This window comes from Mytilus edulis, chromosome 10 (genome assembly GCF_963676685.1).
Source record: "Mytilus edulis chromosome 10, xbMytEdul2.2, whole genome shotgun sequence".
NCBI lineage: Eukaryota > Metazoa > Mollusca > Bivalvia > Mytilida > Mytilidae > Mytilus > Mytilus edulis.
In genome coordinates, this window is record NC_092353.1 from 62,937,582 (window position 1) to 63,081,760 (window position 144,179).

At 32.2% G+C, this 144,179-nt stretch overlaps 1 long non-coding RNA gene across 50 annotated transcripts; it reads left to right on the plus strand.

The window, feature by feature from the left end:
- The first annotated feature begins 1,564 nt into the window (after positions 1–1,564).
- Positions 1,565–46,836, plus strand: LOC139492226 (uncharacterized). Of its 50 annotated transcripts, none has more exons than XR_011656719.1 (44): positions 1,565–1,689; positions 19,945–20,005; positions 20,402–21,377; positions 23,590–23,657; positions 24,466–24,533; positions 24,802–24,866; positions 25,135–25,202; positions 25,470–25,537; positions 25,806–25,873; positions 26,142–26,209; positions 26,478–26,545; positions 26,814–26,881; positions 27,150–27,217; positions 30,806–30,873; positions 31,142–31,209; positions 31,478–31,545; positions 32,393–32,460; positions 32,729–32,796; positions 33,065–33,132; positions 33,402–33,469; positions 33,738–33,805; positions 34,074–34,141; positions 34,988–35,055; positions 35,903–35,970; positions 36,239–36,306; positions 36,575–36,642; positions 36,911–36,978; positions 37,247–37,314; positions 37,583–37,650; positions 37,919–37,986; positions 38,591–38,658; positions 38,927–38,994; positions 40,224–40,291; positions 40,560–40,627; positions 40,896–40,963; positions 41,887–41,954; positions 42,223–42,290; positions 42,559–42,626; positions 42,895–42,962; positions 44,570–44,649; positions 44,951–45,026; positions 45,334–45,418; positions 45,974–46,050; positions 46,339–46,836. It is a non-coding gene; the product is annotated as an uncharacterized lncRNA (long non-coding RNA). The 50 variants fall into 50 exon arrangements; XR_011656729.1 differs by lacking the exons at positions 26,814–26,881; positions 27,150–27,217; positions 40,224–40,291 and adding exons at positions 30,134–30,201; positions 30,470–30,537; positions 39,263–39,330; XR_011656718.1 differs by lacking the exons at positions 26,814–26,881; positions 27,150–27,217 and adding exons at positions 30,134–30,201; positions 30,470–30,537.
- The last annotated feature ends 97,343 nt before the right edge of the window (positions 46,837–144,179 follow it).

The following is a 144,179-nucleotide window of genomic DNA, read 5'->3' on the forward strand; positions in this document are numbered from 1 at the left end:
TTAAGTTAACTCGGACCACAGGCACTAGACGTTCTGTCAATAGTATAAAAATATTGGCAATTGGAAGAAAATAGTGTCCATATATATAATATATTATATATATGGACACTATATTATATATATGGACACTATTTTCTTCCAAATGCCAATATTTTTATATTATTGACAGAACGTCTAGTATTATATATATGCATGGACACTATTTTCTTCCAATTGCCAATATTTTTATACTATTGACAGAACGTCTAGTGCCTGTGCTCGGACCATCTTATATCGACCCTGACAAGTATTTAGGAAAGTTTGAACTATTTAATGATTATAAACCATTAAATATTAAATGTTTAATTAGATTTTCTTTTAATAGTTTCTGAACTTGCCAAAATAAAAGCGTTTTAGGGACAAAACAAATTGAGAATGACCGATATTTGGCAAACATACCACAGTACCTAGACATGAATTCCTAGGAAAATTGTTCCGGGGACATAATTACTGACATATGGAACTCAAATTAACAGTATACTAGTAAATTCTTTCACCATAGACATTTAATACTAGTGAAAATTCCGCCGTCCAGACACTTTTATTAGGACTAATTTATCTCTTACATTTGAACAATAAACTACAACTAAATGTATTCGTTCTTTTTGTGACAACCCTGTGATGAAATATAAAGCTCAAACAAACGCTATTAAATGTTTTATCTTTATGGAACTTCTTTCTGGCGATATTTTTGGTGTTGATGCGGAAAACATATATATATATATATATATATTCTCTCTCTTTGCTTTATAAAAAGTTCAACTATTCTTTTTTTTATCAGAAATTGCAGTATGCTAGCTAATACTAATCTAGGGAGCAATCATTTGATTTGTATTGGGGAGGGGGCTAGGCTGGAAAATGTTGTCCTAGTCTCAGTTTATCCTGACTTTTTTTTTACATTAATAACATCCTGCTTTTTTGTCCCCGCTGACTTTTTTCAAGAAAAATGCATCCACTTTTGTATAGTCAGTGGGCCCCCTTATGACAATTTCCTGACCCTTCTTCTTCTTCTTCTTCTTCTTTTGTTACAAAAAACCATCAACGTACTGATGTTTACTTTCCGGCCCGCCACTAAATAAGCCGGGTCCTTCATTATGATTTTTTTTACCTTTTTTTTTAAACATTAGCTCATTGTAACTATAATTAATTGATAGCTGTATTCCGTCTGAACATTGCTCTTTTTTGTTATCAGTATAATTTTACCCTATTCTTTATTCTGCTTCTGCTTCTGCCTGATTATTTTTTGGTGAAATTGCAGCTATTCATGTTCTTTTCTGTAATCGGTATATTTTCATCATTTTTTTTAATTTTACCAATTCTTTACTTAATTTTCCATTTTCTTAGCGTTCAGTTTACATTTTAGCGGAATCCATTTTAACAATCCATTATTCTCTTTTTTCTATAATGCTTGCCCATTTTTCTCTATCTTTTTTTTTTTTTGCCAATTAAAATGATTAATTATTCTCTATTCGGTAAACCCCCTAAGACCTTTCCTTCACGCTTCATCGAACCACGTGCATTGTGGGCTACTATTGGCGGGAATCTTCTATTGATCTAATTTTTCAACTCTTGTTGAAGGATCCATTTTGGTAATAACATGTTGCTCTGAACGGCTGTTAACACATTTGTTTTAAAAGTTTCGTCTAAAAGGTAGGTTGCATTCTTTCTTTAAATTTATAAATAATATATGGCCTAGTATATTTTGTTACGCAGTATAAATAGTCAAGTTTTAAAAGTTACACAGTATCGGAATGTAAATTTCAGTTTCGTAGAAAACTTTTTGTAATTCACTTTATAAAAACACATTTTTGAATAAAGATAAGAAGAGAAGATTTCATCTTTTAATATATATTAAATGCTATTGTATTAAGTTTCTGGTTCATCCAAAGAATTTGGATTTTCGATTCGAATTGACCGGTATGCATGTGCGAATCGATTTGAAATATTATGCCAAAGAAAAGTGTTTTTTTTTAATCTAATATGGTTAATTCGAGTTTTATCCTGTAAAACAGGAATTTTCGTAGTAGAAAGTGTCAAAGTTACCATCAGAGGTGGATCCAGCAATTTTAAAAATAGGTCCCAACCCAGGATAAACGGATTTTTTTTTGGAGGGGCAAATTAATGTCCCCATTCAAATGCATTGATTGTCCAAACAGAAGGGGGTTCCAACTCCTGAACCCTCCCCGTGGATCCGCCACTGACCATAACCATCATCCTGGATGGCCTCTTTTTGAGACAATGTCTGTTGTATTTGTTGTTGACTTGTTTTCATTCTAAATATTCAACATGCATGAACTATTTGCCACTGGATGTTAAGCAACCACCAACAATCAATAAATCATTCATTTTTGTCTTGCTTGACAGAGTCAAAAAGTGAGACATAGATATGCAGCTGTTTCTGGCGTCAGCAACGACCTCATCAACAATGTATTAGCTTGTGATTTGGTCTAGTTTATGGTGAACTACTAGTGGTAGGTCAAAGATATTTGGTATGCAGTTGTATTGGTATTGGCACATTTTATGCCATGGAGATTATTTGGCCCTGCCTCCTCAGTTATGGTCTATTTTGATATACTATATGCCGTATAGGTCAATTATATTGGTGTGTGGAATTATTGAGACGTTTATTTTACCATGAACTCTTTTTAACGGTTTATAATGCTCAGTGTTAAGTTTTTGTGTGTTGGTCTATTTTTCATGGTTAAGTTTGTCTTCTTAGATACTTTAAGCAATAATTAGTCACCTATGTTTAATGCATCTATTGATTGTTCAGTGTACATGTCTGTCTGGCAAGGTTCAACTGACCTTGACCTCATTTTCATGGTTCATTGGTCTATGTTTAGTTTACATATGTACTTAGAAACTATATGAAGTGTGTCAACTATATATTCGGTATATATATAAAATGATTGATTGTAAGGTGTACATGTATTTCTCGTTTACTTTATTTGACCTTGACTTCATTTTCTTTGATCATGTTAAGTTAATGTGATATTTGTAAGGATTTATTTATAGGACTATCAACATAAAATCAATAGTTAGTATTAAATAAGGTGAGACATTTCACCATGTTACTAATCATTTGTGTTTTGGTCTGTTTTTCACTTCCCTTAAGGGGGCTCACAGGTCTAAATAATTTTTTTTATTTAACCCTTTCACCGATTGCTGCCCAGAGAGAAGCTACTCTGAGATGATGGCTTCCCTGGCTACTATTACTCAAGTGGGAGATCTTCACAATAAATGTCAATAAAAACTTGTTTGTAGTTATTTGTGTATTTATTGCATTCACTAACACCATGTTCAGTTTTTTTTCATGTTTTGATAATTTTTTATTCATAAAATATTTAAATTTTCAAATTTTCGGCATTATCTAGGTGAAATTCTCAAAATTCTGCTCTTTGACCCCAAATCGTAATTTTTAAACCCAAAACGGCAAAATTTTGAAAATTTTTATGAGGTTGTACAAATTCCTCACACTGAACGATGTCCATTCCAAGTGTTTTGTACATAAAACGACATTTTACGTCAAAAAAGTATACTAGTTTGGCTTCAATTCTTCCATATTCTTTCAAAAAAAATGTTCCCTCATTTCAAATTCTCGTAAATTCCGTAAATTCGGTCTGATTTTGACACGGTTTTCAACAAACGGAAGCGCCATGTTTATACTTTCATCCGGGTATTCATCAAAGAAAGATAACTCATGTTTGCACTGTTTTGAGCGGGAAACATAAAAGATGTATTCTGATCCCGGTAAAACGGGACTCATCGTCAGCTGTCTGAAGCGTGAATCCCGGTAAACCGGGACTCATTGGGGAAAGGGTTAATGTAAGATTTCGCTTTATTTTTCTATAAATGAACTTTATCTTATACTTAATAGAAAAATGAAATTAAAAAATGGGGTCACCGTTCATTTACGCTCACAATCTGCCTACGAAAGAAGCATACAGTTTTGTTAATGACCTTTTTTTCTGTTGAACTAATAGGAGAAAAAGCGGTAATATCGAAGTAAAAAAAGAACTTAATTACAGAAATCGCTTAAATTTTACAATTATTTAGTTTATGTACAGCTTATTCGAAAACAACACGAAAAAATATAGGTCACCAATGAGTTAAAAAAGATACTTCAATTTTAATGCCAAAAAAAAGACATTTTTGCACCAAAGGGAGATAATTTGGAGTTTTTTTCAATGATATCTACATTTTAAAAGTCACCTGACGCCAACACAAATTGATTTTTTGGAATGATTTTTGTACCATATGATAAAGTAACAATTACTTAAGGTAATTAATAAAATTTGTAATGAAAAATAAATGTTTAATTTTTTTCTGAAAATCTATTACCTGCAAGCCTCCTTAAGGAGTATACATGTATACGTACCCTTTTTGTAGTTTGGTGTTTAAATGCTTGATAGAAAGCATTATTTTATGCAGTGCAAATAATGATTGTGTGTGCATGGCATGCATCATCATGGGGCATCATTTTTGGGATACAATTGCTTTTTTAAAAGCAATCTGTAGACTTATACCATTGAATAAACATCAAGGAAGATCTCAGTTTCTTGAGATTGTTTTGCTTTAAATGGTTTAAAAAACAAAAGGATTGAATTTAAACAACTGTCCTATAATCTCCTTCTCATAATCTTCATGTTTCGATATTTCCCTTGACTTGTATCATTGTATGCGTGTTTTTAACAACACGGAAAATCAGAATCAAGCAGTATTTATATTTAGAGTTTTTATAAATTTAGAAACACGTTGGAGGGATTTCCCCAGTTTTGATAACATGCGAGAGTTCTCTGAATTCCAATCGATTAATCTATTTCTGTCATATAAGAACTGAAAGATTGGAGTTTTCTTATGTCACTGTTATGAAACTGATCTTTGATATTGTACTTCCATAAAGAAATGGAGGTCGTTTAATTTACATTTAATATGTCCTTGCTACAAATTACAAGCCTAGGGTTGTAAGTATGTGCATGCGTATAGTTTTCTTGACTTGAATGGGTATCAGATTGAATGGTTGCTCTTGTTGCTCTGGATTCCCTACTCCATTGATTAATTTGAAACTCATGGAATCCTTTCTATGTATGTCTGCTGTTGAGGGTTATTGTTGTTGCATAATTATACCCCACGCAACGAAGTTGCGGAGGGTATAATGTTTTTGACCCGTCCGTCCGTCAGTCCGTCAGTCCGTCCGTCCGTCCGTCAGTCCGTCAGTCCGTCCGTCCGTCCGTCAGTCCGTCAGTCCTGTTTCTTGTCATTGCAACTCCTCTCAAACCACACAACAGAATTTCACGAAACCTTTTCAGATAATAAGGACATACTATGTAGTTGTGCATATCGACGGGAAATTGCGATTCAAATTTTTTTCTAGGAGTTACGCCCCTTTGAACTTATTTACTTTAATGTACTACTGCAACAGTTTGTCATCGCAACTCCTCTCAAACCACACAACAGAATTTCACGAAACCTTTTCAGATAATAAGGACATACTATGTAGTTGTGCATATCGACGGGAAATTGCGATTCAATTTTTTTTCTAGGAGTTACGCCCCTTTGAACTTATTTACTTTAATGTACTACTGCAACAGTTTGTCATCGCAACTCCTCTCAAACCACACAACAGAATTTCACGAAACTTTTCAGATAATAAGGACATACTATGTAGTTGTGCATATCGACGGAAAATTGCGATTCAATTTTTTTTCTAGGAGTTAAGCCCCTTTGAACTTATTTGCTTTAAGGTACTACTTTAAGTTTGTCATCGCAACTCCTCTGAAACAACACAACAGAATTTCATGAAACTTTGTAGATAATAAGGACATACTACGTAGATGTGCATATCAACAGGAAATTACGATTCAATTTTTTTTCTAGGAGTTATGCCCCTTTGAACTTATTTGCTTCAATGTACTTCTGCAACAGTTTGTCATCTCAACTCCTCTGAAAACACACAACAGAATTTCATGAAATTTTGTAGATAATAAGGACATACTATGTAGATGTGTATATTGACAGGAAATTATTATTCAGTATTTTTTTATTATACAATTTTTTTTTCTTATACTTATTTAATTTCTCCAATGACAATGTGGGGACGTGGGGTATGTGAGCGTGCTCACTAAGGTTCTTTAATTTTAAATCATAATTCTATGCATCATTTGAATTTAAATTAATGTAGTCTACAACATAAAGGTGTAACTAGAACACCCCTTTAGCCAAAATGGAGTCTTCCATATTATCGCTATAATTTGTCTCCCTTCTGTAAGTAGCTTTCGTCAAACTTTTAAACGACAATACGTTGAGAAAAATTAACTCATTCTGTCAATAGACATCGTATTATATTAAAACCAATCACAATTTAAACAGAGGAATGTGTACGGAAAGAAGTCATGCCCACTGACCCATAGGAAATTAAATATTGATTGAGTTAGGAATGGGGTTCCACCTAGAATTCATGTAAGAAAATAGGGGTACAAAGTGAAATACCTTCTCTCAATCTCAGTGACTGCTGTGGAAAGTAAACTTGGAATTGATAGAACAAAAATAAAACAGAATGTTCATACGACATGATTTTGAGTTATGAGGTTTCTTCTTGCCATGGTTTGAGTTGATCAAAGGACGAGTTTACCCATATTTTTATGCCCCACCTACGATAGTAGAGAGGCATTATGTTTTCTGGTCTGTGTGTCCGTCTGTGCGTCCGTCCATTCAGGTTAAAGTTTTTGGTCAAGGTAGTTTTTGATGAAGCTGAAGTCCAATCAACTTGAAACTTAGTAGACTTGTTGCTTATGATATGATCTTTCTAATTTTAAAGCCAAATTAGACTTTTAACCCCAATTTCACGGTCCACTGAACAAAGAAAATGAAAGTGGGAGTTTCAGGTTAAAGTTTTTGGTCAAGGTAGTTATTGGTGAAGCTGAAGTCCAATCATATTATTATTGGCAACACTATCTTCACTTTTAACATGTGTTCAGTTTATTTTTCACTTTACGAAGGAAAACAAAATGACTTACAAAATATAGGATCAGCACTAAAAAATAGGGTAGGTCCAGTAACCATGCATATAAACCAGATATATATATTTTTTTTGCCTTCAGTGTACTGGTGTATGAATTTCTGAAATTATACCAAAAGTTTTTTGGCTCAAACCATTTATCAAAAAAGGGAAAAAACGAGGGTTTTTGTCAAGCCTGTCAATTTTGTTGCAGAAAGCTTGACACATGTATATGGATAGTGATTAAGCAGCAGCAGCAGTGCCATTAGTTAACTTCTTGAAAGCTTTACGTTTTAGAAGGTGGAAGACCTGGATGCTTCATACTTTGTATATAGATCAGGGGTGTGGAAATGCTATGCCCGACTCGCCCGACTCGTACATTTTAACACCCGGACAAGTAATTATTTTTGTCTTGGTTGCCTGTGGACAAGTAAAATAATATGCATGACAAACTTCAAATTCAGCAAAAATATAGGATTAATTTCAAAACGTATAAATATGTTTAATTTATGTAAAAGAAACCAATAATCAGCGAGTAAAAACATCAATGTTCATGACGATAAATATTACATAACTCCGGAAATAGCTCGATTACCAAAATGAGTAAAAATAAGTATGCAAACCCGAGTCGCGTAATATTGTTTTATCCACTAATCACCGGAAAGGTCAATTCTTAAAGATTTTGAATCGAGATTCAGATTGATGAATACTTTTAAAATAAAACATCGGGCAAGCAAGACAAAAAGAATGACGAATCAAGTCGAAAGCATGAAATGCAATCAAATATGGTCAAGGTGTAAAAAAAAATACGGAAGCGAGAATATCAGACATCGTGAATATCAGATTATCCCTTGTAAAGAAATTCAGTTAATAAGTTTTGTTTTTGTCTTATTTAGGCCAGGATTTTTTAATTTGTTGGTTTACGGATCCGCCGACCTGATTTTTCCGATTTCCAAAATAAAAATAAAATTGACTTTTCATGCTTTTTTATTCCCGCCGACCCTAACAAATGCATTATTCCTGAAAAATAACTAAATATTTTTTTTTATGAAATGAAATGCATTAATCACTATTAAAATTGATAACACTTTCTGTTGTGAAAAAATAAAACTTCCAGTTTACGTTTTTAAAAATAGACAAATCAATTATAACTGACCTTGAAATGTCGTTTGCGCAAATAATATTGCGGAACGAAACTTGTGTTTAAAACCAATTGCACAATAAGTTCGTTTCCCTTATTTGTCATCAGTCCGTAAGATGCATCATCTCATAGAAATAGACTTGTCCAAATGTGGACAGGGTAAAGGCATCAAGTTGAAGTACTGAATATTAACAAATCATTTGGAATTTTCTTGTTTCATAGATAATAATAAAAAAATCGTCCATTTGAATAAAAAACGGGAATGCGAGACAACAGATTAACCCGATAATCTCGTTTTCCAGTGGACGAGTCTATTAGGTTTTTGACACGTGTGTTGAAACTTATTTTCGTACGATGTTTTTACATTTTTTTCTTTATCAGTTTTTGTGCTTGAAGATCATTATTCACCAAGTTTTCTGGAATTGATAAAGAGCTACGCGAATTTATTTTTCTTGTTTCTGAAATGACGATTTAATTTCGTCTTTGTCCGTGCACCCCCCTTTTTTTACTGTAAATTATTAGACAATGTCATGCGATGTTTATAACAGTTGAGCAATATTATTTCATCAAACTAAAATTGAAGAATTGATGATAAAATAGCACAACAAACATATTGTTAGAAAGGTGAAATATACATACCTGCCAACTTTTGAAAATGGCCATGGGGGTTTTTGTGCTCGGCACCATTTTTGAGGGTAGAATTTTTCGCGGCATTTTTTCGTGTGATGATTTGGCTCCTAAAAGTGTCTGACATACTTCTTTTTTGGGGGTGATAGTTGAAGATGCTATTATAACCTATCTTTCTTTAAATTGTTTGATTGTTGTATTCTTTTTGTTGAGATAAACACCAGTAAGATGACTTTATGTTTGTCTGATACATTGTCAAGAAATAAAAAAAAAGTAATAATTTTAATAATTTAATAACAAAAAAACCAACAATATATGAGGGTCTGGAAATGGGGGGGGGGGGGGGGGGGGGGCCTGTTGTTCTGTAAACATTTAATTTTCACCCCTTTTTTCTCTAATCTTCAAAAAATTAACCTCTTTTTTTTCTAATCTTCAAAAAATTTGACCACGCATTTCTCCAATTTTCATTTTTTTTTTGCCCTTTATTCCCTTATCTTCATTTTTTAAGGGCATTATATTCTTTAATCATTTAACCCCATCCAAACCCTCATATATTATATAGATCAATATCACAAGCAGTACTAGAATGTTTGGAGACATCATTAAGGCCACCGTGGTCAACTTTCAAGTCTCTGTTGCAAACTTTACAAAAGGCATGTGAAAATCCTAACGTTGATTTAGACAACCAGCCCCTGTACTTGACATCATTCTCCCATTTCTCTAAGTATTTGCACGAAGCAACACGCTTTTTTTTCTTTGGCGGTGACAGAACTATTTTGCAAGTGATAACTCGCCCATCATGATTCCAATTTTTATAAATTTAACACCCAAGCTAAAAAAAAAAAAACAACTCAAAATTTCGATTCTTTGATTGTTTACTATGCTGACATTAATCAACTGGTGAATGCGTGATCACTAAATTTTGATTGGATGAAATTTGTCAGACACGATTTGTCTCCCTTGGGAAAACTTTCAAAAGTTCAAAATCGGGAACAAAAATATTTTTCGTGTAAATTTTACTAAAATCGTGTTTTTTGGCTATTTTCACGATCACGATCGTGTAATCGGGACAGAGGGTCAAAATCGTGTAGTACACGCCTAAATCGTGAAAGTTGGCAGGTATGAATATATATTGATTTTGCATATTTTTCTGTCTTCAAAGATGATTTTTTTTCTTTTTTTTTCCCCGACCGACCGACCCGACTTTTTCATGGGGAAAATCCGTAAACCATCAAATTAAAAAACCGTGGCCTTATAGTCTAATCAAAGGCAACCTTAATAATAATAATGTGTTGTCTAAGTGGTAAATAGAAGTGTTTAACTACCAAGAAAATACCAAGTGTGTCAGTTGATAGAAATAATTAGTTAATCTATTATTTAGTCTCACTGTCCTCTAAATTTAGTATATTATTTAGTGTACCTGGCTACAATTTTTATTAAAAAAACAATGCTGAAAACTTTACATGTCATTTCATTTAGTTGGTTTGCTTTTGAGTTTCTGTCCAATTGATGTTATAAACCCATTTCCAACATTCCTAAATTTTTACACTTTTATATAAACCAATTGATTACACTGATTTGTTTGGGATGCAAAACAGTGCTATTAGCTAACAATAAAATACTACAATATTTATTGGGACCATCAGGGCAAGTAACTTTTTTTCCCGGACAAGTAAAATTTACAGTTTTACTTGCCCAGGGACTAGTGCTCACAACAAATATTTCCTCACCCCTGTAGATGCCTCATGTTACGAAGTTTCTGTCAGTCACATGTCCAATGTCCTTGACCTCATTTTCATGATTCAGTGACTACTTGAAATAAAAAAAATTTAAGATTTCTTGTAATGTTAAATTCTAGCGCTCTCTTTAAAATTATAAGTAATACTAGGATAACTATATTTGGTATGTGCATTCCTTGCAAGGTCCTCTTGCCATCAGACAGTTTTCACTTGATCTTGACCTCATTATATGGATCATTGCATAAGGTTAAGTTTTGGAGGTCAAGTCCATATCTCAGATACTACAAGCAATAGGTCTAGTAATTAAAGTAAATTTGGTGTATTGAATGATTGCAAGGTGTACATGTCCAATCTGGTGGGCGTCATCTGACCTTGACCTTATTTTCATCGTTCAGTGGTCAAAGTTAAGTTTTGTTATTTGGTCTGTTTTTCTTATACTGTATGCAAAAGGTCTACTTTATTTGGTGTATGGAATGATTGTAAGGTGAACATGTCTAGCTGGCAGGTGTCATCTGACTTTGACCTAATTTTCATGTTTCAGTGATTAAAATTAAGTTTTTGGGTTTTGGTCTTTTTATGCCCTATTTATCATGTTTATTGGCATTATGTTTTCTGGTCTGTGAATCCGTCCAACTGTAAATGTGTCTGTTCATCCCACTTTAAATGCCAAATTAGAGGTTTCTGTGTGTGTGTGTGTTACATTTTAATGTGTCGTTGTTCTCCTCTTTTTTTGTCCATGGATTTGTGAGTTTTGAACAGCTGTTGCCTTTATTTATCTCATTTCCACAGTCTACTGAACATAGAAAATTATAGAGGGATGGGGCATCCATGTACTATGGACACATTCTTGTTTAATACCATGCAATAGGTCAACAATATTTGGTGTATAGAGAACATGTACTTTATAATCTATATATTTATGTCAGTCGCGCAGCTTTTATTTGACCTTGACCTCATTTTCATGGTTCATTGCTCAGTGCATACATGTGATTATTCCGGCGGGAGCTAAAATCGCCGGCTTTTCAGACCCTCTTCCGTCCCTCCCGTTAAAAAGTGAAATCTTCCGCTTTTTGAACATGTCAATCTTGAAAAAATTTCAGTAGACATTTCTGATACGGACAGGGAAAAAGTTCCAAGAATCTCAAAATTTATATGGGAAAAGTCCAAGAAAAACGGAAGTTTCCTGTAATGAAATTGGTGTCAAAAAGGTAAATAGGAAAATAGCCTCGAGTAATAAATGAAGGTGTTAAGGATTAGACTGTATATACAACAATAAAAGAACAATCACTTATAAACATCGATTTTGATGCTGTTGAAAACAGGGAACAGACTTAGTTTATACTGAACCTTAAAGACAATAAAATCAACTCAAATATGATATGTATGGCTTAATTGTTTTCTATCAAAGCCAATAGAATACCTTTACATATTTAATTAAAGTGTAAAATTAAAATTGAGAATGGAAATGGGGAATGTGTCAAAGAGACAACAACCCGACCAAATAAAAAAACAACAGCAGAGGGTCACCAACAGGTCTTCAATGTAGCGAGAAAATTTCCGCACCCGGAGGCGTCCTTCAGCTGGCCCCTAACAAATATATACTAGTCCAGTGATAATGAACGCCATACTAATTTCCAAATTGTACACAAGAAACTAAAATTAAAATAATAGTTTTCTTGCTCAATGTTAAGCTAAACATTGTATGTGACAGCTGTAATAAAGGAAAATTAAGACCAGTGATCTGGAAGGATTTTTAGCTCACCTGGCCCGAAGGGCCAAGTAAGCTTTTCCCATCACTTTGCGTCCGGCGTCGTTGTTAACTTTTACAAAAATCTTCTCTTCTGAAACTGCTGGGCCAAATTAAACCAAACTTGTCCACACTCATCATTGGGGTATCTAGTTAAAAAAATGTGTCCGGTGACCCAGCCAACCAACCAAGATGGCCGCCATGGCAATTTCCCCTACGAAACTGCTTCTAAACACACATATGTTTGCAATTTTAAATGTTTCCTATAGACATTCAAGTTTGTTTACTTTATATACTAGGAAAATCTTTTTTTTTTTCTGAATTGGAGAACCATTTTTTATCGATAAAGATTAGACAGTACTTCACATATGAAGGTACAACTCGTGTTACGTAGTGGACATTTTGATGCGTTTCGTAGGTGACAAATCCGTTTCGTAGTGGACAAAAAGTTTCGTAGTTGACATCAACCCTATTCTATGTTAATAAAAACATAATAAAAATTACATGAATCTAACCCTTGGTATTTGCTTTGCACGAATATAATTGAAAAAAGAGTAAAAAAAGACTACATGGTAGTGGTAGTGTTCCCTACGAAACATTTTTCTCCCATACTTGTTTCGTAGGTGACCGTTTCGTAGGGGACATATTCACATGTTTTATTTTTTTCCCACAATCCCTTTGTTGCAAAAGTAACAAGACTGATTGTATTCATCAAAGCATGTATTACGTTATTATTTCAATTATACGTTCAGGTATTTCACATCCAATTTTTTATGGTAATATTCTTTATAAAGCACAAAGGTGTCAGTATTCACCTCAGAAACTTACAAAACCTTTGAATAGACTTATTAAGAAGGGATATAATTACGATTCTGTTGTCAAGTCATTAAAGATTGCATATTTTGGCGTTAATATTGAGTCACTGATAAGGTCTTTGCATCGGAACTAAACACATTTATTCTAAAAACAGTTGTTGGCATGACACGGGTTATGTTCTTCTCATATATGTTATGATGGTATGATACTAAACCCCTAACGGGAAGGATTGTGCCTGATGTTCATATGATGAAATCATAATCTTTCAGTCAGTTTAATTGAAGTCTGGAGCTGGCATGTCAGTTAACTGCTAGTAGTCTGTTGTTATTTATGTATTATTGTCATTTTGTTTATTTTCTTTGGTTACATCTTCTGACATCAGACTCGGATTTCTCTTGAACTGAATTTTAATGTGCGTATTGTTATGCGTTTACTTTACTACATTGGTTAGAGGTATAGGGGGAGGGTTGAGATCTCACAAACATGTTTAACCCCGCCGCATTTTTGCGCCTGTCCCAAGTCAGGAGCCTCTGGCCTTTGTTAGTCTTGTATTATTTTAATTTTAGTTTCTTGTGTACAATTTGGAAATTAGTATGGCGTTCATTATCACTGGACTAGTATATATTTGTTTAGGGGCCAGCTGAAGGACGCCTCCGGGTGCGGGAATTTCTCGCTACATTGAAGACCTGTTGGTGACCCTCTGCTGTTGTTTTTTATTTGGTCGGGTTGTTGTCTCTTTGACACATTCCCCATTTCCATTCTCAATTTTATTAAGCTGTACACTGATATTTTTTTCATAATTTTAAAACCAGATACTGATGGAGATTTGACCGGTTTCGTAGTGGACATTTACAAAAATACGGTATGACTCTGATCCATTTGATGTGCTCAATTTTTTATACCAACAATTTAATTGCCGTTATAAAAGCATCACTTCTTTTGTTAGACCCTAATGTTTATCTCTCTTGCAAACAAAAATGACATTGATTTTATAAAACGGTTTATTAGCAAATTTTAATGACTTCATTTCGTAGTGGACATTTTGTTAGGGACACACCTTCTGAAATTAAAATTCCTATGTTAAAAGCTGTTTATTATAATATGTTGGCTCTAAACATACTTTTGAATTATTAAAGAACTTATATTAAGTAAAAATAACCAAGCTGCTGTTGAATTATTTAACCACTGAAATTGGTTCCATAAAGTCAGGCTCCACAGATTCTGTACCCGATTTGTTTGAGACAGAATGGTTATCCTGTCAGTTATGAATATCCGCTGCATCATCATCTGCCCTGAAATTTTCAGATGAATCTGACATTCCGTTGTTGGGTTGCTGGCCCTGAAATGGTAATTTTAAGGAAATTTTGCTGTTTTTGGTTATTATCTTGAATATTATTATAGATAGAGATAAACTGTAAACCGCAATAATGTTCAGCAAAGAAAGATCTACAAATAAGTCAACATGACCAAAATGGTCAGTTGACCACTTTAGGAGTTATTGCCCTTTATAGTCAATTTTTAACCATTTTTCGTAAATCTTAGCAATCTTTTAGAAAAATCTTCTCCTCTGCAACTACTGGGCCAAATTTAACCAAACTTGGTCATAATCATTATTGGGGTATCTAGTTTAAAAAATGTGTCCGGTGACCCGGCCAACCAACCAAGATGGCCGCCATGGCTAAAAATAGAACATAGGGGTAAAATGCAGTTTTTGGCTTGTAACTCAAAAACCAAAGCATTTAGAGCAAATCTGACGGGAAGTAAAATTGTTGATCAGGTCACGATCTATCTGCCCTGGAATTTTCAGATGAATCAGATAATAGGTTGTTGGGTTGCTGCCCCTGAAATGATAATTTTAAGGAAATTTTGCTGTTTTTGGTTATTATCTTGAATATTATTATAGATAGAGATAAACTGTAAACAGCAATGATGTTCAGCAAAGTAAGATCTACAAATAAGTCAACATGACCAAAATGGTTACTTGACCACTTTAGGAGTAATGGCCCTTTATAGTCAATTTTTAACCATTTTTCGTAAATCTTAGTAATCTTTTAGAAAAATCTTCTCCTCTGAAACTACTGTGCCAAATTTAACCAAACTTAGCCATAATCATCATTGGGGTATCTAGTTAAAAAAATGTGTCCGGTAACTGGGCCAGCAAACCAAGATGGCCGCCATGGCTAAAAATAGAACATGGGGGGTAAAATGCAGTTTTTGGCTACCAAAGCATTAAGAGCAAATCTGACAGGAAGTAAAATTGTTGATCAGGTCACTATCTTTCTGCCCTGGAATTTTCAGATGTATCGGATAATCGGTTGTTAGGTTGCTGCCCCTGAATTGGTAATTTTGAGGAAATTTTGCTGTTTTTATACACCCATCAAAATTTTGACGGGACGTATTATGGTATACAAATGTCCGTGTCCGTCCGTCTGTCCGTTCGTACGTCTGTCTGTCCGGCGTAAACATGTCGCACCGTAACTTGAGAACGACTTATCCAAATTTCATGAAACTTAATATAGTTGTTTCTTATGATGGTCAAATGATCTGTATACTTTTTGGTGAAAATAAGATTTAAACTTTTTGAGTTACGGCACTTTGTAACTAAAACAGGGGTGTGGTTTTTTCACATGTCGCACCGTATCTCAAAAACGTTTCTTGATTATTGCTTAAAACTTTACACATTTCTTAGTTATATTAATCTTAATATCTGTATACTTTTTGGTGATGATTCAAAATTTCATTTTTGAGTTTTTGAGTATTTTGTAAAAAAGGGGGAGGGTTTTTTTACATGTCGCGCTGTATCTCAAAAACGATTTATGATTATTGCTTAAAACTTTACACACTTCTTTGTTATATTAATCTAAAGATCTGTATACTTTTTGGTGATGATTCAAAATTTCATTTTTGAGTTATTGAGTATTTTGTAAAAAAGGGGAGGGGTTTTTTACATGTCGTGCCGTATCTCAAAAACGATTTATGATTATTGCTTAAAACTTTACACACTTCTTTGTTATATTAATCTTGAGATCTGTATACTTTTTGGTGATGACCCAAAATTTTATTTTTGAGTTATTGAGTATTTTGTAAAAAAGGGGAGGTTTTTTTTTACATGTCGCGCCGTATCTCAAAAACAATTTATGATTATTGCTTGAAACTGTACACACTTCTTTGTTATACTAATTTAAAGATCTGTATACTTTTTGGTTTGATTCAAAATTTTATTTTAGTGATATTTGTAAAAAAAATACAGAGTGGTGGGGAGGGGGGGGGGGTTCACATGTCCCGCCATGTCTCAAAAACAATAAATGGTTATTGCTTAAAACTTCCTCAGAAACTATTTATGATTATTGCATAAATCTTCCACACAAGACGCTCATGCACTCATGGCGCAGCTGTTTATTTTGTTATTATCTTGAATATTATTATAGATAGAGATAAACTGTAAACAGCAATAATGTACAGCAAAGTAAGAACTAAAAATAAGTCAGTATGACCAAAATAGTCAATTGACCCCCTAAGGAGTTATTGCCCTTCATAGTCAATTTTTAACAATTTTTGTAAAATTTGAAGATTTTCAATAACATTTTCCACAGAAAGTACTGTTATAGATAGAGAATATTGTAAGCAGCAAGAATGTTTAGTAAAGTAAGATCTACAAACACATTTCCATCACCAAAACACAATTTTGTCATGAATCCATCTGTGTCCATTGTTTAATATTCACAGACCAAGGTGAGCGACACAGGCTCTTTAGAGCCTCTAGTTTTATTTTGACATGAAGATTTGTGAACTAAAATATTTTGAGTTCTGTATAAAATATATCCTGTTTCTATTTTCTTTTATATATATCTTTTATTTTTCAATTTTAGTGTTGCTATGATAGCTGTCACATGTTTGGTTCTTTTCATTTGTTATTAACTGTATTTGATTGACAAACCCGGAATTATATATACTTGTCCGTTTCCGGATTTGATCTGGTTTTAGTATTTTCCCACACTTCCAGCCATTGTTTGTCAAATGTTGTTTGTCATTCAATATGTTTCAACTTGAATTTACACATTACTTGTTGACGATTTTTGACATAAAGCTAGCTGTTGAATAAAACAAACATCTCTGTCCTGAATAATAAAGATGAAAATAAATTTTGTGATCATTTTACTCCCAAAATTGGGAAAAATGTAGGGTTTTTGCCGTTGGGAATGGGTCCGAAAACCGGACCCTGTGGAATGCTAGAAAAATCCGTCTTCTCCTCTGAAACCTCTGGGCCAAATACCTTCAAAATTTTACTTAATGTTCCTTACCGTATCTATAGTGTGTGATAACATTGTGTGAGGGAATTCAACGTTTGATGTACCACTGTTCACTCCAGTGCAATTTATGACAATACCACTGCATCAATCAGAATTATTTTTTTTGCAGTGTTTTAAGAAATGATTTTGCTTTGTTGTCGCGTATTATTTGTGAAACATTCAATGTTTTAAAAAGGCGAATTTTCTTTATAAAGTCAATGATTATGTTGACTTTTGAAGGCCAAACTTTCTACAGCCTTAAATACGCTAATGAAAGATCCAAAAACTATACCAATACATAACGACATGATTATGAAATTATAACAAATCTATTGGTTAACAAATTTTTACTCGTTATTGCAAAATAATGAACTTAATATATCTGACATTTTCTCCCTACCCAGTTTACCCCTATACATTTTTATGATGTGGACTGGTCATTGTTATTGAATCGTAGGCAATTTGATTGGATTAAGTTGTTATTAGTTTACCTTCAAACTTGTTTATGCTTTTCATACATAACTATTGATTAATTAGAACGTGCATGAATGTGACCGGTAACTAAAATGACCTTCAAACTGGACACTGGACGAGTCAATATTATGTTTTATCAATGAAAGTTAAGGTATGAAAGGTAAGAATTGTGAAGAGTAAAGAGAAAGTTTACAAATAATACGTTTTGTTCCATTAAACAAGTCATTTTCGTAAGAGAAATACCGAAATATATTTTACGCACGACTACGGCAGGTAAAATTATTATTTATCATAATAAAAAAAAGCATTTTTCAGTCTCATTGGAATATGTTGATTACAATTAATCCCAAACTTAAGAAGTAAGTAACTAAAGTCAAAATATGTCCGATCTGCCTATTTCTGCACATCAAAAGTCAATACGATCGTTTTAAAGTCAATTTCGTCTACCTCACAAAATCTTGTTAGGCACTATAGTATATAAATTGTATCTGAAATATTGATCCATCACCAAACATGGCCGCCATGGCTTAAAATAAAACACGGGTCAAATGCAGTTTTTCTCTTAAATATCAAAATTAAACTGTTGAGAGCATCTGACATGGGGTAAAATTGTTCAATTGGTCAAGATCTATCGGACCGGAAATTTTCGGAAGAATCGAACAACTCATTTTTGGGTTGCTGCCACTGAAGTTATAAGGAAATTATGCAGTTTTTTTGTTATAATCTTGAATATTATTATAGATAGATATAACCTGTAAACAGCAACAATGTTCAGCAAAGTAAGGTCTACAAAAAAGAAAATATGACAAAAATTGTCAATTGACCCCTAAGGAGTTATTACCCTTTAAAGACAATTTTTCACAATTTGTTCATCAATTTTGCTAACATTTAAAAATTGATGAAAAACAAGTGAGGGATTCAGGCTCTTGAGAGCCTCTTGTTTTTATAGATTAGACTGTTGCATTGGTTTTCCCTTTTGAAAGATTTTAGCTTCTTGTTAGGTGTGAGCCAGAGCACATTGTATTTAATGTTTTTTTTTTACAAATTACGACTTGGATTGAGAGATGTCTCATTTTAAAGATTCTGGACTTATGTTTAACTGTATGGATCTCTCTGACATTGTACCACAAGGTTCCATATAGTTAAGGGAAGGCTAAGTGTCTGGTTGGGGTTAATATTCCTGATCATTTAGGAATAAAGGGCCATGCAAACAAGGGCCAAAAAGAAGCATTTTCTAGTTTACAGACAATAATTTGTGTTTAAGTGTATGGATCTCTCTGAAATTATACTACAAGGTTTCTTACTTAAAAGGAAAGGCTGGAATAGAGTTTTGAAGTTCTTGCTACAAGGGTGGTAACTGTTTCAATAAATGAGGGGCAAAAAAGGGGGAAACAAGGGTTTTTCTGGTTAAATGACAATTTAGACAATTTAAAAGCAGTGTCAAGGAGGTAATCTAATTCCAATTGAAATTTAAAGAATACTGTTATATATATGTTTGATTACTTGATTACCTCCCTTACGATGCTTGAAAATTATGTTTAAGTGATATTCTCTTGAGATGTGTAGCTGTAAATTTACTTTTATAATTAAGTTTCTGTTAATATTAATTTTAACCATGACTGTAAGGCCAAAGAAAATATATATTCAGACTTCTCTTGAATTGAGTTTTAATGTGCGTATTGTTATGTGTTTACTTTTCTACATTGGCTTGATGTATAGGAGGAGGGTTGAGATCTCATATACATGTTTAACCCTGCCACATTTTTGCGCCTGTCCCAAGTCAGGAGCCTCTGGCCTTTGTTAGTCTTGTATTATTTTAATTTTAGTTTCTTGTGTATAATTTGGAGTTTAGTATGGCGTTCATTATCACTGAACTAGTATATATATTTGTTTAGTGGCCAGCTGAAGGACGCCTCCGGGTGCGGGAATATCTCGCTGCATTGAAGACCTGTTGGTCAAACCTTTTGATGTTGTCTTCTCTATGGTCGGGTTGTTGTCTCTTTGGCACATTCTCCATTTCCATTCTCAATTTTATTTTCCAATATTTATATATATGCAAATTTGATATTTTACAGAAATCTAATAACTAGAGCAGAAAATTTGAACAACCTAAGGTTTAGAGAAAGCAATGTAAAGGTAATGTATAACAAAAAAGTGTGGTAATTAAGAATATTAGTATTAACATATATATATATACATGATGATTAGTTTTTTGTTGCATCATTCATATCACAAGATACTTAAATATAAGTATTAACTGAAGAAAAATCCTTCAGTATTTCAATTCCTTAATCACCATGAAATGAAAAAAGTTATTGAAAAGTGACTGGTAGTTGTTTTCATGAAGTATGCCAAGGGAGATAACTAATCACATTCAGAGGAGGTCCATTTTAAAGCATTAAACTAGTTACGATTTTTTTTAATTATATTTATTTCGGTATTTAAGATATGTATTTAAATGAGCTAATTTATGTGTATGCCTTCTCTTAATCTTGTTTCTTGGAATATAATTTTGATTAACATTTTTTTCAGCATTTCTTTAAAATGATAACATAACTTAAAGAAATCAAAAACTTTTCCAATATAACATTAGCCATAGTCGTGCTTACATCAATTACAGATAACTTTTCATTTTTCCAAAAACTGGTTATGATGTTGGATGCCATTTCTTTTAACAATAAGTTGTAACCGCATGAATCCCTATAAGCACACTAAACTTCTAAGTGTATTCTAAGTCATACACCATATATATTACAAATTTGTGAAGAAAATTTTGATTAAAAATAATTTTACTCATCTGTTCTCTGTAGATCCTATGTATTGCACAAACACTGCAACTGGACTGAAGACAAACACTGCACCTTGACTGAAGACAAACACTGCACCTGGACTGAAGACAAACACTGCACCTGGACTGAAGACAAACAGTGCACTTGGACTGAAGACAAACAGTGCACTTGGACTGAAGACAAACACTGCACCTGGACTGAAGACAAACACTGCACTTGGACTGAAGACAAACACTGCACCTAGACTAAAGACTTTAGACATAATATCCAAGTTAAATGGGACTAGTGACCACTGGAACTAGCTCCTTCAAAAAACATAGTCATTATTGACCTCTATATTGATGTGTTATGATGAAATCATGTTTTTGATAGTTGCATTGATAAATTTTCATGCATTAAAACATTGGATTGACTTTGACCCAAGACTTATTATAGTTTCTCCAGAGTATAAATGAGTTTGTCAATTTTAAGTGTTTAGAAAATTTAATTTTAATATTTACCAATTTGTGAAATTTGATAGCAAGGCTAATGGCTGGTGCACCAAAATAGATTTTCATAATTGGCTGTATTTTCACTGGTAAAAAATTCTGAAAAATTGTAACAGCAAATAGCTTCTCTTTAAAGCTGATATAATTAAGAGCTTTTGTTAAATTTCTTTAATTTATGTTGCCCTCCTTGACGGAAGAAGACACATTCATGGCAGATAGCAAAGTCATAATGTAAGTATTTCCTTAAAAACTATGTTCATGTTTGTAAACAAAATAGATCATTTTTGTCGATCCTGCAACTTTTGTAGCAGAAAATTTGACAGGGATATTGATCTGGTGGCGGTGTTAGCTTTATATATTAGAAGGTGGAAGACCTGTATGCTTCATACTTTGTATATAGATGCATCATGTTGCGAAGTTTCCATTGGTCACATTGTCTTATGTCCTTGACCTCATTTTCATGGTTCAGCGACTACCTTAAAAAAAAGATTTTTTATGCCCCACCTACGATAGTAGAGGGGCATTATGTTTTCTGGTCTGTGGCTCCGTTCGTCCGTCCATCCGTCTGTGCTTCCGTTCGTCCATCCGTTCAGGTTAAAGTTTTTGGTCAAGGTAGTTTTTGATGAAGCTGAAGTCCAATCAACTTGAAACTTAGTAAACTTGTTGCTTATGATATGATCTTTTTAATTTTAAAGCCAAATTAGACTTTTTACCCCAATTTCACGGTCCACTAAACATAGAAAATGAAAGTGGGAGTTTCAGGTTAAAGTTTTTGGTCAAGGTAGTTTTTGATAAAATTGAAGTCCAATCAACTTGAAACTTAGTACATATGTTCCCTATAGTATAATCTTTCTAATTTTAATGCCAAATTAGATTATTACCCAGTTTCACGGTCCATGGAACATGGTAAAGGATAGTGCGAGTGGGGCATCCGTGTACTTTGGACACATTCTTGTTTAATGATAAAAACTTGTACCTTTAAGAAAATTTCAGAGATTTAAAAGTAAGTTTTGTTTTTTCAGTTGAATCAATTTCTTCTATTGTCTTAATTACAAATATGGAGAATTGGTTAAAATGCTTATGATACAGCTATTATGACCGCTCCTTTTTAAATGACTGCCAAAATTTAAAAAAAATTGGTTGTATATTGATATCACTTCGTTTTCAGCGTTGTCCAAAGACAGATGGTTTCTGCATAATAACTTATGAATAAGTAAATAGAAATCAATAGAATTTTAACATAAGGTTTATAACCAGTAAAGGAATTGATTTTGGGAGTTTTTGTCTCAATAGTTTAGAAACAAGGGGCCCAAAAGGGGTCAAAATAGGTATTTTTCTAGTTTCGAGACAATAATTTGTGTAAGTGTATAGATCTTTTTGAAATTGTGCCACAAGGTTCTATTTTAGAAAGGAAGGTTTGAATTGATTTAGGTGGTTATGGCCCAAACTGCTTAGAATTGGGGGCCAAAAAGGGGTGAAAACAATACTTTTCTAATACTTTGTATAAATTGCAGGTAACACACCAGGATGAGTCGCATAGTTAGTATTTGGTCATTAGAATTAGGTCTTTCCACTTTTCGTGGAAAGACCTTTTGTTTTTCTTCTGATTATTTTTTTTCTTCTGCCGTCTGAGATGCTTTTTTGTCTTGCAACATATTGAATGGATTTTTTGGCCAATGATGTTGTACAGTAATAGGGTATCAAAACTCACCCTGTGTGACCGAACACTTATTCTTATAGGAGTTATCTCCCCGCGTTCCCTTTTTCTTGTTATCGCTATATCTCTAAAACCGTAAAAGATTTTAGCAAACTGTTTTCACCAAATTGTTCGTCTACTCTTGAGAATAATTTGGTTTATTTTGACTTGAGTGATCAGAAGACATCTTTGAAAATTTAATATAGGCGATTTGTTGGATAAATTCATACGTCTACAGTCTTTTGATATGAAGTTTTTGGTCCATTTGAAGAAAATCCAAGTCAAGGTCAAAGGTCAAGGTCATGTTTTAAATTTAAATTTTGCTTGTTATCATTATTCCACAGAAACTGTGACAGTAAATGATATATGTTTGCCAAATAACTGTTTACAATAAGGCGCAACTTCAACCTATTTCAGTCAAAGTGTTTTGGTTAACCCTTATAGGAGTTTTCTCCCCTTATGTATTTCAAATCAGTATTTCTCCACAACCATACAAGTGATTGACCTTCCGTTTTGAGTTCACTGACCTATGACCTTGAAATTGAGATCAAGATCGAAGGTCAACGTCATGTTATGAATTTTGAATTTTGCTTGTTACCGTTATTCAAAAGAAACTGTTACAGTTAATGATATGATTTGTTTGCCAAATTACTGTTACAAAAAGGCGCAACTTCAACCTATTTCAATAGCCAAAAAATATTCCCCATTTTAAAGCTGATACTAATTTATAATTTCCTTTTGTTACAGATACCCATATATGTTCCACTCCAACGAAAGGGATTTCATGGAAGATAACGCACCAGGATGAGTCACATGTTAGTATTTGCTCATTAAAATTGTACTTGAAACTATGTTTTACTGTAACAATAGCTTAGAATTTTATGACAAATTTGGTCTTAAATCAATTTCTTTTATTAAAATTTCGATTCAAATGCGGCATTTTTTAATTAGAATTGATAGTAATTGTTAATTTAGTGTCGCTGATTTAAAATTTGACATAAAACACACCTCAGGCAAAGTTGGCTTTAGATGAATTTGTCTATTTATTTTAGGTATTTTTAACATATAGCTCTTCAACGATTTTCGGTACTTATACATCTTCGGATTTCAAATGTTTGGCTTTGAGTGTTCCTGATGAAGGTAAATCCAGAAAAGCGCTTCGGACGCAATAAATTATTAAACGTGTTGTTTTATATTTTTACATCACTGGGTCGATACCTCTGCTGGTGGACTATCAGTCCCCGAGGGTATCATCAGCTCAGTAGTCAGTGCTTCGGTACTGACATGATTAAACAAACTTTACTAAAATTGTCCGTTTATAAATTTTGAAATTATTATGAAACTAAGGTTTCAACTCCCTCAGGCAAAGTTGGCTTTAGATGAATTTGTCTATTTATTTTAGGTATTTTTAACATATAGCTCTTCAACGATTTTCGGTACTTATACATCTTCGGATTTCAAATGTTTGGCTTTGAGCGTTCCTGATGAAGGTAAATCCAGAAAAGCGCTTCGGACGCAATAAATTATTAAACGTGTTGTTTTATATTTTTTTTTAATTTCAATAGCCAAAAAAACTTCCCCATTTTAAAGCTGATACTAATTTATAATTTCCTTTTGTTACAGATACCCATATATGTTCCACTCCAACGAGAGGGATTTCATGGAAGATAAAGCACCAGGATGAGTCACATGTTAGTATTTGCTCATTAAAATTGTACTTGAAACTATGTTTTACTGTAACAATAGCTTAGAAATTTATGACAAATTTGGTCTTAAATCAATTTCTTTTATTAAAATTTCGATTCGAATGCGGCATTTTTTAATAACAATTAATAGTAATTGTAAATAAAGTGTGGCTGATTTAAAATTTGACATAAAACACATCACATTAATTTCAATAGCCAAAAAAACTTCCCCATTTTAAAGCTGATACTAATTTATAATTTCCTTTTGTTACAGATACCCATATATGTTCCACTCCGAGAGGGATTACATGGAAGATAACGCACCAGGATGAGTCACATGTTAGTATTTGCTCATTAAAATTGTACTTGAAACTATGTTTTACTGTAACAATAGCTTAGAATTTTATGACAAATTTGGTCTTAAATCAATTTCTTTTATTAAAATTTCAATTCGAATGCGGCATTTTTTAATTAGAATTGATAGTAATTGTTAATTTAGTGTCGCTGATTTAAAATTTGACATAAAACACATCACATTAATTTCAATAGCCAAAAAATATTCCCCATTTTAAAGCTGATACTAATTTATAATTTCCTTTTGTTACAGATACCCATATATGTTCCACTCCGACGAGAGGGATTTCATGGAAGATAACGCACCAGGATGAGTCGCATGTTAGTATTTGCTCATTAAAATTGTACTTGAAACTATGTTTTACTGTAACAATAGCTTAGAATTTTATGGCAAATTTGGTCTTAAATCAATTTTTTTATTAAAATTTCGATTCAAATGCGGCATTTTTTAATTAGAATTGATAGTAATTGTTAATTTAGTGTCGCTGATTTAAAATTTGACATAAAACACATCACATTAATTTCAATAGCCAAAAAAACTTTCCCATTTTAAAGCTGATACTAATTTATAATTTCCTTTTGTTACAGATACCCATATATGTTCCACTCCAACGAGAGGGATTTCATGAAAGATAACGCACCAGGATGAGTCACATGTTAGTATTTGCTCATTAAAATTGTACTTGAAACTATGTTTTACTGTAACAATAGCTTAGAATTTTATGACAAATTTGGTCTTAAATCAATTTCTTTTATTAAAATTACGATTCGAATGCGGCATTTTTTAATTAGAATTGATAGTAATTGTTAATTTAGTGTCGCTGATTTAAAATTTGACATAAAACACATCACATTAATTTCAATAGCCAAAAAATATTCCCCATTTTAAAGCTGATACTAATTTATAATTTCCTTTTGTTACAGATACCCATATATGTTCCACTCCAACGAGAGGGATTTCATGGAAGATAACACACCAGGATGAGTCACATGTTAGTATTTGCTCATTAAAATTGTACTTGAAACTATGTTTTACTGTAACAATAGCTTAGAATTTTATGACAAATTTGGTCTTAAATCAATTTCTTTTATTAAAATTTCGATTCGAATGCGGCATTTTTTAATTAGAATTGATAGTAAATGTAAATTAAGTGTCGCTGATTTAAAATTTGACATAAAACACATCACATTAATTTCAATAGCCAAAAAATATTCCCCATTTTAAAGCTGATACTAATTTATAATTTCCTTTTGTTACAGATACCCATATATGTTCCACTCCAACGAGAGGGATTTCATGGAAGATAACGCACCAGGATGAGTCACATGTTAGTATTTGCTCATTAAAATTGTACTTGAAACTATGTTTTACTGTAACAATAGCTTAGTATTTTATGACAAATTTGGTCTTAAATCAATTTCTTTTATTAAAATTTCGATTCGAATGCGGCATTTTTTAATTAGAATTGATAGTAAATGTAAATTAAGTGTCGCTGATTTAAAATTTGACATAAATCAGATCACATTAATTTCAATAGCCAAAAAATCTTTCCCATTTTAAAGCTGATACTAATTTATAATTTCCTTTTGTTACAGATACCCATATATGTTCCACTCCAACGAGAGAGATTTCATGGAAGATAACGCACCAGGATGAGTCACATGTTAGTATTTGCTCATTAAAATTGTACTTGAAACTATGTTTTACTGTAACAATAGCTTAGAATTTTATGACAAATTGGGTCTTAAATCAATTTCTTTTATTAAAATTTGGATTCGAATGCGGCATTTTTTAATTAGAATTGATAGTAATTGTAAATTAAGTGTCGCTGATTTAAAATTTGACATAAAACACATCACATTAATTTCAATAGCCAAAAAAACTTCCCCATTTTAAAGCTGATACTAATTTATAATTTCCTTTTGTTACAGATACCCATATATGTTCCACTCCAACGAGAGGGATTTCATGGAAGATAACGCACCAGGATGAGTCACATGTTAGTATTTGCTCATTAAAATTGTACATGAAACTATGTTTTACTGTAACAATAGCTTAGAATTTTATGACAAATTTGGTCTTAAATCAATTTCTTTTATTAAAATTTCGATTCGAATGCAGCATTTTTTAATTAGAATTGATAGTAATTGTAAATTAAGTGTCGCTGATTTAAAATTTGACATAAAACACATCACATTAATTTCAATAGCCAAAAAAAGTTCCCCATTTTAAAGCTGATACTAATTTATAATTTCCTTTTGTTACAGATACCCATATATGTTCCACTCCAACGAGAGGGATTTCATGGAAGATAACGCACCAGGATGAGTCGCATGTTAGTATTTGCTCATTAAAATTGTACTTGAAACTATGTTTTACTGTAACAATAGCTTAGAATTTTATGACAAATTTGGTCTTAAATCAATTTCTTTTATTAAAATTTCGATTCCAATGTGGCATTTTTTAATAAGAATTGATCGTAATTGTAAATTAAGTGTCGCTGATTTAAAATTTGACATAAAACACATCACATTAATTTCAATAGCCAAAAAATCTTTCCCATTTTAAAGCTGATACTAATTTATAATTTCCTTTTGTTACAGATACCCATATATGTTCCACTCCAACGAGAGGGATTTCATGGAAGATAACGCACCAGGATGAGTCACATGTTAGTATTTGCTCATTAAAATTGTACTTGAAACTATGTTTTACTGTAACAATAGCTTAGAATTTTATGACAAATTTGGTCTTAAATCAATTTCTTTTATTAAAATTTCGATTCGAATGTGGCATTTTTATACGACCGCAAATTTTGAAAAAATTTTCGTCGTATATTGCTATCACGTTGGCGTCTGCGTCGTCGTCGTCGTCGTCGTCGTCGTCTGGCGTCCGAATACTTTTAGTTTTCGCACTCTAACTTTAGTAAAAGTGAATAGAAATCTATGAAATTTTAACACAAGGTTTATGACCATAAAAGGAAGGTTGGTATTGATTTTGGGAGTTTTGGTCCCAACATTTTAAGAATAAGGGGCCAAAAAGGGCCCAAATAAGCATTTTCTTGGTTTTCGCACCATAACTTTAGTTTAAGTTAATAGAAATCTATGAAATTTTGACACAAGGTTTATGACCACAAAAGAAAGATTGGGATTGATTTTGGGAGTTTTGGTTTCAATAGTTTAGGAATAAGGGGCCAATAAAGGGCCCAAATAAGCATTTTTCTTGGTTTTTGCACAATAACCTTAGGTTAAGTAAATGGAAATCTATGAAATTTAAACACAATGTTTATGACCACAAAAGGAAGGTTGGTATTTATTTTGGGAGTTTAGGACCCAACAGATTAGGAATTAGGGGCCAAAAAGGGACCCAAATAAGCATTTTTCTTGGTTTTCGCACTATAATGTTAGTATAAGTAAATACAAATCTATGAAATTTAAACACAAGGCTTATGACCATAAAAGGAAGGTTGGTATTGATTTTTGGAGTTTTGGTCCCAACAGTTTAGGAAAAAGGGGCCCAAAGGGTCCAAAATTAAACTTTGTTTGATTTCATCAAAATTGAATTGAATCGGTTGGGTTCTTTGATATGTTGAATCTAAAAATGTACTTAGATTCTTGATTATTGAAGTTTTTTTGGTCCAGTTTTCAAATTGGTCTACATTAAGGTCCAAAGGGTCCAAAATTAAACTTTGTTTGATTTCATCAAAAATTGAATCCTTGGGGTTCTTTGATATGCCAAATCTAACTGTGTATGTAGATTCTTCATTTTTGGTCCTGTTTTCAAATTTCAAATTCTACATTAAAGTCCAAAGGGTCCAAAATTAAACTAAGTTTGATTTTAACAAAAATTGAATTCTTGGGCCTCTTTGATATGCTGAATCTAAACATGTACTTAGATTTTTGATTATGGGCCCAGTTTTCAAGTTGGTCCAAATCAGGATCTAAAATTATTATATTAAGTATTGTGCAATAGCAAGTCTTTTCAATTGCACAGTATTGTGCAATGGCAAGAAATATCTAATTGCACAATATTGTGAAATAGCAAATTTTTTTTTAATTAGAGTTATCTTTCTTTGTCCAGAATAGTAAGCAAGAAATATCCTATTTGTGCAATAGCAAGAATTTTTTTTAATTGGAGTTATCTTTCTTTGTCCAGAATCAACTTAAATCTTTGTTATATACAATATACAATGTATATACACTTTTTACTACCAACTGATAAATTTAAATAATCTTTACCATTCAGTGATAACAAGCAGTTTTTTTACATCTTAATATTTTATGATGTATTTAAATGAGTAGTTATTGTTGCAAACTCCATTAGAAATTTGAATTGATATCAGTTTTGAAAAAGGGAAACGGGGATGTGAAAAAAAAAAGGGGGGGGTTAAATTTTTCTCATTTCAGATTTCATAAATAAAAAGAAAATTTCTTCAAACATTTTTTTGAGAGGATTAATATTCAACAGCATAGTGATTTGCTCAAAGGCAAAAAAAACCTTTTAAGTTCATTAGACCACATTCATTCTATGTCAGAAACCTATGCTGTGTCAACTATTTAATTTTAGATTTAAAAAGTTTGAAGAAGAAATCTTTAATTGATTTGTAAAATCTTGGCATTTGTTTTGTGTAAAAAAAAACCATGTAATGTCAAAAATTTGATCACAATCCAAATTCAGAGCTGTATCATGCTTGAATGTTTTGTCCATACTTGCCCCAACTGTTCATGGTTCGACCTCTGCGGTCGTATAAAGCTGCGCCCTGCGGAGCACCTGGTTTAATTAGAATTGATAGTAATTGTAAATTAAGTGTCACTGATTTAAAATTTGACATAAAACACATCACATTAATTTCAATACCCAAAAAATCTTTCCCATTTTAAAGCTGATACTAATTTATAATTTCCTTTTGTTACAGATACCCATATATGTTCCACTCCAACGAGAGGGATTTCATGGAAGATAACGCACCAGGATGAGTCACATGTTAGTATTTGCTCATTAAAATTGTACTTGAAACTATGTTTTACTGTAACAATAGCTTAGAATTTTATGACCAATTTGGTCTTAAATCAATTTCTTTTATTAAAATTTGGATTCGAATGCGGCATTTTTTAATTAGAATTGATAGTAATTGTAAATTAAGTGTCGCTGATTTAAAATTTGACATAAAACACATCACATTAATTTCAATAGCCAAAAAAACTTCCCCATTTTAAAGCTGATACTAATTTATAATTTCCTTTTGTTACAGATACCCATATATGTTCCACTCCAAGGAGAGGGATTTCATGGAAGATAACGCACCAGGATGAGTCACATGTTAGTATTTGCTCATTAAAATTGTACTTGAAACTATGTTTTACTGTAACAATAGCTTAGAATTTTATGACAAATTGGGTCTTAAATCAATTTCTTTTATTAAAATTTGGATTCGAATGCGGCATTTTTTAATTAGAATTGATAGTAATTGTAAATTAAGTGTCGCTGATTTAAAATTTGACATAAAACACATCACATTAATTTCAATAGCCAAAAAAACTTCCCCATTTTAAAGCTGATACTAATTTATAATTTCCTTTTGTTACAGATACCCATATATGTTCCACTCCAACGAGAGGGATTTCATGGAAGATAACGCACCAGGATGAGTCACATGTTAGTATTTGCTCATTAAAATTGTACATGAAACTATGTTTTACTGTAACAATAGCTTAGAATTTTATGACAAATTTGGTCTTAAATCAATTTCTTTTATTAAAATTTCGATTCGAATGCAGCATTTTTTAATTAGAATTGATAGTAATTGTAAATTAAGTGTCGCTGATTTAAAATTTGACATAAAACACATCACATTAATTTCAATAGCCAAAAAAAGTTCCCCATTTTAAAGCTGATACTAATTTATAATTTCCTTTTGTTACAGATACCCATATATGTTCCACTCCAACGAGAGGGATTTCATGGAAGATAACGCACCAGGATGAGTCGCATGTTAGTATTTGCTCATTAAAATTGTACTTGAAACTATGTTTTACTGTAACAATAGCTTAGAATTTTATGACAAATTTGGTCTTAAATCAATTTCTTTTATTAAAATTTCGATTCGAATGTGGCATTTTTTAATTAGAATTGATAGTAATTGTAAATTAAGTGTCACTGATTTAAAATTTGACATAAAACACATCACATTAATTTCAATACCCAAAAAATCTTTCCCATTTTAAAGCTGATACTAATTTATAATTTCCTTTTGTTACAGATACCCATATATGTTCCACTCCAACGAGAGGGATTTCATGGAAGATAACGCACCAGGATGAGTCACATGTTAGTATTTGCTCATTAAAATTGTACTTGAAACTATGTTTTACTGTAACAATAGCTTAGAATTTTATGACCAATTTGGTCTTAAATCAATTTCTTTTATTAAAATTTGGATTCGAATGCGGCATTTTTTAATTAGAATTGATAGTAATTGTAAATTAAGTGTCGCTGATTTAAAATTTGACATAAAACACATCACATTAATTTCAATAGCCAAAAAAACTTCCCCATTTTAAAGCTGATACTAATTTATAATTTCCTTTTGTTACAGATACCCATATATGTTCCACTCCAAGGAGAGGGATTTCATGGAAGATAACGCACCAGGATGAGTCACATGTTAGTATTTGCTCATTAAAATTGTACTTGAAACTATGTTTTACTGTAACAATAGCTTAGAATTTTATGACAAATTTGGTCTTAAATCAATTTCTTTTATTAAAATTTCGATTCGAATACGGCATTTTTTAATTACAATTGATAGTAATTGTAAATTAAGTGTCGCTGATTTAAAAGGAGTAGGTCCGGTAAGGACCGAATTTGGCCTCATATTTCAGGTTCATCTGACGAAAGATTTTGACCACTTTTTAAACACTTAAGTGTCTATTTTATTTGAATTGATTAGTTTATGTGAAAGATTTTAACAGATTTAGTCATTAAAAACGATCCGATTCAAGCTCAAATATGAAAAATCTACCTAATATGCCGAAAAATGTCACTTTTCAGATGGTTTTTGGTAAAAATGAAAGTGGCCGCATCCGTGTTCATCCTCAACCTTTATATATGTTATGTATTATCATAAAATACAACTTACATTTCAATATTAAGGATGAACACGAATGCGGCCACTTTCGTATTACACGAAAACCGTCTAAAATTTAACTAAAATGCTAGAATTATGAGGATTTCAGTAATTTAGCACGACTTAATGGTGCTAGTACCGGATATATGTGCATTGTATTGTCAAAAACAGCCCATATTTATGTAGCAGAAGCATTCTACTGTCCAATAAATTACTAAAGGTTTACATTTTAACAATTTTGTAAAACTGCTATATTTTGGGGCCAAAAAGGGGTCTTACTGAACCTACTCCTTTGACATAAAACACATCACATTAATTTCAATAGCCCAAAAATCTTCCCCATTTTAAAGCTGATTACTAATTTATAATTTCCTTTTGTTACAGATACCCATATATGTTCCACTCCAACGAGAGGGATTTCATGGAAGATAACGCACCAGGATGAGTCACATGTTAGTATTTGCTCATTAAAATTGTACTTGAAACTATGTTTTACTGTAACAATAGCTTAGAATTTTATGACAAATTTGGTCTTAAATCAATTTCTTTTATTAAAATTTGGATTCGAATGCGGCATTTTTTAATTAGAATTGATAGTAATTGTTAATTTAGTGTCGCTGATTTAAAATTTGACATAAAACACATCACATTAATTTCAATAGCCAAAAAATATTCCCCATTTTAAAGCTGATACTAATTTATAATTTCCTTTTGTTACAGATACCCATATATGTTCCACTCCAACGAGAGGGATTTCATGGAAGATAACGCACCAGGATGAGTCACATGTTAGTATTTGCTCATTAAAATTGTACTTGAAACTATGTTTTACTGTAACAATAGCTTAGAATTTTATGACAAATTTGTTCTTAAATCAATTTCTTTTATTAAAATTTGGATTCTAATGCTGCATTTTTAAATTAGAATTGATAGTCATTATAAATTAAGTGTCGCTGATTTAAAATTTGACATAAAACCCATCACATTAATTTCAATAGCCAAAAAAACTTCCCCATTATTAAGCTGATACTAATTTATAATTTCCTTTTGTTACAGATACCCATATATGTTCAACTCCAACAAGAGGGATTTCATGGAAGATAACGCACCAGGATGAGTCACATGTTAGTATTTGCTCATTAAAATTGTACTTGAAACTATGTTTTACTGTAACAATAGCTTAGAATATTATGACAAATTGGGTCTTAAATCAATTTCTTTTATTAAAATTTCGATTCGAATGCGGCATTTTTTAATTACAATTGATAGTAATTGTAAATTAAGTGTCGCTGATTTAAAATTTGACATAAAACATCATCACATTAATTTCAATAGCCAAAAAAACTTCCCCATTTTAAAGCTGATACTAATTTATAATTTCCTTTTGTTACAGATACCCATATATGTTCCACTCCAACGAGAGAGATTTCATGGAAGATAACGCACCAGGATGAGTCACATGTTAGTATTTGCTCATTAAAATTGTACTTGAAACTATGTTTTACTGTAACAATAGCTTAGAATTTTATGACAAATTTGTTCTTAAATCAATTTCTTTTATTAAAATTTCGATTCGAATGTGGCATTTTTTAATTAGAGTTGATAGTAATTGTAAATTAAGTGTCGCTGATTTAAAATTTGACATAAAACACATCACATTAATTTCAATAGCCAAAAAATCTTTCCCATTTTAAAGCTGATACTAATTTATAATTTCCTTTTGTTACAGATACCCATATATGTTCCACTCCAACGAGAGGGATTTCATGGAAGATAACGCACCAGGATGAGTCACATGTTAGTATTTGCTCATTAAAATTGTACTTGAAACTATGTTTTACTGTAACAATAGCTTAGAATTTTATGACAAATTTGGTCTTAAATCAATTTCTTTTATTAAAATTTGGATTCGAATGCTGCATTTTTAAATTAGAATTGATAGTAATTATAAATTAAGTGTCGCTGATTTAAAATTTGACATAAAACCCATCACATTAATTTCAATAGCCAAAAAAACTTCCCCATTATTAAGCTGATACTAATTTATAATTTCATTTTGTTACAGATACCCATATATGTTCAACTCCAACGAGAGGGATTTCATGGAAGATAACGCACCAGGATGAGTCACATGTTAGTATTTGCTCATTAAAATTGTACTTGAAACTATGTTTTGCTGTAACAATAGCTTAGAATTTTATGACAAATTTGGTCTTAAATCAATTTCTTTTATTAAAATTTCGATTCGAATGCGGCATTTTTTAATTAGAATTGATAGTAATTGTAAATTAAGTGTCGCTGATTTAAAAGGAGTAGGTCTGGTGAGGACCGAATTTGGCCTCATATTTCAGGTTCAACTGACGAAAGATTTTGACCACTTTTTAAACACTTAAGTGTCTATTTTATTTGAATTGATTAGTTTATGTGAAAGATTTTAACAGATTTAGTCATTAAAAACGATCCGATTCAAGCTCAAATATGAAAAATCTACCTAATATGCCGAAAAATGTCACTTTTCAGATGGTTTTTGGTAAAAATGAAAGTGGCCGCATCCGTGTTCATCCTCAACCTTTATATATGTTATGTATTATCATAAAATACAACTTACATTTCAATATTAAGGATGAACACGAATGCAGCCACTTTCGTTTTACACGAAAACCGTCTAAAATTTAACTAAAATGCTAGAATTATGAGGATTTCAGTAATTTAGCACGACTTAATGGTGCTAGTACCGGATATATGTGCATTGTATTGTCAAAAACAGCCCATATTTATGTAGCAGAAGCATTCTACTGTCCAATAAATTACTAAAGGTTTACATTTTAACAATTTTGTAAAACTGCTATATTTTGGGGCCAAAAAGGGGTCTTACTGAACCTACTCCTTTGACATAAAACACATCACATTAATTTCAATAGCCAAAAAAACTTCCCCATTTTAAAGCTGATACTAATTTATAATTTCCTTTTGTTACAGATACCCATATATGTTCCACTCCAAGGAGAGGGATTTCATGGAAGATAACGCACCAGGATGAGTCACATGTTAGTATTTGCTCATTAAAATTGTACTTGAAACTATGTTTTACTGTAACAATAGCTTAGAATTTTATGACAAATTTGGTCTTAAATCAATTTCTTTTATTAAAATTTCGATTCGAATACGGCATTTTTTAATTACAATTGATAGTAATTGTAAATTAAGTGTCGCTGATTTAAAAGGAGTAGGTCCGGTAAGGACCGAATTTGGCCTCATATTTCAGGTTCATCTGACGAAAGATTTTGACCACTTTTTAAACACTTAAGTGTCTATTTTATTTGAATTGATTAGTTTATGTGAAAGATTTTAACAGATTTAGTCATTAAAAACGATCCGATTCAAGCTCAAATATGAAAAATCTACCTAATATGCCGAAAAATGTCACTTTTCAGATGGTTTTTGGTAAAAATGAAAGTGGCCGCATCCGTGTTCATCCTCAACCTTTATATATGTTATGTATTATCATAAAATACAACTTACATTTCAATATTAAGGATGAACACGAATGCGGCCACTTTCGTATTACACGAAAACCGTCTAAAATTTAACTAAAATGCTAGAATTATGAGGATTTCAGTAATTTAGCACGACTTAATGGTGCTAGTACCGGATATATGTGCATTGTATTGTCAAAAACAGCCCATATTTATGTAGCAGAAGCATTCTACTGTCCAATAAATAACTAAAGGTTTACATTTTAAAAATTTTGTAAAACTGCTATATTTTGGGGCCAAAAAGGGGTCTTACTGAACCTACTCCTTTGACATAAAACACATCACATTAATTTCAATAGCCAAAAAATCTTCCCCATTTTAAAGCTGATTACTAATTTATAATTTCCTTTTGTTACAGATACCCATATATGTTCCACTCCAACGAGAGGGATTTCATGGAAGATAACGCACCAGGATGAGTCACATGTTAGTATTTGCTCATTAAAATTGTACTTGAAACTATGTTTTACTGTAACAATAGCTTAGAATTTTATGACAAATTTGGTCTTAAATCAATTTCTTTTATTAAAATCTCGATTTGAATGCGGCATTTTTTAATTAGAATTGATAGTAATTGTAAATTAAGTGTCGCTGATTTAAAATTTGACATAAAACACATCACATTAATTTCAATAGCCAAAAAATATTCCCCATTTTAAAGCGGATACTAATTTATAATTTCCTTTTGTTACAGATACCCATATATGTTCCACTCCAACGAGAGGGATTTCATGGAAGATAACGCACCAGGATGAGTCACATGTTAGTATTTGCTCATTAAAATTGTACTTGAAACTATGTTTTACTGTAACAATAGCTTAGAATTTTATGACAAATTTGTTCTTAAATCAATTTCTTTTATTAAAATTTGGATTCGAATGCTGCATTTTGAAATTAGAATTGATAGTAATTGTAAATTAAGTGTCGCTGATTTAAAATTTGACATAAAACCCATCACATTAATTTCAATAGCCAAAAAAACTTCCCCATTTTAAAGCTGATACTAATTTATAATTCTCTTTTGTTACAGATACCCATATATGTTCCACTCCAACGAGAGGGATTTCATGGAAGATAACGCACCAGGATGAGTCACATGTTAGTATTTGCTCATTAAAATTGTACTTGAAACTATGTTTTACTGTAACAATAGCTTAGAATTTTATGACAAATTTGGTCTTAAATCAATTTCTTTTATTAAAATTTCGATTTGAATGCGGCATTTTTTAATTAGAATTGATAGTAATTGTAAATTAAGTGTCGCTGATTTAAAATTTGACATAAAACACATCACATTAATTTCAATAGCCAAAAAATATTCCCCATTTTAAAGCTGATACTAATTTATAATTTCCTTTTGTTACAGATACCCATATATGTTCCACTCCAACGAGAGGGATTTCATGGAAGATAACGCACCAGGATGAGTCACATGTTAGTATTTGCTCATTAAAATTGTACTTAAAACTATGTTTTACTGTAACAATAGCTTAGAATTTTATGACAAATTTGGTCTTAAATCAATTTCTTTTATTAAAATTTGGATTCGAATGCGGCATTTTTTAATTAGAATTGATAGTAATTGTAAATTAAGTGTCGCTGATTTAAAATTTGACATAAAACCCATCACATTAGTTTCAATAGCCAAAAAAACTTCCCCATTATTAAGCTGATACTAATTTATAATTTCATTTTGTTACAGATACCCATATATGTTCCACTCCAACGAGAGGGATTTCATGGAAGATAACGCACCAGGATGAGTCACATGTTAGTATTTGCTCATTAAAATTGTACTTGAAGCTATGTTTTACTGTAACAATAGCTTAGAATTTTATGACAAATTTGGTCTTAAATCAATTTCTTTTATTAAAATTTGGATTCGAATGCTGCATTTTTAAATGAGAATTGATAGTAATTGTAAATTAAGTGTCGCTGATTTAAAATTTGACATAAAACCCATCACATTAATTTCAATAGCCAAAAAAACTTCCCCATATTAAAGCTGATACTAATTTATAATTCTCTTTTGTTACAGATACCCATATATGTTCCACTCCAACGAGAGGGATTTCATGGAAGATAACGCACCAGGATGAGTCACATGTTAGTATTTGCTCATTAAAATTGTACTTGAAACTATGTTTTACTGTAACAATAGCTTAGAATTTTATGACAAATTTGGTCTTAAATCAATTTCTTTTATTAAAATTTCGATTTGAATGCGGCATTTTTTAATTAGAATTGATAGTAATTGTAAATTAAGTGTCGCTGATTTAAAATTTGACATAAAACACATCACATTAATTTCAATAGCCAAAAAATATTCCCCATTTTAAAGCTGATACTAATTTATAATTTCCTTTTGTTACAGATACCCATATATGTTCCACTCCAACGAGAGGGATTTCATGGAAGATAACGCACCAGGATGAGTCACATGTTAGTATTTGCTCATTAAAATTGTACTTGAAACTATGTTTTACTGTAACAATAGCTTAGAATTTTATGACAAATTTGTTCTTAAATCAATTTCTTTTATTAAAATTTGGATTCGAATGCTGCATTTTTAAATTAGAATTGATAGTAATTGTAAATTAAGTGTCGCTGATTTAAAATTTGACATAAAACCCATTACATTAATTTCAATAGCCAAAAAAACTTCCCCATTTTAAAGCTGATACTAATTTATAATTCTCTTTTGTTACAGATACCCATATATGTTCCACTCCAACGAGAGGGATTTCATGGAAGAAAAATCACCAGGATGAGTCACATGTTAGTATTTGCTCATTAAAATTGTACTTGAAACTATGTTTTACTGTAACAATAGCTTAGAATTTTATGACAAATTTGGTCTTAAATCAATTTCTTTTATTAAAATTTCGATTTGAATGCGGCATTTTTTAATTAGAATTGATAGTAATTGTAAATTAAGTGTCGCTGATTTAAAATTTGACATAAAACACATCACATTAATTTCAATAGCCAAAAAATATTCCCCATTTTAAAGCTGATACTAATTTATAATTTCCTTTTGTTACAGATACCCATATATGTTCCACTCCAACGAGAGGGATTTCATGGAAGATAACGCACCAGGATGAGTCACATGTTAGTATTTGCTCATTAAAATTGTACTTGAAACTATGTTTTACTGTAACAATAGCTTAGAATTTTATGACAAATTTGGTCTTGAATCAATTTCTTTTATTAAAATTTGGATTCGAATGCGGCATTTTTAAATTAGGATTGATAGTAATTGTAAATTAAGTGTCACTGATTTAAAATTTGACATAAAACCCATCACATTAGTTTCAATAGCCAAAAAAACTTCCCCATTATTAAGCTGATACTAATTTATAATTTCATTTTGTTACAGATACCCATATATGTTCCACTCCAACGAGAGGGATTTCATGGAAGATAACGCACCAGGATGAGTCACATGTTAGTATTTGCTCATTAAAATTGTACTTGAAGCTATGTTTTACTGTAACAATAGCTTAGAATTTTATGACAAATTTGGTCTTAAATCAATTTCTTTTATTAAAATTTCGATTCGAATGCGGCATTTTTTAATAAGAATTGATAGTAATTGTAAATTAAGTGTCGCTGATTTAAAATTTGACATAAAACACATCACATTAATTTCAATAGCCAAAAAAACTTCCCCATTTTAAAGCTGATACTAATTTATAATTTCCTTTTGTTACAGATAACCATATATGTTCAACTCCAACGAGAGGGATTTCATGGAAGATAAAGCATCAGGATGAGTCACATGTTAGTATTTGCTCATTAAAATTGTACTTGAAACGATGTTTTACTGTAACAATAGCTTAGAATTTTATGACAAATTTGGTCTTAAATCAATTTTTTAATTAGATTTGATAGTAATTGTAAATTAAGTGTCGCTGATTTAAAATTTGACATAAAACACATCACATTAATTTCAATAGCCAAAAAATATTCCCCATTTTAAAGCTGATACTAATTTATAATTAGGGCCCCGCCAAAGGCGGGTCGCCCTATAGTGATCAGTCTGTCCGTCCGTCCGTCTGTCCGTCCGTCCGTCCGTAACACTTTGTGTCCGCTCCATATCTAGAGAACCATTATGATTTCATACTTTATACTTGACATGTATATGAACCAACACCAGAGGGTGTGTCATAATTTATGAACGACTGCCTAGGGCAAAGTTCAAGGTCAAAAACTTTGGTTTCAGTTGACAACCTAATGTCCTTTGGTGAAGAGCGTGTCCGCTTTATATCTTGAGAACCGTTATGATTTCAAAGTTTATACTTGACATGTATATGTACCAACACCAGAGGGTGTGTCATAATTTATGAACGACTGTCTAGGGCAAAGTTCAAGGTCAAAAACTTTGGTTTCAGTTGACAACCCTGTGTCCTGTGGTGAAGATCGTGTCCGCTCTATATCTTGAGAACCGTTATGATTTCAAAGTTTATACTTGACATGTTTATAAACCAACACCAAAGGGTGTGTCATAATTTATTTACAACTTCCTAGGTCAAAGGTCAAGGTCAAAAACTTTGATTTCAGTTGACAAACCCATGTCCTATGGTAAAGATACAATTTTTTAATGCACATTATTCACAGCGGGGCCCACAGAGATGGCTCCCATCTCAATGATATCTAGTTTCCTTTTGTTACAGATACCCATATATGTTCCACTCCAATGAGAGGGATTTCATGGAAGATAACACACCAGGATGAGTCACATGTTAGTATTTGCTCATTAAAATTGTACTTGAAACTATGTTTTACTGTAACAATAGCTTAGAATTTTATGACAAATTTGGTCTTAAATCAATTTCTTTTATTAAAATTTGGATTGGAATGTGGCATTTTTTAATTAGAATTGATAGTAATTGTAAATTAAGTGTCGCTGATTTAAAATTTGACATAAAACACATCACATTAATTTCAATAGCCAAAAAATATTCCCCATTTTAAAGCTGATACTAATTTATAATTTCGTTTTGTTACAGATACCCATATATGTTCCACTCCAACAAGAGGGATTTCATGTTAGATAACGCACCAGGATGAGTCACATGTTAGTATTTGCTCATTAAAATTGTACTTGAAACTATGTTTTACTGTAACAATAGCTTAGAATTTTATGACAAATTTGGTCTTTAATCTATTTCTTTTATTAAAATTTCGATTCGAATGCTGCATTTTTTAATTACAATTGATAGTAATTGTAAATTTAGTGTCGCTGATTTAAAATTTGACATAAAACACATCACAATAATTTCAATAGCCAAAAAAACTTCCCCATTTTAAAGCTGATACTAATTTATAATTTCGTTTTGTTACAGATACCCATATATGTTCCACTCCAACGAGAGGGATTTCATGGAAGATAACGCACCAGGATGAGTCACATGTTAGTATTTGCTCATTAAAATTGTACTGGAAACTATGTTTTACTGTAACAATAGCTTAGAATTTTATGACAAATTTGGTCTTAAATCAATTTCTTTTATTAAAATTTCAATTCGAATGCAGCATTTTTGAATTAGAATTGATAGTAATTGTAAATTAAGTGTCGCTGATTTAAAATTTGACATAAAACACATCACATTAATTTCAATAGCCAAAAAATATTCCCCATTTTAAAGCTGATACTAATTTATAATTAGGGCCCCGCCAAAGGCGGGTCGCCCTATAGTGATCAGTCTGTCCGTCCGTCCGTCTGTCCGTCCGTCCGTAACACTTTGTGTCCGCTCCATATCTAGAGAACCATTATGATTTCATACTTTATACTTGACATGTATATGAACCAACACCAGAGGGTGTGTCATAATTTATGAACGACTGCCTAGGGCAAAGTTCAAGGTCAAAAACTTTGGTTTCAGTTGACAACCTAATGTCCTTTGGTGAAGAGCGTGTCCGCTTTATATCTTGAGAACCGTTATGATTTCAAAGTTTATACTTGACATGTATATGTACCAACATCAGAGGGTGTGTCATAATTTATGAACGACTGTCTAGGGCAAAGTTCAAGGTCAAAAACTTTGGTTTCAGTTGACAACCCTGTGTCCTGTGGTGAAGATCGTGTCCGCTCTATATCTTGAGAACCGTTATGATTTCAAAGTTTATACTTGACATGTTTATAAACCAACACCAAAGGGTGTGTCATAATTTATTTACAACTTCCTAGGTCAAAGGTCAAGGTCAAAAACTTTGATTTCAGTTGACAAACCCATGTCCTATGGTAAAGATACAATTTTTTAATGCACATTATTCACAGCGGGGCCCACAGAGATGGCTCCCATCTCAATGATATCTAGTTTCCTTTTGTTACAGATACCCATATATGTTCCACTCCAATGAGAGGGATTTCATGGAAGATAACACACCAGGATGAGTCACATGTTAGTATTTGCTCATTAAAATTGTACTTGAAACTATGTTTTACTGTAACAATAGCTTAGAATTTTATGACAAATTTGGTCTTAAATCAATTTCTTTTATTAAAATTTGGATTGGAATGTGGCATTTTTTAATTAGAATTGATAGTAATTGTAAATTAAGTGTCGCTGATTTAAAATTTGACATAAAACACATCACATTAATTTCAATTGCCAAAAAATATTCCCCATTTTAAAGCTGATACTAATTTATAATTTCCTTTTGTTACAGATACCCATATATGTTCCACTCCAATGAGAGGGATTTCATGGAAGATAACGCACCAGGATGAGTCACATGTTAGTATTTGCTCATTAAAATTGTACTAGAAACTATGTTTTACTGTAACAATAGCTTAGAATTTTATGACAAATTTGGTCTTAAATCAATTTCTTTTATTAAAATTTGGATTCGAATGCGGCATTTTTTAATTAGAATTGATAGTAATTGTAAATTAAGTGTCGCTGATTTAAAATTTGACATAAAACACATCACATTAATTTCAATAGCCAAAAAAACTTCCCCATTTTAAAGCTGATACTAATTTATAATTTCCTTTTGTTACAGATACCCATATATGTTCCACTCCAACGAGAGGGATTTCATGGAAGATAACGCACCAGGATGAGTCACATGTTAGTATTTGCTCATTAAAATTGTACTTGAAACTATATTTTACTGTAACAATAGCTTAGAATTTTATGACAAATTTGGTCTTAAATCAATTTCTTTTATTAAAATTTCGATTCGAATGCGGCATTTTTTAATTAGAATTGATAGAAATTGTAAATTAAGTGTCGCTGATTTAAAATTTGACATAAAACACATCACATTAATTTCAATAGCCAAAAAATATTCCCCATTTTAAAGCTGATACTAATTTATAATTTCCTTTTGTTACAGATACCCATATATGTTCCACTCCAACGAGAGGGATTTCATGGAAGATAACGCACCAGGATGAGTCACATGTTAGTATTTGCTCATTAAAATTGTACTTGAAACTATGTTTTACTGTAACAATAGCTTAGAATTTTATGACAAATTTGGTGTTGAATCAATTTCTTTTATTAAAATTTTGATTCGGACGCTTTAAATTATTAAAATGTTGTTTTCCACTTTTTTCGAGCCTGCAACTTTTGTAGAAAGCTTGACATAGGGATAGTGATCCGGCGGCGGTGGCGTTATTATTATAAGTAATTGGCATGGTTCATCTGACCTTGACCTCATTTTCATGGTTCATTGATCAATGTTTGGTTTTTGTCGAGCCTGCAACTTTTGTTGCAGAAAGCTCGACATAGGGATAGTGATCCGGCGGCGGCTACGGCGGCGGCATTAGCTAACTTCTTAAAAGGTTTATATTTTAGAAGGTGAAAGACCTGGATGCTTCATACTTTGTATATAGATGCCTCATGTTACGAAGTTTCCGTCAGTCACATGTCCAATGTCCTTGACCTCATTTTCATGGTTCAGTGACCACTTGAAAAAAAAGTTCAGAATTTTTGTAATGTTGAATTCTCTCTTATTATAAGTAATAGGATAACTATATTTGGTATGTGCGTACCTTGCAAGGTCCTCATGCCCGTCAGACAGTTTTCACTTGACCTCGACCTCATTTCATGGATCAGTGAACAAGGTTAAGTTTTGGTGGTCAAGTCCATATCTCAGATACTATAAGCAATAGGGCTAGTATATTTAGTGTATGGAAGGACTGGAAGGTGTACATGTCCAACTGGCAGGTGTCATCTGACCTTGACCTCATTTTCATGGTTCAGTGGTCAAAGTTAAGTTTTTAAGTTTTGGTCTTTTTATCTAATTTTATATGCCAAAGGTCAGCTATATTTGGTGTATGGAAATATATTATGATCTATATGTCAGTCCCGCAGGTTTATTTGACCATGACCTCAATTGCACGGTTCATTGCACAGTGTTAAGTTTTTGTGTTTTGGTCTATTTTTCTTAAACTATAAGTAATAGGTCAACTATATTTGTTGTATGGAACTTTTGTTAGCTGTACATGTCTGCCTGGCATGGTTCATCTGACCTTGACCTCATTTTCATGGTTCATTGGTCTTTGTTTAGCTATCTTGGTTAATGTTAAGTTTATGTGACAGTTGTAATAAAGCTTTATACTTAGGACTATCAACATAATATCACTGATTAGTAAAGAAGGCGAGACATTTCAGTGTGTGCACTCTTGTCTTGGTTAATGTTGAGTTTATGTGACAGTTGTAATAAAGTTTTATATTTAATAATATCAATGATTAGTAAAGAAGGCAAGACATTTCAGCGTGTGCAGTCTTGTTTTATAGTGATCTGGAATGAAAATATGTTTTGACCTGGAATGACGTCTCCAAAAAGAATAATTATATTTTGAATTAGTCTAAATATTTCTTTTATTCAAATTTATAATCTAATGTAGTATATTTTAACAAAAGTGTGTTGTAATTGTTATCATACTTTTGTCAAATTATGGATTTGACATAAAATACCTGCGACTTTTATTTTATAATTGATTTTAAGAACCAATAGTCTATCCAAAGCTGATGCTAATTCGTAAAGATTGTTTTTGTTACAGATACAGCCTACATATGTTGTGCTACTGGACAATGAAGATTGTTTCATGGTAGATGGATCTCACATCAGAATGTTTAGCATGTATGTATTTGGTATTTATAACTACTTTAAACCATGTCTATATGTGTGGGAAAACAAATATCAGTTTTCCCCAGAACAACAGCTAAAATAAGAATTTATTACAAATTGGTTTAAAATTTCTTTTATTCAAATGTATACTGTTATGTAGTATGTTTTAACCAGAAGGTATAGAATTGTCTATATACTTGTCTCCAAATGAGGATTTTAAAGAAAAATGCATCATATTAATTTTGAATAAATTGCAACTATCAATTTTCTCTATTTAAAGCTATTACTAATTAAGAATTTATTTTTTTAACAGATACATTCTAAATATGTTATACTCCTAGACAATGAAGATGCTTACATGGTATACAACACTTGAGGATTATTGACATGTATGTATTTGTTTATTGTAATTGTACTTTTAACTATTATAATAATTATGTGTTTGGTAATGAAAATCAGTTTTTCCATGGAACAGCTTGAAATTTAATAACAAATAACAAATTGGTCTTACATTTCTTTTTTCCAATATTTACTATAGTAAGGTTTATTTCAATAAGAATGTAAAGTTAGTGTTAATATGCTTGTCTCAAATTTAGGATTTGACATAAAATATGCGCCATTATAATCTCTGAATTGAATGACCAGCAAATATTCTTTAATTAAAAATACCAATTTAAAACTTTTTTTTTGTTACAGATGCAGCCTATACATGTTACTCCTCGCCAATGAAGATAGTTTCATTGTAGATAGTGCATTAGGATACGTCACGGATACATCACATGTAAGTATTTCTCTTTAAACTATGTTTCTATTTGTTAGGTATTAAAAATAAATTTTCAGTAAGTGAAATACCAGATTGAAACTATATAACAAATTGGTCTAAAACTATTTTTATTTTTTAATAAGAATATCACTAATTGCAAATATAAATTTCCAATTTAGGATTTGACTTAAAACATGCATGCATCACATTGATTTTTGAATTGATTTACAAAAGCAAATCGTCTTGATTTTGAAACTGCAACAAATTTATAATTTTTGTTTCTGTTGCATATGCAGCCTAAATATGTTGGCACTCCTTTACCATGAAAGATGCTTACATTGTAGTTTAACACATTAGAATGAGTTACATGTAGGTATTTGGTCATTTCAATTGTTCTGAAATAATAAAACAAAAGTTTTTCCAGGAACAACAGTTTGAAACTTTATTACAAATTGGTCCTACATTTCTTTTATTAAATTATTTACTGTAATGATGTATATTTTAATTTGCAACTGGAAATAGTCTTTTTTAAAACTGAAATTAAATTATGTATGTTTTTTGTTTTTGTCACAGATACAGCCTCAATATGTAACACTCCTATACCATGAAAGATGCTTCTATTGTAGAAAGCACATTAGGAAAAGTTGCATGTAAGTATTTGTTCATAACAATATTTCTCAAAAATATGTCTACGTTTATTAGTTAATAAAACAATTTTTGCTGGAAACAATAAACTGAGCTTACATTTAGGTATTTGAGGGCACTGAAGTAAGCTTTATAACAGACATTGGTCTTAAATTTTTCTTTCATTCAGATTTATTCATGTGAAGTATATTTTTATCAGAATGCATAGAGATTGTTAAAAATATACCTGTCTCCAATTTAGGATTTAACATAAAACATCCATCACATTAATTTCCAAATTGTTTTTGTTACAGATTCAACTTAAACAGATGATGTTTCAGTCGTAGCAGGTGCAGTTAGGCAGCCAAACATGTTAAACTGATTGTTGTGATGAGACAGTTTATTGCTTTGGGAAATCTAATAATATTGTTTATAGATTTAGATAATAAAATTCTGTAATGTTCATAATATCATATGATAATTTGTTAAGTGCCCTCAATATGTCTTCAACGAAATATAAACATGCACAATTGAGGATGCACTGTAAAAAAATCTTCAATATTCTTATTTTTAAAAGTAGGTTCTGATTGTCAATTTTATAAGATATGTACATATTTACCTGAATTTATTTTTAAGGTAATTGGAACAATATGACTATTAAGATTGTGTGAAATTCATGTTGAGTTTCAATCATTTCTGTTCAAAATATATATATCACATTCTTCTGGTTTGCCAGCAACTTCAATTTTTGAAGTTAAATTTAACAAGTTACCATATCTTCTAATGAAGAAATTAAAATATTGTGTATGTTCCTTTTTTTGTACAAATGGATATCTTTTGAGTAATCGATTGGAACACCCAAACAATAACTTAATCATTTGGTTTTTTTCTTGTATATCCATCATTGTTTTTGTAAGATAAAAACAAAAAGAAAGTAATTTTGTTAAAATTATTTCTAATTTTTATCAACACAATTAAAATTCTATTAAACTAATAGTTTAGTTCATGCTCCTTTAATCTATATCTTAAAAGTTTTGTGGTGGGCTAAGCAAATATCAAATAATCATTTCAGAAATACACTTGATTGCAGCGCTGCATCTTCACTAACATTTAACATAGTTGGTTCTGAGTTACTGAGGTAGTTCCTATTGGCGTGTTTCTTGTTTTTTCTATGGCGGAATCAGTAGTTTCTATGTCTTCAGGATATGTTTTTGTCATTCAAAGGGAACTCGCAATCTCACAATGTAATTCTGAAACGATATATATTTGATATTTTATTTTCATTGAAAAAGAAACCATATTAAATTTATTGCATGAACATTTGAACTATTTAAACTTTTTAATTCATAATTTTTGGAAATGGAAAATTCATATTGTAACTGACATATTTTGGAAATAGAATTCCAATTGTAACTGACACATTTCGAAAATAGAATTCAAATTGTAACTGACACATTTTGGAAATCGAATTCAAATTTTAACTGACACATTTTGGAAATAGAATTTAAATTGGAGTTACGACCCCTGACTATGGTAACGGGTTTGTAAACTGTCCGCAAAAATATACGAAGTTTACTTGATTTAACCGGTAAAACAGATGTAAATTGTGTTGGATAAGATCCTTTATAGATTTCACATCACAAACAACTTAAAATTTTGTTAATTGAACAAAATATTTCGAAGTAAAAGATAAACAATGACAAAATCAAATACTCAAGAACCACCCAATATGGCGTCTTATGCTGACGCATTCAAAAACGGACCCAAGTCCGACGAATCTGATTTCATCTCATCAGTTAAACCTGTATTCTCTCAGGAATCCGATCTATTTGGTAGTATCACAAATCCTATGAAAAGTCTATACCTGACTACGAACGAAATGTTTGAAGCTATTGATAAAGTAGTGCCAAAACGTAGCATCAAAGGCCTACAAAGAATCCGTGGACTTTGGCGGATATATTTAGACAACGAAAAAGAGAGGGAACTCTTAGTGTCTAATGGCTTAGAACTTCGTGGTAGGTTAGTATTAGTCTACTCAAGAAATCCAAGAGTTAGGTCATATGAAAACTCAACAGATATCAAGATTCGTGTCAAAGATATACCTCTCTCAGCAGATGATGGACAGATTCTAAGAGTGCTGGAGAGGTACAAATGTGTCATACTTAAACATTTCAGAGAACGACTTCGATATGACAACATGATTACTGACTGTCAAACTGGAGACCGCATTGTGATATGTCAAGGTCCGTTAGAGGAACCGATCCCAAAAAACATACCTATCGGTAAATATAGAGGAACCGTCCTATACAGAGGTCAAAATGACAGCATTGCAAAATGTAGCAAATGCATGGAATTGGGTCATCGCGCTTCGCAATGCCAAAATGACTGGAAATGTCGAAATTGTGGTGAATCTGGACACAAACAGATAGATTGTACGAAAATTGATTCAGCTGAAGGCGAAAGCATACCGCACAACACTGAATATAATGAAGATGATACTAGTTATTATCCATCGCATCAGTCAAACGCAGAGTCAGATAACAATGACGATATAAACGACGATGAGACGCAACATACATTAGGTGATGCACAACCAGATGACTTGCTAAACTGCACTATAGAACAATCACAGTCAATCCTAACAACTGCCAATGCAGACAAAACAAATGCAGCGTCACAAAAAAATGATCCACCAGCAGTTAGACCTAAAGTTTTTCCAACACGTAAATCAGGCCCAACAAACAAACAAGCTAATCCTGATCATGTCAAACAAAGCAGGAATACGGGTCAACCGCAAATGACGCAATTTATGCAAGTCACAAATCAGGAATCTCGTTCAACTAGAAAAAATGAAAATAAACAAGTCAATACGCCAGGAAAATCAACATCAGGCCGTGGCATCGAAAAGTCACCAGTGACACCAACTGAGCAATTACACGATGGAACCCGTAATAATGCAAACAAAAGATCAAAAACCGCTTCCTAGACGTCATGCCAGAGATAAAGACCAGAATACTATGTAGACTTATTCTTTTTAATATAAAATCAAAAAAAAAACTATAAAAAAAAACATGAATTTGTACATATCTATTTTTAGTTTTTTCATAAGTTTATATGTAAATTTGGACAGCATCTTCTCATACTGTTTGTTATCTTCCATAAAGATAAATACTCAGTCATTCAACTACTTGTCACTGGAATGGTCACACCATTCATCATCAAATAATATCAAACCTAAAAGAGAGAGAAAAATTCTATTTCAAACAAAGCTTAAAAGCAAAACAAATCCAGTCTGACTATGTTCATAATTTTCTTGACAGGTACAGAATTTACTGTCTTTTTGTCATTTATTGTCAGATCATTATTACAATAAATAGGAAAACAACTATTATTCACTACTGTAATCTAGTACAGAATTTATTTTCAATTAAACAGCTAACTTATGTTATTGTATATACCTGTATATTTATTCTACACAACTTTTCGCCTTTGTACATTTCTATCTTTTTAAACTGTTATTACTGTAAATTTTATTGTTCAAACTTTGAATGTAAGTGCACATTGTATTGCATGTCAAAGTTTGTAAACAAAGTCACCATGATGACCCATATATTGACACATGAAATAATGTGTATATTTTTTTGTACCATTAGAGAATGTTGTGCAATTTTTGAATTGTTTAAGTACTCTTTATTAAATGAATGTCATGTACACGAATGCTTAAATATCGAACTGATCTGTAAAAGACCTACCACTTACAAGAATATATCCGACATCCACGTTGTAAACTATACACATATATACCACGTGATCGATTTCGATCTAGGTCAGAAACAGGTCATGATACCTGTCTATAAAAATAGAATGGAAATTCCCCAACTTTCCGAAAATAATATAAAACAAACTTACCAATCGTATGAAAATTTGGAATAATCTTCACATTTGTTCTATTAATTGCAAAGGACTACAAAAAGCTGAAAAAAGAAAAAGATTAATAGAATGGTCAAAGCAACAAAAATGTGATATCATATTAATGCAAGAAACTCACTTTGTAAATAATATGTCAACCCAATTAAAAAATGAATTTGAAGGACAAATTATATTAAGTAACGGAACAAGCAATTCACGAGGTGTTGCAATTTGGATAAAAAACCCACTAAATTTGAAATTAATTGATAGTTTTGAAGACGAAGAAGGTAGATTTCTACTTGTAAATATGGAAGTTAATGACAACATATTAACTTTAGTTAATTTATATGCACCTAATAACCCACACACTAGAAATAACTTTTTTAAAAACATTAAATTATTGGTGGATAAACATAGTATAGGACAAATAATCATGGGAGGTGATTTTAATGACATATTAGCTCAAATAGATTCAAAAAATAAATCTAAACAAATAAAAAATAAAAAACCAGTCTGTAATCTTAACAAATTAATCAAATCATTAAAAGTTATAGATGTTTGGAGAGAGAAAAACAAACATAAAACACAGTTCACTTGGTGTAGAAAAGATAGATCTGAAGCAACAAGAATTGACTATTTTTTAATAGGATCTGAAGTGTACAAAAACTCCATTTCATGTGATATAAGACCTATAGTTCTGCAACATACTGATCATAATTGTGTTTCACTAAAAATAGATTTAAATAGAGGTCCTAAAGGCAGAGGATACTGGAAATTGAATAGCAGTATATTAGAGAATGAGGATTATGTGAATACAATTTCTAATTTGATAACTAATTATAAAAACAAAAGTATAAATTATCCCGATCTCGACCTACTATGGGATAACTTTAAAACTGAGGTAAGAGATATTTCAATCAATTTTTGCAAATCTAAAGCTAAGGAAAAAAGAGATAAGATAAATATTTTAGAAAAAGACTTACAAAGACTTAATATCTTAGCTGATACTGAAAACAATAATACAACCAAAACAAGTTTATTGCAAACAATAGAATATACAGAAGAAAAATTGGGAAAGCTTTACTATGAAAAAATAAAGGGTAACCAAATTAGAGCTAGAGCAAAATGGGTGGAAGAGGGTGAAAGAAATTCAGCTTATTTTCTAGGTCTTGAGAAATCTAGGCAAAGCAAAAAAACCATAACACACATTGCCAAGAATCTGTCCGGTTTAAGGGAGATAACTCAATTTGATAACAATTATTTGTATCGACAAGGACGATAATACATCCTCGCTCCACATGGGGTTACTAGATAATTTGACAATTGCGATAAGACGCACATTTAAGGGGTTGGACACCCGCTGGTCTGTAAGATAACTTCAGTGAAAACCAATACCAGATGTTATCGCTAAAATAATTTTGATTCATGTTTTCTAATTTTTGGTTCAATTTGTAAAATTAATTGAAGGCCGGAGTTCCGATCTTTATTGAAACCGGGGACTACTGAATTAGTTTCTTAGTCCTAGTTGAAACATTAAAACGGCGCAAGATGTTTGACCCAAATTGGTAAATGAAAAATGCATATAAATGAATTATATTTTCTTATTCAAAATGGATTGATCATCAAACTGACTGAAATGTATTTGAAATTTTAGTTCAAGTAACACAATTGGTCGAAATGTCGTTGTCTTACGAGTCTTTATTTTTTTTTTTTTTATGTGTATATATATAACAGGTACCTTGAGAATTCGGAATGTCTGTCGCGTTTAATTCAATTTTAAAATTCATTGACAGTTAATAATTATTAAATGTACACTCACTTTGAGCATGGAAGTAATATTACTTCTATGCTTTGAGTGAGGATAACAGCACAATTCCTCGAGTTCTGATTTGTTTTTCGTAAATTCTTTTGTTATAAATGAGGCCGTTAGTTTTCTCAATCAAATAATTGCATATTTTTTTAATGTTGGGGCCTTTTATATCAGACTATACGTACGGTATGTTTTTTTTCCTCAATGTTGAAGACCGTACGGTTGTCTATAGTTGGATACGACCACCTATACCAAGTTAGGAATATGACAGTTGTTACATGTTTGATGTGTTTTATCATATGATATTGCCATTTGATTACGGAATTTTCGTTTTGAATTTTCCTCGGAGTTCAGTATTTTTGTGATTTTACTTTTTTTGTTTGAACTTTGGTGGACAGTTGTCTTATTGGCAATCGTATCACATATTTTTTGTTTTCATATGTATGTTCGATGTGTAATGGTAGATAACTTATCTTCAAATCGGTACTTTAGATCTTTTGTATTCTGTAAATAAGTTTCATGCCCAATGTACAGGGAAGCATTTTCCTACTAATTTTAAGAGTTTGGTCTTGTGTTGTGCTTTTATACCACAGATAAATTTGAGCACTCACAAACATTTTTAACCCCGTCGAATGCCACGGTTTCTAGTTTTGTTTTATAAAGTCAGGAACAAATTATTTGTTATTATGAGGTTGTCGTTTCTTGTTATCCACAAGAGAAAATATGAAACAGAAATTTTGTTAGTCTTATGTGTGTGTGTGTGTTTTTTTCAATTTTTTTTTTATATGTTACGGAGTTTTGTGTGACGTTCTTTTCGCTAAATTATATATAGTTATAACATTATTGTATTGAATACCCCCCCCCCCCCTTTTGCGTTAAAGACCCATTGGTGACTATGGGTTGTTTTCTGCTCTTTTGTCGGGTTGTTGCCTCTTTTTATAACTCATTTCCCGTTTCCATTCTCAATTCTATTGAAGTTATGAAGCAACTATACGATATGGGTTAAGATAATTGATAAAAGCCATACAGTAACTTATACGGCTGCACGAAGATAGTGAGACAGAGTCATTTCAAAAGCAGATTCTACATTTTGTTTATATCTACGTTATGACAATTAACACACTTAAATCATGTCTGAAAATAAAATCTCGGAAATGTCATATTTGTTGACCCTTTCCTGTTTTTAATAAAATAATACAAGATTCCAGCATCGTTTCCACCATATATCCACCTCGAGTATCTACAGGTATATAGCCTGAAGCTGACATGTTAATTGTCATACAAGTACCTGTTCAAAGCTAACAATCTTTATCGTTTTGTGAAGAAATGATTGACTTTTTATTTAATATTGTTTCGGTTCAATGAATTTTAATTCAGTTGAAGAGCTTAGGATAAAATAAAATGACAAGGCAATTCTATAAACGGCAGTTTATTTTCATTTTATTCAAGAATACTGTTGTATTTAGATATATATGTTAGTTTCGATTATTTTAGTCATCAACAAGTTTCTTTTTGACGGCGAATGTAAATTTATATCATCATATGGTAAAACCTGTCTTAAAAGGGGTTAACTTTCTAATGTATCACTATTGTGCGCACACATTATTCGTATATTTAGTTTTAAGAAATTAATAACAGAAACTTGGTTTTGAAGAAAAATGTATTATTCGATTTTAACTTGCCGTATCAAGTGGTCGAATTCAGTGGTGTATGCATGCACTGTTAAAGTGCGACGAAATGGAATTGTTCTCCTTTATGATTGTGTATTCAAATCTTGAGAAAATAGCCTTAAAAAGGTTATACGAGCATTGTTACGAAAAAGAGTCAAAAGGACCAGTTAAAATGCAACTAGTCACTGGGGGAGTTGTCTCATTGACAATCTGCCATCATACAGCTACTGCTGAACTCAGGCTTATATTTCCCAAATATGAATAGAAACTATTTAATCCCATTAATTACAAAAAAAATGTGATTGTGTATTGATAAAACACTCAGTTGAACGTGCATCTATTTAATACAATGCGTTAACTTTTAGATTACGATTGCATATTCTCATACTTTATTTAATATCGGTTATAAGCACGTGATAACAAACACAAACAAAAACTTTGAATATATAATTAACTTCAATAATAAAAACGTGAATTTCATATTATTTATTGTTTTGTAATTCCTTCAGCCCTACACTAACTTAATACAAAACGTCGTTTACACTATATCACATGAATTATTGTCTCAGCATGACTGTATAAACAAGATTGTGTAACAGGCTACTATCTGTTTACACAAACAATGTATCCTGTTGTCAAATAGAAATTGATAGAATAAAAACTTAAAATCGCCTACTTTTAAATCAAATTTGGTGCAAGGAGACAATAACCAATTTGAAAATAAACTACACCACATTAAACTATAACTTTTCATCTTTCTCTTGGTCACAACAGCTAAGGAATGTCATCAGTAAAAGTATTTTATTTATTTTTTCAAAGCTGACCACTTTCCCTAAAAATGGCATTTTCTGTAAGAATAACGGCAAATGTGAGCCATTTGACATCACTGTATGAAAAATCTAAATTTGTTGCATGAAGTTTAAACATTATTTTAAAATAATTTATATCATTAAAAAGAAGACACATTAAGGATTCTGGTGATCACAACAGCTAAGAAAACAACCGGGAAGAAAGTTGAATATCGTCTTATAAAGATTATTTTCCATATAACTTCTATATAACGATTGTCTCCATGTAGGGTATCTGAATTCACGCATGCGCAATGTCGACCGGACTGATTCTTGACAATGAACTATATGATGAAAAAGGGGAGATAACTAGGGATCATGAAAAAATATTAAACCTTGAAGTAAAATATTATAAAGATTTATACACGTCAACAAATCCAAATTTACAAGAAACACAAAATTATTTAAATGATATTAAAAAACATAAAAAATTAACTGAAAGTGAAAGTGATACTTGCGAAGGAGAAATAACTGAAGAAGAATGCACAGAAGCTATATTTAAAATGAAATTAAACCGTGCCCCAGGATTAGATGGACTAAATGTTGAATTTTACAGAAAGTTTTGGGTAGAATTAAAAACTTTAATAGTATCAACATTTAACTATTGCTATTCTAAAGGACAATTGTCCAACACACAAAAAATAGGCGTTATATCACTTATTTATAAAAAAAATGACCCATTGTCACTTGATAATTATCGACCTATAACACTTTTGAATTATGATGTTAAACTTCTAGCATATGCCTTGGCACAAAGACTTAAACCCCTACTTCATAAACTGGTACATTCTGATCAAAAAGGATATATAAAAAATAGGTACATTGGTTTCAACATTAGACAGATACAAGATGCTATTGACTATTCAGAAAATCTCAAAATAGACGGAGCTGTCTTATTTCTAGATTTTAGCAAAGCTTTTGACTCTCTTGAGTGGATCTTTATGTTTGAAACACTAAAAAAGTTTGGTTTTAAAGAAAGTTTTTTAAAATGGATTCAACTAATGTATTCAGATATTAAGGGATGTATAACTAATAATGGCTGGGTTTCAAGTCGTTTTAAAGCATTCCGTGGTATTAAACAAGGCTGTCCGCTTTCTTCGTTACTTTTTGTTCTTGCCGTAGAAATAATGGCTATAAAAATTAGAGAAAATAAAAATATTAAAGGATTAGAAATTAAGCTAGAAAGCAGCACCAATACACTAAAAATATGTCAACTAGCAGACGATACCACTCTGTTCCTACATTCTAAACAGGACATTACAATTGCATTAAATTTAATTGAAACATTTGGTAACTTTTCTGGTCTTAAACTTAATAGAACTAAAACTGAAGGAATATGGCTTGGCAAATTAAAGCACTGCAAAGAAAAATATGAGAATATTAATTGGAGTGATAAACCTATCAAAAGTTTAGGAATTTATTTTGGACACAACAGATTAGAATGTCAAAATCTTAATATTGAAAAACAAATATTGAAATGTGAAAAAATAATAGCTAACTGGAAGAAAAGAAAACTAAGTATATTAGGAAGAATAGTAGTAACTAAATCTTTAATTCTACCAAACTTAACATATATAGCATCAAATACTGTAATACCAAAAGATTCGCTACAAAAATTTAAAACCCTCATATATAATTTTATATGGAATGGTAAAAGAGACAAAATTAAAAGATCAACTCTTTCAACAGAGTACAAAAAAGGGGGACTTAAAATGATAGACATCGATAATTTTATAAAATCCATACACATAGGCTGGATAACAAAATTATTTAATACTGAAACAGACAATTGGACAGTTATACCAAGATATTATTTAAATAAATTTGGTAATAACTTGATAATATTTCTAATGAATCTGAAAAATATAAATGATCTAGATAAATCAATTTTCAAGAGTGTTCCAGAATTTTACCAAGAATTAATTAAAACTTGGATTAGTGTTAAAGGAGGTGGGTCATCATACCCACATGACTTTCTACAAATAAGAAAACAATTTCTATGGGGAAATAACTTTCTCAGACTAAATGGAAAATGTTTATTCTTTGAAGAGTGGGTAAAAAGCAATTTGTATTTCATAAATGATATTATAGATGATAGAGGTCAAATTTCAGAAACATATATACTTTCTAAACTAAAAAACAAACAAGATTGGATCAGGCAGATATCTTGCATTAAAAAAGCTATACCAAATCAATGGCTTACAATAATAAATCAAGATAATTCAATTAAAACTAAAGTTAATATTCATAATACTATAAATAGTCTAAAAATCATGCTTAATCAAGAAATCAATTCTAAAATGAATACAAAACAAATTTATAACATTATTATAAATGAAAACAAACTGGACAAACCTATAGGAGTTATAATGTGGGAAAAAATGTTTGCCAAAAACCTGTACTTCAAACTAGAAAATTGTTTCAACTTCATTTTTAACTACTTACCTGACAATAAATTGAAAATGTTTAGATGGAAATTAATTCACTTTATACTTCCATGCAATGATTTATTAGTTAAATGGAAAATACTCACAAATAATAAATGTAATCATTGCAGTATAAAAGAAGATTATGAACATCTTTATTTTTCTTGCAGTTACAACAGCAATTTTTTATCAAAAATATCCAACCTTCTTAAATTTATAGGTTTCAATGAAAGTATTCTTAATATAGAAAATCTTGTAGTAGGATATAAAATAAATGATGAAGCTTACTATGAAATTAACTTTCTTTTGACTGTAATATTTTTTTCTATCTACAAATCATATTACATCTCTGACTCAAGAAGAACAAAAGTAGATCTTTAAAATATTCAAGGCAGAAATAAAATCTATAGTTGAAATCAATAATATAATTAAAAGAAAAACCAGTAAATTGATTTTAAAAACCCTAAACTACATAAATGATCATAAATAATAACAAGGATTTGTACAAAATATCCCTGAGATCACATGACCCAAGTATTAAGTCACATGACTTGAGCATGTCAGGTGACATTAATGTACTTTAATACCACGTGTTAAAAAAAAAGATAATAATGTATCATTCAATATTGTATAATACACACTTTTTTGTCTTCTTTTTTTACTTTATACCTTATGTGTTTATCTTTGACAACTATGTGTAGTGCACTCTGATGTCGTGTATAATCATGTTTACCCGAGTAGTTTAGACACATCAGTCTAAAATACAACAGGTTTCAAATAAGTTAACAGTTACACTTTTATTATGATTCAAAACATCACGAAAATTATGATCAACTTACCTTTTAAATTAGACAAACTGTCTAAGTATTGTGAATTAAATTTATCCAAATCACAAAGATGATGATGGCAAACGATGCACATTTATCTAATATTAAAAAACACTATCGGACGGAAGTGAAATATTCTCCGGTAAACATGAAATCATTTAAAATATTGTAACATTGTAATGTAACATCAATTTACTTTTATTAGATATTCTCCCTGGATACCTAATAACTAATATATCAGGGATACTTAGTGCAATGCTGTACACTAAGTAAATTGTTAACAGCAATAGAGTGCAATAAAGTATATTATCCACGTTAAAAAAAAAAAAAAAAAAAAAAGAATGTGTATTTTATCAGATAATAAATCTAAATAGTTAAAAAAAAAAAAAAAAAGAATTTAAATTGTAACTGACAGTTTGGAAATAGAATTTAAATTGTAACTGACAGTTTGGAAATAGAATTCAAATTGTAACTGACACATTTTGGAAATATAATTCAAATTGTAACTGACACATTTTGGAAATATAATTCAAATTGTAACTGACACATTTTGGAAATTGAATTCAAATTGTAACTGACACATTTTGGAAATAGAATTCAAATTGTAACTGACACATTTTGGAAATAGAATTCAAATTGTAACTGACACATTTTGGAAATAGAATTCAAATTGTAACTGACACATTTTGGAAATAAAATTCAAATTGCAACTGACACATTTTGATGGATGGAATTTTAAAAATAAGATCATTTATTTACTTAATTTAAGCACAAGTGAAAACAATTCCTAAATATAAATTTTTGCTTCATTTGGTAACATGGATGTGCAAAATCACTGATGGCTAACAAGGTTAATTCCCTTATTGGTTAGATAATGAAGTATAGTCTACTGGACCCTGTAGACATCCTACTAAATGTATTGATATATTAAATGTTTTTTTTATATATCAATCAATATTTGTACATGCCTCACACAAAAAGGTGCAAGCAGAGTTGCATGTACTGGACAGAGTCAGCTATCAACTTTCTTTTTATAACAGACCCATTTCACAATCAATATTTGTACATGCCTCACACATAAAGGTGCTAGCAGAGTTGCATGTACTGGAATTTGTCAGCTATCAAGTATTTTTATAACAAACCCACAGAACTGGTATCCGGGAAATTGAAATGAATCAACAAAACATTTATATTGTAGAAATGTATAATTTTCCCGCGTTTCGGAGTATAGCGGGAAAATGTTGTCTAAAAGGAATGTTTTATAAGAACAGTATGTTTTTGGCGGGTTTTGTTATGTGTAGTTCTACACGTGGACCAATCATTTGGATTGTGTCAATAAGTATTATTATGTTAATAAGGTGAAAGCGGGTTTTTAATTTTCTTGTGTTAATTGAAAATCATTCTAGCCACAGACGTTCATGACACTATAAAACTTATATTGTATATTATTTTGCTGTTTTTTCTTGTGATGGAGTTTGGCATCAATGTCCCGAGGCGTGCCTTGCACTTGCTCCGAACACAGGTTTCCATATCAATTTCTTTCGTAAAGTTTTTGATGGTTTTTCCTGGGCGGTGAGGTTACGTTAAAGACGGATATATACATAAATACATACATAGAGATATGGGCTCTTATTGATTCAGACTAAACTTGTTTCAGATGTTTATTCTTTCTGTGTACTCATTTGGAATGTATGTCATGATTTATAATATAAATATACATTAAACGCCGACTCTGTAAGTCTGCACGGCTAAATGCATTGCTTTGTGTTTGTTATTATTGTAGTGTAGTTAAGACTAATATATTTCTCATTATACCTTACTTATGATGCAGATTCAAAGATGTACTACAGTGACATAACACTACAAGTTACAATATATTTTGTATTTTTTGTCATGATGCAGATTTTTGTCATGTTATTTTAAACATGGTGCATTACTTTTTTAGAGTTTTCTTTATGTGTTATGACGTATGCTATATTTGCTAAACTTGTATGCATGTTTATTATGTTGATGAAAATAAAATATGATGTCTAGGTTATCAGCAATATGAATATATTGTTTATTTTGTTTAAGCCTATAAATTATTTTGAAAGATTCTTAAATAAAATGTATTTGAAAACCGAGAATGTGTATAGTACCAGACTTGTAATACAATTATGTCTGATAGTATTATATGAATCCTTGATAAAACCTATGTAACATCTCATTACCCTCCTTATACGGTGATGCACATATTAAAAAGATGTGGTATTATTGCAGATAGGACAATTCTCCATTAGAGACAAAATGACACAGAAATTAACAACTATAGGTTACCTTATGGCCTTCAACAATGAGCTAAGCCCAAACCGCATAGTCAGCTATAAAAGGCCCCAAATGATAATGTAAATCAATTCAAACGAGAAACTAACGGCCTGCCTAATTTATGTGCAAGAAATGGAAGAAAAACAAATATGTAACACAAACAAACGACAATTCCACTTAGTTACAGGCTCCTGACTTTTGACAGGCACATACATACCCTTATGAAACTGAATTGTTTGCCGCAAACTTGCAGCAGACTTGCAAACTTGCAGCAGACTTGCTGCAAGCTTGCGGCAAACAAAAAGTTTGCAGGAACACAGAAAATAATGTTTGCAGATGTTTGCCGCTAGCTACAAACTTCCGGCAAACATTGCTGCAAGCTTGCGGCAAGTTTGCAGAAACATCAATGTTTGCCGTAAGATTGCCAGAAAGTTTAAAATAATTAAGAATGTTTGCCGCAAGATTGCCGAAAACTTAGATCTTTTAATATGTTTGCCGCAAGATTGCAGAAAACTTAGATCATTCAATATGTTTGCCGCAAGATTGCAGAAAACTTTGACCATTCTATATGTTTGCCAGAACATTGCAGGAATTACACAATATTGACTGGGCATGCCTAGTTGGCACTTTCTGGATGCTAACAATTTGAAATTGTGGCTAGGTCATGTTGGTTGTGTTTGGAAATGCATTTCACATATATAAGAGATCAAGGAGGCATTTGATTCAATAATATGGGATAATCAGTATGTAATTGTGTAAGTACAAATGATTCATAAAACTGCATGTTTTAATAAAATAATTAATGTTATCATCATACATAATTAAGTAAGCAACTATATGTACATGTATGTGTGATTGAAAAACTTAAGCTATTATAAGTTTGAATTTGTTACTGATGTACTAATTAAGATTAAGTTAAATTCTGTAATGCTTTTATAATACATCTTGAGATTTTATCTTTTTCAGTTTTTAATACAGGTATATTATGTCATTTGAGAATGACTCCTGTCCCGGTTTCAAAACTCAAATACATGTTTGTATTTCCTCACATCTCATGAGTTTGCAAGAATTCTTTCAATGACTGTTTGTATAAACAGGAATTAACTTTTTAAAAATGGTGCTGTGTAATTTGAAAGAGATAAATTGAATGTGTCTACACACATGACATTGGTATATGTGTAGTTCCTGCAAGTTTGCCGCAAGTTTGCAACAAACAATTGCCGCAAGCTTGCAGCAAACAATTGCCGCAAGCTTGCGGCAAATCTAATTTGCATAATTATGTTTGCCGCAAGCTTGCCGCAAACTTCATTTGCATGGTAAAATGGTTGCGGCAAGTTTGCCGCAAACGTTTGCTGCAAGCTTGCGGCAATGTTTGCTGCAAACTTGCGGCAAATGTTTGCCGCAGGGCTTATTTTTCGGTAAGGGTATAGAAGGTGTCAGACCACCAATTAAAAGTCCCTATCTGTTCAACCAAATTTTGCAATTTTCATACTTTCTAAATTTTTTATCTTAAGTTTAACCTCTTACAAACCAGGTATGTCCTGAATCGTACAGGTATCACCTTTCTTTATGCCAATTTTCAACATACCTCTAAAGCCATATAAGAAAGAAGAGACCTTCAGAACTGATGTACCACTAAAAATAACAAATACAAATACAAATATTTTTATTGGCACAAACTCATTAACAATTAAAAACCCAATTGTTCAGAGAACCATTGATGGTCTTTCCACCAGTACGGATCTTTTTTTATATGAAAATATTAACATTCGGTTTTAAATGTCAATTTTAGCGTCGAATGACAGCTTATTGAACGCCGATTCCAAAAATATATGGTTTCTTTACAAAAAGATATAAATAAAGATCATTTTTTGCTTCCGGTTTAAGAGATGTTACTTCCGGTATGTTTTGATAGTTTACTTGACTCTGATTCCAAAAATAGATGGTTCTGTATACTTTTAGGTGTCAGACCACCAATTACTCCCTCCAATTTAGAACGTATGTAAAAGTAGCCCTACTCTGACGCAAAATAGTGCTTTTGATGTCCTTGTTTACTTAAACTAACCAACAAATTTGCAGAAATGAAACTTTTGGTGAATATATCTAGATCATTTTGAGCCAAAATTTACTTGTCTATGAGTTTGCATTAAAAATTGAGGATTTAAATGCGCTCCATAGTATACTAATTTTAGATTTCCAGAAAAACAGGTTTTTGTTTTGGAGTACCTCTGTTTGATGGTCCGTTATTTTGTTAGAAGGCTTTAAAGGTATGGTGAAAATTGGCATGTAGAAAGCTGATACATGTACAATTAAGGATATACCTGGTTTCTATGAAGTTAAACTTGAGGTAAAATATTTAGAAAGCTGTGAAACCCAAAATTCAGAAAACAATTGATTTTTTGGTCTTAACTGGTCATTTGAAATAATAGTAGTCACATTTTAATCTTTTTTGGAGCAAAAAGTCACATATTGCAGATTTAGTGCCTTAAACCTGAATGTGTGCTATTTTTAGCTTTTCCCATCCTGACAATATGCTCTCATATAAAAAATGTTATAAATTGTTATAAATGCACAGTAAGTTGTTTCTGTGGTGTTAAACATTTAAACATAGGTTGATTGCTACCCCAAAAAAATTGTCGTCACGAAGATTTAATGAAATTATTTGATTTTTACCCCTTATATCATTGCGGCATACCATGTATATGGCAGTTAACATAGCCTGATATAAACACTGCATAAACTCACAAAAATCTCATTTATTATCCCAAATGAAAGTTTTATACTTTAAATTTTATTGACTGATAGTAAATAAAACAGTTAAATGACCATGACTGCACTTTTGATCAGTTAATAGTCCCATTACTGACACCAGGTGTAAAAAAGGAGGGGTCAATATTCCTTGACTCTTCAATACCTTGGATTTTTTTTATTAAACTCATTGTAAAAATTGTGGAAAATCTTTAAAGCAGTAGAACAAACAAGGAAAAATCAACAAAAGCTGATCTTGATATTGAAAGTTTGTTTCTCTAGTCCAAAATAGGATTTTCAAGTATTTTCTATCAAAGGCTTACATTACAGTCAGTTTAAATTGAGCTGTGAAATTTGTAATATGAGTTGCATTATGCTCAGAAAGGATGTTTTTAACTTCAAATTGACTAAGGATTAAGAATAAACAAAACAAAAGATTTCTGATCATATTTTTTTGCTCTTTAAGAGAAATGCGGTGAAACCCAAAATTCAGAAAACAATTGATTTTTTGGTCTTAACTGGTCATTTGAAATAATAGTAGTCACATTTTAATCTTTTTTGGAGCAAAAAGTCACATATTGCAAATTTAGAGCCTTAAACCTGAATGTGTGCTATTTTTAGCTTTTCCCACCCTGACAATATGCTTTCATATAAAAAATGTTATAAATTGTTATAAATGCACAGTAAGTTGTTTCTGTGGTGTTGAACATTTAAACATAGGTTGATTGCAACCCCAAAATAATTGTCGTCATGAAGATTTGATGAAATTATTTGATTTTTACCCCTTATATCATTGCGGCATACCATGTATATGGCAGTTAACATAGCCTGATATAAACACTGCATAAACTCACAAAAATCTCATTTATTATCCCAAATGAAAGTTTTATACTTTAAATTTTATTGACTGATAGTAAATAAAACAGTTAAATGACCATGACTGCACTTTTGATCAGTTAATAGTCCCATTACTGACACCAGGTGTAAAAAAGGGGGGTCAATATTCCTTGACTCTTCAATACCTTGGATTTTTTATTAAACTCATTGTAAAAATTGTGGAAAATCTTTAAAGCAGTAGAACAAACAAGGAAAAATCAACAAAAGCTGATCTTGATATTGAAAGTTTGTTTCTCTAGTCCAAAATGAGATTTTCAAGTATTTTCTATCAAAGGCTTACATAACAGTCAGTTTAAATTGAGCTGTGAAATTTGTAATATGAGTCGCATTATGCTCAGAAAGGATGTTTTTAACTTCAATTGACTAAGGATTAAGAATAAACAAAACAATAGATTTCTGATAAACTTTTTTTGCTCTTTAAGAGAAATGCGGTGAAACCCAAAATTCAGAAAACAATTGATTTTTTGGTCTTAACTGGTCATTTGAAATAATAGTAGTCACATTTTAATCTTTTTTGGAGCAAAAAGTCACATATTGCAAATTTAGAGCCTTAAACCTGAATGTGTGCTATTTTTAGCTTTTCTCACCCTGACAATATGCTTTCCTATAAAAAATGTTGTAAATTGTTATAAATGCACAGTAAGTTGTTTCTGTGGTGTTAAACATTTAAACATAGGTTGATTGCTACCCCAAAAAAATTGTCGTCATGAAGATTTGATGAAATTATTTGATTTTTACCCCTTATATCATTGCGGCATACCATGTATATGGCAGTTAACATAGACTGATATAAACACTGCATAAACTCACAAAAATCTCATTTATTATCTCAAATGAAAGTTTTACACTTTAAATTTTATTGACTGATAGTAAATAAAACAGTTAAATGACCATTACTGCACTTTTGATCAGTTAATAGTCCCATTACTGACACCAGGTGTAAAAAAGGGGGGTCAATATTCCTTGACTCTTCAATACCTTGGATTTTTTTTATTAAACTCATTGTAAAAATTGTGGAAAATCTTTAAAGCAGTAGAACAAACAAGGAAAAATCAACAAAAGCTGATCTTGATATTGAAAGTTTATGTTTCTCTAGTCCAAAATGAGATTTTTAAGTATTTTCTATCAAAGGCTTACATTACAGTCAGTTTAAATTGAGCTGTGAAATTTGTAATATGAGTCGCATTATGCTCAGAAAGGATGTTTTTAACTTCAAATTGACTAAGGATTAAGAATAAACAAAATAAAAGATTTCTGATCAACTTTTTTTGCTCTTTAGGTGTCAGACCACCAATTACTCCCTCCAATTTAGAACGTTAAAGTAGCCCTACTGCGACACAAAATAGTGCTTTTGATGTCCTTGTTTACTTAAACTAACCAACAAATTTGCAGAAATGAAACTTTTGGTGAAAGAGAAATATATCTAGATCATTTTGAGCCAAAATTTACTTGTCTATGAGTTTGCATTAAAAATTGAGGATTAATGCGCTCCATAGTATACTAATTTTAGATTTCTGGAAAACCAGGTTTTTGTTTTGGAGTACCTCTGTTTGATGTTTAATTTTATTAGAAGGCTTTAAAGGTATGGTGAAAATTGGCATGTAGAAAGCTGATACATGTACAATTAAGGATATACCTGGTTTCTTTGAAGTTAAACTTTAGGTAAAATATTTAGAAAGCTGTGAAAATTGCAAAATTTGGTTGAACAGATAGGGATTTTTAATTGGTGGTCTGACACCTTTACATTAAATTAGTACAAAAAATGGCTACTTCCGGTTTACAAAATGTCACTTTCGGCTTGATTTTACAAGGTCACTTTGCTAGCAACCTTTTGCAAAAAGTCCCATGGCTTTATCATGTATACATAAGAGGAAAGAGCAAAGGTCAAAATCTAGAACGTTGAATTTACCTATGACCTTGAGCTCAATTTCAAGGTCATCAACCAAGGACCTCAAATCAAAAGACTCTAGGCCTCTACTTCATATTGTTAATGAGTTAATTATATTACCATACAGCTAATATTAGATATAAAAGGGGAGAAAACTCGCATTAAATGTTACATACCCTTTTAAGTAAAATTTATGTGTTACGACATGTTGCAACTAACAATTGTCTGAAAATATTTTGTCAATATCTTGTATGATTTCTGAAAATAAGAGATAACAAGCCAAAATCAAAAATTTGAACATGACCTTGACCTTTGACCTTGACCTCATTTTCAATTTTTTTACCAAGGACATCAAATCAAAAGACCCTAGGCCTCTATCACTTATGGTTTTCCAGTTACAAATTTATTTCATTTATTTCAATATAAAAGGGGAAATAACTCTCAAATGGAGTCTTCGCAAAGCTTCGGTCAAAATAAAAGCTAACATCCTGAGGATATAACGAGCAATTTGGAAAAATAAATTTGTCGCTTTCTTTTACGGTTGCTGAGGAGATCTGATAACAAGAAAAACAGAGTTTTGGGGAGATAACTCTTACAAAGAACAGTGTTCGGTTAAACAGGGTCAGTTTCAAAAGCGTATAGACTGTATAATATGATATACAAAAAAACTAAGCGACATCTTTTAAAACATTTTTACACCGCAAGAAAAAAATTAGGCAGAAGAAAAAAAAAATAATAAGAACAAAATCAATAGGTCTTTCCACACGGAAAGGTGGAAAGACCTAATAAATGGTTAAGACCTATGGCAGTACATACAACTATAATAATTGACATGGTAGAAAGAAAGGTTCCATGATAACATATCATGCTAAATTATGAAAAGTTACAAAATGATGTATCATACAAGTTCACTATTTCTTATATTTAGACATTCTGATATGAAAGAGGAAGACAGTCTAAGTAATAATGCTAAGCTATTATTGACCAATAGAGATATTTTTTCATCAACGGTAATGTTACGCTGTATTTGAAATATAACATTTATTTTATTTTCTAATATTTCTCGCTTTGAGGTATATCTATTACATTTTAATAAGAAATGTTGTTCATCCTCAATTTCCCCTTTTTACAGACAGGACAGTATCTTTCCTCTCTAGGAATATTAAGATGTCTTCCCCTTTCAATCATTAAAGAAAGTGCACTTATGCGTATTTTGCATATTGCTGCTCTATCATTTAAATTGTTTAGTGAATCAACATATGATGGTATTTGACCCATTTTGTAGACTTGACGAAAGAAACTGAGCTTAGAAGACTCCTGTATGTTTGCATTTTGATTTTGCAAGCACTGATCATAAATTCTCTGTTTTACTTGTCCCAAGTGCTGCTTTGTTAGACAACTTTTTTCAACAAGATATGAATATCCTAATTTTTGTAAAATGCACTGAGTTTTTAGGATCCAGGGGTTTGAAAATCTTGTTGCACAGAAAATTTGATTTACAAGTGTATTTTCTGATGAAATTATATGCTCTAGAAAATTTATGCTTGAAAAAACAATTTTATTTTTGAGTGAAATTCTACCAAGCTCAGCACGACAAGCATCATTTGAAGCCTTGCAATGAACACCAAGTGCTTCTTTAACAATTTTAATGTGTAATTTTTCAAAGGGTTCAGAGTCCCTTAATGATGAGTTAACACCCCAAATTTCAGAACAGTACATCAGTATAGGTGATATTAATGTATCGAACAATTTTTCAAGTAGTCTACATGGATTATTCAGACCAACAGTTTTCTTAATTTTGAAATAGGCCTTTCTTGCCTTTTCCATAAGAGTATTAATGGCTAAATTGAAATTACCATTACATTTTATTACAATACCTAAATAAGAATAATGACTAACAGTTTCAATACAAGAATCATTGTAAGTAAATTCGTCCAAAAATGTTTTACCATTTGAATTAAATACAATAACTTTGGACTTATCTGTGTTAACTTGTAGTTTCCAACAATCACAATAATCATATAAAGCATTAGACTATTTTGTAGTCCTTTTTTACTTTGAGACAATAAAACAATATCATCTGCATAAAGAAGAATATTTAAAGAAAAGTCCCCAATTACAACTGGATCAGAATTACAATTGACTAAAGCATTAGAGAGGTCATTAATATAATAATTAAAAAGTACAGGGCTCAGTATATCTCCTTGTTTTACTCCTCGCTCAGATAAAAATGCTGAACTGAGTCCATTTGAAAACTTGATTCTGCATACTGAGTCAGTATACATTTGTACATTGAATAAACAATTCTAAAAATTCTATTTGGAATATCATGTATCAAAAGTTTATAAAATAGTCCTATTCGCCAAACTGTATCAAAGGCTTTTTTAAGATCAATGAAAGCTGCAAATACCTTTTTATTTTGTTGTTTATAATGATCAATTACTGATTTTAGTGTAAATATGTGATCAGCAGTACGACTTTTTTCTTTAAAACCAATTTGATTTTTATTGATTCAGTTGTTTACTATTTATGAAGTTCATAAGTCTGTTATAGATAACTTTATTAAACAGCTTGCCGAGGTTGGAGCTGATGGATATGCCCCTATAATTTCCAGGGTCAAATTTGTTTCCCTTTTTGTGGAGAAAAACTAGAAAACTTTCATTCCAGGTCTTTGGAAATTTTCCACTAGTAAAAATAAAATTAAATAATTTATGAAGTGGTTTAATTATTACTGGTACAACATTTTTCAACATTTCATTTGAGATCATATCAGCAGATGAACTCTTACCATTACGGAGCAATAACCGCTGGTTTTCTTGAAATCTTAAATTTGTATACTACAGAGCGCATTAATCATCAATTTTTAATGTCAACTCATAGACAAGTAAATTTGGGCTGAAAATGGTCTTAATATATTTCTCTTTCACCAAAAGTTTCATTTCTGCAAATTTGTTGGGTAGATTAAGTAAACAATGACATCAAATTTGGGGGAGTAATTGGTGGTGTGACACCTAGAATGTGGCGGAGTTTAACATGTTAGCGGAATCCCAACCCTCCCTAACCTGGGACAGTTTTCTAACAGTACGACATGTTCGTCCATCCCTTTGTCCTGTCTCGTGTTTTCTTTCCTTTCTGATTACCGATAATTATGATTTTTAGCTCATCTGACCCACTGGCGTCCATTAACTTTTAGAAAAATCTTCTCTGAAACTAGTGGGTAAAATTTGAACAAACTTGTCCACAATCATTATTGAGGTATCTAGTTTAAAAAATGTGTCGGTTGACCAGGCCAACCAATCAAGATGGCCACCATGGCTAAAAATAGAACATAGGGGTAAAATGTAGATTTTGGCTTGTATCTCTGAAACCAAAGTATATATATTATGGTAAATTGTATAAATATTTATAATCTTACAAAAGTCTTCTTTGAAAATAGACAAATTAAAAAATTTAGGGCAGATAGATCTTGACCCAAGTAACAATTATATCCCCATGCCGGATTTGCTCAAAATCTGCCCTAAAATTTTCAGACAATTGGCCAGGCCGTTGTTTGGGTACTGCCCCTGAATTGGTAATTTTAGGTAAATTTTGCAGTTTTTGATTATCTTTAGTATTATTAACTGATCCATTCAGCAGTTGTTGTCCCTTATGGTAAATTATATAAATATTTATAATCTTACAAAAGTCTTCTTTGAAAACAGACAAATTTAACCAAACTTGGTCACATCATAGGATATACAGTTTTAAAAATGTGTCCGATAATCCTGCCTGCCAATCAACATGGCAGACATGGCTATAAGTCCTACAAAACTTTTAAAGGGGCCTTCAAATTTAGTTTAATATGGTTTATTAGCTTCTTTATACCTTTACAATGCTATACCTATGGTAAAATTGATTGTTTTCCTATAAATTATGCACCGTGAAAATTGCTCTTTCAAAATTTCCAATTGGCAGCCTCCATTGGGGAAATCGCCCGCAAATAGTGACAGTTGGCAGGTATGCATAAGGGTATCAAATTTTCAAAATGTGTCCAATGACCCTGCCTGCTAACCAACAATCTGCAAAAATATTTTACCAGTTGATCAGTTAGTTGGAGAAGAAATCTAACTGCAAATTGGTAAACTGTTAGGCATTGCTATTGTGATACCACAAAGGTTACTGTATAAGCACAGTATGGGGTAGGGGTCAATTCGCAACAGCATAGTGTATTGCACAAAAGCAAAGAAATGAATATAAATCATGTTACCAATTTAAAGTTCTTTGGCTACAGCTATTCTGTGTCAGAAACCTATTATGTCGCAACTTTACTACAATCCAAATTCAGACCTGTACCAAGCGTGAACATTGTGTCCATTTTGGCCCCAAATTTCAGGGTTGGACATCTGCTGTCGTGTCCAGCTGCGCCCAGCGAAGCAATTTATATATACACGTGGAAAAAAGTATTGCAACACCTTGAGATTTTTTAGATCTTGGAAAATCGGAATGTTCTTTAGATTGAATATGATAAAATATTTGTATAATAATATGATAACATTTTTAATGGTAACATTGACGTTACACATTCTATGGTCTATTTCTTCTGGCCCTCATACTTTTTATGTATTGAATCCATATTCTAATTTTGTTCTAGCCCAACACCTTGAGATTTTTTAAATCTTGGAAAATCAGAATGTTTTTTAGATTGAATATGATAAAATATTTGTAGAATAATATGAAAACATTGACATTAAAACGAATAGAAAAATATATGAAAAAATGTTCTAATTTACCACAATTTTGATAACAAAATGAATTAATTTTTGAACCAAAAATTGCATTTAACAACTTTTACTGTAATCGAACTTTACAATGTCAGACATTTCAAAATAAATCTTAAGATAATTGTTCACATCATTGTTGATTGGGGTGTTGCTAAACGGCGGAAACGGAAAACGGAACGGAAAACGGAAACAGAAAGAATTAACATCTTTTCTTTTTGGTTATTTCATCTACATAGGCATGTTTTATATAATATTACACATGTTCACAAGACTAAACCAGAGGAATGAATTTAAAATAAAAGATTTTAAAGCATAAGTAGTATTGAAATAATTACCAGGAGATGATGAGACTATGTTTTTCAAATATTTGATAAGGCCATGCGTACGTCATTCCTGCAATTTAGGATAGTCTGTTCGACTTTCCTTTAAAAACCAGTTTGACCAATGTCAATAAGATAGCAACCCAACAACACAAAAAAAACTCTACAGGCCTAAAAAAAAAGATTACCATCAGCCTCGATTCTATAAATAGGTTGTGAAGTAATCAATTTTTGGGCGAATCCTTTGCATCATTATTTTCTTTGTTTCTTTCTTAATTGCCTTGAATCAAGATTAGTGATGTGGTGTACCTTGTTGCGTTGTTCTGCATTGGTGATTTTCGTTGTATCTTTTCGTGTATAATGGAGAAAAAAACGTAAAAGAAACCTAATAGGACAATGGTGTATGGACAAAATCTGATATGGAAACCAGGGAACTAGAATAGAAACTTGTATGTACTTTATTTTTATGCATTGTTTTTGATAAAATCTCTTACTATAAACAAAGCCTTTCTCACCCTTTTACATTACTCGATGATTTGTATAGTAAATCCTTGCAATACTGAAGTATGCTGTTTGGTATTTACATATAAAAAAAACATATCACCTAGAATTTAAATCAATAAATACGAATTGGTGTGCAAAAAGGGGAGAACAGTTATAGTAGCCTACATGGATATATACGATTTGGACATTGCCTTCACCAAATAAGTCGTAGTCATGTCCTAAGTTTTTTAAATCAAATTGTCCACGCTGCTTTAAATATCATGCCGCTTAATTCTTCTCTTAAAATTCAATTCCTCTCAAGCAGCCGTGAATTTTGTTTCATAATATTACAACTGAAAATAGTGCTACTCATTCAGTATGCTGTTTTACTATAGTAGAAAGCATAGAAAGACAGACGAAAAATACCAAAGGGTTATTCAAACTCAGAAGTCGAAAACAAACCGTCAACGCCATGACTAAAAAAATAACAATAAACATGTATTATTATTCATTCACACAAAAGGAATATTAAAATTTGAAAGTTATTTTTATTTATATTGATAGTCTTTAATGATTTTGGTGCTATGTCAAGACAACTGAAAAGTCATTCTGCTCTGTTCTTTTTTAATGACAGAAATGATGGCGAGCTCTGCACCATTGGAAATGGGTTACTTTATGTCTGTTTGGAAGCAAGGGTCCCAGAAATAGTCTTGTCGCACGATAACCAGTAGCTCATTGCGAACAGTTTTCGTTTAAAGTCTCCTGTATGGTAACCACTCTCTTTTCCGGATTGTAAGTTGTTTGCAAAGGGTTTCCTTCTGACAAAACTGCATAATGCTTGGTTTTCCCTTTCTGATGTTAAAGATTGTCTTTTTTTTTTTTATCTCGCTAGGTATTAACATCCTTTGTTGCCTGATTATTTTTTTTATTAAAACAACGACCTATACTGGAATGGGGATGATCAACAATACGTGCAATTGTCACACTGACATTTAAACATCTGTGTTGCCTGCTGAAGAATAAATGTAGATGATCATTGACTGAAACATATATACTGGTAATGTTAGTAAGTGTAAATGTTAAATACTTTTGACCTTCAGTCCTGTTCATGTCTAAAAGATTATCGGTGTGTAGGAGTTAAGATCATGTGTATCGATATCTGCCATATCTCGTAAACTGTTGTCACTTAAAAACTGATATAGCTTGATAGAAACACTACCAACATTTAAATAAAATATTTTACTAATGATACTGGGAAGATCCTGATTTCTTTTTTACGGGTTTTGTCGAGACTGCGACTTTAGTCGCAAGAAGCTCGACATAGGGAAAGTGATCCGGCGGCGGCGGCGGCGTTAGCTAACTTCTAAAAAGCTTTATATTTTAGAAGGTAGAAGACCTGGATGCTTCATACTTTGTATATAGATGCCTCATGCTATAAAGTTTCCGTCAGTCACATGTCCAATGTCCTTGACCTCATTTTCATGGTTCAGTGAGTGACAACTTAAAAAAAAGTTCAGAATTTTTGTAATGTTAAATTCTCTCTTATTATAAGTAATATGATAACTATATTTGGTATTTGCGTACCTTGCAAGGTCATCATGCCCGTCAGACAGTTTACAATTGACCTCGACCTCATTTCACGGATCAGTGAACAAGATTAAGTTTTGGTGGTCATGTCCATATCTCAGATACTATAAGCAATAGGTCTACTGTATAGGGTGTATGGAAGGACTGTAAGGCGTACATGTCCAACTGGCAGTTGTCATCTGACCTTGATCTCATTTTCATGGTTCAGTGGTTATAGTTAAGTTTTTGTGTTTTGGTCTGTTTTTCTTATAACGTATGCAATAGGTCTACTATATTTGGTGTATGGAATGATTGTAATGTGCACATGTCTACCTGGTAGGTGTCATCTGACCTTGACCTCAGTTTCATGGTTCAGTTGTCAAAAAGTTAAGTTTGTGAGTTTTGTATTTTTTTCTAATACTATGTGCAATAGGTCTACTATTTTTGGTGTATGGAAATATTTTATAATCTATATGTCTGTCGCACAGATTTTATTTCACCTTGACCTCATTGTCACGGTTCATAGCTCAGTATTAGGTTTTGTGTTTTGGTCTTTTTCTTAAACCATAAGCAATAGGTCAACTAAAGTTAGCTTTACATGACTGCCTGACATGGTTCATTTGACCATTACCTCATTTTCATGGTTCATTGGTCAATGTTTTATTTTCTTGGTTAATGTTAAGTTTATGTGACAGTTGTAATAAAGCTTTATATTTAGAACTATCAACATAATTTCAATGACTAGTAAAGAAGGCGAGACAATTCAGCGTGTGCACTTTTTTTGTTGTTGGACAAACCCAACTAAGAAATTAACACTTCAAAGAACACAAATAGAACCATACAAGTATAACATGCTTGCAGTTTCTTGGATGCCATGTCGCATATTATAATACATCATGCAGAAATGCAACGTATGTGATCCTCATCTTATTTTGAGCTTTTCCTGCAATCCGAAATAACATTTTTTATCAGAATCATTTGGCAATGCATGCAATCTTCTTCTTCTTTACGTAAATCTCTGCAGCTAGCTGTGTTGAGTTCTCTTAAATGATCATTGTTAAAAATGTTAATGTATTCAAAAAGAAGTTATTACAAATGTTGAAAGGAAATTCCGGAATGGAAAATTTGAAATGCGCAAAATTTAATTACAGGAACGGATATATTATTTACACGAAGCAGTCAAAGTATTTTGGCCAATATGCAGATTTGATATCATTAGCAATCTTTATCTGAATAAAATCTATGAACGGTTGGCACTGATTTAAATTAGTGTCTCCTTCACGACAGTCTTGAACATTAAAATTTAATAACAAATAAAAGAGGCTGCTCTTTTTAGTGTTTAGTACAGGTTGGCTGTCACTGTGCACCACAGTTTAATATAGAAACTTATTGGGGGAAAACCAGAGAACTCACTATGTCAGAAAGCACTGTCATACATCCAAATATACTATTCACACTTGTAACTTATTAAAAATACAAAATTAATGTAATTAAGAATATACCTCTTGCTTTTTTATGATATGTATAATCAATAACTATATTTATCAAAGTTGTACATATATCGATGTTAGTATGTTATGTTTGGTTAGGTACACGTGTCTATGCTATTTATAGAAAGGTCTGTTTGATTGGATATATGAATATGAAGTGTGCGGGTAGAATTTCATGCACGGGTGGTTTAATAGTTGTTAAAGTCATTCTAGTAACTGCAGTCAAGTGCTTTAGAGGCTTTTTTCCAAATAAATAATTATGAAAATTATTTATTTACATGTTGATAGTCCAAGATGAGTCGCAAATATTGATGTAGCAGTGCTAGTTAGACTAGAGACAGACAATTCTCATCATTCTCATTGATATAAAAGGTATTACGTGTACTTATTACCTGAATAAAAATGCACTTGACTTTTGCAAGTGGCTACTCCCAAGTGAGAGTTTTGTATTATATTGATAAATGTGTTATGTTCGGTTGAGGTTACGAATTAGAACATAATATATCTGAAACTACCATATATTTTTAAACACATGCAGATTCGTTCTCTGTTGAACAGAAACTTTTTTTCCCAGAATATAGATGTATTTATCAAAGTTGTACAAAATCGAACATGTAAAATGTTGTTTGTTTATAATGAACATGTGTTTGGTTAATTATAGTAAGGTCGGTTTGATTGGGATATTGAGTTCATGCACGAGTGAACTCAGGTGATTTGAAGTCATTCGAGCCATTGCAGTCAATAAAATTAACGGTACCAATTTTCTTGCACCAGATGCGCATTTCGACAATAAATGTCTCTTCAGTGATGCTCGTATCCAAAATATTTGAAACCCAAAGCTTATATAAAAGATAAGAGCTATAATCCAAAAGGTCCAAAAAGTATAGCCAAATCCGTGAAAGGAAATCAAATCCTTACAAACAAACCAAATCCGCCAAAGTGTACAGTAGCATTTTATTGGTTTCTCTGCAACTTGTACTTTCGTAATATGGCAAGTTCTAAACGTGAAGAAAGTCACCTCTATGACATTATGACACTGACATAACAGATAGAGACATGCTAACCAAAGTTGCAGACATAACTTTGACCAATTTCTTAAGCGGAACAAGTTTATTACGATTGCTGATAAGTCACCAGCAGGATGGGATACATTCATAGAATACCTGTCAGACAAGCTGGCTTAGGTTTCCGATGATGAGAGGAAGATTAGGTTCGCTGTAACACGGACCTTGACGCACCAAGTAGAACAAGTAACAAGAGCGTTTAAAATATCAAGGTGATAAGTATTGATTACATGATGTATGGTTTTGTCATCATATTGAATAGCAAATTTTATTATATAAAATGAATATTTAGATTCAAATCAGTACATGCCATTTGAATATGAAAAAAAAGCCTCTTCATGATCTGTTTAGGGAAATGAGAAGAACATAATTATTTATCTTACCTCCTATACATTTCCAGGAATATGATTGGTTAAAAGCGTCCGCGTGCAAACCGTGTATATTTGATATAAGGTTTGTAGGGAGGCGGGGCTTATCTCATACACGGTTAGTAGTGGAGTTACGTCCCTTTATATTCCTTATTATAGGTAAGAAGGGGGTGGGGCTTATTTCATACACGGTTAGTAATGGTGTTATGTCCCTTTATTAAAAACAAAACGGTACTGAGAAAAAATCTTAAAAGTTCCAACAGACGAAGAAATTGATGATTAAGATTGAAACAAATTCATAAAACACATTTAAACCTTACAAGTCGTTATTGTTGGCATCTGTTTTGTAGGATCAATGGAAGTATTTGCTTAGTGCTAACAGTATTGAAGACTTGCTTATTTTGAGAATCACTAGTCTTAATTTCACCGTTAAGATAGTCACCCTATATGGAATTTACTGACCCCATATATACCGTATTAAGTAACTAGCACACTATGTAACTAATAATATTTGAAAGATAATAATACAAATTCATTCGTTTTATACATGATTGATAATGGTTATTCTATCCCGTTCATCACGATTTAACCAGTTATACTGTTATATTTAACAAGAACTATATAAAAATGCTGAATTTGTTTCAGAAGCTAAGCCAGAGAAAGGATTTGTAAAGGGGATCATGTTTTACCTACATGTACTGAATAACATTAACGGTACCAATTTTCCTGCACCAGATGCGCATTTCGAAGTTCTGGCTATTGGGCTGGTGATACAGCCCACCAGCATGCATGAATTGTTGGAAATATAGTCACCAAAACATGGTTTTAAAGACAATCAAAAAGCAGAGGCATCGACCCAGTGGTAGTAATAACATTAACGGTACCAATTTTCCTGCACCAGATGCGCATTTCGACAATACATGTCTCTTCAGTGATGCTCATGGCCAAAATATTTGAAATCCAAAGCTTATATAAAAGATGAAGTGCTATAAATAACACGTTTGGGAATGAATAATTCAGTTCTTCTTTTCATGGTATCCAGTTCAGTATACATCAGATTTTTAATGAGTACTAACTATTAAATAGTTTAAAAAAGGATGAAAAGATATCTAACATGTGCAGCAGATAATTATATTTCTCTTATTCTTCGTCAATTTATCCTTTTCTGCACCCATTGTATAAACAAATTTAATCAACGTGTGGTTAATTGATCTCAGTTCTTCATTGGTTAAAATCCAATTATGACGTCGAATATTCTTGTTTTCCTCTGAATTCGCTATTGTGACGGCATGAAAAAAGGCGACCATGTCTGCTGACGTCACATAGAAAGAACACATCTTTTTTGCAGATCAGTCGCAAAGCAATAAGTTTGCCTGTGTATTGTTTGAAAATCATTAGAGACACAGATTCCACCGCCAAATCTCGTGTAATACGTTAGTTATCCACTCTCGACAGTTAAATATTAAATATTTAAAACGCTCGGTGAGCCTCGCGTTTTTAAATTTGAAAATTTAACTGTCTCGAGTGGATAAATATCGTATCACACACGATGCAGTGGTAGAATCTATATTTATCAAAGTTGTACATATATCGATGCTAGTTTGTTATGTTTGGTAAGGAATATGTGTTTATGCTATTTATAGAAAGGTCTGTTTGATTGGATATATAAAGTATGCGGGAAGAATTTCATGCACGGGTGGTTTGATAGTAGTTAAAGTCATTCGAGTCATTGCAGTCAAGTGCTCTAGATGATTTTTTCGAATTCTTACAATTTAATACATTCAACTTAGTATGGGAAATTCTGAAAATGAAGAGACTATTCCTAATACATGTAGAGAATATCAATGCACCTGTTACTAGTGCTACTGCTCGTAGTTTTCGTGTCTACTAGAAAAACAACACTGAACCTAAATCCACAGACATCTGCTTTGGTTGCCAGACGATAGGTCACTGGAGACGAAAAGTTCAAAGTTCAAAGTTTAACAACCCAAATAGTTGCGGACGACGATATGAATGATAAGTATTATTTTGATTTTGTTGCCAGTGATAAGCGTCATTTAAAAGAGCAGTTAAATACTTTACAACTGGATTCATATGAATATGAGCAATCAATTAGTGTACAATCTGTTAAAAGGTAGACGAAAAAATATTTCGATTATTGAAAACTGATAGAAGAAAAATCATATGTGTTAGACATTATTTTAAACGGATATGCTATTCCTTTTTTAATAGTAAAAACAATAATTCTGCTATTGATAATGCAAAAATTGTATCACGAGCTATTGCTGATCATTTGGTTAATGATTGTATTGAAGAAGTTAAAACCAGACCTCATGTTATAAATCCATTTACAATTTCGATATATGCTTTCCCTTTTATTAGTGCATGCTTTTAGCCGGGGTCACCGGCTGAGTAATTTTTATGTCGCCTGTCATAGGTAATGTAACCAGATTAATAACTAGAAATTTGTATAGATTGATTGAGTCACGTGTTTCATGAGACTATATTTTTATCTTGACTGAGGGAACAAGAGGTCATATGTGAGTTACAGTTTTGGAAATTTTGATTTAAATTCGAAATGTTTTTCAGAGTATGCAATACAATATTTTATTATAAAATTAAAGGGCCCAATAAGAGCATAACATTAATAACGTCATTACATAAACATTACATAGTGATTAAAGAAACAAAAATAACAGTTCAAATGCTTGAGGAAAGGGTTAGTGGTCAAGGGGAGATAATTTTTCTAGTATAAGGTTCCATCTATAATTCATACCTGCCAACTTTTCAAAATTCCCATGGGGGTTTTGCGTGCAAGATGGCTGTCATAGTCATAAAAAAATTTTGAGGGGGCCTTCAAATACATTTTAATGTTGTTTTTTGGGTTCTTCATACTTTTATAAGCTTAAAGTCATTGTAAAACTAATTGTTTTGTTTAAAACTGTGGACAAAATTGATCTTTCAAAATTTCAATTTGGGAGCCTCCATGGGGGTAATCCCCCGCAAATAGTGACAGTTGGCAGGTATGATAATTGTGTATTCTGATGCTAGCAGTTTTGCTTATGGAGCTTATTTATGTCTATAAGGGAATCATATTTTTTTTATAAAATGTGGACTGGTTGAGGGACAGGATTAAGTTTGATATGGAGAGAAAAGAAGGCTATAGAATTATGTATAGATACTATTCAAGGTCAGTTATCCATGCTGGAATATCTTGAAGTGGTTTACGGACAGTCAGAATTGTGTGGGTATAGTGGAGTCGGGTAGTGGTAAAAACGCAACTACATAGTTGGCGATGTCAATATTTTCTAGTTGTGTAAAGAATTCTATTAATTTAGATATTGAATGGATACCTAGAGATAAAAATGTTAAAGCAGATGCTATAAGCAAGGTTTTTTATTCTAACGATTGGGGCGTCAGTGTTGAAATTTCTTTTTGAATTTATAGATTATATGTATGGACCTCATTCAGTTGATAGATTTGCTGACAGTGATAACAAGAAAATTGAATTATTTTATTCTAGATGTTATACACCAGGTTCATCAGGTGTGTTGCGTTTTGCTTTGACTGGAAGGATGACAACACTTGGTTGTTCTCCCTATACATTTAGTATGTATAGTTATTAAACATTATATTGCGCCATTTTTGGCCTTGTTATATCAGAATAGTTTGTTATGCCAACATTGTGTGGACGAGATGCTTGCATTCAATGATACTAAAGACATTTTTATTCGTGGTTCTTAAAAGAAATCATTGTCTGGTTCAAATGATTTGAAAGGCACTGTAATTGCTGTACCTATTGTGATCTAGTATTGATATAATTGATTGGTTTTGAATAATGATAAATCTTCTTTACTTTGTGTAGTTTGTTAAGGTTTATGTATTTTCTACTCAACATTATTGTCTAGTATAACATTATAGATATGCCGCTTTGCTAGAGTAACGATTAAGATATGCCGCTTGGCTAGAATAACAATATAAACATGCCGCTTGGCTAGAATGACAATATTTACGGGTAGCCGCTTGGCTAAAATAACAATATAGATTGCCTCTTGGCTAAAATATCATTACAGATAAATAGCCGTTTGGCTAGAATAACATTACAGATTGCTGCTTGGGTAGAATGACAATATTTACAGGTTGCCGCTTGGCTAAAATAACATTACAGATAAATAGCCGCTTGGCTAGAATAACATTACAGATAGCTGCTTGGCTAGAAGACAATATTTACAGGTTGTCGCTTGGCTAGAATGACAATATTTACAGGTGGCCGCTTAAGATGGCGTTGTCAGTTTATTTTAGATTTATGAGTTTGACTGTCCCTTTGGTATCTTTCGTCCCTCTTTTAAGATAAGCTGCATGGCTAGAATAACAATATATATTGTCTCTTGGCTATAATAACTATATAGATTGCCGCTTGGCTTAAACAACAATATAGATTGTCGCTTGGCTAAGGTAACGCTTAAGATATGCCGCATGGCTAGAATAAAAATACAGATTGCCGTTTGGCTAGAGTAACGCTTTTTAAGATATGCCGCATGGCTAGAATAACAATAAAAATTGCCGCTTGGCTTAAATAACAATACAGATTGCCGCTTGGCCAGAGTTAAGCTTAAGATATGCAGCATGGTTAGAATAACAATACAGATTGTTGATTGACTAAAGTAACGCTTATGATATGTCGCATGGCTAGAATAACAATACAGATTACCGTTTGGCTATGATAACTATATAGATTGCCGCTTGGCTTAAACAACAATATAGATTGCCGCTTGGTTATGGTAACGCTTAAGATAATCCGCTTGGCTATAGTAACTATATAGATTGCCGCTTGGTTTAAATGATAATACAGATTGTCGCTTGGCTAGAGTAACGCTTTAGATATGCCGCATAGCTAGAATAACAATATACAGATTGCCACTTGGCTATAATAACTATACAGATTGCCGCTTGGCTAAATAACAATACAGGTTGCCGCTTGGCTAGAATAATAATACGGATTACCACTTAGCTAGAATATCATTGAAGATATGTTGATTGATTAAAGTATGTTGATTGATTAGAACACAAAAATATAAATACAGTTTGGACAGAAAAACAACATGTACCATGTGTACGCTGAATCAATACTGCTGGGCTACATGACACTGCTTGTTCAAGGTCAATGTAGCGTATCTGAATGCTACATGTCGAATGTCTATAATATGCCATGACTTCATAAAATTTACACTTTACACTACAGTACTAAGCTAGTTTATTTTGGATATAGGTTCTTTATACGGATGAATTATTTTATTATTATGGTTTCAAAGCTTGGTGCATAGTTGGTGTAAACATGACAGATAGATTTATCCGAATCTGCTAAAGATGGATATGTGAAGGAAAATATTATTACTCAATTATCTGTATTTCAGAATTTAGGTATTTAATTATAATAAACTGATCATACATTTGCCCGATCTTTGTTTTTTTTTCGAAAATGCACTTGACTTTTGCAAGTGGCTACTCCCATGTGAGAGTTTTGTTTTATATTGATAAATGTTTTATGTTCGATTGAGGTTACGAATTAGAACATAATTATATTTATCAAAGTTGTACATATATCGATGCTAGTTTGTTTTGTTTGGTAAGGAACATGTGTTTATGCTATTTATAGAAAGATCTGTTTGATTGGATAGATAAAGTATGCGGGAAAAATTTCATGCACGGGTTTGATATAAAATGAATTACGTGTACTTAATTACCTGAATAAAAGAGCACTTAAGTTTTGCAAGTGGCTACTCCCATGTACGAGTTTTGTATCATATTGATAAATGTTTTATATTCGGTTGAGGTTACGAATTAGAACATAATGAGTTTTAAACACAAACATGATGTTGTTTTGGGCTTTATCTGCGGGGACAGCAACACATTTGTCATGGAGGTAGAATAAGTGTTTTGCGTCTTTAAAGATTGACGTAGCATGGGAATTGATAGACCAATTCAGTTACTTAATTCTGATTTGTATCAACGACCTCACAGCCTTAATCCATTCGGAAATAGTGTCTACGTCTTCCCTCTCACGATTAGCCCATTGCCTGGCATAATCCTCGACAATTTAAGTTGTGTTTCCAATTCATGGATTTAGACTCACGATATTTCGGACCTTTCGATAACACATTTCTCACGCAAGTGTTATTGGCAATATTGAGGTCATCGGTAATAACGTGGCCAGCCGGATTACATGTGTAAATTTATTTTGTCTGTTTATATCAGACAACTTGAAATGAAAGGAGAAGTCATTTATGCATCAATGAGACACAAACTTAAAAGAAACAAGAGCAATTTGAGAAAAAATGTCAAAAGGTTTTAACAATTAATGTGACCTGTAGTTTTGTCTTGTGATTGAGTCTCATTTGAAATCTTAAGACACCACCTTATTTATTTTCCACCTACAACTTCATAGAGACATTGTATTTCTGATATGTACATCCATCCATCATGTAACATCTTGAAGTTTCAAAATTTCTGAGAATATATCGCGCAGTCATATTTTGGATGCATCATTCGGTAGCCAAGTAGACATGTCGTTGAGAAGCACAACTGTGCTACACTGACTGTGTCTGTTAAGATTATATGTGCAAAAATGTAATAGAGTTACGTCCCTGCTAAACTGAAGTCTGTAGGTTTCAGCTCTGGAGTTCCCAGTGAAGACATATTTTTGCATGTTTGCAAATACAGGCACATTTAAGATTTACAGCTACTAATAAAAATAAAACAAAAGTTGAAATCTGTAGTACATCTTGACACGAACTCGTGTGCTTACTTATTAAGAATTTTTGCTTATAATAATGACATGAAATAAAGTCATTAGACACATGGGAAAAGTCGCACTACTTTTAAATCTACGATTTGTACGCTGTTTAAGTAGACAGAGTTGCCTTTCATACATATCTGACATGACACTTAATTCAACAATGACAACTGAAAAAGTTAAGATTTAAAGAAATGACTATCAAACAAATAATTAACATAACTAATAATTTTTAGCAATACATATCCCCCTAAAAGACACAGTTTCCATTCATAAAACTGACAGGGACTATATTTATAGACAACCAATATACGAGTGACCAAACAGGTCGTTTTTGAAGAAAGAAAAAAATCATTTCTTCTTTTTCTATTAAGTCCTTTGATCTTCTCTTCTGCATTTTCTCACTTTATTATACATGAAATAACACTTTAACTGCATGTTTGAAAATATGTAGTGTGCAACAAACAGAATGCAGGATAAACGTCAATGAGACAGCTACCTAGCGACAAAAATAAGCAAACGACATGTGCACGCTGAATATAGAAAAGGAGATGCGAGTTTCCCTCAATGAGACAGCATCCCAGCGACTACAGATATATATGAATGATATATTCACTTTGCTGATGCTACCACTTGTTTCTTTTTTTTTTTTTTTAACTTTTCTACTGATAAAAAACTGTCCGCAATGAAAAAGCCGGTAGTGATGAAAGTGGCATTAAACACTAACAAAGCAATACAATCAATCATGGTTTATTTCAGACGTGTCCTACATCGTTTTTTTGGTTTGGCAAACAAGAACCTGTTGAACGGATTTTAAATTGACTGAAAGCAATGTTTTGCAACACATACATTTTACTCTCTTCTTGGATAATGACTGATATATTTGTCGCTGAACATGAATCAGCTACATCAAATGCAAATATTTCATCAATGCCTTGTAGAATTGATTGATTTGTTGAGAAACATATTGCTAATGTCATTTATATGCTTGACAAGCACTAGTATATATGACTTAAAAGTATAAGTAGACTTAAGAGAAGGTAGGAAGGGTTAAGCATGAGATATAGGACCTGCGTTTATAGGTCTTAGTGTCCATATCTATTTAATATGGAGACCTTTAACTTTAAACTTTATATTATATAAAGTTTAAACTTTATAAAGGTAAAGTATGTTCCTTGTGTAACTTTAAGACGACGCCTTTATATATAGAATATTTGTTCTTACTACAAAAGGGTGTGGTTTATGTCCAAGGATTGCAAAATTTCTGAGAATATATCGCGCAGTCATTATTTGGATGCATCATTCGGTAGCTAAATAGACATGTCGTTGAGAAGCACAAATGTACTACACTGACTGTGTCTGTAAAGATTCTATGTGCAAAAACGTAATAGAGTTACGTCCCTGCTATACTGAAGTCTGTAGGTTTCAGCTCTGGAGTTCCCAGTGAAGACATATTTTTGCATGTTTGCAAATACAGGCACATTTAAGATTTACAGCTACTAATAAAAATAAAACAAAAGTTGAAATCTGTAGTACATCTTGACACGAACTCGTGTGCTTACTTATTAAGAATTTTTGCTTATAATAATGACATGAAATAAAGTCATTAGACACATGGGAAAAGTCGCACTACTTTTAAATCTACGATTTGTACGCTGTTTAAGTAGACAGAGTTGCCTTTCATACATATCTGACATGACACTTAATTCAACAATGACAACTGAAAAAGTTAAGATTTAAAGAAATGACTATCAAACAAATAATTAACATAACTAATAATTTTTAGCCATACATATCCCCCTAAAAGACACAGTTTCCATTCATAAAACTGACAGGGACTATATTTATAGACAACCAATATACGAGTGACCAAACAGGTCGTTTTTGAAGAAAGAAAAAAATCATTTCTTCTTTTTCTATTAAGTCCTTTGATCTTCTCTTCTGCATTTTCTCACTTTATTATACATGAAATAACACTTTAACTGCATGTTTGAAAATATGTAGTGTGCAACAAACAGAATGCAGGATAAACGTCAATGAGACAGCTACCTAGCGACAAAAATAAGCAAACGACATGTGCACGCTGAATATAGAAAAGGAGATGCGAGTTTCCCTCAATGAGACAGCATCCCAGCGACTACAGATATATATGAATGATATATTCACTTTGCTGATGCTACCACTTGTTTCTTTTTTTTTTTTTTTAACTTTTCTACTGATAAAAAACTGTCCGCAATGAAAAAGCCGGTAGTGATGAAAGTGGCATTAAACACTAACAAAGCAATACAATCAATCATGGTTTATTTCAGACGTGTCCTACATCGTTTTTTTGGTTTGGCAAACAAGAACCTGTTGAACGGATTTTAAATTGACTGAAAGCAATGTTTTGCAACACATACATTTTACTCTCTTCTTGGATAATGACTGATATATTTGTCGCTGAACATGAATCAGCTACATCAAATGCAAATATTTCATCAATGCCTTGTAGAATTGATTGATTTGTTGAGAAACATATTGCTAATGTCATTTATATGCTTGACAAGCACTAGTATATATGACTTAAAAGTATAAGTAGACTTAAGAGAAGGTAGGAAGGGTTAAGCATGAGATATAGGACCTGCGTTTATAGGTCTTAGTGTCCATATCTATTTAATATGGAGACCTTTAACTTTAAACTTTATATTATATAAAGTTTAAACTTTATAAAGGTAAAGTATGTTCCTTGTGTAACTTTAAGACGACGCCTTTATATATAGAATATTTGTTCTTACTACAAAAGGGTGTGGTTTATGTCCAAGGATTGCAAAATTTCTGAGAATATATCGCGCAGTCATTATTTGGATGCATCATTCGGTAGCTAAATAGACATGTCGTTGAGAAGCACAAATGTACTACACTGACTGTGTCTGTAAAGATTCTATGTGCAAAAACGTAATAGAGTTACGTCCCTGCTATACTGAAGTCTGTAGGTTTCAGCTCTGGAGTTCCCAGTGAAGACATATTTTTGCATGTTTGCAAATACAGGCACATTTAAGATTTACAGCTACTAATAAAAATAAAACAAAAGTTGAAATCTGTAGTACATCTTGACACGAACTCGTGTGCTTACTTATTAAGAATTTTTGCTTATAATAATGACATGAAATAAAGTCATTAGACACATGGGAAAAGTCGCACTACTTTTAAATCTACGATTTGTACGCTGTTTAAGTAGACAGAGTTGCCTTTCATACATATCTGACATGACACTTAATTCAACAATGACAACTGAAAAAGTTAAGATTTAAAGAAATGACTATCAAACAAATAATTAACATAACTAATAATTTTTAGCCATACATATCCCCCTAAAAGACACAGTTTCCATTCATAAAACTGACAGGGACTATATTTATAGACAACCAATATACGAGTGACCAAACAGGTCGTTTTTGAAGAAAGAAAAAAATCATTTCTTCTTTTTCTATTAAGTCCTTTGATCTTCTCTTCTGCATTTTCTCACTTTATTATACATGAAATAACACTTTAACTGCATGTTTGAAAATATGTAGTGTGCAACAAACAGAATGCAGGATAAACGTCAATGAGACAGCTACCTAGCGACAAAAATAAGCAAACGACATGTGCACGCTGAATATAGAAAAGGAGATGCGAGTTTCCCTCAATGAGACAGCATCCCAGCGACTACAGATATATATGAATGATATATTCACTTTGCTGATGCTACCACTTGTTTCTTTTTTTTTTTTTTTAACTTTTCTACTGATAAAAAACTGTCCGCAATGAAAAAGCCGGTAGTGATGAAAGTGGCATTAAACACTAACAAAGCAATACAATCAATCATGGTTTATTTCAGACGTGTCCTACATCGTTTTTTTGGTTTGGCAAACAAGAACCTGTTGAACGGATTTTAAATTGACTGAAAGCAATGTTTTGCAACACATACATTTTACTCTCTTCTTGGATAATGACTGATATATTTGTCGCTGAACATGAATCAGCTACATCAAATGCAAATATTTCATCAATGCCTTGTAGAATTGATTGATTTGTTGAGAAACATATTGCTAATGTCATTTATATGCTTGACAAGCACTAGTATATATGACTTAAAAGTATAAGTAGACTTAAGAGAAGGTAGGAAGGGTTAAGCATGAGATATAGGACCTGCGTTTATAGGTCTTAGTGTCCATATCTATTTAATATGGAGACCTTTAACTTTAAACTTTATATTATATAAAGTTTAAACTTTATAAAGGTAAAGTATGTTCCTTGTGTAACTTTAAGACGACGCCTTTATATATAGAATATTTGTTCTTACTACAAAAGGGTGTGGTTTATGTCCAAGGATTGCAAAATTTCTGAGAATATATCGCGCAGTCATTATTTGGATGCATCATTCGGTAGCTAAATAGACATGTCGTTGAGAAGCACAAATGTACTACACTGACTGTGTCTGTAAAGATTCTATGTGCAAAAACGTAATAGAGTTACGTCCCTGCTATACTGAAGTCTGTAGGTTTCAGCTCTGGAGTTCCCAGTGAAGACATATTTTTGCATGTTTGCAAATACAGGCACATTTAAGATTTACAGCTACTAATAAAAATAAAACAAAAGTTGAAATCTGTAGTACATCTTGACACGAACTCGTGTGCTTACTTATTAAGAATTTTTGCTTATAATAATGACATGAAATAAAGTCATTAGACACATGGGAAAAGTCGCACTACTTTTAAATCTACGATTTGTACGCTGTTTAAGTAGACAGAGTTGCCTTTCATACATATCTGACATGACACTTAATTCAACAATGACAACTGAAAAAGTTAAGATTTAAAGAAATGACTATCAAACAAATAATTAACATAACTAATAATTTTTAGCCATACATATCCCCCTAAAAGACACAGTTTCCATTCATAAAACTGACAGGGACTATATTTATAGACAACCAATATACGAGTGACCAAACAGGTCGTTTTTGAAGAAAGAAAAAAATCATTTCTTCTTTTTCTATTAAGTCCTTTGATCTTCTCTTCTGCATTTTCTCACTTTATTATACATGAAATAACACTTTAACTGCATGTTTGAAAATATGTAGTGTGCAACAAACAGAATGCAGGATAAACGTCAATGAGACAGCTACCTAGCGACAAAAATAAGCAAACGACATGTGCACGCTGAATATAGAAAAGGAGATGCGAGTTTCCCTCAATGAGACAGCATCCCAGCGACTACAGATATATATGAATGATATATTCACTTTGCTGATGCTACCACTTGTTTCTTTTTTTTTTTTTTTTAACTTTTCTACTGATAAAAAACTGTCCGCAATGAAAAAGCCGGTAGTGATGAAAGTGGCATTAAACACTAACAAAGCAATACAATCAATCATGGTTTATTTCAGACGTGTCCTACATCGTTTTTTTGGTTTGGCAAACAAGAACCTGTTGAACGGATTTTAAATTGACTGAAAGCAATGTTTTGCAACACATACATTTTACTCTCTTCTTGGATAATGACTGATATATTTGTCGCTGAACATGAATCAGCTACATCAAATGCAAATATTTCATCAATGCCTTGTAGAATTGATTGATTTGTTGAGAAACATATTGCTAATGTCATTTATATGCTTGACAAGCACTAGTATATATGACTTAAAAGTATAAGTAGACTTAAGAGAAGGTAGGAAGGGTTAAGCATGAGATATAGGACCTGCGTTTATAGGTCTTAGTGTCCATATCTATTTAATATGGAGACCTTTAACTTTAAACTTTATATTATATAAAGTTTAAACTTTATAAAGGTAAAGTATGTTCCTTGTGTAACTTTAAGACGACGCCTTTATATATAGAATATTTGTTCTTACTACAAAAGGGTGTGGTTTATGTCCAAGGATTGCAAAATTTCTGAGAATATATCGCGCAGTCATTATTTGGATGCATCATTCGGTAGCTAAATAGACATGTCGTTGAGAAGCACAAATGTACTACACTGACTGTGTCTGTAAAGATTCTATGTGCAAAAACGTAATAGAGTTACGTCCCTGCTATACTGAAGTCTGTAGGTTTCAGCTCTGGAGTTCCCAGTGAAGACATATTTTTGCATGTTTGCAAATACAGGCACATTTAAGATTTACAGCTACTAATAAAAATAAAACAAAAGTTGAAATCTGTAGTACATCTTGACACGAACTCGTGTGCTTACTTATTAAGAATTTTTGCTTATAATAATGACATGAAATAAAGTCATTAGACACATGGGAAAAGTCGCACTACTTTTAAATCTACGATTTGTACGCTGTTTAAGTAGACAGAGTTGCCTTTCATACATATCTGACATGACACTTAATTCAACAATGACAACTGAAAAAGTTAAGATTTAAAGAAATGACTATCAAACAAATAATTAACATAACTAATAATTTTTAGCCATACATATCCCCCTAAAAGACACAGTTTCCATTCATAAAACTGACAGGGACTATATTTATAGACAACCAATATACGAGTGACCAAACAGGTCGTTTTTGAAGAAAGAAAAAAATCATTTCTTCTTTTTCTATTAAGTCCTTTGATCTTCTCTTCTGCATTTTCTCACTTTATTATACATGAAATAACACTTTAACTGCATGTTTGAAAATATGTAGTGTGCAACAAACAGAATGCAGGATAAACGTCAATGAGACAGCTACCTAGCGACAAAAATAAGCAAACGACATGTGCACGCTGAATATAGAAAAGGAGATGCGAGTTTCCCTCAATGAGACAGCATCCCAGCGACTACAGATATATATGAATGATATATTCACTTTGCTGATGCTACCACTTGTTTCTTTTTTTTTTTTTTTTAACTTTTCTACTGATAAAAAACTGTCCGCAATGAAAAAGCCGGTAGTGATGAAAGTGGCATTAAACACTAACAAAGCAATACAATCAATCATGGTTTATTTCAGACGTGTCCTACATCGTTTTTTTGGTTTGGCAAACAAGAACCTGTTGAACGGATTTTAAATTGACTGAAAGCAATGTTTTGCAACACATACATTTTACTCTCTTCTTGGATAATGACTGATATATTTGTCGCTGAACATGAATCAGCTACATCAAATGCAAATATTTCATCAATGCCTTGTAGAATTGATTGATTTGTTGAGAAACATATTGCTAATGTCATTTATATGCTTGACAAGCACTAGTATATATGACTTAAAAGTATAAGTAGACTTAAGAGAAGGTAGGAAGGGTTAAGCATGAGATATAGGACCTGCGTTTATAGGTCTTAGTGTCCATATCTATTTAATATGGAGACCTTTAACTTTAAACTTTATATTATATAAAGTTTAAACTTTATAAAGGTAAAGTATGTTCCTTGTGTAACTTTAAGACGACGCCTTTATGTATAGAATATTTGTTCTTACTACAAAAGGGTGTGGTTTATGTCCAAGGATTGCAAAATTTCTGAGAATATATCGCGCAGTCATTATTTGGATGCATCATTCGGTAGCTAAATAGACATGTCGTTGAGAAGCACAAATGTACTACACTGACTGTGTCTGTAAAGATTCTATGTGCAAAAACGTAATAGAGTTACGTCCCTGCTATACTGAAGTCTGTAGGTTTCAGCTCTGGAGTTCCCAGTGAAGACATATTTTTGCATGTTTGCAAATACAGGCACATTTAAGATTTACAGCTACTAATAAAAATAAAACAAAAGTTGAAATCTGTAGTACATCTTGACACGAACTCGTGTGCTTACTTATTAAGAATTTTTGCTTATAATAATGACATGAAATAAAGTCATTAGACACATGGGAAAAGTCGCACTACTTTTAAATCTACGATTTGTACGCTGTTTAAGTAGACAGAGTTGCCTTTCATACATATCTGACATGACACTTAATTCAACAATGACAACTGAAAAAGTTAAGATTTAAAGAAATGACTATCAAACAAATAATTAACATAACTAATAATTTTTAGCCATACATATCCCCCTAAAAGACACAGTTTCCATTCATAAAACTGACAGGGACTATATTTATAGACAACCAATATACGAGTGACCAAACAGGTCGTTTTTGAAGAAAGAAAAAAATCATTTCTTCTTTTTCTATTAAGTCCTTTGATCTTCTCTTCTGCATTTTCTCACTTTATTATACATGAAATAACACTTTAACTGCATGTTTGAAAATATGTAGTGTGCAACAAACAGAATGCAGGATAAACGTCAATGAGACAGCTACCTAGCGACAAAAATAAGCAAACGACATGTGCACGCTGAATATAGAAAAGGAGATGCGAGTTTCCCTCAATGAGACAGCATCCCAGCGACTACAGATATATATGAATGATATATTCACTTTGCTGATGCTACCACTTGTTTCTTTTTTTTTTTTTTTTAACTTTTCTACTGATAAAAAACTGTCCGCAATGAAAAAGCCGGTAGTGATGAAAGTGGCATTAAACACTAACAAAGCAATACAATCAATCATGGTTTATTTCAGACGTGTCCTACATCGTTTTTTTGGTTTGGCAAACAAGAACCTGTTGAACGGATTTTAAATTGACTGAAAGCAATGTTTTGCAACACATACATTTTACTCTCTTCTTGGATAATGACTGATATATTTGTCGCTGAACATGAATCAGCTACATCAAATGCAAATATTTCATCAATGCCTTGTAGAATTGATTGATTTGTTGAGAAACATATTGCTAATGTCATTTATATGCTTGACAAGCACTAGTATATATGACTTAAAAGTATAAGTAGACTTAAGAGAAGGTAGGAAGGGTTAAGCATGAGATATAGGACCTGCGTTTATAGGTCTTAGTGTCCATATCTATTTAATATGGAGACCTTTAACTTTAAACTTTATATTATATAAAGTTTAAACTTTATAAAGGTAAAGTATGTTCCTTGTGTAACTTTAAGACGACGCCTTTATATATAGAATATTTGTTCTTACTACAAAAGGGTGTGGTTTATGTCCAAGGATTGCAAAATTTCTGAGAATATATCGCGCAGTCATTATTTGGATGCATCATTCGGTAGCTAAATAGACATGTCGTTGAGAAGCACAAATGTACTACACTGACTGTGTCTGTAAAGATTCTATGTGCAAAAACGTAATAGAGTTACGTCCCTGCTATACTGAAGTCTGTAGGTTTCAGCTCTGGAGTTCCCAGTGAAGACATATTTTTGCATGTTTGCAAATACAGGCACATTTAAGATTTACAGCTACTAATAAAAATAAAACAAAAGTTGAAATCTGTAGTACATCTTGACACGAACTCGTGTGCTTACTTATTAAGAATTTTTGCTTATAATAATGACATGAAATAAAGTCATTAGACACATGGGAAAAGTCGCACTACTTTTAAATCTACGATTTGTACGCTGTTTAAGTAGACAGAGTTGCCTTTCATACATATCTGACATGACACTTAATTCAACAATGACAACTGAAAAAGTTAAGATTTAAAGAAATGACTATCAAACAAATAATTAACATAACTAATAATTTTTAGCCATACATATCCCCCTAAAAGACACAGTTTCCATTCATAAAACTGACAGGGACTATATTTATAGACAACCAATATACGAGTGACCAAACAGGTCGTTTTTGAAGAAAGAAAAAAATCATTTCTTCTTTTTCTATTAAGTCCTTTGATCTTCTCTTCTGCATTTTCTCACTTTATTATACATGAAATAACACTTTAACTGCATGTTTGAAAATATGTAGTGTGCAACAAACAGAATGCAGGATAAACGTCAATGAGACAGCTACCTAGCGACAAAAATAAGCAAACGACATGTGCACGCTGAATATAGAAAAGGAGATGCGAGTTTCCCTCAATGAGACAGCATCCCAGCGACTACAGATATATATGAATGATATATTCACTTTGCTGATGCTACCACTTGTTTCTTTTTTTTTTTTTTTTAACTTTTCTACTGATAAAAAACTGTCCGCAATGAAAAAGCCGGTAGTGATGAAAGTGGCATTAAACACTAACAAAGCAATACAATCAATCATGGTTTATTTCAGACGTGTCCTACATCGTTTTTTTGGTTTGGCAAACAAGAACCTGTTGAACGGATTTTAAATTGACTGAAAGCAATGTTTTGCAACACATACATTTTACTCTCTTCTTGGATAATGACTGATATATTTGTCGCTGAACATGAATCAGCTACATCAAATGCAAATATTTCATCAATGCCTTGTAGAATTGATTGATTTGTTGAGAAACATATTGCTAATGTCATTTATATGCTTGACAAGCACTAGTATATATGACTTAAAAGTATAAGTAGACTTAAGAGAAGGTAGGAAGGGTTAAGCATGAGATATAGGACCTGCGTTTATAGGTCTTAGTGTCCATATCTATTTAATATGGAGACCTTTAACTTTAAACTTTATATTATATAAAGTTTAAACTTTATAAAGGTAAAGTATGTTCCTTGTGTAACTTTAAGACGACGCCTTTATATATAGAATATTTGTTCTTACTACAAAAGGGTGTGGTTTATGTCCAAGGATTGCAAAATTTCTGAGAATATATCGCGCAGTCATTATTTGGATGCATCATTCGGTAGCTAAATAGACATGTCGTTGAGAAGCACACATGTACTACACTGACTGTGTCTGTAAAGATTCTATGTGCAAAAACGTAATAGAGTTACGTCCCTGCTATACTGAAGTCTGTAGGTTTCAGCTCTGGAGTTCCCAGTGAAGACATATTTTTGCATTTTTGCAAATACAGGCACATTTAAGATTTACAGCTACTAATAAAAATAAAACAAAAGTTGAAATCTGTAGTACATCTTGACACGAACTCGTGTGCTTACTTATTAAGAATTTTTGCTTATAATAATGACATGAAATAAAGTCATTAGACACATGGGAAAAGTCGCACTACTTTTAAATCTACGATTTGTACGCTGTTTAAGTAGACAGAGTTGCCTTTCATACATATCTGACATGACACTTAATTCAACAATGACAACTGAAAAAGTTAAGATTTAAAGAAATGACTATCAAACAAATAATTAACATAACTAATAATTTTTAGCCATACATATCCCCCTAAAAGACACAGTTTCCATTCATAAAACTGACAGGGACTATATTTATAGACAACCAATATACGAGTGACCAAACAGGTCGTTTTTGAAGAAAGAAAAAAATCATTTCTTCTTTTTCTATTAAGTCCTTTGATCTTCTCTTCTGCATTTTCTCACTTTATTATACATGAAATAACACTTTAACTGCATGTTTGAAAATATGTAGTGTGCAACAAACAGAATGCAGGATAAACGTCAATGAGACAGCTACCTAGCGACAAAAATAAGCAAACGACATGTGCACGCTGAATATAGAAAAGGAGATGCGAGTTTCCCTCAATGAGACAGCATCCCAGCGACTACAGATATATATGAATGATATATTCACTTTGCTGATGCTACCACTTGTTTCTTTCTTTTTTTTTTTTAACTTTTCTACTGATAAAAAACTGTCCGCAATGAAAAAGCCGGTAGTGATGAAAGTGGCATTAAACACTAACAAAGCAATACAATCAATCATGGTTTATTTCAGACGTGTCCTACATCGTTTTTTTGGTTTGGCAAACAAGAACCTGTTGAACGGATTTTAAATTGACTGAAAGCAATGTTTTGCAACACATACATTTTACTCTCTTCTTGGATAATGACTGATATATTTGTCGCTGAACATGAATCAGCTACATCAAATGCAAATATTTCATCAATGCCTTGTAGAATTGATTGATTTGTTGAGAAACATATTGCTAATGTCATTTATATGCTTGACAAGCACTAGTATATATGACTTAAAAGTATAAGTAGACTTAAGAGAAGGTAGGAAGGGTTAAGCATGAGATATAGGACCTGCGTTTATAGGTCTTAGTGTCCATATCTATTTAATATGGAGACCTTTAACTTTAAACTTTATATTATATAAAGTTTAAACTTTATAAAGGTAAAGTATGTTCCTTGTGTAACTTTAAGACGACGCCTTTATATATAGAATATTTGTTCTTACTACAAAAGGGTGTGGTTTATGTCCAAGGATTGCAAAATTTCTGAGAATATATCGCGCAGTCATTATTTGGATGCATCATTCGGTAGCTAAATAGACATGTCGTTGAGAAGCACAAATGTACTACACTGACTGTGTCTGTAAAGATTCTATGTGCAAAAACGTAATAGAGTTACGTCCCTGCTATACTGAAGTCTGTAGGTTTCAGCTCTGGAGTTCCCAGTGAAGACATATTTTTGCATGTTTGCAAATACAGGCACATTTAAGATTTACAGCTACTAATAAAAATAAAACAAAAGTTGAAATCTGTAGTACATCTTGACACGAACTCGTGTGCTTACTTATTAAGAATTTTTGCTTATAATAATGACATGAAATAAAGTCATTAGACACATGGGAAAAGTCGCACTACTTTTAAATCTACGATTTGTACGCTGTTTAAGTAGACAGAGTTGCCTTTCATACATATCTGACATGACACTTAATTCAACAATGACAACTGAAAAAGTTAAGATTTAAAGAAATGACTATCAAACAAATAATTAACATAACTAATAATTTTTAGCCATACATATCCCCCTAAAAGACACAGTTTCCATTCATAAAACTGACAGGGACTATATTTATAGACAACCAATATACGAGTGACCAAACAGGTCGTTTTTGAAGAAAGAAAAAAATCATTTCTTCTTTTTCTATTAAGTCCTTTGATCTTCTCTTCTGCATTTTCTCACTTTATTATACATGAAATAACACTTTAACTGCATGTTTGAAAATATGTAGTGTGCAACAAACAGAATGCAGGATAAACGTCAATGAGACAGCTACCTAGCGACAAAAATAAGCAAACGACATGTGCACGCTGAATATAGAAAAGGAGATGCGAGTTTCCCTCAATGAGACAGCATCCCAGCGACTACAGATATATATGAATGATATATTCACTTTGCTGATGCTACCACTTGTTTCTTTTTTTTTTTTTTTTAACTTTTCTACTGATAAAAAACTGTCCGCAATGAAAAAGCCGGTAGTGATGAAAGTGGCATTAAACACTAACAAAGCAATACAATCAATCATGGTTTATTTCAGACGTGTCCTACATCGTTTTTTTGGTTTGGCAAACAAGAACCTGTTGAACGGATTTTAAATTGACTGAAAGCAATGTTTTGCAACACATACATTTTACTCTCTTCTTGGATAATGACTGATATATTTGTCGCTGAACATGAATCAGCTACATCAAATGCAAATATTTCATCAATGCCTTGTAGAATTGATTGATTTGTTGAGAAACATATTGCTAATGTCATTTATATGCTTGACAAGCACTAGTATATATGACTTAAAAGTATAAGTAGACTTAAGAGAAGGTAGGAAGGGTTAAGCATGAGATATAGGACCTGCGTTTATAGGTCTTAGTGTCCATATCTATTTAATATGGAGACCTTTAACTTTAAACTTTATATTATATAAAGTTTAAACTTTATAAAGGTAAAGTATGTTCCTTGTGTAACTTTAAGACGACGCCTTTATATATAGAATATTTGTTCTTACTACAAAAGGGTGTGGTTTATGTCCAAGGATTGCAAAATTTCTGAGAATATATCGCGCAGTCATTATTTGGATGCATCATTCGGTAGCTAAATAGACATGTCGTTGAGAAGCACAAATGTACTACACTGACTGTGTCTGTAAAGATTCTATGTGCAAAAACGTAATAGAGTTACGTCCCTGCTATACTGAAGTCTGTAGGTTTCAGCTCTGGAGTTCCCAGTGAAGACATATTTTTGCATGTTTGCAAATACAGGCACATTTAAGATTTACAGCTACTAATAAAAATAAAACAAAAGTTGAAATCTGTAGTACATCTTGACACGAACTCGTGTGCTTACTTATTAAGAATTTTTGCTTATAATAATGACATGAAATAAAGTCATTAGACACATGGGAAAAGTCGCACTACTTTTAAATCTACGATTTGTACGCTGTTTAAGTAGACAGAGTTGCCTTTCATACATATCTGACATGACACTTAATTCAACAATGACAACTGAAAAAGTTAAGATTTAAAGAAATGACTATCAAACAAATAATTAACATAACTAATAATTTTTAGCCATACATATCCCCCTAAAAGACACAGTTTCCATTCATAAAACTGACAGGGACTATATTTATAGACAACCAATATACGAGTGACCAAACAGGTCGTTTTTGAAGAAAGAAAAAAATCATTTCTTCTTTTTCTATTAAGTCCTTTGATCTTCTCTTCTGCATTTTCTCACTTTATTATACATGAAATAACACTTTAACTGCATGTTTGAAAATATGTAGTGTGCAACAAACAGAATGCAGGATAAACGTCAATGAGACAGCTACCTAGCGACAAAAATAAGCAAACGACATGTGCACGCTGAATATAGAAAAGGAGATGCGAGTTTCCCTCAATGAGACAGCATCCCAGCGACTACAGATATATATGAATGATATATTCACTTTGCTGATGCTACCACTTGTTTCTTTTTTTTTTTTTTTTAACTTTTCTACTGATAAAAAACTGTCCGCAATGAAAAAGCCGGTAGTGATGAAAGTGGCATTAAACACTAACAAAGCAATACAATCAATCATGGTTTATTTCAGACGTGTCCTACATCGTTTTTTTGGTTTGGCAAACAAGAACCTGTTGAACGGATTTTAAATTGACTGAAAGCAATGTTTTGCAACACATACATTTTACTCTCTTCTTGGATAATGACTGATATATTTGTCGCTGAACATGAATCAGCTACATCAAATGCAAATATTTCATCAATGCCTTGTAGAATTGATTGATTTGTTGAGAAACATATTGCTAATGTCATTTATATGCTTGACAAGCACTAGTATATATGACTTAAAAGTATAAGTAGACTTAAGAGAAGGTAGGAAGGGTTAAGCATGAGATATAGGACCTGCGTTTATAGGTCTTAGTGTCCATATCTATTTAATATGGAGACCTTTAACTTTAAACTTTATATTATATAAAGTTTAAACTTTATAAAGGTAAAGTATGTTCCTTGTGTAACTTTAAGACGACGCCTTTATATATAGAATATTTGTTCTTACTACAAAAGGGTGTGGTTTATGTCCAAGGATTGCAAAATTTCTGAGAATATATCGCGCAGTCATTATTTGGATGCATCATTCGGTAGCTAAATAGACATGTCGTTGAGAAGCACAAATGTACTACACTGACTGTGTCTGTAAAGATTCTATGTGCAAAAACGTAATAGAGTTACGTCCCTGCTATACTGAAGTCTGTAGGTTTCAGCTCTGGAGTTCCCAGTGAAGACATATTTTTGCATGTTTGCAAATACAGGCACATTTAAGATTTACAGCTACTAATAAAAATAAAACAAAAGTTGAAATCTGTAGTACATCTTGACACGAACTCGTGTGCTTACTTATTAAGAATTTTTGCTTATAATAATGACATGAAATAAAGTCATTAGACACATGGGAAAAGTCGCACTACTTTTAAATCTACGATTTGTACGCTGTTTAAGTAGACAGAGTTGCCTTTCATACATATCTGACATGACACTTAATTCAACAATGACAACTGAAAAAGTTAAGATTTAAAGAAATGACTATCAAACAAATAATTAACATAACTAATAATTTTTAGCCATACATATCCCCCTAAAAGACACAGTTTCCATTCATAAAACTGACAGGGACTATATTTATAGACAACCAATATACGAGTGACCAAACAGGTCGTTTTTGAAGAAAGAAAAAAATCATTTCTTCTTTTTCTATTAAGTCCTTTGATCTTCTCTTCTGCATTTTCTCACTTTATTATACATGAAATAACACTTTAACTGCATGTTTGAAAATATGTAGTGTGCAACAAACAGAATGCAGGATAAACGTCAATGAGACAGCTACCTAGCGACAAAAATAAGCAAACGACATGTGCACGCTGAATATAGAAAAGGAGATGCGAGTTTCCCTCAATGAGACAGCATCCCAGCGACTACAGATATATATGAATGATATATTCACTTTGCTGATGCTACCACTTGTTTCTTTTTTTTTTTTTTTTAACTTTTCTACTGATAAAAAACTGTCCGCAATGAAAAAGCCGGTAGTGATGAAAGTGGCATTAAACACTAACAAAGCAATACAATCAATCATGGTTTATTTCAGACGTGTCCTACATCGTTTTTTTGGTTTGGCAAACAAGAACCTGTTGAACGGATTTTAAATTGACTGAAAGCAATGTTTTGCAACACATACATTTTACTCTCTTCTTGGATAATGACTGATATATTTGTCGCTGAACATGAATCAGCTACATCAAATGCAAATATTTCATCAATGCCTTGTAGAATTGATTGATTTGTTGAGAAACATATTGCTAATGTCATTTATATGCTTGACAAGCACTAGTATATATGACTTAAAAGTATAAGTAGACTTAAGAGAAGGTAGGAAGGGTTAAGCATGAGATATAGGACCTGCGTTTATAGGTCTTAGTGTCCATATCTATTTAATATAAAAACCTTTAACTTTAAACTTTATATTATATAAAGTTTAAACTTTATAAAGGTAAAGTATGTTCCTTGTGTAACTTTAAGACGACGCCTTTATATATAGAATATTTGTTCTTACTACAAAAGGGTGTGGTTTATGTCCAAGGATTGCAAAATTTCTGAGAATATATCGCGCAGTCATTATTTGGATGCATCATTCGGTAGCTAAATAGACATGTCGTTGAGAAGCACAAATGTACTACACTGACTGTGTCTGTAAAGATTCTATGTGCAAAAACGTAATAGAGTTACGTCCCTGCTATACTGAAGTCTGTAGGTTTCAGCTCTGGAGTTCCCAGTGAAGACATATTTTTGCATGTTTGCAAATACAGGCACATTTAAGATTTACAGCTACTAATAAAAATAAAACAAAAGTTGAAATCTGTAGTACATCTTGACACGAACTCGTGTGCTTACTTATTAAGAATTTTTGCTTATAATAATGACATGAAATAAAGTCATTAGACACATGGGAAAAGTCGCACTACTTTTAAATCTACGATTTGTACGCTGTTTAAGTAGACAGAGTTGCCTTTCATACATATCTGACATGACACTTAATTCAACAATGACAACTGAAAAAGTTAAGATTTAAAGAAATGACTATCAAACAAATAATTAACATAACTAATAATTTTTAGCCATACATATCCCCCTAAAAGACACAGTTTCCATTCATAAAACTGACAGGGACTATATTTATAGACAACCAATATACGAGTGACCAAACAGGTCGTTTTTGAAGAAAGAAAAAAATCATTTCTTCTTTTTCTATTAAGTCCTTTGATCTTCTCTTCTGCATTTTCTCACTTTATTATACATGAAATAACACTTTAACTGCATGTTTGAAAATATGTAGTGTGCAACAAACAGAATGCAGGATAAACGTCAATGAGACAGCTACCTAGCGACAAAAATAAGCAAACGACATGTGCACGCTGAATATAGAAAAGGAGATGCGAGTTTCCCTCAATGAGACAGCATCCCAGCGACTACAGATATATATGAATGATATATTCACTTTGCTGATGCTACCACTTGTTTCTTTTTTTTTTTTTTTAACTTTTCTACTGATAAAAAACTGTCCGCAATGAAAAAGCCGGTAGTGATGAAAGTGGCATTAAACACTAACAAAGCAATACAATCAATCATGGTTTATTTCAGACGTGTCCTACATCGTTTTTTTGGTTTGGCAAACAAGAACCTGTTGAACGGATTTTAAATTGACTGAAAGCAATGTTTTGCAACACATACATTTTACTCTCTTCTTGGATAATGACTGATATATTTGTCGCTGAACATGAATCAGCTACATCAAATGCAAATATTTCATCAATGCCTTGTAGAATTGATTGATTTGTTGAGAAACATATTGCTAATGTCATTTATATGCTTGACAAGCACTAGTATATATGACTTAAAAGTATAAGTAGACTTAAGAGAAGGTAGGAAGGGTTAAGCATGAGATATAGGACCTGCGTTTATAGGTCTTAGTGTCCATATCTATTTAATATGGAGACCTTTAACTTTAAACTTTATATTATATAAAGTTTAAACTTTATAAAGGTAAAGTATGTTCCTTGTGTAACTTTAAGACGACGCCTTTATATATAGAATATTTGTTCTTACTACAAAAGGGTGTGGTTTATGTCCAAGGATTGCAAAATTTCTGAGAATATATCGCGCAGTCATTATTTGGATGCATCATTCGGTAGCTAAATAGACATGTCGTTGAGAAGCACAAATGTACTACACTGACTGTGTCTGTAAAGATTCTATGTGCAAAAACGTAATAGAGTTACGTCCCTGCTATACTGAAGTCTGTAGGTTTCAGCTCTGGAGTTCCCAGTGAAGACATATTTTTGCATGTTTGCAAATACAGGCACATTTAAGATTTACAGCTACTAATAAAAATAAAACAAAAGTTGAAATCTGTAGTACATCTTGACACGAACTCGTGTGCTTACTTATTAAGAATTTTTGCTTATAATAATGACATGAAATAAAGTCATTAGACACATGGGAAAAGTCGCACTACTTTTAAATCTACGATTTGTACGCTGTTTAAGTAGACAGAGTTGCCTTTCATACATATCTGACATGACACTTAATTCAACAATGACAACTGAAAAAGTTAAGATTTAAAGAAATGACTATCAAACAAATAATTAACATAACTAATAATTTTTAGCCATACATATCCCCCTAAAAGACACAGTTTCCATTCATAAAACTGACAGGGACTATATTTATAGACAACCAATATACGAGTGACCAAACAGGTCGTTTTTGAAGAAAGAAAAAAATCATTTCTTCTTTTTCTATTAAGTCCTTTGATCTTCTCTTCTGCATTTTCTCACTTTATTATACATGAAATAACACGTTAACTGCATGTTTGAAAATATGTAGTGTGCAACAAACAGAATGCAGGATAAACGTCAATGAGACAGCTACCTAGCGACAAAAATAAGCAAACGACATGTGCACGCTGAATATAGAAAAGGAGATGCGAGTTTCCCTCAATGAGACAGCATCCCAGCGACTACAGATATATATGAATGATATATTCACTTTGCTGATGCTACCACTTGTTTCTTTCTTTTTTTTTTTAACTTTTCTACTGATAAAAAACTGTCCGCAATGAAAAAGCCGGTAGTGATGAAAGTGGCATTAAACACTAACAAAGCAATACAATCAATCATGGTTTATTTCAGACGTGTCCTACATCGTTTTTTTGGTTTGGCAAACAAGAACCTGTTGAACGGATTTTAAATTGACTGAAAGCAATGTTTTGCAACACATACATTTTACTCTCTTCTTGGATAATGACTGATATATTTGTCGCTGAACATGAATCAGCTACATCAAATGCAAATATTTCATCAATGCCTTGTAGAATTGATTGATTTGTTGAGAAACATATTGCTAATGTCATTTATATGCTTGACAAGCACTAGTATATATGACTTAAAAGTATAAGTAGACTTAAGAGAAGGTAGGAAGGGTTAAGCATGAGATATAGGACCTGCGTTTATAGGTCTTAGTGTCCATATCTATTTAATATGGAGACCTTTAACTTTAAACTTTATATTATATAAAGTTTAAACTTTATAAAGGTAAAGTATGTTCCTTGTGTAACTTTAAGACGACGCCTTTATATATAGAATATTTGTTCTTACTACAAAAGGGTGTGGTTTATGTCCAAGGATTGCAAAATTTCTGAGAATATATCGCGCAGTCATTATTTGGATGCATCATTCGGTAGCTAAATAGACATGTCGTTGAGAAGCACAAATGTACTACACTGACTGTGTCTGTAAAGATTCTATGTGCAAAAACGTAATAGAGTTACGTCCCTGCTATACTGAAGTCTGTAGGTTTCAGCTCTGGAGTTCCCAGTGAAGACATATTTTTGCATGTTTGCAAATACAGGCACATTTAAGATTTACAGCTACTAATAAAAATAAAACAAAAGTTGAAATCTGTAGTACATCTTGACACGAACTCGTGTGCTTACTTATTAAGAATTTTTGCTTATAATAATGACATGAAATAAAGTCATTAGACACATGGGAAAAGTCGCACTACTTTTAAATCTACGATTTGTACGCTGTTTAAGTAGACAGAGTTGCCTTTCATACATATCTGACATGACACTTAATTCAACAATGACAACTGAAAAAGTTAAGATTTAAAGAAATGACTATCAAACAAATAATTAACATAACTAATAATTTTTAGCCATACATATCCCCCTAAAAGACACAGTTTCCATTCATAAAACTGACAGGGACTATATTTATAGACAACCAATATACGAGTGACCAAACAGGTCGTTTTTGAAGAAAGAAAAAAATCATTTCTTCTTTTTCTATTAAGTCCTTTGATCTTCTCTTCTGCATTTTCTCACTTTATTATACATGAAATAACACGTTAACTGCATGTTTGAAAATATGTAGTGTGCAACAAACAGAATGCAGGATAAACGTCAATGAGACAGCTACCTAGCGACAAAAATAAGCAAACGACATGTGCACGCTGAATATAGAAAAGGAGATGCGAGTTTCCCTCAATGAGACAGCATCCCAGCGACTACAGATATATATGAATGATATATTCACTTTGCTGATGCTACCACTTGTTTCTTTCTTTTTTTTTTTAACTTTTCTACTGATAAAAAACTGTCCGCAATGAAAAAGCCGGTAGTGATGAAAGTGGCATTAAACACTAACAAAGCAATACAATCAATCATGGTTTATTTCAGACGTGTCCTACATCGTTTTTTTGGTTTGGCAAACAAGAACCTGTTGAACGGATTTTAAATTGACTGAAAGCAATGTTTTGCAACACATACATTTTACTCTCTTCTTGGATAATGACTGATATATTTGTCGCTGAACATGAATCTACATCAAATGCAAATATTTCATCAATGCCTTGTAGAATTGATTGATTTGTTGAGAAACATATTGCTAATGTCATTTATATGCTTGACAAGCACTAGTATATATGACTTAAAAGTATAAGTAGACTTAAGAGAAGGTAGGAAGGGTTAAGCATGAGATATAGGACCTGCGTTTATAGGTCTTAGTGTCCATATCTATTTAATATGGAGACCTTTAACTTTAAACTTTATATTATATAAAGTTTAAACTTTATAAAGGTAAAGTATGTTCCTTGTGTAACTTTAAGACGACGCCTTTATATATAGAATATTTGTTCTTACTACAAAAGGGTGTGGTTTATGTCCAAGGATTGCAAAATTTCTGAGAATATATCGCGCAGTCATTATTTGGATGCATCATTCGGTAGCTAAATAGACATGTCGTTGAGAAGCACAAATGTACTACACTGACTGTGTCTGTAAAGATTCTATGTGCAAAAACGTAATAGAGTTACGTCCCTGCTATACTGAAGTCTGTAGGTTTCAGCTCTGGAGTTCCCAGTGAAGACATATTTTTGCATGTTTGCAAATACAGGCACATTTAAGATTTACAGCTACTAATAAAAATAAAACAAAAGTTGAAATCTGTAGTACATCTTGACACGAACTCGTGTGCTTACTTATTAAGAATTTTTGCTTATAATAATGACATGAAATAAAGTCATTAGACACATGGGAAAAGTCGCACTACTTTTAAATCTACGATTTGTACGCTGTTTAAGTAGACAGAGTTGCCTTTCATACATATCTGACATGACACTTAATTCAACAATGACAACTGAAAAAGTTAAGATTTAAAGAAATGACTATCAAACAAATAATTAACATAACTAATAATTTTTAGCCATACATATCCCCCTAAAAGACACAGTTTCCATTCATAAAACTGACAGGGACTATATTTATAGACAACCAATATACGAGTGACCAAACAGGTCGTTTTTGAAGAAAGAAAAAAATCATTTCTTCTTTTTCTATTAAGTCCTTTGATCTTCTCTTCTGCATTTTCTCACTTTATTATACATGAAATAACACTTTAACTGCATGTTTGAAAATATGTAGTGTGCAACAAACAGAATGCAGGATAAACGTCAATGAGACAGCTACCTAGCGACAAAAATAAGCAAACGACATGTGCACGCTGAATATAGAAAAGGAGATGCGAGTTTCCCTCAATGAGACAGCATCCCAGCGACTACAGATATATATGAATGATATATTCACTTTGCTGATGCTACCACTTGTTTCTTTTTTTTTTTTTTTAACTTTTCTACTGATAAAAAACTGTCCGCAATGAAAAAGCCGGTAGTGATGAAAGTGGCATTAAACACTAACAAAGCAATACAATCAATCATGGTTTATTTCAGACGTGTCCTACATCGTTTTTTTGGTTTGGCAAACAAGAACCTGTTGAACGGATTTTAAATTGACTGAAAGCAATGTTTTGCAACACATACATTTTACTCTCTTCTTGGATAATGACTGATATATTTGTCGCTGAACATGAATCAGCTACATCAAATGCAAATATTTCATCAATGCCTTGTAGAATTGATTGATTTGTTGAGAAACATATTGCTAATGTCATTTATATGCTTGACAAGCACTAGTATATATGACTTAAAAGTATAAGTAGACTTAAGAGAAGGTAGGAAGGGTTAAGCATGAGATATAGGACCTGCGTTTATAGGTCTTAGTGTCCATATCTATTTAATATGGAGACCTTTAACTTTAAACTTTATATTATATAAAGTTTAAACTTTATAAAGGTAAAGTATGTTCCTTGTGTAACTTTAAGACGACGCCTTTATATATAGAATATTTGTTCTTACTACAAAAGGGTGTGGTTTATGTCCAAGGATTGCAAAATTTCTGAGAATATATCGCGCAGTCATTATTTGGATGCATCATTCGGTAGCTAAATAGACATGTCGTTGAGAAGCACAAATGTACTACACTGACTGTGTCTGTAAAGATTCTATGTGCAAAAACGTAATAGAGTTACGTCCCTGCTATACTGAAGTCTGTAGGTTTCAGCTCTGGAGTTCCCAGTGAAGACATATTTTTGCATGTTTGCAAATACAGGCACATTTAAGATTTACAGCTACTAATAAAAATAAAACAAAAGTTGAAATCTGTAGTACATCTTGACACGAACTCGTGTGCTTACTTATTAAGAATTTTTGCTTATAATAATGACATGAAATAAAGTCATTAGACACATGGGAAAAGTCGCACTACTTTTAAATCTACGATTTGTACGCTGTTTAAGTAGACAGAGTTGCCTTTCATACATATCTGACATGACACTTAATTCAACAATGACAACTGAAAAAGTTAAGATTTAAAGAAATGACTATCAAACAAATAATTAACATAACTAATAATTTTTAGCCATACATATCCCCCTAAAAGACACAGTTTCCATTCATAAAACTGACAGGGACTATATTTATAGACAACCAATATACGAGTGACCAAACAGGTCGTTTTTGAAGAAAGAAAAAAATCATTTCTTCTTTTTCTATTAAGTCCTTTGATCTTCTCTTCTGCATTTTCTCACTTTATTATACATGAAATAACACTTTAACTGCATGTTTGAAAATATGTAGTGTGCAACAAACAGAATGCAGGATAAACGTCAATGAGACAGCTACCTAGCGACAAAAATAAGCAAACGACATGTGCACGCTGAATATAGAAAAGGAGATGCGAGTTTCCCTCAATGAGACAGCATCCCAGCGACTACAGATATATATGAATGATATATTCACTTTGCTGATGCTACCACTTGTTTCTTTTTTTTTTTTTTTAACTTTTCTACTGATAAAAAACTGTCCGCAATGAAAAAGCCGGTAGTGATGAAAGTGGCATTAAACACTAACAAAGCAATACAATCAATCATGGTTTATTTCAGACGTGTCCTACATCGTTTTTTTGGTTTGGCAAACAAGAACCTGTTGAACGGATTTTAAATTGACTGAAAGCAATGTTTTGCAACACATACATTTTACTCTCTTCTTGGATAATGACTGATATATTTGTCGCTGAACATGAATCAGCTACATCAAATGCAAATATTTCATCAATGCCTTGTAGAATTGATTGATTTGTTGAGAAACATATTGCTAATGTCATTTATATGCTTGACAAGCACTAGTATATATGACTTAAAAGTATAAGTAGACTTAAGAGAAGGTAGGAAGGGTTAAGCATGAGATATAGGACCTGCGTTTATAGGTCTTAGTGTCCATATCTATTTAATATGGAGACCTTTAACTTTAAACTTTATATTATATAAAGTTTAAACTTTATAAAGGTAAAGTATGTTCCTTGTGTAACTTTAAGACGACGCCTTTATATATAGAATATTTGTTCTTACTACAAAAGGGTGTGGTTTATGTCCAAGGATTGCAAAATTTCTGAGAATATATCGCGCAGTCATTATTTGGATGCATCATTCGGTAGCTAAATAGACATGTCGTTGAGAAGCACAAATGTACTACACTGACTGTGTCTGTAAAGATTCTATGTGCAAAAACGTAATAGAGTTACGTCCCTGCTATACTGAAGTCTGTAGGTTTCAGCTCTGGAGTTCCCAGTGAAGACATATTTTTGCATGTTTGCAAATACAGGCACATTTAAGATTTACAGCTACTAATAAAAATAAAACAAAAGTTGAAATCTGTAGTACATCTTGACACGAACTCGTGTGCTTACTTATTAAGAATTTTTGCTTATAATAATGACATGAAATAAAGTCATTAGACACATGGGAAAAGTCGCACTACTTTTAAATCTACGATTTGTACGCTGTTTAAGTAGACAGAGTTGCCTTTCATACATATCTGACATGACACTTAATTCAACAATGACAACTGAAAAAGTTAAGATTTAAAGAAATGACTATCAAACAAATAATTAACATAACTAATAATTTTTAGCCATACATATCCCCCTAAAAGACACAGTTTCCATTCATAAAACTGACAGGGACTATATTTATAGACAACCAATATACGAGTGACCAAACAGGTCGTTTTTGAAGAAAGAAAAAAATCATTTCTTCTTTTTCTATTAAGTCCTTTGATCTTCTCTTCTGCATTTTCTCACTTTATTATACATGAAATAACACTTTAACTGCATGTTTGAAAATATGTAGTGTGCAACAAACAGAATGCAGGATAAACGTCAATGAGACAGCTACCTAGCGACAAAAATAAGCAAACGACATGTGCACGCTGAATATAGAAAAGGAGATGCGAGTTTCCCTCAATGAGACAGCATCCCAGCGACTACAGATATATATGAATGATATATTCACTTTGCTGATGCTACCACTTGTTTCTTTTTTTTTTTTTTTTAACTTTTCTACTGATAAAAAACTGTCCGCAATGAAAAAGCCGGTAGTGATGAAAGTGGCATTAAACACTAACAAAGCAATACAATCAATCATGGTTTATTTCAGACGTGTCCTACATCGTTTTTTTGGTTTGGCAAACAAGAACCTGTTGAACGGATTTTAAATTGACTGAAAGCAATGTTTTGCAACACATACATTTTACTCTCTTCTTGGATAATGACTGATATATTTGTCGCTGAACATGAATCAGCTACATCAAATGCAAATATTTCATCAATGCCTTGTAGAATTGATTGATTTGTTGAGAAACATATTGCTAATGTCATTTATATGCTTGACAAGCACTAGTATATATGACTTAAAAGTATAAGTAGACTTAAGAGAAGGTAGGAAGGGTTAAGCATGAGATATAGGACCTGCGTTTATAGGTCTTAGTGTCCATATCTATTTAATATGGAGACCTTTAACTTTAAACTTTATATTATATAAAGTTTAAACTTTATAAAGGTAAAGTATGTTCCTTGTGTAACTTTAAGACGACGCCTTTATATATAGAATATTTGTTCTTACTACAAAAGGGTGTGGTTTATGTCCAAGGATTGCAAAATTTCTGAGAATATATCGCGCAGTCATTATTTGGATGCATCATTCGGTAGCTAAATAGACATGTCGTTGAGAAGCACAAATGTACTACACTGACTGTGTCTGTAAAGATTCTATGTGCAAAAACGTAATAGAGTTACGTCCCTGCTATACTGAAGTCTGTAGGTTTCAGCTCTGGAGTTCCCAGTGAAGACATATTTTTGCATGTTTGCAAATACAGGCACATTTAAGATTTACAGCTACTAATAAAAATAAAACAAAAGTTGAAATCTGTAGTACATCTTGACACGAACTCGTGTGCTTACTTATTAAGAATTTTTGCTTATAATAATGACATGAAATAAAGTCATTAGACACATGGGAAAAGTCGCACTACTTTTAAATCTACGATTTGTACGCTGTTTAAGTAGACAGAGTTGCCTTTCATACATATCTGACATGACACTTAATTCAACAATGACAACTGAAAAAGTTAAGATTTAAAGAAATGACTATCAAACAAATAATTAACATAACTAATAATTTTTAGCCATACATATCCCCCTAAAAGACACAGTTTCCATTCATAAAACTGACAGGGACTATATTTATAGACAACCAATATACGAGTGACCAAACAGGTCGTTTTTGAAGAAAGAAAAAAATCATTTCTTCTTTTTCTATTAAGGTAGATGGGGTGTCTAAATTATAATCCATAGAATCTTTTAATAATTTGCCAAAATGTAGTTCATATCCTACTTGTTTAAAAACATTAATAAAAAGAATGGGTCACCGGACTTATTTTCACACTACAGGTTGTGCAAAATTGTAAAGATTTTGTATAGATTATGCATGGAAAACTCATTTTTCCGCCATAAAACGCAAACCACACCATAGAATTTTGAGATAAAATTTGAGAAGATAGCTCCAATATTATGCTTTCAGATAAGAAAAAGAAAAAATGGGGTCACCGGACTCGTTTTCTTGCTACGTGTAAAAATGGGTAAATTCCTAACACATTCTATTGTAAAAGTAACACTATCTGAATTATCTGCCCTTGCATTTGAGTTGCCTCCCCTTATTTGACAACGTTGGGAAAAAATGAATCAATTTAAAAGAATTCTTATTTTTGTAAAATACAATCATAAATATGATCAAACATGGCATTTTCTACATTATAATGAAAATTCTTACACATGAATTACCTACTACTATAAAAATTTGCACATTTCATCAAAGATCTAGACCTTGTTTTCTAGTATTTCAAAATCCAAAATGGAGGAAGACACCCTATCTACCTTAAGTCCTTTGATCTTCTCTTCTGCATTTTCTCACTTTATTATACATGAAATAACACTTTAACTGCATGTTTGAAAATATGTAGTGTGCAACAAACAGAATGCAGGATAAACGTCAATGAGACAGCTACCTAGCGACAAAAATAAGCAAACGACATGTGCACGCTGAATATAGAAAAGGAGATGCGAGTTTCCCTCAATGAGACAGCATCCCAGCGACTACAGATATATATGAATGATATATTCACTTTGCTGATGCTACCACTTGTTTCTTTTTTTTTTTTTTTTTAACTTTTCTACTGATAAAAAACTGTCCGCAATGAAAAAGCCGGTAGTGATGAAAGTGGCATTAAACACTAACAAAGCAATACAATCAATCATGGTTTATTTCAGACGTGTCCTACATCGTTTTTTTGGTTTGGCAAACAAGAACCTGTTGAACGGATTTTAAATTGACTGAAAGCAATGTTTTGCAACACATACATTTTACTCTCTTCTTGGATAATGACTGATATATTTGTCGCTGAACATGAATCAGCTACATCAAATGCAAATATTTCATCAATGCCTTGTAGAATTGATTGATTTGTTGAGAAACATATTGCTAATGTCATTTATATGCTTGACAAGCACTAGTATATATGACTTAAAAGTATAAGTAGACTTAAGAGAAGGTAGGAAGGGTTAAGCATGAGATATAGGACCTGCGTTTATAGGTCTTAGTGTCCATATCTATTTAATATGGAGACCTTTAACTTTAAACTTTATATTATATAAAGTTTAAACTTTATAAAGGTAAAGTATGTTCCTTGTGTAACTTTAAGACGACGCCTTTATATATAGAATATTTGTTCTTACTACAAAAGGGTGTGGTTTATGTCCAAGGATTGCAAAATTTCTGAGAATATATCGCGCAGTCATTATTTGGATGCATCATTCGGTAGCTAAATAGACATGTCGTTGAGAAGCACAAATGTACTACACTGACTGTGTCTGTAAAGATTCTATGTGCAAAAACGTAATAGAGTTACGTCCCTGCTATACTGAAGTCTGTAGGTTTCAGCTCTGGAGTTCCCAGTGAAGACATATTTTTGCATGTTTGCAAATACAGGCACATTTAAGATTTACAGCTACTAATAAAAATAAAACAAAAGTTGAAATCTGTAGTACATCTTGACACGAACTCGTGTGCTTACTTATTAAGAATTTTTGCTTATAATAATGACATGAAATAAAGTCATTAGACACATGGGAAAAGTCGCACTACTTTTAAATCTACGATTTGTACGCTGTTTAAGTAGACAGAGTTGCCTTTCATACATATCTGACATGACACTTAATTCAACAATGACAACTGAAAAAGTTAAGATTTAAAGAAATGACTATCAAACAAATAATTAACATAACTAATAATTTTTAGCCATACATATCCCCCTAAAAGACACAGTTTCCATTCATAAAACTGACAGGGACTATATTTATAGACAACCAATATACGAGTGACCAAACAGGTCGTTTTTGAAGAAAGAAAAAAATCATTTCTTCTTTTTCTATTAAGGTAGATGGGGTGTCTAAATTATAATCCATAGAATCTTTTAATAATTTGCCAAAATGTAGTTCATATCCTACTTGTTTAAAAACATTAATAAAAAGAATGGGTCACCGGACTTATTTTCACACTACAGGTTGTGCAAAATTGTAAAGATTTTGTATAGATTATGCATGGAAAACTCATTTTTCCGCCATAAAACGCAAACCACACCATAGAATTTTGAGATAAAATTTGAGAAGATAGCTCCAATATTATGCTTTCAGATAAGAAAAAGAAAAAATGGGGTCACCGGACTCGTTTTCTTGCTACGTGTAAAAATGGGTAAATTCCTAACACATTCTATTGTAAAAGTAACACTATCTGAATTATCTGCCCTTGCATTTGAGTTGCCTCCCCTTATTTGACAACGTTGGGAAAAAATGAATCAATTTAAAAGAATTCTTATTTTTGTAAAATACAATCATAAATATGATCAAACATGGCATTTTCTACATTATAATGAAAATTCTTACACATGAATTACCTACTACTATAAAAATTTGCACATTTCATCAAAGATCTAGACCTTGTTTTCTAGTATTTCAAAATCCAAAATGGAGGAAGACACCCTATCTACCTTAAGTCCTTTGATCTTCTCTTCTGCATTTTCTCACTTTATTATACATGAAATAACACTTTAACTGCATGTTTGAAAATATGTAGTGTGCAACAAACAGAATGCAGGATAAACGTCAATGAGACAGCTACCTAGCGACAAAAATAAGCAAACGACATGTGCACGCTGAATATAGAAAAGGAGATGCGAGTTTCCCTCAATGAGACAGCATCCCAGCGACTACAGATATATATGAATGATATATTCACTTTGCTGATGCTACCACTTGTTTCTTTTTTTTTTTTTTTTTAACTTTTCTACTGATAAAAAACTGTCCGCAATGAAAAAGCCGGTAGTGATGAAAGTGGCATTAAACACTAACAAAGCAATACAATCAATCATGGTTTATTTCAGACGTGTCCTACATCGTTTTTTTGGTTTGGCAAACAAGAACCTGTTGAACGGATTTTAAATTGACTGAAAGCAATGTTTTGCAACACATACATTTTACTCTCTTCTTGGATAATGACTGATATATTTGTCGCTGAACATGAATCAGCTACATCAAATGCAAATATTTCATCAATGCCTTGTAGAATTGATTGATTTGTTGAGAAACATATTGCTAATGTCATTTATATGCTTGACAAGCACTAGTATATATGACTTAAAAGTATAAGTAGACTTAAGAGAAGGTAGGAAGGGTTAAGCATGAGATATAGGACCTGCGTTTATAGGTCTTAGTGTCCATATCTATTTAATATGGAGACCTTTAACTTTAAACTTTATATTATATAAAGTTTAAACTTTATAAAGGTAAAGTATGTTCCTTGTGTAACTTTAAGACGACGCCTTTATATATAGAATATTTGTTCTTACTACAAAAGGGTGTGGTTTATGTCCAAGGATTGCAAAATTTCTGAGAATATATCGCGCAGTCATTATTTGGATGCATCATTCGGTAGCTAAATAGACATGTCGTTGAGAAGCACAAATGTACTACACTGACTGTGTCTGTAAAGATTCTATGTGCAAAAACGTAATAGAGTTACGTCCCTGCTATACTGAAGTCTGTAGGTTTCAGCTCTGGAGTTCCCAGTGAAGACATATTTTTGCATGTTTGCAAATACAGGCACATTTAAGATTTACAGCTACTAATAAAAATAAAACAAAAGTTGAAATCTGTAGTACATCTTGACACGAACTCGTGTGCTTACTTATTAAGAATTTTTGCTTATAATAATGACATGAAATAAAGTCATTAGACACATGGGAAAAGTCGCACTACTTTTAAATCTACGATTTGTACGCTGTTTAAGTAGACAGAGTTGCCTTTCATACATATCTGACATGACACTTAATTCAACAATGACAACTGAAAAAGTTAAGATTTAAAGAAATGACTATCAAACAAATAATTAACATAACTAATAATTTTTAGCCATACATATCCCCCTAAAAGACACAGTTTCCATTCATAAAACTGACAGGGACTATATTTATAGACAACCAATATACGAGTGACCAAACAGGTCGTTTTTGAAGAAAGAAAAAAATCATTTCTTCTTTTTCTATTAAGGTAGATGGGGTGTCTAAATTATAATCCATAGAATCTTTTAATAATTTGCCAAAATGTAGTTCATATCCTACTTGTTTAAAAACATTAATAAAAAGAATGGGTCACCGGACTTATTTTCACACTACAGGTTGTGCAAAATTGTAAAGATTTTGTATAGATTATGCATGGAAAACTCATTTTTCCGCCATAAAACGCAAACCACACCATAGAATTTTGAGATAAAATTTGAGAAGATAGCTCCAATATTATGCTTTCAGATAAGAAAAAGAAAAAATGGGGTCACCGGACTCGTTTTCTTGCTACGTGTAAAAATGGGTAAATTCCTAACACATTCTATTGTAAAAGTAACACTATCTGAATTATCTGCCCTTGCATTTGAGTTGCCTCCCCTTATTTGACAACGTTGGGAAAAAATGAATCAATTTAAAAGAATTCTTATTTTTGTAAAATACAATCATAAATATGATCAAACATGGCATTTTCTACATTATAATGAAAATTCTTACACATGAATTACCTACTACTATAAAAATTTGCACATTTCATCAAAGATCTAGACCTTGTTTTCTAGTATTTCAAAATCCAAAATGGAGGAAGACACCCTATCTACCTTAAGTCCTTTGATCTTCTCTTCTGCATTTTCTCACTTTATTATACATGAAATAACACTTTAACTGCATGTTTGAAAATATGTAGTGTGCAACAAACAGAATGCAGGATAAACGTCAATGAGACAGCTACCTAGCGACAAAAATAAGCAAACGACATGTGCACGCTGAATATAGAAAAGGAGATGCGAGTTTCCCTCAATGAGACAGCATCCCAGCGACTACAGATATATATGAATGATATATTCACTTTGCTGATGCTACCACTTGTTTCTTTTTTTTTTTTTTTTAACTTTTCTACTGATAAAAAACTGTCCGCAATGAAAAAGCCGGTAGTGATGAAAGTGGCATTAAACACTAACAAAGCAATACAATCAATCATGGTTTATTTCAGACGTGTCCTACATCGTTTTTTTGGTTTGGCAAACAAGAACCTGTTGAACGGATTTTAAATTGACTGAAAGCAATGTTTTGCAACACATACATTTTACTCTCTTCTTGGATAATGACTGATATATTTGTCGCTGAACATGAATCAGCTACATCAAATGCAAATATTTCATCAATGCCTTGTAGAATTGATTGATTTGTTGAGAAACATATTGCTAATGTCATTTATATGCTTGACAAGCACTAGTATATATGACTTAAAAGTATAAGTAGACTTAAGAGAAGGTAGGAAGGGTTAAGCATGAGATATAGGACCTGCGTTTATAGGTCTTAGTGTCCATATCTATTTAATATGGAGACCTTTAACTTTAAACTTTATATTATATAAAGTTTAAACTTTATAAAGGTAAAGTATGTTCCTTGTGTAACTTTAAGACGACGCCTTTATATATAGAATATTTGTTCTTACTACAAAAGGGTGTGGTTTATGTCCAAGGATTGCAAAATTTCTGAGAATATATCGCGCAGTCATTATTTGGATGCATCATTCGGTAGCTAAATAGACATGTCGTTGAGAAGCACAAATGTACTACACTGACTGTGTCTGTAAAGATTCTATGTGCAAAAACGTAATAGAGTTACGTTCCTGCTATACTGAAGTCTGTAGGTTTCAGCTCTGGAGTTCCCAGTGAAGACATATTTTTGCATGTTTGCAAATACAGGTACATTTAAGATTTACAGCTACTAATAAAAATAAAACAAAAGTTGAAATCTGTAGTACATCTTGACACGAACTCGTGTGCTTACTTATTAAGAATTTTTGCTTATAATAATGACATGAAATAAAGTCATTAGACACATGGGAAAAGTCGCACTACTTTTAAATCTACGATTTGTACGCTGTTTAAGTAGACAGAGTTGCCTTTCATACATATCTGACATGACACTTAATTCAACAATGACAACTGAAAAAGTTAAGATTTAAAGAAATGACTATCAAACAAATAATTAACATAACTAATAATTTTTAGCCATACATATCCCCCTAAAAGACACAGTTTCCATTCATAAAACTGACAGGGACTATATTTATAGACAACCAATATACGAGTGACCAAACAGGTCGTTTTTGAAGAAAGAAAAAAATCATTTCTTCTTTTTCTATTAAGTCCTTTGATCTTCTCTTCTGCATTTTCTCACTTTATTATACATGAAATAACACTTTAACTGCATGTTTGAAAATATGTAGTGTGCAACAAACAGAATGCAGGATAAACGTCAATGAGACAGCTACCTAGCGACAAAAATAAGCAAACGACATGTGCACGCTGAATATAGAAAAGGAGATGCGAGTTTCCCTCAATGAGACAGCATCCCAGCGACTACAGATATATATGAATGATATATTCACTTTGCTGATGCTACCACTTGTTTCTTTTTTTTTTTTTTTTTAACTTTTCTACTGATAAAAAACTGTCCGCAATGAAAAAGCCGGTAGTGATGAAAGTGGCATTAAACACTAACAAAGCAATACAATCAATCATGGTTTATTTCAGACGTGTCCTACATCGTTTTTTTGGTTTGGCAAACAAGAACCTGTTGAACGGATTTTAAATTGACTGAAAGCAATGTTTTGCAACACATACATTTTACTCTCTTCTTGGATAATGACTGATATATTTGTCGCTGAACATGAATCAGCTACATCAAATGCAAATATTTCATCAATGCCTTGTAGAATTGATTGATTTGTTGAGAAACATATTGCTAATGTCATTTATATGCTTGACAAGCACTAGTATATATGACTTAAAAGTATAAGTAGACTTAAGAGAAGGTAGGAAGGGTTAAGCATGAGATATAGGACCTGCGTTTATAGGTCTTAGTGTCCATATCTATTTAATATGGAGACCTTTAACTTTAAACTTTATATTATATAAAGTTTAAACTTTATAAAGGTAAAGTATGTTCCTTGTGTAACTTTAAGACGACGCCTTTATATATAGAATATTTGTTCTTACTACAAAAGGGTGTGGTTTATGTCCAAGGATTGCAAAATTTCTGAGAATATATCGCGCAGTCATTATTTGGATGCATCATTCGGTAGCTAAATAGACATGTCGTTGAGAAGCACAAATGTACTACACTGACTGTGTCTGTAAAGATTCTATGTGCAAAAACGTAATAGAGTTACGTCCCTGCTATACTGAAGTCTGTAGGTTTCAGCTCTGGAGTTCCCAGTGAAGACATATTTTTGCATGTTTGCAAATACAGGCACATTTAAGATTTACAGCTACTAATAAAAATAAAACAAAAGTTGAAATCTGTAGTACATCTTGACACGAACTCGTGTGCTTACTTATTAAGAATTTTTGCTTATAATAATGACATGAAATAAAGTCATTAGACACATGGGAAAAGTCGCACTACTTTTAAATCTACGATTTGTACGCTGTTTAAGTAGACAGAGTTGCCTTTCATACATATCTGACATGACACTTAATTCAACAATGACAACTGAAAAAGTTAAGATTTAAAGAAATGACTATCAAACAAATAATTAACATAACTAATAATTTTTAGCCATACATATCCCCCTAAAAGACACAGTTTCCATTCATAAAACTGACAGGGACTATATTTATAGACAACCAATATACGAGTGACCAAACAGGTCGTTTTTGAAGAAAGAAAAAAATCATTTCTTCTTTTTCTATTAAGTCCTTTGATCTTCTCTTCTGCATTTTCTCACTTTATTATACATGAAATAACACTTTAACTGCATGTTTGAAAATATGTAGTGTGCAACAAACAGAATGCAGGATAAACGTCAATGAGACAGCTACCTAGCGACAAAAATAAGCAAACGACATGTGCACGCTGAATATAGAAAAGGAGATGCGAGTTTCCCTCAATGAGACAGCATCCCAGCGACTACAGATATATATGAATGATATATTCACTTTGCTGATGCTACCACTTGTTTCTTTTTTTTTTTTTTTTTAACTTTTCTACTGATAAAAAACTGTCCGCAATGAAAAAGCCGGTAGTGATGAAAGTGGCATTAAACACTAACAAAGCAATACAATCAATCATGGTTTATTTCAGACGTGTCCTACATCGTTTTTTTGGTTTGGCAAACAAGAACCTGTTGAACGGATTTTAAATTGACTGAAAGCAATGTTTTGCAACACATACATTTTACTCTCTTCTTGGATAATGACTGATATATTTGTCGCTGAACATGAATCAGCTACATCAAATGCAAATATTTCATCAATGCCTTGTAGAATTGATTGATTTGTTGAGAAACATATTGCTAATGTCATTTATATGCTTGACAAGCACTAGTATATATGACTTAAAAGTATAAGTAGACTTAAGAGAAGGTAGGAAGGGTTAAGCATGAGATATAGGACCTGCGTTTATAGGTCTTAGTGTCCATATCTATTTAATATGGAGACCTTTAACTTTAAACTTTATATTATATAAAGTTTAAACTTTATAAAGGTAAAGTATGTTCCTTGTGTAACTTTAAGACGACGCCTTTATATATAGAATATTTGTTCTTACTACAAAAGGGTGTGGTTTATGTCCAAGGATTGCAAAATTTCTGAGAATATATCGCGCAGTCATTATTTGGATGCATCATTCGGTAGCTAAATAGACATGTCGTTGAGAAGCACAAATGTACTACACTGACTGTGTCTGTAAAGATTCTATGTGCAAAAACGTAATAGAGTTACGTCCCTGCTATACTGAAGTCTGTAGGTTTCAGCTCTGGAGTTCCCAGTGAAGACATATTTTTGCATGTTTGCAAATACAGGCACATTTAAGATTTACAGCTACTAATAAAAATAAAACAAAAGTTGAAATCTGTAGTACATCTTGACACGAACTCGTGTGCTTACTTATTAAGAATTTTTGCTTATAATAATGACATGAAATAAAGTCATTAGACACATGGGAAAAGTCGCACTACTTTTAAATCTACGATTTGTACGCTGTTTAAGTAGACAGAGTTGCCTTTCATACATATCTGACATGACACTTAATTCAACAATGACAACTGAAAAAGTTAAGATTTAAAGAAATGACTATCAAACAAATAATTAACATAACTAATAATTTTTAGCCATACATATCCCCCTAAAAGACACAGTTTCCATTCATAAAACTGACAGGGACTATATTTATAGACAACCAATATACGAGTGACCAAACAGGTCGTTTTTGAAGAAAGAAAAAAATCATTTCTTCTTTTTCTATTAAGTCCTTTGATCTTCTCTTCTGCATTTTCTCACTTTATTATACATGAAATAACACTTTAACTGCATGTTTGAAAATATGTAGTGTGCAACAAACAGAATGCAGGATAAACGTCAATGAGACAGCTACCTAGCGACAAAAATAAGCAAACGACATGTGCACGCTGAATATAGAAAAGGAGATGCGAGTTTCCCTCAATGAGACAGCATCCCAGCGACTACAGATATATATGAATGATATATTCACTTTGCTGATGCTACCACTTGTTTCTTTTTTTTTTTTTTTTTAACTTTTCTACTGATAAAAAACTGTCCGCAATGAAAAAGCCGGTAGTGATGAAAGTGGCATTAAACACTAACAAAGCAATACAATCAATCATGGTTTATTTCAGACGTGTCCTACATCGTTTTTTTGGTTTGGCAAACAAGAACCTGTTGAACGGATTTTAAATTGACTGAAAGCAATGTTTTGCAACACATACATTTTACTCTCTTCTTGGATAATGACTGATATATTTGTCGCTGAACATGAATCAGCTACATCAAATGCAAATATTTCATCAATGCCTTGTAGAATTGATTGATTTGTTGAGAAACATATTGCTAATGTCATTTATATGCTTGACAAGCACTAGTATATATGACTTAAAAGTATAAGTAGACTTAAGAGAAGGTAGGAAGGGTTAAGCATGAGATATAGGACCTGCGTTTATAGGTCTTAGTGTCCATATCTATTTAATATGGAGACCTTTAACTTTAAACTTTATATTATATAAAGTTTAAACTTTATAAAGGTAAAGTATGTTCCTTGTGTAACTTTAAGACGACGCCTTTATATATAGAATATTTGTTCTTACTACAAAAGGGTGTGGTTTATGTCCAAGGATTGCAAAATTTCTGAGAATATATCGCGCAGTCATTATTTGGATGCATCATTCGGTAGCTAAATAGACATGTCGTTGAGAAGCACAAATGTACTACACTGACTGTGTCTGTAAAGATTCTATGTGCAAAAACGTAATAGAGTTACGTCCCTGCTATACTGAAGTCTGTAGGTTTCAGCTCTGGAGTTCCCAGTGAAGACATATTTTTGCATGTTTGCAAATACAGGCACATTTAAGATTTACAGCTACTAATAAAAATAAAACAAAAGTTGAAATCTGTAGTACATCTTGACACGAACTCGTGTGCTTACTTATTAAGAATTTTTGCTTATAATAATGACATGAAATAAAGTCATTAGACACATGGGAAAAGTCGCACTACTTTTAAATCTACGATTTGTACGCTGTTTAAGTAGACAGAGTTGCCTTTCATACATATCTGACATGACACTTAATTCAACAATGACAACTGAAAAAGTTAAGATTTAAAGAAATGACTATCAAACAAATAATTAACATAACTAATAATTTTTAGCCATACATATCCCCCTAAAAGACACAGTTTCCATTCATAAAACTGACAGGGACTATATTTATAGACAACCAATATACGAGTGACCAAACAGGTCGTTTTTGAAGAAAGAAAAAAATCATTTCTTCTTTTTCTATTAAGTCCTTTGATCTTCTCTTCTGCATTTTCTCACTTTATTATACATGAAATAACACTTTAACTGCATGTTTGAAAATATGTAGTGTGCAACAAACAGAATGCAGGATAAACGTCAATGAGACAGCTACCTAGCGACAAAAATAAGCAAACGACATGTGCACGCTGAATATAGAAAAGGAGATGCGAGTTTCCCTCAATGAGACAGCATCCCAGCGACTACAGATATATATGAATGATATATTCACTTTGCTGATGCTACCACTTGTTTCTTTTTTTTTTTTTTTTTAACTTTTCTACTGATAAAAAACTGTCCGCAATGAAAAAGCCGGTAGTGATGAAAGTGGCATTAAACACTAACAAAGCAATACAATCAATCATGGTTTATTTCAGACGTGTCCTACATCGTTTTTTTGGTTTGGCAAACAAGAACCTGTTGAACGGATTTTAAATTGACTGAAAGCAATGTTTTGCAACACATACATTTTACTCTCTTCTTGGATAATGACTGATATATTTGTCGCTGAACATGAATCAGCTACATCAAATGCAAATATTTCATCAATGCCTTGTAGAATTGATTGATTTGTTGAGAAACATATTGCTAATGTCATTTATATGCTTGACAAGCACTAGTATATATGACTTAAAAGTATAAGTAGACTTAAGAGAAGGTAGGAAGGGTTAAGCATGAGATATAGGACCTGCGTTTATAGGTCTTAGTGTCCATATCTATTTAATATGGAGACCTTTAACTTTAAACTTTATATTATATAAAGTTTAAACTTTATAAAGGTAAAGTATGTTCCTTGTGTAACTTTAAGACGACGCCTTTATATATAGAATATTTGTTCTTACTACAAAAGGGTGTGGTTTATGTCCAAGGATTGCAAAATTTCTGAGAATATATCGCGCAGTCATTATTTGGATGCATCATTCGGTAGCTAAATAGACATGTCGTTGAGAAGCACAAATGTACTACACTGACTGTGTCTGTAAAGATTCTATGTGCAAAAACGTAATAGAGTTACGTCCCTGCTATACTGAAGTCTGTAGGTTTCAGCTCTGGAGTTCCCAGTGAAGACATATTTTTGCATGTTTGCAAATACAGGCACATTTAAGATTTACAGCTACTAATAAAAATAAAACAAAAGTTGAAATCTGTAGTACATCTTGACACGAACTCGTGTGCTTACTTATTAAGAATTTTTGCTTATAATAATGACATGAAATAAAGTCATTAGACACATGGGAAAAGTCGCACTACTTTTAAATCTACGATTTGTACGCTGTTTAAGTAGACAGAGTTGCCTTTCATACATATCTGACATGACACTTAATTCAACAATGACAACTGAAAAAGTTAAGATTTAAAGAAATGACTATCAAACAAATAATTAACATAACTAATAATTTTTAGCCATACATATCCCCCTAAAAGACACAGTTTCCATTCATAAAACTGACAGGGACTATATTTATAGACAACCAATATACGAGTGACCAAACAGGTCGTTTTTGAAGAAAGAAAAAAATCATTTCTTCTTTTTCTATTAAGTCCTTTGATCTTCTCTTCTGCATTTTCTCACTTTATTATACATGAAATAACACTTTAACTGCATGTTTGAAAATATGTAGTGTGCAACAAACAGAATGCAGGATAAACGTCAATGAGACAGCTACCTAGCGACAAAAATAAGCAAACGACATGTGCACGCTGAATATAGAAAAGGAGATGCGAGTTTCCCTCAATGAGACAGCATCCCAGCGACTACAGATATATATGAATGATATATTCACTTTGCTGATGCTACCACTTGTTTCTTTTTTTTTTTTTTTTAACTTTTCTACTGATAAAAAACTGTCCGCAATGAAAAAGCCGGTAGTGATGAAAGTGGCATTAAACACTAACAAAGCAATACAATCAATCATGGTTTATTTCAGACGTGTCCTACATCGTTTTTTTGGTTTGGCAAACAAGAACCTGTTGAACGGATTTTAAATTGACTGAAAGCAATGTTTTGCAACACATACATTTTACTCTCTTCTTGGATAATGACTGATATATTTGTCGCTGAACATGAATCAGCTACATCAAATGCAAATATTTCATCAATGCCTTGTAGAATTGATTGATTTGTTGAGAAACATATTGCTAATGTCATTTATATGCTTGACAAGCACTAGTATATATGACTTAAAAGTATAAGTAGACTTAAGAGAAGGTAGGAAGGGTTAAGCATGAGATATAGGACCTGCGTTTATAGGTCTTAGTGTCCATATCTATTTAATATGGAGACCTTTAACTTTAAACTTTATATTATATAAAGTTTAAACTTTATAAAGGTAAAGTATGTTCCTTGTGTAACTTTAAGACGACGCCTTTATATATAGAATATTTGTTCTTACTACAAAAGGGTGTGGTTTATGTCCAAGGATTGCAAAATTTCTGAGAATATATCGCGCAGTCATTATTTGGATGCATCATTCGGTAGCTAAATAGACATGTCGTTGAGAAGCACAAATGTACTACACTGACTGTGTCTGTAAAGATTCTATGTGCAAAAACGTAATAGAGTTACGTCCCTGCTATACTGAAGTCTGTAGGTTTCAGCTCTGGAGTTCCCAGTGAAGACATATTTTTGCATGTTTGCAAATACAGGCACATTTAAGATTTACAGCTACTAATAAAAATAAAACAAAAGTTGAAATCTGTAGTACATCTTGACACGAACTCGTGTGCTTACTTATTAAGAATTTTTGCTTATAATAATGACATGAAATAAAGTCATTAGACACATGGGAAAAGTCGCACTACTTTTAAATCTACGATTTGTACGCTGTTTAAGTAGACAGAGTTGCCTTTCATACATATCTGACATGACACTTAATTCAACAATGACAACTGAAAAAGTTAAGATTTAAAGAAATGACTATCAAACAAATAATTAACATAACTAATAATTTTTAGCCATACATATCCCCCTAAAAGACACAGTTTCCATTCATAAAACTGACAGGGACTATATTTATAGACAACCAATATACGAGTGACCAAACAGGTCGTTTTTGAAGAAAGAAAAAAATCATTTCTTCTTTTTCTATTAAGTCCTTTGATCTTCTCTTCTGCATTTTCTCACTTTATTATACATGAAATAACACTTTAACTGCATGTTTGAAAATATGTAGTGTGCAACAAACAGAATGCAGGATAAACGTCAATGAGACAGCTACCTAGCGACAAAAATAAGCAAACGACATGTGCACGCTGAATATAGAAAAGGAGATGCGAGTTTCCCTCAATGAGACAGCATCCCAGCGACTACAGATATATATGAATGATATATTCACTTTGCTGATGCTACCACTTGTTTCTTTTTTTTTTTTTTTTTAACTTTTCTACTGATAAAAAACTGTCCGCAATGAAAAAGCCGGTAGTGATGAAAGTGGCATTAAACACTAACAAAGCAATACAATCAATCATGGTTTATTTCAGACGTGTCCTACATCGTTTTTTTGGTTTGGCAAACAAGAACCTGTTGAACGGATTTTAAATTGACTGAAAGCAATGTTTTGCAACACATACATTTTACTCTCTTCTTGGATAATGACTGATATATTTGTCGCTGAACATGAATCAGCTACATCAAATGCAAATATTTCATCAATGCCTTGTAGAATTGATTGATTTGTTGAGAAACATATTGCTAATGTCATTTATATGCTTGACAAGCACTAGTATATATGACTTAAAAGTATAAGTAGACTTAAGAGAAGGTAGGAAGGGTTAAGCATGAGATATAGGACCTGCGTTTATAGGTCTTAGTGTCCATATCTATTTAATATGGAGACCTTTAACTTTAAACTTTATATTATATAAAGTTTAAACTTTATAAAGGTAAAGTATGTTCCTTGTGTAACTTTAAGACGACGCCTTTATATATAGAATATTTGTTCTTACTACAAAAGGGTGTGGTTTATGTCCAAGGATTGCAAAATTTCTGAGAATATATCGCGCAGTCATTATTTGGATGCATCATTCGGTAGCTAAATAGACATGTCGTTGAGAAGCACAAATGTACTACACTGACTGTGTCTGTAAAGATTCTATGTGCAAAAACGTAATAGAGTTACGTCCCTGCTATACTGAAGTCTGTAGGTTTCAGCTCTGGAGTTCCCAGTGAAGACATATTTTTGCATGTTTGCAAATACAGGCACATTTAAGATTTACAGCTACTAATAAAAATAAAACAAAAGTTGAAATCTGTAGTACATCTTGACACGAACTCGTGTGCTTACTTATTAAGAATTTTTGCTTATAATAATGACATGAAATAAAGTCATTAGACACATGGGAAAAGTCGCACTACTTTTAAATCTACGATTTGTACGCTGTTTAAGTAGACAGAGTTGCCTTTCATACATATCTGACATGACACTTAATTCAACAATGACAACTGAAAAAGTTAAGATTTAAAGAAATGACTATCAAACAAATAATTAACATAACTAATAATTTTTAGCCATACATATCCCCCTAAAAGACACAGTTTCCATTCATAAAACTGACAGGGACTATATTTATAGACAACCAATATACGAGTGACCAAACAGGTCGTTTTTGAAGAAAGAAAAAAATCATTTCTTCTTTTTCTATTAAGTCCTTTGATCTTCTCTTCTGCATTTTCTCACTTTATTATACATGAAATAACACTTTAACTGCATGTTTGAAAATATGTAGTGTGCAACAAACAGAATGCAGGATAAACGTCAATGAGACAGCTACCTAGCGACAAAAATAAGCAAACGACATGTGCACGCTGAATATAGAAAAGGAGATGCGAGTTTCCCTCAATGAGACAGCATCCCAGCGACTACAGATATATATGAATGATATATTCACTTTGCTGATGCTACCACTTGTTTCTTTTTTTTTTTTTTTTAACTTTTCTACTGATAAAAAACTGTCCGCAATGAAAAAGCCGGTAGTGATGAAAGTGGCATTAAACACTAACAAAGCAATACAATCAATCATGGTTTATTTCAGACGTGTCCTACATCGTTTTTTTGGTTTGGCAAACAAGAACCTGTTGAACGGATTTTAAATTGACTGAAAGCAATGTTTTGCAACACATACATTTTACTCTCTTCTTGGATAATGACTGATATATTTGTCGCTGAACATGAATCAGCTACATCAAATGCAAATATTTCATCAATGCCTTGTAGAATTGATTGATTTGTTGAGAAACATATTGCTAATGTCATTTATATGCTTGACAAGCACTAGTATATATGACTTAAAAGTATAAGTAGACTTAAGAGAAGGTAGGAAGGGTTAAGCATGAGATATAGGACCTGCGTTTATAGGTCTTAGTGTCCATATCTATTTAATATGGAGACCTTTAACTTTAAACTTTATATTATATAAAGTTTAAACTTTATAAAGGTAAAGTATGTTCCTTGTGTAACTTTAAGACGACGCCTTTATATATAGAATATTTGTTCTTACTACAAAAGGGTGTGGTTTATGTCCAAGGATTGCAAAATTTCTGAGAATATATCGCGCAGTCATTATTTGGATGCATCATTCGGTAGCTAAATAGACATGTCGTTGAGAAGCACAAATGTACTACACTGACTGTGTCTGTAAAGATTCTATGTGCAAAAACGTAATAGAGTTACGTCCCTGCTATACTGAAGTCTGTAGGTTTCAGCTCTGGAGTTCCCAGTGAAGACATATTTTTGCATGTTTGCAAATACAGGCACATTTAAGATTTACAGCTACTAATAAAAATAAAACAAAAGTTGAAATCTGTAGTACATCTTGACACGAACTCGTGTGCTTACTTATTAAGAATTTTTGCTTATAATAATGACATGAAATAAAGTCATTAGACACATGGGAAAAGTCGCACTACTTTTAAATCTACGATTTGTACGCTGTTTAAGTAGACAGAGTTGCCTTTCATACATATCTGACATGACACTTAATTCAACAATGACAACTGAAAAAGTTAAGATTTAAAGAAATGACTATCAAACAAATAATTAACATAACTAATAATTTTTAGCCATACATATCCCCCTAAAAGACACAGTTTCCATTCATAAAACTGACAGGGACTATATTTATAGACAACCAATATACGAGTGACCAAACAGGTCGTTTTTGAAGAAAGAAAAAAATCATTTCTTCTTTTTCTATTAAGTCATTTGATCTTCTCTTCTGCATTTTCTCACTTTATTATACATGAAATAACACTTTAACTGCATGTTTGAAAATATGTAGTGTGCAACAAACAGAATGCAGGATAAACGTCAATGAGACAGCTACCTAGCGACAAAAATAAGCAAACGACATGTGCACGCTGAATATAGAAAAGGAGATGCGAGTTTCCCTCAATGAGACAGCATCCCAGCGACTACAGATATATATGAATGATATATTCACTTTGCTGATGCTACCACTTGTTTCTTTTTTTTTTTTTTTAACTTTTCTACTGATAAAAAACTGTCCGCAATGAAAAAGCCGGTAGTGATGAAAGTGGCATTAAACACTAACAAAGCAATACAATCAATCATGGTTTATTTCAGACGTGTCCTACATCGTTTTTTTGGTTTGGCAAACAAGAACCTGTTGAACGGATTTTAAATTGACTGAAAGCAATGTTTTGCAACACATACATTTTACTCTCTTCTTGGATAATGACTGATATATTTGTCGCTGAACATGAATCAGCTACATCAAATGCAAATATTTCATCAATGCCTTGTAGAATTGATTGATTTGTTGAGAAACATATTGCTAATGTCATTTATATGCTTGACAAGCACTAGTATATATGACTTAAAAGTATAAGTAGACTTAAGAGAAGGTAGGAAGGGTTAAGCATGAGATATAGGACCTGCGTTTATAGGTCTTAGTGTCCATATCTATTTAATATGGAGACCTTTAACTTTAAACTTTATATTATATAAAGTTTAAACTTTATAAAGGTAAAGTATGTTCCTTGTGTAACTTTAAGACGACGCCTTTATATATAGAATATTTGTTCTTACTACAAAAGGGTGTGGTTTATGTCCAAGGATTGCAAAATTTCTGAGAATATATCGCGCAGTCATTATTTGGATGCATCATTCGGTAGCTAAATAGACATGTCGTTGAGAAGCACAAATGTACTACACTGACTGTGTCTGTAAAGATTCTATGTGCAAAAACGTAATAGAGTTACGTCCCTGCTATACTGAAGTCTGTAGGTTTCAGCTCTGGAGTTCCCAGTGAAGACATATTTTTGCATGTTTGCAAATACAGGCACATTTAAGATTTACAGCTACTAATAAAAATAAAACAAAAGTTGAAATCTGTAGTACATCTTGACACGAACTCGTGTGCTTACTTATTAAGAATTTTTGCTTATAATAATGACATGAAATAAAGTCATTAGACACATGGGAAAAGTCGCACTACTTTTAAATCTACGATTTGTACGCTGTTTAAGTAGACAGAGTTGCCTTTCATACATATCTGACATGACACTTAATTCAACAATGACAACTGAAAAAGTTAAGATTTAAAGAAATGACTATCAAACAAATAATTAACATAACTAATAATTTTTAGCCATACATATCCCCCTAAAAGACACAGTTTCCATTCATAAAACTGACAGGGACTATATTTATAGACAACCAATATACGAGTGACCAAACAGGTCGTTTTTGAAGAAAGAAAAAAATCATTTCTTCTTTTTCTATTAAGTCCTTTGATCTTCTCTTCTGCATTTTCTCACTTTATTATACATGAAATAACACTTTAACTGCATGTTTGAAAATATGTAGTGTGCAACAAACAGAATGCAGGATAAACGTCAATGAGACAGCTACCTAGCGACAAAAATAAGCAAACGACATGTGCACGCTGAATATAGAAAAGGAGATGCGAGTTTCCCTCAATGAGACAGCATCCCAGCGACTACAGATATATATGAATGATATATTCACTTTGCTGATGCTACCACTTGTTTCTTTTTTTTTTTTTTTAACTTTTCTACTGATAAAAAACTGTCCGCAATGAAAAAGCCGGTAGTGATGAAAGTGGCATTAAACACTAACAAAGCAATACAATCAATCATGGTTTATTTCAGACGTGTCCTACATCGTTTTTTTGGTTTGGCAAACAAGAACCTGTTGAACGGATTTTAAATTGACTGAAAGCAATGTTTTGCAACACATACATTTTACTCTCTTCTTGGATAATGACTGATATATTTGTCGCTGAACATGAATCAGCTACATCAAATGCAAATATTTCATCAATGCCTTGTAGAATTGATTGATTTGTTGAGAAACATATTGCTAATGTCATTTATATGCTTGACAAGCACTAGTATATATGACTTAAAAGTATAAGTAGACTTAAGAGAAGGTAGGAAGGGTTAAGCATGAGATATAGGACCTGCGTTTATAGGTCTTAGTGTCCATATCTATTTAATATGGAGACCTTTAACTTTAAACTTTATATTATATAAAGTTTAAACTTTATAAAGGTAAAGTATGTTCCTTGTGTAACTTTAAGACGACGCCTTTATATATAGAATATTTGTTCTTACTACAAAAGGGTGTGGTTTATGTCCAAGGATTGCAAAATTTCTGAGAATATATCGCGCAGTCATTATTTGGATGCATCATTCGGTAGCTAAACAGACATGTCGTTGAGAAGCACAAATGTACTACACTGACTGTGTCTGTAAAGATTCTATGTGCAAAAACGTAATAGAGTTACGTCCCTGCTATACTGAAGTCTGTAGGTTTCAGCTCTGGAGTTCCCAGTGAAGACATATTTTTGCATGTTTGCAAATACAGGCACATTTAAGATTTACAGCTACTAATAAAAATAAAACAAAAGTTGAAATCTGTAGTACATCTTGACACGAACTCGTGTGCTTACTTATTAAGAATTTTTGCTTATAATAATGACATGAAATAAAGTCATTAGACACATGGGAAAAGTCGCACTACTTTTAAATCTACGATTTGTACGCTGTTTAAGTAGACAGAGTTGCCTTTCATACATATCTGACATGACACTTAATTCAACAATGACAACTGAAAAAGTTAAGATTTAAAGAAATGACTATCAAACAAATAATTAACATAACTAATAATTTTTAGCCATACATATCCCCCTAAAAGACACAGTTTCCATTCATAAAACTGACAGGGACTATATTTATAGACAACCAATATACGAGTGACCAAACAGGTCGTTTTTGAAGAAAGAAAAAAATCATTTCTTCTTTTTCTATTAAGTCCTTTGATCTTCTCTTCTGCATTTTCTCACTTTATTATACATGAAATAACACTTTAACTGCATGTTTGAAAATATGTAGTGTGCAACAAACAGAATGCAGGATAAACGTCAATGAGACAGCTACCTAGCGACAAAAATAAGCAAACGACATGTGCACGCTGAATATAGAAAAGGAGATGCGAGTTTCCCTCAATGAGACAGCATCCCAGCGACTACAGATATATATGAATGATATATTCACTTTGCTGATGCTACCACTTGTTTCTTTTTTTTTTTTTTTAACTTTTCTACTGATAAAAAACTGTCCGCAATGAAAAAGCCGGTAGTGATGAAAGTGGCATTAAACACTAACAAAGCAATACAATCAATCATGGTTTATTTCAGACGTGTCCTACATCGTTTTTTTGGTTTGGCAAACAAGAACCTGTTGAACGGATTTTAAATTGACTGAAAGCAATGTTTTGCAACACATACATTTTACTCTCTTCTTGGATAATGACTGATATATTTGTCGCTGAACATGAATCAGCTACATCAAATGCAAATATTTCATCAATGCCTTGTAGAATTGATTGATTTGTTGAGAAACATATTGCTAATGTCATTTATATGCTTGACAAGCACTAGTATATATGACTTAAAAGTATAAGTAGACTTAAGAGAAGGTAGGAAGGGTTAAGCATGAGATATAGGACCTGCGTTTATACGTGTTAGTGTCCATATCTATTTAATATGGAGACCTTTAACTTTAAACTTTATATTATATAAAGTTTAAACTTTATAAAGGTAAAGTATGTTCCTTGTGTAACTTTAAGACGACGCCTTTATATATAGAATATTTGTTCTTACTACAAAAGGGTGTGGTTTATGTCCAAGGATTGCAAAATTTCTGAGAATATATCGCGCAGTCATTATTTGGATGCATCATTCGGTAGCTAAATAGACATGTCGTTGAGAAGCACAAATGTACTACACTGACTGTGTCTGTAAAGATTCTATGTGCAAAAACGTAATAGAGTTACGTCCCTGCTATACTGAAGTCTGTAGGTTTCAGCTCTGGAGTTCCCAGTGAAGACATATTTTTGCATGTTTGCAAATACAGGCACATTTAAGATTTACAGCTACTAATAAAAATAAAACAAAAGTTGAAATCTGTAGTACATCTTGACACGAACTCGTGTGCTTACTTATTAAGAATTTTTGCTTATAATAATGACATGAAATAAAGTCATTAGACACATGGGAAAAGTCGCACTACTTTTAAATCTACGATTTGTACGCTGTTTAAGTAGACAGAGTTGCCTTTCATACATATCTGACATGACACTTAATTCAACAATGACAACTGAAAAAGTTAAGATTTAAAGAAATGACTATCAAACAAATAATTAACATAACTAATAATTTTTAGCCATACATATCCCCCTAAAAGACACAGTTTCCATTCATAAAACTGACAGGGACTATATTTATAGACAACCAATATACGAGTGACCAAACAGGTCGTTTTTGAAGAAAGAAAAAAATCATTTCTTCTTTTTCTATTAAGTCCTTTGATCTTCTCTTCTGCATTTTCTCACTTTATTATACATGAAATAACACTTTAACTGCATGTTTGAAAATATGTAGTGTGCAACAAACAGAATGCAGGATAAACGTCAATGAGACAGCTACCTAGCGACAAAAATAAGCAAACGACATGTGCACGCTGAATATAGAAAAGGAGATGCGAGTTTCCCTCAATGAGACAGCATCCCAGCGACTACAGATATATATGAATGATATATTCACTTTGCTGATGCTACCACTTGTTTCTTTTTTTTTTTTTTTTAACTTTTCTACTGATAAAAAACTGTCCGCAATGAAAAAGCCGGTAGTGATGAAAGTGGCATTAAACACTAACAAAGCAATACAATCAATCATGGTTTATTTCAGACGTGTCCTACATCGTTTTTTTGGTTTGGCAAACAAGAACCTGTTGAACGGATTTTAAATTGACTGAAAGCAATGTTTTGCAACACATACATTTTACTCTCTTCTTGGATAATGACTGATATATTTGTCGCTGAACATGAATCAGCTACATCAAATGCAAATATTTCATCAATGCCTTGTAGAATTGATTGATTTGTTGAGAAACATATTGCTAATGTCATTTATATGCTTGACAAGCACTAGTATATATGACTTAAAAGTATAAGTAGACTTAAGAGAAGGTAGGAAGGGTTAAGCATGAGATATAGGACCTGCGTTTATAGGTCTTAGTGTCCATATCTATTTAATATGGAGACCTTTAACTTTAAACTTTATATTATATAAAGTTTAAACTTTATAAACGTAAAGTATGTTCCTTGTGTAACTTTAAGACGACGCCTTTATATATAGAATATTTGTTCTTACTACAAAAGGGTGTGGTTTATGTCCAAGGATTGCAAAATTTCTGAGAATATATCGCGCAGTCATTATTTGGATGCATCATTCGGTAGCTAAATAGACATGTCGTTGAGAAGCACAAATGTACTACACTGACTGTGTCTGTAAAGATTCTATGTGCAAAAACGTAATAGAGTTACGTCCCTGCTATACTGAAGTCTGTAGGTTTCAGCTCTGGAGTTCCCAGTGAAGACATATTTTTGCATGTTTGCAAATACAGGCACATTTAAGATTTACAGCTACTAATAAAAATAAAACAAAAGTTGAAATCTGTAGTACATCTTGACACGAACTCGTGTGCTTACTTATTAAGAATTTTTGCTTATAATAATGACATGAAATAAAGTCATTAGACACATGGGAAAAGTCGCACTACTTTTAAATCTACGATTTGTACGCTGTTTAAGTAGACAGAGTTGCCTTTCATACATATCTGACATGACACTTAATTCAACAATGACAACTGAAAAAGTTAAGATTTAAAGAAATGACTATCAAACAAATAATTAACATAACTAATAATTTTTAGCCATACATATCCCCCTAAAAGACACAGTTTCCATTCATAAAACTGACAGGGACTATATTTATAGACAACCAATATACGAGTGACCAAACAGGTCGTTTTTGAAGAAAGAAAAAAATCATTTCTTCTTTTTCTATTAAGTCCTTTGATCTTCTCTTCTGCATTTTCTCACTTTATTATACATGAAATAACACTTTAACTGCATGTTTGAAAATATGTAGTGTGCAACAAACAGAATGCAGGATAAACGTCAATGAGACAGCTACCTAGCGACAAAAATAAGCAAACGACATGTGCACGCTGAATATAGAAAAGGAGATGCGAGTTTCCCTCAATGAGACAGCATCCCAGCGACTACAGATATATATGAATGATATATTCACTTTGCTGATGCTACCACTTGTTTCTTTTTTTTTTTTTTTAACTTTTCTACTGATAAAAAACTGTCCGCAATGAAAAAGCCGGTAGTGATGAAAGTGGCATTAAACACTAACAAAGCAATACAATCAATCATGGTTTATTTCAGACGTGTCCTACATCGTTTTTTTGGTTTGGCAAACAAGAACCTGTTGAACGGATTTTAAATTGACTGAAAGCAATGTTTTGCAACACATACATTTTACTCTCTTCTTGGATAATGACTGATATATTTGTCGCTGAACATGAATCAGCTACATCAAATGCAAATATTTCATCAATGCCTTGTAGAATTGATTGATTTGTTGAGAAACATATTGCTAATGTCATTTATATGCTTGACAAGCACTAGTATATATGACTTAAAAGTATAAGTAGACTTAAGAGAAGGTAGGAAGGGTTAAGCATGAGATATAGGACCTGCGTTTATAGGTCTTAGTGTCCATATCTATTTAATATGGAGACCTTTAACTTTAAACTTTATATTATATAAAGTTTAAACTTTATAAAGGTAAAGTATGTTCCTTGTGTAACTTTAAGACGACGCCTTTATATATAGAATATTTGTTCTTACTACAAAAGGGTGTGGTTTATGTCCAAGGATTGCAAAATTTCTGAGAATATATCGCGCAGTCATTATTTGGATGCATCATTCGGTAGCTAAATAGACATGTCGTTGAGAAGCACAAATGTACTACACTGACTGTGTCTGTAAAGATTCTATGTGCAAAAACGTAATAGAGTTACGTCCCTGCTATACTGAAGTCTGTAGGTTTCAGCTCTGGAGTTCCCAGTGAAGACATATTTTTGCATGTTTGCAAATACAGGCACATTTAAGATTTACAGCTACTAATAAAAATAAAACAAAAGTTGAAATCTGTAGTACATCTTGACACGAACTCGTGTGCTTACTTATTAAGAATTTTTGCTTATAATAATGACATGAAATAAAGTCATTAGACACATGGGAAAAGTCGCACTACTTTTAAATCTACGATTTGTACGCTGTTTAAGTAGACAGAGTTGCCTTTCATACATATCTGACATGACACTTAATTCAACAATGACAACTGAAAAAGTTAAGATTTAAAGAAATGACTATCAAACAAATAATTAACATAACTAATAATTTTTAGCCATACATATCCCCCTAAAAGACACAGTTTCCATTCATAAAACTGACAGGGACTATATTTATAGACAACCAATATACGAGTGACCAAACAGGTCGTTTTTGAAGAAAGAAAAAAATCATTTCTTCTTTTTCTATTAAGTCCTTTGATCTTCTCTTCTGCATTTTCTCACTTTATTATACATGAAATAACACTTTAACTGCATGTTTGAAAATATGTAGTGTGCAACAAACAGAATGCAGGATAAACGTCAATGAGACAGCTACCTAGCGACAAAAATAAGCAAACGACATGTGCACGCTGAATATAGAAAAGGAGATGCGAGTTTCCCTCAATGAGACAGCATCCCAGCGACTACAGATATATATGAATGATATATTCACTTTGCTGATGCTACCACTTGTTTCTTTTTTTTTTTTTTTAACTTTTCTACTGATAAAAAACTGTCCGCAATGAAAAAGCCGGTAGTGATGAAAGTGGCATTAAACACTAACAAAGCAATACAATCAATCATGGTTTATTTCAGACGTGTCCTACATCGTTTTTTTGGTTTGGCAAACAAGAACCTGTTGAACGGATTTTAAATTGACTGAAAGCAATGTTTTGCAACACATACATTTTACTCTCTTCTTGGATAATGACTGATATATTTGTCGCTGAACATGAATCAGCTACATCAAATGCAAATATTTCATCAATGCCTTGTAGAATTGATTGATTTGTTGAGAAACATATTGCTAATGTCATTTATATGCTTGACAAGCACTAGTATATATGACTTAAAAGTATAAGTAGACTTAAGAGAAGGTAGGAAGGGTTAAGCATGAGATATAGGACCTGCGTTTATAGGTCTTAGTGTCCATATCTATTTAATATGGAGACCTTTAACTTTAAACTTTATATTATATAAAGTTTAAACTTTATAAAGGTAAAGTATGTTCCTTGTGTAACTTTAAGACGACGCCTTTATATATAGAATATTTGTTCTTACTACAAAAGGGTGTGGTTTATGTCCAAGGATTGCAAAATTTCTGAGAATATATCGCGCAGTCATTATTTGGATGCATCATTCGGTAGCTAAATAGACATGTCGTTGAGAAGCACAAATGTACTACACTGACTGTGTCTGTAAAGATTCTATGTGCAAAAACGTAATAGAGTTACGTCCCTGCTATACTGAAGTCTGTAGGTTTCAGCTCTGGAGTTCCCAGTGAAGACATATTTTTGCATGTTTGCAAATACAGGCACATTTAAGATTTACAGCTACTAATAAAAATAAAACAAAAGTTGAAATCTGTAGTACATCTTGACACGAACTCGTGTGCTTACTTATTAAGAATTTTTGCTTATAATAATGACATGAAATAAAGTCATTAGACACATGGGAAAAGTCGCACTACTTTTAAATCTACGATTTGTACGCTGTTTAAGTAGACAGAGTTGCCTTTCATACATATCTGACATGACACTTAATTCAACAATGACAACTGAAAAAGTTAAGATTTAAAGAAATGACTATCAAACAAATAATTAACATAACTAATAATTTTTAGCCATACATATCCCCCTAAAAGACACAGTTTCCATTCATAAAACTGACAGGGACTATATTTATAGACAACCAATATACGAGTGACCAAACAGGTCGTTTTTGAAGAAAGAAAAAAATCATTTCTTCTTTTTCTATTAAGTCCTTTGATCTTCTCTTCTGCATTTTCTCACTTTATTATACATGAAATAACACTTTAACTGCATGTTTGAAAATATGTAGTGTGCAACAAACAGAATGCAGGATAAACGTCAATGAGACAGCTACCTAGCGACAAAAATAAGCAAACGACATGTGCACGCTGAATATAGAAAAGGAGATGCGAGTTTCCCTCAATGAGACAGCATCCCAGCGACTACAGATATATATGAATGATATATTCACTTTGCTGATGCTACCACTTGTTTCTTTTTTTTTTTTTTTTAACTTTTCTACTGATAAAAAACTGTCCGCAATGAAAAAGCCGGTAGTGATGAAAGTGGCATTAAACACTAACAAAGCAATACAATCAATCATGGTTTATTTCAGACGTGTCCTACATCGTTTTTTTGGTTTGGCAAACAAGAACCTGTTGAACGGATTTTAAATTGACTGAAAGCAATGTTTTGCAACACATACATTTTACTCTCTTCTTGGATAATGACTGATATATTTGTCGCTGAACATGAATCAGCTACATCAAATGCAAATATTTCATCAATGCCTTGTAGAATTGATTGATTTGTTGAGAAACATATTGCTAATGTCATTTATATGCTTGACAAGCACTAGTATATATGACTTAAAAGTATAAGTAGACTTAAGAGAAGGTAGGAAGGGTTAAGCATGAGATATAGGACCTGCGTTTATAGGTCTTAGTGTCCATATCTATTTAATATGGAGACCTTTAACTTTAAACTTTATATTATATAAAGTTTAAACTTTATAAAGGTAAAGTATGTTCCTTGTGTAACTTTAAGACGACGCCTTTATATATAGAATATTTGTTCTTACTACAAAAGGGTGTGGTTTATGTCCAAGGATTGCAAAATTTCTGAGAATATATCGCGCAGTCATTATTTGGATGCATCATTCGGTAGCTAAATAGACATGTCGTTGAGAAGCACAAATGTACTACACTGACTGTGTCTGTAAAGATTCTATGTGCAAAAACGTAATAGAGTTACGTCCCTGCTATACTGAAGTCTGTAGGTTTCAGCTCTGGAGTTCCCAGTGAAGACATATTTTTGCATGTTTGCAAATACAGGCACATTTAAGATTTACAGCTACTAATAAAAATAAAACAAAAGTTGAAATCTGTAGTACATCTTGACACGAACTCGTGTGCTTACTTATTAAGAATTTTTGCTTATAATAATGACATGAAATAAAGTCATTAGACACATGGGAAAAGTCGCACTACTTTTAAATCTACGATTTGTACGCTGTTTAAGTAGACAGAGTTGCCTTTCATACATATCTGACATGACACTTAATTCAACAATGACAACTGAAAAAGTTAAGATTTAAAGAAATGACTATCAAACAAATAATTAACATAACTAATAATTTTTAGCCATACATATCCCCCTAAAAGACACAGTTTCCATTCATAAAACTGACAGGGACTATATTTATAGACAACCAATATACGAGTGACCAAACAGGTCGTTTTTGAAGAAAGAAAAAAATCATTTCTTCTTTTTCTATTAAGTCCTTTGATCTTCTCTTCTGCATTTTCTCACTTTATTATACATGAAATAACACTTTAACTGCATGTTTGAAAATATGTAGTGTGCAACAAACAGAATGCAGGATAAACGTCAATGAGACAGCTACCTAGCGACAAAAATAAGCAAACGACATGTGCACGCTGAATATAGAAAAGGAGATGCGAGTTTCCCTCAATGAGACAGCATCCCAGCGACTACAGATATATATGAATGATATATTCACTTTGCTGATGCTACCACTTGTTTCTTTTTTTTTTTTTTTTAACTTTTCTACTGATAAAAAACTGTCCGCAATGAAAAAGCCGGTAGTGATGAAAGTGGCATTAAACACTAACAAAGCAATACAATCAATCATGGTTTATTTCAGACGTGTCCTACATCGTTTTTTTGGTTTGGCAAACAAGAACCTGTTGAACGGATTTTAAATTGACTGAAAGCAATGTTTTGCAACACATACATTTTACTCTCTTCTTGGATAATGACTGATATATTTGTCGCTGAACATGAATCAGCTACATCAAATGCAAATATTTCATCAATGCCTTGTAGAATTGATTGATTTGTTGAGAAACATATTGCTAATGTCATTTATATGCTTGACAAGCACTAGTATATATGACTTAAAAGTATAAGTAGACTTAAGAGAAGGTAGGAAGGGTTAAGCATGAGATATAGGACCTGCGTTTATAGGTCTTAGTGTCCATATCTATTTAATATGGAGACCTTTAACTTTAAACTTTATATTATATAAAGTTTAAACTTTATAAAGGTAAAGTATGTTCCTTGTGTAACTTTAAGACGACGCCTTTATATATAGAATATTTGTTCTTACTACAAAAGGGTGTGGTTTATGTCCAAGGATTGCAAAATTTCTGAGAATATATCGCGCAGTCATTATTTGGATGCATCATTCGGTAGCTAAATAGACATGTCGTTGAGAAGCACAAATGTACTACACTGACTGTGTCTGTAAAGATTCTATGTGCAAAAACGTAATAGAGTTACGTCCCTGCTATACTGAAGTCTGTAGGTTTCAGCTCTGGAGTTCCCAGTGAAGACATATTTTTGCATGTTTGCAAATACAGGCACATTTAAGATTTACAGCTACTAATAAAAATAAAACAAAAGTTGAAATCTGTAGTACATCTTGACACGAACTCGTGTGCTTACTTATTAAGAATTTTTGCTTATAATAATGACATGAAATAAAGTCATTAGACACATGGGAAAAGTCGCACTACTTTTAAATCTACGATTTGTACGCTGTTTAAGTAGACAGAGTTGCCTTTCATACATATCTGACATGACACTTAATTCAACAATGACAACTGAAAAAGTTAAGATTTAAAGAAATGACTATCAAACAAATAATTAACATAACTAATAATTTTTAGCCATACATATCCCCCTAAAAGACACAGTTTCCATTCATAAAACTGACAGGGACTATATTTATAGACAACCAATATACGAGTGACCAAACAGGTCGTTTTTGAAGAAAGAAAAAAATCATTTCTTCTTTTTCTATTAAGTCCTTTGATCTTCTCTTCTGCATTTTCTCACTTTATTATACATGAAATAACACTTTAACTGCATGTTTGAAAATATGTAGTGTGCAACAAACAGAATGCAGGATAAACGTCAATGAGACAGCTACCTAGCGACAAAAATAAGCAAACGACATGTGCACGCTGAATATAGAAAAGGAGATGCGAGTTTCCCTCAATGAGACAGCATCCCAGCGACTACAGATATATATGAATGATATATTCACTTTGCTGATGCTACCACTTGTTTCTTTTTTTTTTTTTTTTTAACTTTTCTACTGATAAAAAACTGTCCGCAATGAAAAAGCCGGTAGTGATGAAAGTGGCATTAAACACTAACAAAGCAATACAATCAATCATGGTTTATTTCAGACGTGTCCTACATCGTTTTTTTGGTTTGGCAAACAAGAACCTGTTGAACGGATTTTAAATTGACTGAAAGCAATGTTTTGCAACACATACATTTTACTCTCTTCTTGGATAATGACTGATATATTTGTCGCTGAACATGAATCAGCTACATCAAATGCAAATATTTCATCAATGCCTTGTAGAATTGATTGATTTGTTGAGAAACATATTGCTAATGTCATTTATATGCTTGACAAGCACTAGTATATATGACTTAAAAGTATAAGTAGACTTAAGAGAAGGTAGGAAGGGTTAAGCATGAGATATAGGACCTGCGTTTATAGGTCTTAGTGTCCATATCTATTTAATATGGAGACCTTTAACTTTAAACTTTATATTATATAAAGTTTAAACTTTATAAAGGTAAAGTATGTTCCTTGTGTAACTTTAAGACGACGCCTTTATATATAGAATATTTGTTCTTACTACAAAAGGGTGTGGTTTATGTCCAAGGATTGCAAAATTTCTGAGAATATATCGCGCAGTCATTATTTGGATGCATCATTCGGTAGCTAAATAGACATGTCGTTGAGAAGCACAAATGTACTACACTGACTGTGTCTGTAAAGATTCTATGTGCAAAAACGTAATAGAGTTACGTCCCTGCTATACTGAAGTCTGTAGGTTTCAGCTCTGGAGTTCCCAGTGAAGACATATTTTTGCATGTTTGCAAATACAGGCACATTTAAGATTTACAGCTACTAATAAAAATAAAACAAAAGTTGAAATCTGTAGTACATCTTGACACGAACTCGTGTGCTTACTTATTAAGAATTTTTGCTTATAATAATGACATGAAATAAAGTCATTAGACACATGGGAAAAGTCGCACTACTTTTAAATCTACGATTTGTACGCTGTTTAAGTAGACAGAGTTGCCTTTCATACATATCTGACATGACACTTAATTCAACAATGACAACTGAAAAAGTTAAGATTTAAAGAAATGACTATCAAACAAATAATTAACATAACTAATAATTTTTAGCCATACATATCCCCCTAAAAGACACAGTTTCCATTCATAAAACTGACAGGGACTATATTTATAGACAACCAATATACGAGTGACCAAACAGGTCGTTTTTGAAGAAAGAAAAAAATCATTTCTTCTTTTTCTATTAAGTCCTTTGATCTTCTCTTCTGCATTTTCTCACTTTATTATACATGAAATAACACTTTAACTGCATGTTTGAAAATATGTAGTGTGCAACAAACAGAATGCAGGATAAACGTCAATGAGACAGCTACCTAGCGACAAAAATAAGCAAACGACATGTGCACGCTGAATATAGAAAAGGAGATGCGAGTTTCCCTCAATGAGACAGCATCCCAGCGACTACAGATATATATGAATGATATATTCACTTTGCTGATGCTACCACTTGTTTCTTTTTTTTTTTTTTTTAACTTTTCTACTGATAAAAAACTGTCCGCAATGAAAAAGCCGGTAGTGATGAAAGTGGCATTAAACACTAACAAAGCAATACAATCAATCATGGTTTATTTCAGACGTGTCCTACATCGTTTTTTTGGTTTGGCAAACAAGAACCTGTTGAACGGATTTTAAATTGACTGAAAGCAATGTTTTGCAACACATACATTTTACTCTCTTCTTGGATAATGACTGATATATTTGTCGCTGAACATGAATCAGCTACATCAAATGCAAATATTTCATCAATGCCTTGTAGAATTGATTGATTTGTTGAGAAACATATTGCTAATGTCATTTATATGCTTGACAAGCACTAGTATATATGACTTAAAAGTATAAGTAGACTTAAGAGAAGGTAGGAAGGGTTAAGCATGAGATATAGGACCTGCGTTTATAGGTCTTAGTGTCCATATCTATTTAATATGGAGACCTTTAACTTTAAACTTTATATTATATAAAGTTTAAACTTTATAAAGGTAAAGTATGTTCCTTGTGTAACTTTAAGACGACGCCTTTATATATAGAATATTTGTTCTTACTACAAAAGGGTGTGGTTTATGTCCAAGGATTGCAAAATTTCTGAGAATATATCGCGCAGTCATTATTTGGATGCATCATTCGGTAGCTAAATAGACATGTCGTTGAGAAGCACAAATGTACTACACTGACTGTGTCTGTAAAGATTCTATGTGCAAAAACGTAATAGAGTTACGTCCCTGCTATACTGAAGTCTGTAGGTTTCAGCTCTGGAGTTCCCAGTGAAGACATATTTTTGCATGTTTGCAAATACAGGCACATTTAAGATTTACAGCTACTAATAAAAATAAAACAAAAGTTGAAATCTGTAGTACATCTTGACACGAACTCGTGTGCTTACTTATTAAGAATTTTTGCTTATAATAATGACATGAAATAAAGTCATTAGACACATGGGAAAAGTCGCACTACTTTTAAATCTACGATTTGTACGCTGTTTAAGTAGACAGAGTTGCCTTTCATACATATCTGACATGACACTTAATTCAACAATGACAACTGAAAAAGTTAAGATTTAAAGAAATGACTATCAAACAAATAATTAACATAACTAATAATTTTTAGCCATACATATCCCCCTAAAAGACACAGTTTCCATTCATAAAACTGACAGGGACTATATTTATAGACAACCAATATACGAGTGACCAAACAGGTCGTTTTTGAAGAAAGAAAAAAATCATTTCTTCTTTTTCTATTAAGTCCTTTGATCTTCTCTTCTGCATTTTCTCACTTTATTATACATGAAATAACACGTTAACTGCATGTTTGAAAATATGTAGTGTGCAACAAACAGAATGCAGGATAAACGTCAATGAGACAGCTACCTAGCGACAAAAATAAGCAAACGACATGTGCACGCTGAATATAGAAAAGGAGATGCGAGTTTCCCTCAATGAGACAGCATCCCAGCGACTACAGATATATATGAATGATATATTCACTTTGCTGATGCTACCACTTGTTTCTTTCTTTTTTTTTTTAACTTTTCTACTGATAAAAAACTGTCCGCAATGAAAAAGCCGGTAGTGATGAAAGTGGCATTAAACACTAACAAAGCAATACAATCAATCATGGTTTATTTCAGACGTGTCCTACATCGTTTTTTTGGTTTGGCAAACAAGAACCTGTTGAACGGATTTTAAATTGACTGAAAGCAATGTTTTGCAACACATACATTTTACTCTCTTCTTGGATAATGACTGATATATTTGTCGCTGAACATGAATCAGCTACATCAAATGCAAATATTTCATCAATGCCTTGTAGAATTGATTGATTTGTTGAGAAACATATTGCTAATGTCATTTATATGCTTGACAAGCACTAGTATATATGACTTAAAAGTATAAGTAGACTTAAGAGAAGGTAGGAAGGGTTAAGCATGAGATATAGGACCTGCGTTTATAGGTCTTAGTGTCCATATCTATTTAATATGGAGACCTTTAACTTTAAACTTTATATTATATAAAGTTTAAACTTTATAAAGGTAAAGTATGTTCCTTGTGTAACTTTAAGACGACGCCTTTATATATAGAATATTTGTTCTTACTACAAAAGGGTGTGGTTTATGTCCAAGGATTGCAAAATTTCTGAGAATATATCGCGCAGTCATTATTTGGATGCATCATTCGGTAGCTAAATAGACATGTCGTTGAGAAGCACAAATGTACTACACTGACTGTGTCTGTAAAGATTCTATGTGCAAAAACGTAATAGAGTTACGTCCCTGCTATACTGAAGTCTGTAGGTTTCAGCTCTGGAGTTCCCAGTGAAGACATATTTTTGCATGTTTGCAAATACAGGCACATTTAAGATTTACAGCTACTAATAAAAATAAAACAAAAGTTGAAATCTGTAGTACATCTTGACACGAACTCGTGTGCTTACTTATTAAGAATTTTTGCTTATAATAATGACATGAAATAAAGTCATTAGACACATGGGAAAAGTCGCACTACTTTTAAATCTACGATTTGTACGCTGTTTAAGTAGACAGAGTTGCCTTTCATACATATCTGACATGACACTTAATTCAACAATGACAACTGAAAAAGTTAAGATTTAAAGAAATGACTATCAAACAAATAATTAACATAACTAATAATTTTTAGCCATACATATCCCCCTAAAAGACACAGTTTCCATTCATAAAACTGACAGGGACTATATTTATAGACAACCAATATACGAGTGACCAAACAGGTCGTTTTTGAAGAAAGAAAAAAATCATTTCTTCTTTTTCTATTAAGTCCTTTGATCTTCTCTTCTGCATTTTCTCACTTTATTATACATGAAATAACACTTTAACTGCATGTTTGAAAATATGTAGTGTGCAACAAACAGAATGCAGGATAAACGTCAATGAGACAGCTACCTAGCGACAAAAATAAGCAAACGACATGTGCACGCTGAATATAGAAAAGGAGATGCGAGTTTCCCTCAATGAGACAGCATCCCAGCGACTACAGATATATATGAATGATATATTCACTTTGCTGATGCTACCACTTGTTTCTTTTTTTTTTTTTTTTAACTTTTCTACTGATAAAAAACTGTCCGCAATGAAAAAGCCGGTAGTGATGAAAGTGGCATTAAACACTAACAAAGCAATACAATCAATCATGGTTTATTTCAGACGTGTCCTACATCGTTTTTTTGGTTTGGCAAACAAGAACCTGTTGAACGGATTTTAAATTGACTGAAAGCAATGTTTTGCAACACATACATTTTACTCTCTTCTTGGATAATGACTGATATATTTGTCGCTGAACATGAATCAGCTACATCAAATGCAAATATTTCATCAATGCCTTGTAGAATTGATTGATTTGTTGAGAAACATATTGCTAATGTCATTTATATGCTTGACAAGCACTAGTATATATGACTTAAAAGTATAAGTAGACTTAAGAGAAGGTAGGAAGGGTTAAGCATGAGATATAGGACCTGCGTTTATAGGTCTTAGTGTCCATATCTATTTAATATGGAGACCTTTAACTTTAAACTTTATATTATATAAAGTTTAAACTTTATAAAGGTAAAGTATGTTCCTTGTGTAACTTTAAGACGACGCCTTTATATA